The sequence below is a fragment of the Thamnophis elegans genome, chromosome 12 (genome assembly GCF_009769535.1).
Source record: "Thamnophis elegans isolate rThaEle1 chromosome 12, rThaEle1.pri, whole genome shotgun sequence".
NCBI lineage: Eukaryota > Metazoa > Chordata > Lepidosauria > Squamata > Colubridae > Thamnophis > Thamnophis elegans.
Window position 1 is genome coordinate 38,548,646 of NC_045552.1, and position 124,682 is coordinate 38,673,327.

The 124,682-nt window shown below is 44.6% G+C and overlaps 1 protein-coding gene across 2 annotated transcripts; it reads right to left on the minus strand.

The window, feature by feature from the left end:
- Nucleotides 1-2,496: 2,496 nt before the first annotated feature.
- On the minus strand, nucleotides 2,497-74,068 carry LOC116516223 (rho GTPase-activating protein 20-like). 2 transcript variants are annotated; one of them, XM_032228650.1, is made up of 15 exons: nucleotides 73,787-74,068; nucleotides 32,008-32,090; nucleotides 26,133-26,303; nucleotides 24,955-25,104; nucleotides 24,291-24,332; nucleotides 22,671-22,755; nucleotides 20,734-20,811; nucleotides 19,790-19,856; nucleotides 17,380-17,568; nucleotides 14,999-15,174; nucleotides 13,521-13,682; nucleotides 12,378-12,487; nucleotides 9,023-9,212; nucleotides 6,310-6,427; nucleotides 2,497-4,188 (listed from the first exon to the last, which is right to left on the minus strand). In XM_032228650.1, the coding sequence occupies exons 2-15, from the start codon at nucleotides 32,085-32,087 to the stop codon at nucleotides 2,510-2,512; spliced, it is 3,297 nt and encodes a 1,098-aa protein (XP_032084541.1). In that variant the 5' UTR covers nucleotides 32,088-32,090; nucleotides 73,787-74,068; the 3' UTR covers nucleotides 2,497-2,509. The 2 variants fall into 2 exon arrangements, with proteins under 2 accessions (XP_032084541.1, XP_032084540.1); XM_032228649.1 differs by having other exon boundaries at nucleotides 26,133-26,306.
- Nucleotides 74,069-124,682: the final 50,614 nt, after the last annotated feature.

A 124,682-nucleotide genomic window follows, 5' to 3' on the forward strand; every position in this document is an offset into this window, starting at 1 on the left:
CTCTCTGGAGTCTTTTTTGTATTGTGGTTAACTGTACTGGACACCGTATTCCAAGTGTGGTCTTACCAAAGCAGGGCTAAGATTTCACCAAATTTTGATTCTCTCCCTCTGTTGATGGAGCCTAGGACAGGGGTCAGCAACCCGCGGCTCTGGAGCCGCATGTGGCTCTTCCATCCCTCTGCTGCAGCTCCCTGATGCTGGTCGGTTCCACAATAGATAGGGCTTTCAGTTAGGACAGGTAGAGGAAAAAGGATGCCGTGCTAGGAGGAGACTTTATGGTGGGGGAACTGGACTTTTGGTCAGCTCTAGAATTGAACGGTGGGGGGGGGCTTCCGGTTAGGACCTTTGTGGCTCTTTGAGCATTTAAGGTTGCTGACCCCTGGCCTAGGACTACATTGGCTCTTCTGGCAGCTGCAGCACACAGCTGGATGAGTTGCTGAACTACAGCTTCTTAGCCTTGTGGATTAAGGGTTCTGCTTTGAGAAAAATGAGCCAGAACTTTGACAAATAAAACCATATTTCTTTTATTTAAATATTTACATCAATAGCTTAGAAACGCCATGAAAGAAAGATGGCCTCTTTAAGGAGCTGATGTGCAAGGGCTGTGGAGGGTTTATAACTCGTCTTCCAATCACAACAACCACCAACCAGCTTAGAAAGGAGAGAAATGGATAAAATCAGATTTACAGGGATAATTTGTTTTTCTTCCAGTTTCAAAGAGGACAAATAGGATGGATTTTACTCAGCTTTTCCTTTAAAAAACAGAAGTTCTCCATATAACCCAAATTGCTACCTTATTCACAAAAAGACAATCAAGATGGTGACTGTGCCTGAATGATCAAAGCTTCCCCCACTTGTGTTGCACGTGGGACACGTACAAAAGGAGCGAGGTTTTGACTGTGTGATCGCAGCTGCCATCTCCACTTCTTTGGGGCACCTCATCCTGTGGGTCCCCTCCCTGGCTTATAAATGAAAGAGATTCAAGATTAGTCCACAACTATTAGGGGCAAATAAAAATGCTTTTATTTATTTATAAATGAGGGTTTTGCCACAATCCAACTATTTCTGCTACATAATCCTTGTAGTGTGTGTGTGTGCGTGCGTGTTGTGCGAATATCAAGTCCCTTCACTCCCTTGCATTTCTCTCAGCAACAGGACAAAAACAGTTCATATATGCATACATACATAAAAACACCCAACCTTTAATAATTCTCAGAAAATCTTAAACCACAACCTTTCCGCCTTTCTCTGTTTCTGCAAGCTCTACTTCCACCCTCTCCTTCTATTCACTTGGCTGCTTTTCTTTCTCTCGCCCCACACCCTTTTCCTCTAGCCATCCTGGTCTCCTTTCTGTAAACCTGAGAAGGTCCTGGAGGAACCACTCCCCGAATCCCAAATTTTGGAGTTCTAGACCAGTGGTGGGATTACTACCGGTTCTGCAGGCATGGATTTGTGGGCATGGCATGGGAAGGATACTGCAAAATCCCCATTCCCACCCCACTAATCTGCTTTCCAGCTCCATTTTCCTGTTCAGGGCAACAAAAGATCAGCTGGGAAGCAGTGGGGGCAGGGCCAGCCTATTTGCTGGCCCCGTCCCCACTGCCTCCCAGCTGATCTTCTTTGGCTGCCCTGAAGAGGAGAACGGAGCTGGAAAGCAGGTTAGTGGGGTGGGGAGGGAATGGGGATTTTGCAGTAAGCTTTCCCTGCCACGCCCACAAAGCCACGCTCACAAAGCCACACCCACAGAACCGTTAGTAAAAAAATTTGAATCCCACCACTGTGTACAGGAAATAAAACCAGGTTTTCCTGACATGTTCCTTCCTTCTTCCCGCTTGGTGGGGTTTGGGATGATCCACACTTGGCTGCATCTGGAGCCTAACCTTTTCTTCATCTCAAGGACTCAAGGGCTTTGCCAATGCTAGAAGAGCAGGCAAAAGTCACACACAGATCCAGGGACAAAGCTGAAACTTCAAGTGAAGGCAGTGGATAAAAGCCTAAATTGGGAAGAAAAAGAAGTCGGGAATAGCAGCTAAAACTTTTGAATTTCCATGTGATGCATCCAAGAAACAAACTACTGTTAAACAATGAATAACAGCTTTGTGGCATTTTTTTCAATGTGCTTTAAAAAAAAAACCAAAACAAAATGGTGAAAACTCGAAGGGCAAAATTCATTATTAGGTTGGGTGTGACTTTTGAACCAAGCTGAACATACTTTTGTGTATTTTCTCTCCCCTTCCTTCCTGCTCATCTCTCCATGATGTAAAGCTGGAAAACGTACAACCGCTTCAGCTACAAGCAATACACTGGAAATCGTGCTAGACAAACGCTGCCTCAGAGGGACACACTTCCTGTTCTTTGTCCTGGGCAGGAAAAGCTCCTGCTGCTTGAAGGTCCTGCAGGTGGGCCAGCTGAGGCAGCCGTGAGATTCTCCCCACCCCCTATTTTACAGAAGACCTTCACTCACCCACCCTCCCACCCCTCCCTCCTCCCTCCCATCCAGTGCGGGCCCTTAAACAAAGGTCTCCTCTGCCAACATGAAGCTTTTGTGCTCCTCGGATTGGATGCTGGGGCAGGACTGGGCTCTAAGCCACTCGACTCTGCCCCGGATCAGTTCCTTCTCCACCATTTCTGCTCCTGTTGGGGCAAAGTCTTTGGGGTTGTCCTGGCTGAAATATTCCCGGACTGTGTTGCGAATGGAAGCTGGGAGAACGAAGTGGAAAGTGCCACCGCCGGGCTTCTCTTCCGAAGGCATCAGCAGCTGCCCTGGGTCTTCCACCAGAGCAGCCCTTTGTGGAAGATTCTCCTGTGACGAGCGGCCCACAGATCCTTGGTGGTACCTCCTTGAAACGGAATGGAGTACCAAAGGAGCGTTTTGTCCATAAAAGACTGTCTGGGGAATATGAACCCGTAGAGTCGGCAGACTCTTGGAAGTGCCCTCACTGCTACTGTGTTTTCCATCTGAGCTGCTACCTTGGTTGCTAACAGTCACAATTGCTTCCTCTGGTACCCCTGGGGAATCCCTCGGACTTCGCTCTTTGGGGGCCATGTACACTGTTATCTTGGTGCGCTTCAAACTCCCTTGATTGTGAAGAGCAGGTGCTACACATTTGACCTCTAGGTGCTTCACAGATTTCTCTCTCTGTACATACAGGTTCGCTGGAGCAGAGCTCCCAGGAATATGGTGCCTGCGTTCAGGGTCTTCAGAACTGTGTTTCCCAAGAACCAGAGAGGGCATCTCGGTGGTCTCCTGCTGGTTTTTGTCCCAGTTGTCCTCATTTCCTAGATTTCCAGTCATCCCAAGGGGCATGAAAACCTGCCCCTCACCTCTGCCATCGCTCTCCTGTTTATCCTCTATTTGCCTGACACTGTTGTGGCAAAAGTCCACAGTGCCAGGGCCTCGGGGCAAAGGAGGAGTAAAGGGCTTGTGCCATCCTTTCGTGGGCTTCTTAGGCTCTTTGGAGGACAAAGCATGGATCCTGGTGGAAGTACCAAACATGAAGGGCAGGTTTGAGACATCCATGGGGCTGAAGGCAGAGGACTCAGAGCAATAGGAGAAGGCACTGTCTAGGGAGCTTAAGGAGGAGGCTGAGGGAGATGTGGTGGTGGAGGACAGGCTGGAGAAGCTGGACCGGTTGGAGAGGCTTGTTTTCTGAGTGCTGCTGACCTTCTTTGCTGCATGGCTGCAGAGAGGTGACCTCCAGAAGCTTTGCCTTGCTCTGCTCAGCCCGGGGCTCAAACCTTCATCAATGAGCTTCTGACTCTCCAGCTGCAACTGCTTGAGCCGATGGATGTAATCGCCGTGACTATGCATGATGGTGGCATCACAGCTGGATTGGCGGGCCACTGGCTCATGGTCCTGGGCAGGGAACTGAGAGCTGAGGCAAACACTGGGCTCCGAGGAGCATCGGTTCCTTGCAGGGCTGAGCGAACTGATGGAGCTGAGGGAGCAGAAGGAACTTTCTTCTTCGAGGAGGTCATAACTGTCAGTACTTGCATTCTTGCTGGCTTTATTCTGGTAGCAAGCAGTGATCTCACTGAACAAGTCCCAGTCTTCTTGTTCCTCACTGAGAATCAGCCCTCCGGATGGGCTGAAGAGGCCGTCATCTCCATCAAGTCCATAACGTTGTTGGCCTCTTTCTTGGTAAGAGGTTGCATATTCCATCTCATCCGAGGAATCATTGTGCTGAACTGCAGAATGAAGAAAGACTGTTGAAGGACAGAAGGTGGTATCTATGGGAGCATTTGTTGCCTAAGCCTGCTCAAGAGGTTTCTTCCCCAAACCCTCAAAACTTTAACCTTAGGATGTCTACTCTCAGTCTCAACCCATCCCTAAGAGGTCTGTAAGGGGTGGGCATTAGCGCACCCACGTGCCTACCGTCCCTGTCATAACGTTCCCATTTATTCATATCCATTTCATGTTTTCAAAATTATGTTTATATTTATATATGATATCTCATACATGCTTGATGAATAAAGGTAAATGATAAAAAAATAAACCCAAAGTGAAGATACCTCAATAGCATAAAAATTTTCACAGGGTTGCACCTTAATGTTAATTATGCAGTTTGAATGATTAAAGTATCAGGCAATGGCTGACTCAGTAGAATCATCAAGCATTAAAAAAAACCAGCACATCTGGCAAAGAAAGAAGCTGAAATCCTCCCTTTATCTGTCTGATTGTCTGTTCACGCTTAAATGTGATATTTCTTTGCTAGTTTAATCTTGGATCTCTTGGTTTCTTTGTGCTTCGCATCAATACGACTCAGGCACAAATTTATCAGCACAAATGCAACACAAATGTAACAAAGGCAACATTAAAAAAATGGCTTTCTGCCTGGATAGCTCCTAGGGTGATCCGATAGACAGAAAAAGGGAAGCAGTATGCTCCCTCCCATATCTGGGCATACCAGGGATTGTGACACAATACATACCTATTTCCCTGGCTTAGCTGATAAAGGAGGAGAGCCTGTGGCTTAGTGGCTAACACAACTGTTTTAGATCACACAGACTGGGCCTCCTCCGAATCCCATCTGCCAGTCAATGCCGACTGGCGACTACACGGAGGAGAGCCTTTTCTGTTGCAGCTCCGACCCTGTGGAACGATCTCCCCGTTGAGATCCGTACCCTCACCACCATCCAGACCTTCCGCGCAGCCCTCAAGATCTGGCTCTCCCAGCAGGCCTGGGGATAGGTTCCCAATTCACCCGCCCGAGTGTTGATTGCTGAACGAAAGTTGTGTTTTACTATTTTTCTTTGTTCACATTTTGTTTTGTTTTTTGATACTGCACTCCCCTCCCTCGTGATTGTAAGCCGCCCTGAGTCCCCTCAGGGAAAAGGGCGGCCTATAAATCTTAATAAATGATAAAAAATCTTAATAAATGAACTGCCTGATATGTAATATAGCCCAGGTTTGAATCCCAGTAAGGTTATGGTTAGCTGATGAGAGCTAAATAGCTTGAAACAGATCTATACTAGTCTCCCTATATTTATTTATCAGCACAAATGCAACATATATATACCACACCCATATATATGTATGGGTGTGGTAAAAGTCAAGGTGGTAGCCCCACCCTCTTTCCATGTGTACTGACCATGCATTGCACATAAAAAGAGGACAAGGTTTCAATCATACAGTTGTAGCACCTTCCTTGATTTTTTTCCAGATTCCCTCTGCAATTGGTCCTGTGCTTGTTACTTCCAAAATATTTTATTTTTATTCTCTTACATACCATTTTAAGTATACATTCATATACTTGTTATTCTTTTTTACATTTGTCATTCTTATACATTTGCTATTTCATTTAATAGGTTATAATATACCGTTTGGGTTGCTTTATTTACCTTCCCTTCTGCCTGTTGTAACACCATCTTATTTTCCCTTTCTTTTCTCCCTCCTACTCTTCCTCTTCCCCTTCCTACCCTCTCTCCTTCTCTTTCTCTCCCTTCCATCCTCCACTCCTTACCTCTTTCTTCTCCCCCACCTCTTCCTCTCGTCCTCTCGTCCTCTCTCCCTTTCTTTTTCTGTTGTTATAGGTGTCTCTTTCAGATCTCAGTTTATGTTTCCTTGGGATGGTATTTCCTCAAACCCAAATATAATTTAGTATCATTTCTTATACCCTTACCTTTGCTAATCTACCCTATGTTTTTTCCCCTTTATATCTTGCTCTTGAATATATACTTGTATATTTAATATTTTCTTTTCTGTTTTCCCCTTCTTGGCCCTGCTCTTATTAATGCTGTTAAATGTGGCCCATATCTTTGTGTACCTGGAAAAGATAAAATGAATGAATACTCTAGAAACTGCCTTACCTAGCAAGTCATCCACACTTCGGGACTTCTTCTTCTCTGGCCTTTGGAACAGGGAAGAGATGTCCCCTCCAAAAATTTCAGCAGAGTTCTCAATTAGGAATTGCACCAACATGGCCACCTACCAAATGGAACAGTTCCAGATCAGAATGGGAGAAGCAGCCTCTCAGAAGCAGAAGTGGTCGCACTAGGAACACCGAGGAAGACAACGACCCAGTTTGCATAACAGGCTACGCCAGGATGTGTGGTCAGTTTTTGCTTATCTAACAATCCAGATTTATGCAGGTTGAATGTAAATGGGAAGCAGGACATAATAGAATAATGGAAGAGACCTTGGTGGTCTTCTAATCCAACCTCATGGTAACCAAGTGCTAAGGCAGGACCTCCCTCAGACCCTCCCTCACTCTCATTATAATCTCCTTCCTTCCTTCCTTCCTTCCTTCCTTCCTTCCTTCCTTCCTTCCCTCCCTCCCTCCCTCCCTCCCTCCCTCCCTCCCTCTTCATTCTCTTTCCTTCTTCCTTCCCATCTTTCCTTATTTTTCTTTGCCTTTCCTCTTTCCCTTTCTCCTTTCCTTCCCCTTCTTGGATGTTCAATTACAAAAGGGGAAACATTTCTAGTTCAACCTCTAATGCATCAACTCTAATGCCAGACTGACTCCAGCCCTGGCTAAATTGTTGAGGCCCAGAAGCCCAACTCTCTTCATTTCCAGCCATTCCCATGGATGGCCAGGATGATCTGGAGCGGCTGCTCATATTTCAGCCTGCCTGGGTTGCAGGTTGGGCAAGTCAGATTTTCATCATGCAATTTGACTCTCTGGGCTCTTTGAAAGTCAACTTTGAACACGCTGAAGTTGTTTAAATGCAGAGTGGCCTTCAACAACTTTGACCCCCCATTTTTCTGTCCCAAACCTCCATCTACTCAAGGCTTGCCCAGTGGGCTATGGAGGAGGAAAGAAACGTTTCTAGGTTCTATCATATCTGAAGACCTAAAATGGACACCTAACATCAAAAACATTATAGAAAAAAGCACAACAAAGAATGTTCTTTCTGCGCCAACTCAGGAAGCTCAAACTGCCCAAGGAGCTGCTGATTCAGTTCCACAGAGGAATTATTGAGTCTGTCATTTGCACCTCCATAACTGTCTGGTTTGGCTCTGCAACCAAACAAGACAGACACAGACTTCGGAGGAGAATCAGAACTGCAGAAAAAGCAATTACTGCCAACCTGCCTTTCACCTGTATATTGCACGAGTGAAAAAGGGGGCCGTGAAAATATTTGCAGACCCCTCGCATCCTGGACATAAAGTGCTTCAACTCCTACTCTCAAAACAATGCTATAGAGCATTGTACACCAAGACAACTAGATACAAGAACAGTTTTTTCCTGAATGCCATCACTCTGCTAAACAAATAATTACCTCACCACTGTCAAACTGTTCAGTAAGGCTGCATTACTATTATTCTTAGTCTTCTCATTGTTCCTATCATTCATCTCCTCCCATTTATGACTGCAGGACTGTACTTTTGTTGCTTGTATCCTGACAATTTATATGGATATTGATTGCTTCCTGACTGCTTATTTGTACCCTGTGACTATCATTAAGTGCTGTACCTTATGATTCTTTACGGATGATGTATCGTGTCTTTTTATGTCCACTGAGAGCATCTGCACCAAAGACAAATTCCTTGTGTGTCCAATCACACTTGGCCAATAAAGAATTCTATTCTATTCTATTCTATTCTATTCTATTCTGTTCTGTTCTGTTCTGTTCTGTTCCGTTCTGTTCTATTCTATTCCTTAATTCTATTCTATTCCTTAATTTCATTCTATTCTATTTCTTAATTTCATTCTATTCTGTTCCTTAATTTCATTCTATTCTCATTCTCTTCTCATTCTTTTTTTTTTTATCAATGTGTTTTTATTTTTTTCCATTTTCATTTCGTACAGTCACATATATACTGTGCATGACCGGGGCCATATAACATTGAACAATAAACACAGCCATTCCTCTTGTCAACAATACCCCCCAAAATAGAAACCCAATGTACCTCTTCGACCCTCCATACACCCTTTCTTTCACCCCCCTCCAACTTTCCATCTTCCCTCCAACATTCCCCTCTACCCTACTTCCCCTCCCCCTCTACCACTCCTCTCTCCCAGTACACTCCCTCCCTTCCTTCTCACCCTCCCTCCCATCCTCTCTCCCACCCTCTCTACCCCTCTTTCTTCTATCCCTCTACTCCTCCCTTCGGTGTATTTCTACTATCTGTTAATATATTCAGCTTGTCCTATTTTTACAGTGAAATTAAAGAGCAACAGTATACAAGTGCAGTCGCGTTACTTTAAAATCTAACACATACTATATATCCCCCCTCCCCCCCTCCCCCTTAAGACCCCCCCTCCCTTCCCCCCCCCGACTTCCCAGAGCCCGTACACGGTATAGGTTTTTAACAAATACAGTCTAAAATATATTAAGACAAAGGAAATAAAAAAAAGAAGTTAATAACATCTCTGCATTAAACTCAGCTTTTTCCTGTTGCACTAACTTTAAGCAGTTTAGATTATTCCTAATCTTAAACATAGGCTATCTGTAATTTCTTAGTCATTCTCTTCTCATTCTTATTCTTATTCTAATCTATTCTAAGAGAGGAAAACCCCTCTTCCTTTGGGATCAAGTGACTCTTGGGAAAAGCAGATTTGAGGATAGATGAGATCACCTTCTTGGTTGACTTGCTTTCCTCCTCGGGTCCAGTGGGACTGGGGAGCCACAACATGTTGGGGGCGATGCAAAGAGCCAGGTTGAAGGCATTCATCTGATTCTCCATCGCATTCTGCTCAATACGGTGCAAGACTCCAAAGAGGTGCTTGAGCAAAACGAGGTTGGCCTCCGGAAGCTGCTTCACCAAGCTGCCCAAAGAAAAGAGACCAAAAAGAACCATTGGGGAATCCTATGTGCTCAGTGGGTCATCAGCATAGATATTCCTCAAGCACACTGCTTGGGTGCTTGAGGAATGGAATATGGAGCCTCCCCCGTGTGGGAGTCTTCAGCAGAAACTGGATATCAGCCCTGCAAGCCCTCTTGGGCATTGGATCTCCAGGCCTGCCCCATTTAGTCTGTGGGAAACTGGGAGGGGGGGATTGTATGGAGCTGGGCAGATATATAGTCATAATAATATCCCTTTCTCCGAGAGTCAAGGACATTCTGCCATGCACCTGGAGAGGTGTGACTGGGATGCATCTCCAGTTGGGGCAGTGCTTTGATTGGACCATGTGATGGACATGTGGGTGTTGGGTAGCTGTTTGGTCTTTTGGGTAGGGAAAACCTAGAAGCTTTCAGATTTGGGTTTTTTCAGATGTGCCAATAGGACATTTCTAAGTCCTATGGAACTTTGAGGAACTTCAAGCCTTGGAGTCTTCTATCATTGGGGGTGTTACTTGGAACCCTGACATTGGACTGCTGGGGAGAATTCCAGGAACCTGAATGCCAAGAGGAGAACTCGAGAAGCCTGTCTTGTCCCTCCTGCTGGTGGAGAAAAAAAGCCATTGCTTTGTGATCAGGAAGAGAGTTCCTGCACAGTGGCAGAATGTTAAAATATGAATGACTGGGAGAAACATGGGAACAAGGTCAGCCAATGAATAGGCATAGCAACTAAGTCAGCCAATGGGAGCTTACTTTACTTTACTTTTTTTTTTTAACTTTTATTAAACATTTATAGGCCGCCCTTTTCCCTGAGGGGACTCAGGGCGGCTTACAATAATAGGGGAGGGGAGTGCAGGACAAAACACAAAAAGAAAATGTGAGTAAAAATAATTAGCGGTAAAACACAACATTCACTCAACATTCGGGAGGGGCGAGAGTAAAGTCCTATCCCCAGGCCTGACGGGATAGCCAGATCTTGAGGGCTGTGCGGAAGGCCTGGACGGTGGTGAGGGTGTGGATCTCCACGGGGAGATTGTTCCATAGCGTCGGGGCTGCAACTGAGAAGGCTCTCCTCCGCGTAGTCGCCAGTCGGCACTGACTGGCGGATGGAATTCGGAGGAGGCCTACTCTATGCGATCTGATGGGACGAAGGGAGGTAATTGGCAGAAGGCGGTCTCTCAAATAGCCAGATCCACTACCATGGAGCGCTTTATGAATGGTAAGTAGGACCTTGAAGTGCACCCGGAGATCAACAGGTAGCCAGCGCAGCTCACGGAGGATCGGTGTTATGTGGGCGAACCGTGGTGTGCCCACAATCACTCGCGCGGCTGCATTCTGGACTAGCTGAAGTCGCCGGATGCTCTTCAAGGGCAGCCCCATGTAGAGCACATTGCAGTATTCCAGCCTAGAGATCACCAGGGCTCGAGTGACTGTTGTGAGGGCCTCCCGGTTCAGGTAGGGCCGCGACTGGCGCACCAGGCGAACCTGGGCAAATGCTCCCCTGGTCACAGCTGACAAGTGATGGTCAAAACTCAGCTGTGGGTCCAGGAGGACTCCCAAGTTGCGGACCCTGTCTGAGGGGTATAAATTTTGACCCCCCAGCCTGAGTGATGGAACGTTGGCCAAATTGTTGGGAGGAAAACACAACAGCCACTCGGTCTTGTCCGGGTTGAGTACCAGTTTGTTAGCTCTCATCCAGTCTTTAACAGCCTCAAGACCCCGGTTCATCACGTCCACCGCTTCATTGAGTTGGCACGGGGCGGACAGATACAACTGTGTATCGTCCGCGTATTGATGGTATTTTATCCCGTGCCTCCGAATGATCTCGCCCAGCGGTTTCATGTATATGTTAAATAGTAGGGGGGATAAGACCGAACCCTGCGGCACCCCATGAGTTAGGGGCCTCGGGGACGATCTCTGCCCCCCCACCAACACCGACTGCGACCTGTCCGAGAGTAGGAGGAGAACCACTGCAGAACAGTGCCGCCCACCCCCACCTCCCGCAGTCGTCGCAGAAGGATACCATGGTTGATGGTATCGAAAGCCGCTGAGAGGTCAAGGAGAACCAGGATGGACGCGTGGCCTCCATCTCTGGCTCTCCAGAGATCATCGGTCAATGCGACCAAAGCGGTTTCTGTGCTGTAACCGGGCCTGAAGCCGGACTGGAAGGGGTCAAGATAGTTAGCTTCCTCCAAGGTACGCTGAAGCTGGAAGGCCACCACCTTCTCAACAACCTTCCCCATGAAGGGGAGGTTGGAGACTGGGCGGTAGTTATTAAGAATGGCTGGATCCAAGGACGGTTTCTTCAGGAGGGGTCTCACCACCGCCGCCTTGAGCGCGGTGGGGAGGTGCCCCTCCCGAAGAGAGGCGGTAACAACCGCCTGGATCCAGCCTCGTGTCACCTCACTGCTGTTGGCTTAAACAGATCTGAGTCTGTGCAGAGAATTAGAAACAGAAACTTAAGTAAGAAGTCTGGGCGTGTCTTAGCTGTATTAAGCTCTGTGCTGTGAAACTAAACTTAAACAATCTGCTGCTCTCAGAAGTAAGCTAGCAGTCTGCCTGGGCTTGTCTGCTGATATGAAACTCACTGCTTGGGTTTACTTGGAAGAATCACCTGTTGGTATTGTACACTGATTCATCTATTATTGTGTATATAAAGAAGTTAATGAATCCAGCTGAATCAGTTATCTGATTTATTGTGGTATTGTGCTTCTGGATTTGAATTTATGCAACAAACTCTGACACAGAAGAAGGGTTTTTCTTCCTTCAGACACTGTCTGAACTGACTGATGCAAAAAAGCAGGCCTCCATGTGGAAATGTGCCTTGAGCTGTGGAAAAGGGAAAGGCACAGACCACGGCCAGACCTTGTTAGGTTCATGACTTCACAGGGAAGTGGGATCTTTGATTGCTCAACCCCAGCTCTTAGCAGCTCCGGCCAGTATGGAGATGCTGAAGACATTGTGCAGTGGCATCAGCCAGCTCACAGGTTGCCAAAGCTTACGCAGGATATAACCTCCTTGAGCACCTTACCAAGCAGTGAAATACACATGCTCTGAACAGCTCCATACACGTGATGCCCTGAGCTTGTGAAACCCAACCTCACACAGGTGTCCGTCCCAAGCCAAAGGTTGTGAGAGAAAGCACCACCCACCTCTGGATGGCTTCAATCTTGGGAGCTCGGCATTCCTTATCCATGGCTTCCATCCATAGATTGTGCATGTCTGAGGACAGAACACTGTCAGGTATATTTCGTAGAAAGTCCTAAATTTAAATACAGATATGTAGAGTAGCTTGTTAGTCACACAATCACCAAGTTAACTTTGAGTTTTCTTTGAAGGCACTTTTAATGATTGAGCCTCCAGGAATCAGCAGCCTGGCCAAAGGATTCTGAGGTCACAATTTGACCTCATGTGGATGATGGGTTGCCGTCTTCTTCCCAACTCCCATAAAGCAGTTTGGTACAGCAACCAAACAAGACTCCAACAGATAGTTAAGATTGCAGAAAAAACAACTGCAACCAGCTTGCCTTCTGTAGAAGACCTATTTATTGGGTCAGGAGGAGAATAGGAGGAGGGCTGAGAAAATATCCACAGACCCCTCACATCCTGGACATAAACTGTTTCAGTTTCTCCCCTCGAGATGCCGCTGTAGAGCATTGTGTGGCAAGTCAATTGGACACAGCGGCAGTTTTTTTCCTTGTGCCATCACTCTGCTCAAGTTGTACCGTATTTTTTGGAGTATAAGACTCACTTTCCCCCCCACCCTAAAAGTGGGTGAAAATTTCATTGAGTCTTATAGACAGAATACTGGCCTGTTTTTGGTGTCCCACGCCCTCTGGAAATTCTTTCCCTTGGATGGCTACCTTTTCTTTCTTTTTCCCTTCTTTTCTACACTTTTCTCTTCCCTCCCCTATTTTTCCTATTATTTGCAAAGGGTTATTTGTCATCTAGTTACTAGAGGAGAAATTGTGTCCACTGGAGCTTAGAATCTTTTGTAAAGGATTTTTAAGAGGCTCTGAGCTGCTCTACCTAAAGACATCTTGTTCTTCTACCTTCATTTCAGCATTTCTGGGATAATACATATTTCTAGTCTTTCAGAAATATTTCTAAAGTTCTTTGAAATTCTTCTATTTCCTCAAGGCAATGAACATCCACCTTTGCTTTAAAGCATTTACTTTAATCAAAATCCATCTTTTGTTATTTTATATATGGGTTAGGAATTATGGGAACTAGCTTTCCATGAACTCTGAATTCCCACATCACTCTTAACTGACTCCTGTGGCGACCCACTTTACCGTAATGATCGCAGCCGCCACGAAGACAGATTCGCCGTCCACTTGAACATCATCACCCGAGTTGAGCTTCTCTTTCAGCTCCTTGCAATTTTTGGCATTGGCAGAGCGCCTGAAGATGCCCCGGGTGGAAGGACCTTCGTGGTAGAGCAGATACAAAATGTCCTGCAGGTGGTGAAGGCAAAGAACACACTGTCACTGTAATACTTCTCTAAAATTATTGTGCTGTTTCTGGTTGGGAAATTCTGGAGGTTAAAGTCCTCACATCTTAAAGCAGTTGAGGTTGAGAAACACTGCTCGAAGGGTTTATCTAAGAAATCCAGTTAATGAAAACTGGAGAAAGCAAGAGCCAAATGACAATGGTGCCATTTGCTTCTTCCAGAGGGTAGGAAGTAAGACTAGAGGCAACTCTTAGTGTCCCCTCCCTTTGCAGTAGGATCTGGGGTGGAGTCACCCAGCAGAGGTGGTATTCAGCCAGTTCTGACAGGTTCTGGAGGACCAGTAGTGGAAATTTTGAGTAGTTTGGAAAACTGGCAAATAGGCTGGCCGTGCCCCTGCTACCTCCCAGCTGATTTTCTTTTGTTGCCCTGAACAGGAAAATGGAGCCAGAAAGCAGGTTAGTGGGGTAGGGAGGGAATGGGGATTTTGCAGTAACCTTCCCCTGGCATACCCACAAAGACATACCCACAGAACCAGTAGTAAAAAAATTTGAATCCCACCACTGGCATCCGGTCTGTTTTATCCATGTCTTCAGCTGAGCTTTAGTCTCCACTCAGGCAACCTCAAGAGTGAAGCTGCCTCCATGCTAGAACTACAGGGAGAGCACTAGCCTCTCTCCTCACCCCCGCCCCCAGGATTAGAGCTCCCACGCCTTCCTCTCCAAATAGTAGATGCCCTTAAAGGGATGGGAGAACTGGGTTGTGTTGGAGTTTTCATACAAACATACTCCCCTCAAATCAGAGGTGGCAATCAGCAGGTTCTGACTAGTTCCGGAGGACCAGTAGCGGAAATTTTGAGTAGTTTGGAAAACCAGCAAATACCATCTCTGGCTGGCCCCACCCCATCTATTCTCTGCTTCCTGAGTCCCAGATGATTAGGAGGTAATGGGGATTTTGCAGTATTCTTCCCCTGGAGTGGGAAGGGAATGCAGATTTTGCAGGGTCCTTCCCTTGGAGTTGGGAGGGAATGGGGATTTTGCAGTATCCTTCCCCTGGAGTGGGGAGGGAATGGAGATTTTGCAGTATCCTTCCCCTGCTATGCCCACCAAGCCACTCCCACCAAGCCATGCCATGCCTACCAAGCCACACCCACTGAACCGGTAGTAAAAAAATTTGAATCCCACCATTGGTTCCCACACCTTCCCCTCCACAATGGCAGAGGCCATTAAAGAGATGGGAGAATTGGGTTGTGTTGGAGTTTTCATGCAAACATGCCCCCCTCCAACCCAAACTCTGGTAGGTAAGCCGAGAAGCACATCTTACCATGATGGGCTTGGGAAGAGTTCCATCTGGACAGACCGATGTTAAGGACAAGCCAAAGAGTTTTCGGGGGTTGGTTGGGGACTGAGAAGCAGGGCTACCGGTCGGGGTGCTGACACTTCTCCGAAGAGCCCAATCGATCAGCGATTTCTTGCGCTTGGAATGTTTCTGCAAAGGGGCTGAGAGCACAAAGGGACATGGGTGCATGTGGTCAAATGGCCTTTTGCACTTCAGGGCAGCTGCTGGTCAAGAAGACTGGTGGTTAAAAAGGAACAACCGAAGCCATTAAGGCAGCTCATGGAAACCTGGGTGGTGGATGTCTTGTCTGATGAATGTGATGCATTACTGCAGTTTTACCCTATTTATTGTCCCATTTTTCTCTTTGCTAGTTCAAGGCAGTTTACATGGGGATTGCCTCTCCTTTCCTACCCACAATAACTCTAACCCTGCCTGCTGGGTTGAACTGAGAAAGAGCAGCTGTTCAAATCTGTCCAGGAAGCTCTATCTCAGATCATCTTCATCACCCCAAGAGCATCCCACAGTATTTTTATTTAATTGGATTTCATCCCATTCCATCCACATTTTTAATCAAGGTAAAAATATCAAAAAACTCACGATCAAACACCGAGCTGTTTCCTGGGGAGCTAAAACCAGCAGGGCAGCAAGAGGGTTGAACTTGATTGGAAAAGACAAGATACTCTCATACCTTAAGATTCTTGATGGATGTATCTTGTCTTTTTATGTACGATGAGAGCATCTGCACCAAAGACAAATTCCTTGTGTGTCCAATCCCACTTGGCCAATAAAGAATTCGATTCTGCTCTGTTCTGTTCTTTTCTGTTCTAGTCTAGTCTAGTCTAGTCTAGTCTAGTCTAGTCTATTCCCTATTCTATTCTATTCTATTCTATATGCATCAAAGACAAATTCCTTGTGTGTCTAATCACACTTGGCCAATAAATAATTCTATTCTATTCTCTATTCTATTCTAAAAGTGGTCCTGAGCCAAGAAACCTTCAGTTTTCCCTACAGCTGATTCCTTGATGAACATTTTGTTGTACCTGGAGGTGGAGTTGTTCCCGCTCTTCCTACCCTGCTCCACCCTGCAGAAAGAAATGAGGCTTGCTGATTTGGCACCAGAAGAGGGGACTAAATTGGAGGCTTCATCCCTGGAGCAATTGGGCTGCTCTGCCCTTCAAACAGTCTCAAATTCACAAATAACAGTCAGAAACCCAGTTCTTCCCTGGATCTGGCCTGCTGGAGAAGTCCCATGTCTGCCTGAGAAATCTTTCCCAATAGGGCAGGGGTGGTGATATCCTCCTTAGCCTCATTAAACAATAATCCTAGGGAGCATTAAGTCAGCTTGCATGGCCAAAGAGGCTAAAAAGTTGCCAAAAAGGCCATTAATGGCCAGGCAGCAAAGGGTTGGGGCAGCCCAGCTCTCTAGAGTCTATGGGGCTGCTTGGAAGGCTTTCCCAGGTTGTCTTTGCACAGACAGCCATGGCTTCCAGTGGGACGCTGGCAAAGTGAAGAGGGTCTCACACCATGTTGAGAAAATGGCCTTAAAGTGACTGTGGGAGTGTGTTGAACATGGGTGTTTCACTCTGTGGCTCTGAATATTTTCATAAGCTGGGCCACATTATAACAGGAGACAGGTTAACAGATTAACAGAGTCGGAAGGGACCTTATAGGTCATCTATTCCAACCCCCTGCTGAAGCAGGAGACCCTACACCATTTCTGACAAATGGCAGTCCAGTCTCTTCTTGAAAGTCTCAAGTGATGAAGCTCCCACAACTTACAAAGGCAACTTCTGTTCCATTGGTTAATTGTTCTGACTGTCAGATAATTTCTCCTTATTTCCAGGTTGAATTTCTCCTTGGTCAGTTTCCATCCATTGTTCCTCGTCTGGCCTTCAGGTGCTTTGGAAAATAGCTTGACCCCCTCCTCTCTGGGGCAGCCCCTCAAATATTGGAAGACTGCTATCATGTCTCCTTTGGTCCTTCTCTTCACTAGACAAGCCATGCCCGATTTCTGCAACCGTTCTTCATATGTTTTAGTATCCAGTCCCCTAATGACCCTGGTTGCTCTTCTCTGCACTTTTTCTAGAGTCTCAACATCTTTTTTATAGTGTGGTGATCAAAACTGGATGCAGTACTCTAGGTGTGGTCTTACTAAGGATTTAGAGAGTGGTATTAGTACATGATCTTCATTGTATCCCTCTGTTAATGCAGTTTAGGGTTGCATTGACTTTTTTGGCTGCCACTGCACACTGCTGGCTCAATTTTAGGTGGTTGTCCATTAAGACTCCAAAATCCCTCTCACAGTTACTACTATTAAGCCTGGTTTATTAAAACCTCACTCTTCCTCCCAGCAAGTGAGATCTCACCTCTTCGCAACTGCACCGGAACCTGGGGTTTGGGCTTCAGGATGAACTGGCACCTCCGGTCCCTGGGCAGCTGGTCCAGCAGTGATGTTTCATACTCCACAGGAAGCAGCAGGTCATTGCTGGGGCCTCTCATCTGGTCAACGGAGCCTCGGAGGCAACCCAGGATAATGCTGAAGGGATGCTCATGTCCTGTGGCAACAACAGACTGCTGGTGTCAACTGCTGAAAGCAAAGAGGCCTGGCGAGGTTTAAGTTTGGGAAATAAAAAGCAGCACACAGGGATTTTGACTCACTGGGATTCTGGTCCACATGACCAGAAATAGTCTGAGCCTAGACATCACCTTCCCCTCCATGTCTAATGCCCAGGGGAAAGAGATCCAACCTATCAGCCCAGGAAGAAGGCCCGTCACAGTTACTGGTCAAATCAAGTCAGGGAATAACTTTCAGTCCTCAGAGGTCCAATTTTCTCACTGGCTTAACCCCATTCACTTTAAATTGCCATAAACCAAATTACCATATTTTTCAGAATATAAGACGTGCCGAAATATAAGATGCACCTAGCTTTTGGAAAGGAAAACAAGGGGAAAATATCTGCCTCTGCCTCCCAGCAATTTTCCTCCTTGCAACAAACAGCAAACAGTACAGACAATATACACTGTTTGTAGTGTTATATTTCAGACTTTTAACAGATGCTGTTAAAAGTGATGTGCTTTTTGGAAGTATAGTTATTCCCTGCTATTTAAAAGAATAGCATTTTTTAAAACAATAGCACTGGGCCTCTTCAGATCAAGCATTTATTTTAAAAAGCTTCTTCATTTTGTTATGTTGTCTAGAACAATAATAAAGCAGTCTTTAAAAATAAGTCTAATAATTTGAACATTCCATAGGCATTTATAGTTGTTGACTTATCTCCTTGCAGCAAACAGCCTGATTAGCATAAGAAAAAAAATCTGCCTTTACCTCCGAGCAATTTGCCTCCTGGAGAAACAGCAAGTTTCACTTTCAATTTCTCCTGATCATCAGCTGTTTCAAGCTGCAGGGATTGCTATAGTCTATTGCAGCCTCCCCAAGCCCCAGTTTGCTGCAAAGAGGTAAATTGCTGGGAGGCAGAGGCCAAAGAGTAAGTGATGGTGGGTAGGTGGGTGGGCTACATTCAGTGTATAAGACACACCCACATTTTCATCCTCCTTTGGGGGGGGAAGATGCATCTTATACTCTGAAAAATACGGTATTCCATCCAGGCATGAAATCCTCTTACCTTTGCTACCGGTTCAGAACTGGGAGCGCAAGCACTTGCTTTGCTCATGCACGACCAGGGGTGGGTTGCTGCCAGTATTACTGCCAGTTCGGCATGCACAATTTTTTGCATGTGCACGCTCTCTTTGATCACACGTACACCAAACACACGTTCCACGTGCATGTGCATTTGCTCCTAAAACGGTCTGTGCATGTGCCCGTTAGTAAAGGAAAAAAATATTTTTGTAATGAAGATTGTTCTGTGCATGCACAGAGCTGAAAATCAAGATAGTGCCACCACCGATAGAATTGCTTCGGGGGCATGGCAGGCTGAGTTACTACCTACTCGACCAAACCGGTCCGAACCGGTAGGAACCCACCTCTGTGTGTGATGCTTCTGTGCATGCCCAGAACTTTCTGCGCATGTGCAGCACGTCTGTGATGACGTCTAGGTAGGTGGGCGGAGCATCCCGCCACCACCACTAATGCTCGAACTAAGACGAACCAGCAGAATACCACTTGTGATCCCATCCTGAATTGCCCAGAGGACTCCCTGACTGAGTATGAATATTGGCAGAATGACAAGTGACCCAAGCCAGCTGTGTCCAGCTGTTGAGCAAGGAAATGAGATCAGCCTGAAGCTAATGGGGGGGGGAATCTTTCTTTGACAGTAGGACTTTCCTGATAAGGATGTGTGGCTGCAGAGCAAACCGCTCTTTGTGTCACGAATAGATGAAGTCCCATCATTCCCTTGCAAAAAACCCTTCACCATGGATCCACTTCTGAGAAGTTTTCCCACATGCCCTGACTTTAAGAAAGGAGAGATATTCATGTGCACAACTCTTGAAGGAGAAGAGTTCCTTCAAGTGCGAAGACGGGAAATTGTTACTTTCTTGTTTTAAGATGCTGCCAGCCACCCAATAACCGGAATATACATTTTTTCCTGTCAACGGCTTCTGGGCTCCAATGCAGAGGAGAGAACAGAACCAAGCCTGCCAATGCCACCCCTGGCACCCACCCAATTCTCCACTGCAGGGGGTCTCAACTGGGGGTCCATGGACCTGGGGTCAGCAATGTTGTCACAGGGCTCTGCGATGGGATGTGGAAATTGAAATGGAAGAGGGGTAAATATTAAAGACCAGAGGTCCTCCATTCAAAAAAGGAAGAGTTCTTACCAATCAGAGGGTATGCAGGATTGTCCCTTCCTGAGATTACCCAGAGGTGATAGTCGCTTGGTCTGCCCTGGGAACGGAAAGATAGAAGAATAGTAAAGATCAAGTTGTAGAAGGAGGAGAGCAATTGGACGCAAAACAATAGAAAGAAGAATAAGCAGGCCATGCCTGGAAGGAGGGAATCAGGAAACCCAGGGTTATAAATCTCATGGAATCTGCCTGGTGAAGATCATCTCTGTGCACCTTGGTTATGCTCCTAAGTAACAGCCTCTGAGGCACTACCGCGTTCCGACATGCAAACAGGTCACCTCTTTGCACGACTAGAGACTTCCTTACAGTGGCCCTCTCAAGAAACAAACTTCCCAGCTGTCCTCACACAGAACATTTGACCATCCATTGGCTTAGCCGGGCCAGACCAAAGATGGCCACATAGGACAATACTTGTGAATAATTGCTTCTGCACAAGTTACCTTAATAAGTTATGCTATGATTTATGCAGGAGAACCATCTGTTTGTTTGTGAAGTATCTAGCGCTTAGAGGTTTTGGGGACAGCAGCTCTTCCTGATCTGCCTGGTGAAGATCATCTCTGTGCACCTTGGTTATGCTCCTTAATGAAGATACTTCAACACTTTCTCTACTTCAGCTGGCTTGCTTGCTTCATAGGCTAAGTAGAAGCTCAACTGGATCTGTGGTCTCTCTGTCTCTGTCTGTCTCTGTCTCTGTCTGTCTTTCTGTCTGTCTTTCTCTGTCTCTGTCTCTCTCTCTCTGTGGTTTTCTGTCTCTCCCTCTCTCTGTCTCTGTCTCTCTCTCTGTGTCTCTCTGTGTATGTCTCTCTCTCTCTCTCTCTTTCTCTTTCTCTCTCTCTCTCTCAGGAAAAATGGGAGCCGTTCCCCTCCCCACCAAGATCACTGAACCATTTTTGACTGCATGTTACACTTATACTTACAGGAACACCCAACTGTTCTGTGGCCTTTTTGATAATATCGTCAGCAGTTTCCATGTTGGAGATACTTAATGCCGTGTTCTGAATAAAACAAATATACATCTTAATAATACCTATTCCTTTCTGAAAAAGAATATTTTGATGAATTAATATCATCATACGAAACATGTTTACAGCAACATTTTTTAACATATAAGATTACTCATTTGTCACATTATGATATTCCAGCTCCGAATTCCAAAGGAGTTGCAAATTAGCAATATCCATCTTGAGGAATGGCTTGGTTTCCCCTAGCAATAAATAGCACTCTGCAATCTGGAAGCTTCAAAAACCGCTAATATATCAGATCCAATTTTTAAAAAAATCAGATTTTACTTGAATATATTGCTATTCTGAAATGTTGATTGATTGATTAAATATTTTGTGCCACCAAGTCAACTCTAACTCCGGTAACCACCCAGACCAGGGGTCCTCAAACTTTTTAAACAGGGGGCCAATTCAGGGCCCTTCAGACTGTTGGAGGGCCAGACCAGTTGGGCTGGTGTGGCTAAGTACTCATGTGACAGGGTGGGTGTGGCAAATTTAACAGTCTACTGAACAATGCACACAGATTAAACTTTAATTTGTTTTGCTCCTGGGGGTGTTTCATTTGCTTTTGTTTGCATGTTGCTCTTTTGGTTGATTTTTCTTTTTATTAGATTGTTTTTTCTGTTGTTTAGGAGCCTAGTGGTCCACTTCAGAAAACTCAGTTTTGCAGCAATTCTTTTCAGCCCCAAGGAGCTTGAGAAATCTCTTCCTCTCTCTGTCTTTCTCTGTCTCTGTCTCTCTCTGTGTGTGTCTCTGTCTCCCACTCTCCCTCCCTCCCTCTGTCTCTCTGTCTCCCTCTCTCCCTCTCTCTCTTTATCTATCTTCTGGATGCAGGGGAGGTGTAAAATGTGCCATTTTTGCCTGTTTTTTGGCCTTCTGGGGCATCTGTGTGCCCCATTTTTCACCTCTCTTGCCTCCAGAATGTCTCGGCAGGCCAAAATTGTTGGCCTTTCAGTACCAGCCTGTGGGGCTCACAAAGGCAAGTCCTGCACTTGGCCAAAGGTTGGGTGAGACAGCCTCAAGGTCCTGCGTGGGCTGGATTAATGGTGGGCCGCATGCAGCCCATGGGCTGCAGTTTGAGGACCCATGACCTAGACAGACCAGAATGTGTCTCCTCAGATCTTCCATGGCCACTTGAATGGACTCTGTCCACCTTCAAGTTGAGTGTCTTCTTTGCTCTTTTCTTCCACCTTTCCCAGCATCAAAGTTTCTCTAGAGAGCTGGATCTTTGCAGCTGTGCAGGATAATTTGAGCCTGGGCACTTGTCCCTGAAGTGAGAATTCTGGTTTGATTTGTCAGATAAGCCATGTGCCCATTTCTTGGCTATCCACAATATTCCCAAGAGTCTTCTCCAATATCAACATTGAAAAATGTCAGTCCTCTTCTTATCCTCTTCTTCAAAGTTCAACTTTTGTTTCCATGGAGCATTAGAAGGGAACATCACTGCTCGCAGAAATCTGACCCTGTAGCTATGGCCACATCCAAGTTCTTCTTGCAGTTGCAGAATGATTTTGAAGATGCCATTAACAAAAACTTGGTACTAGCATTTTTCTTCTGCCCAAGTTCTTAAACAAAGAAGTCCAATGAATTTACTGTGATCCTAAAGTGTTATTCTTGGCATGGAAGCAGGGATTGAATTTAAATTCCCTAAATGTCAAATATGTTTCACAATTTTAATGGTGGAAAGACAATTGAATTTTGGCTAAAATAAATTCTTCACCTATTGATGTTATTTTGGAGGCTTGGTTCCAGTTGCAGTTTTTCTTTCAGCTTTTAACAACAACAACAGCAGCAGCAGCAGAAAATACAAATACAACAAGAACAAAAAGAACAACAATTTCTTTATTACTCACAGAAGACCTCTTCTCCCTGTCCATCACCAAAATCTGCATGGGCAAACTTTTGGCATACTCCGTCTGCTTCATTTCATAGATGTGCCTGTAATTCAAATATTGATGGTGAGTTCAGAAATGTTGTGCTGCACAGTATAATTGTATTAAGCTGAATAGAAAAAAGCCATTTAAAGTCCTCTGCCTGGGAATTTTGGAACTCCCATACAGATTTCATTGGAATTCCATTAGGTGAAGATGAGGACTGGCCTGTGGTGGGCTGTTGCTTGGGTGAACCGGTAGTTGTGATCACTGGCTGGGTCCGCCCATCCACCCATGCGCTATCCTTTCCACTTATAACTTACTTTCTGGCTCGTTCCCCCCTGCTCACGCTGCCCAGCTGAGTTCTGCGCCATGCCTGCAGTACTCACCGGAGCTGGCTGAGTCGATTAGCTACATGTTTGAAGCTCCGATTCAGCCCCAACGAGGCACATGTGAGCAAAGATAGTGTGTGTGCGCATGCGCGCTCAGAACCAGTGAAAAGGTTGTTTAAGGTTAGTGTAGCCCATCTCTGGGATTGGCCCAAGATGATCTCCTAGCTCAGGAATGCCCCAGGGGTGGGTTGCTGCCAGCATTATTGCCAGTTTGGTGCCTCACTCCCTTTGTCAAACATGCGCTATGCGCATGTGGGCATTTGCAAATAAAAAGGTCTGTGCATTTGCAAAACCTTAAAAAATGGGGAAAAATTTTTTCACTGAAAATTGTTCTGCCCATACGCAGAACCAAAAAACAAGATGGCGGCCCCAAAGGAAAACTGGTTCAGGGGCGTGGCAGGCATGGGTCACTGCTGGTTCCAGCCACCAAGGCCAAGTTACTACCAGTTCAGCCGAACTAGACCAAACTGGTAGGAACACACCTCTGGAATGCCCAGAATGGACTAAAATGGTGAAAGCCACTATTGGATGGGGTGGAAAGAAGCAAGTATGTCATAAAATGAAGCTCGCCACCCCCATTTTCACAGTCTAGGTAGCTTTTCATCTCTAAGTTGCTGAAATAGGGAGCACACATAAAGTCAGGGAATCTCCTGCCTCTGAACCAGTGGTGGTATTTTGCCAGTTCTTACCGGTTCGGCCGAACCAGTAGCGGCGGCACCGCTCCAAATGAATGTGCAACCTTCTGCGCATGTGCAGAAGGCAGTGCACATGCCTAGAAAGTCATGCAAGCATGAGTGTGCTCACATTTCCGAACCATTAGCGAAGGTAAGTGAATCCCACCACTGCTCTGAACTCCTTGGCTCAATCAGGACCAGAGGTGGGTTCCTACTGGTTTGGACCAGTTTGGCCAAACCGGTAATAACTTGGAACTGGCAGCGACCCATGCCTGCCACGCCCCCAAACAGGTTGTCCTCCAGCAGCGCCATATTGATATTGGGTTCTACTCATGCGCAGAACAATTTTCGCTGCAGAAATGTAATCCCCCCCTTCCTAACATTTTGCGCATGCACAGCCCTTCTTAGATGCAAATGCATATGTGCATGTGTCAAAAAACTTTGTGCGCCGAACCAGCAGTAATGCCAGCAGCAACCCACCCCTGATCAGGATTCAGTAAAACAGAGCAGAAAAGGAGGAAGAAGGCACTTCATACCAAAGCAGAATGGACAGCCATCTTTCCTTCACTTCCGAAGAGCTGGAAATAAGGAAAAAAACATTGAGGCAGGATGGTATCACACAGCTTTTGTCAACTTTAGTATATTAACCGGCAAAACCCTGAAACTTAGGTGTGACACAGTTCTCGGTTCTACTTCTGCCAAGAGAGGAAACACTTGGGGCGCCCTTCCTGTCCTTGAAGACGTCTGCCTGTGGGCGCAAGAGGATCCCCCAGCAGACCTCACACGCAGGAAAAGGCTGCTCCTTTTCATTCACCAGCCACTGGCCGTAAAGTTCAGGCTGATGTACAGACAGGATGAGCAAAAGGAAGAACGTTGCATGGGAGAATCAACTGATTGTAAAAAGGGATCACAAAGAGCAATGTGTCGTAATTGTTTTAAAGAGAGTGAGAGTGTGGTGTGGTCTGTGCACATGGGTGTGGACATATAGATGTATGTTTTTCGGACTAAGATTGTGATTTATGCTTTCTTGGGAAGCCTAGGTCAGAAGAGGAATGCCCCCTTTTCTCCCCATCTCCTCAGTTTCAACTTTGCCCTTGTCATAAGAAGGAGGACACCACTTGTTGATGAGGGCAGAGCAGACTGATGAGTTCATCTCTTGCCACGGTGGTCCCTTCAAAGAGATGGGTATATGGACGTTACCTGAAAGTGACGACATAATTTACAGTTGGCCAGCCAATCACAAAAGATGTGTCTGGGCTCATTTTCTTCTCTGACACTTCACTAAGGCAGGATCCGGTCCATACTTCACTCAGATGGATTTTTTTCTTCAGTTTCAAGCTTGAAGAGGACCTGCATGACAAGCAAGAGACATTTCTCTTAAGCATATTCACAGAACTCAAGAGATTGCAGCTAGTGTCCCTGATCTGTCTCCTCCTGCACACAATCAAGAGCTCTTCAACAGGGTCACGGACACACTTGCTTACCTAAAGTGACATGCTCATTAAACAGCTCACTCACTCAAGTCCTGTACAATGATTTCCTTTCTGAAATAAACCCTAATTGGCTTGATTTGCCTTAACTCATGGTTAAAAATCAGAAAGCAGGGTTCACACCAAGGCTTAACCTAGAGGGCGTTGCTGTTATGCTCCGCCGGCAGCCTGCTGAGCTGGCAGCAGAGTCGGACAGTGAGGAGGTTGGGGGAGAACCTGAGCCAATCTTGGAGTCTGGAGAAGGCTCAGACAAGGGCTCTGCATCGGAGGCAGAGAGGGGGCCAGGGCCGTCTGGAAGTTATGTGTTGCCTCTGGAGTCTCACATCAGCAAGGCAGAAGAACAGGGGGAGTCTGTTCCCATTGTGCGCATGCAGAGAGCTTTCAGAAGGCAAGAGTAATTAAGACAAAAAAGGGCAACTCAGGAGTAAGGCTTGGAGATGATTGGCCCCTCCCATAAGACATAAAAGAGGAGCAAACGGACATGAGCCTTTGCAGGAAGCAATTTTGTTCATTCTGGTCTGTTCAAACTCTGAGAAGCTCCCTTTGACTCTGCGCTCCATTTGGCCTTGCAAAACTAAACGGCAATTAGGTCTCTGGCAGCCTTTCAAGGGAGATAAAGGTGGGTGCTTATCAGCATTACCCTGAAAGACTGTGGCAGACCTCTGTTGGACTCTTCACAGACTGTTTGTGAATCATTACGGGATGTGAATGACCATAATTCACAGCCGTTTAAATAAAAGAGGGGTTTGGGGACTAAGCGTGTGATTTATGCTTTACCAGGAAGCCTAGGTCAGAACAATTGCTTTGGTATTCATATATTGTAGGAACCCAATGTTTGCTAATAGCAAAGAGAATTAGCTGGTGGATCCAAGGGGCTCTCACACTTACTTGGATTTTGCAACAATTAGCATGTTGCTGAAGAGGAACAAATGCCTCTCTTGGGTTTGCAACCCCAGAGAAAGCTGGACTCGCTCGTCCAAGATGAAGATGGAATTTGGGTTGCTGAAAGCTCCACCTGGTAATCCATTATCTCCGTGTGAGGATGACAAAATAATTTCCCTGCTGGAAAAGAGAGCAGGACATGAATTGGGATGATATTAATTACTTTTGCAACATGCTTACTGCAGTCACCATGCCAGGGTTCCAAATAGCATCCAAAAGTAAATCAGAGTCTGAGGCAAAGTATTGCTCAAAGTTCCAATTTATTAAGAGAGCCATGTTGGCACAGCGGGGAAACCCGTATCTGAAAGCTTCCCGGTTTTCTTCACCCAGTTGAAAATTCAAGTTCTTGCCCCCACACCCACAAGTCCATCACATCTATTCTCTGCCTCCCAAGTCCCAGCTGATCAGGAGGAAATGGGGATTTTACAGTAACCTTTCTTCTGCACCCACCAAGCTATGCCCACAAAGCCATGCCCACAAAGCCACGCGACAGAACTGGTAGTAAAAAGTTTTGAATCCCACCACTGGCCTCCACCACTTGCTTCTTGGATCTTTTGAAGGACTTCCAAACAATGCCAAGGATTTGGGTCTCCTGCTTGAGAAATTAGGGGCAAACCTGAAAGCAAAACACCTCCACCTCCCCCCACAATTGGCAATTCAAGAATTTCTTGAAGTTGCCTGAAACCTGTGCAGGCTGTTTCCCCAAACCAAGTGTAGATGCCAAGTGTAGAATGAAAAGTGCTCCTAAAAGATTGTTTGGTTCTAAATGAACATCAGCTGAGCCTTTAACTTGGCTTAAAGCAATATTTATTTCAGTAAAACACTGTCAGGAAAGATTATTTATGAGGGCATTTTTGGAAACAGCTACGATAAGTGCATGTTCTTTATTTATCCATCATCTTTTTGTGGCTAGAAGGGAAATCTCTGGATGATGTGATGGCCATTCTGTGTTGAAAGAGAAAATGAATTGGGTGGCTAGAGTTGAAATGCAAAACACAGCAGTGCCTGAGTCGTCTTGGTGCAAAGCGCAAAGAAACCAAGAGATCCAAGATTAAACTAGCAAAGAAATATCCCATTTAAGTGTGAAAAGTAGGGTGACCAGACGTCCCGCATTTGGCGGGACAGGCATGCCTTTTCATAAATTTTCCCACATCCCGCACCGTTCTTAAAAAAACTCGCTTTTTTTGGCGCTCGCAGCTCCCTTGCTCCCCCGCCCATCAGCTGCTAGCTCGCTGGGCTGGCTCATTGTTCCGTTCTATCCTACAAATTTAAGCTAGCCCAGCCTGCCGCTCACTGATTGGATTGGCCTGGACTCCAGCCAATCAGTGAGCTGGCTGGGATGGAAAATTTTCAGCACGCCGCGTGCTGAAAATTTTCCATCCCAACCAGCTCACTGATTGGCTGGACTCCGCTTAGCTGAGCACGCCTGCGCGAGTCTCCATTTCATTTCATCTTTTGGGGTTGCAGCTGCGCTTACTCACTGGTGAGTAATCATGTTATGGATTGGTACCGGTGGGAATCGGGAGGCACTGGGGGAGGAGACAGCCCTCCTCTCCTCCTTCTCCCCCTTTGCGGAGTTCATTTCACCTCCTCGCATCACAGCCAGCCCCTGTGCTGCGCCGCCACGGGCGGCAGAAGCTCCAGAACCGAGTGGAAGTTCTCTGCGCGAGTGAAACAGCCGCTGCCGCTCGCGCAGAGAACTTCCATTCGGTCACGGACTCACGGAGCTTCTGCCAGCGTGGCGGCGCCTATGCTGTGTGGTTCCCAGCGACTACGCCGCGAGTCCGCGAGGCGTGGTCGCGTCCCGCCGCCCTCCCCTGCGGCTCTCCTGCGGCGGCGGCCGTTTCAGTCGTGCAGAGAACTTCCACTTGGTTCTGGGGCTTCTGCCACCCAGCAGAAGCCCCGGAACCGAGTGAAAGTTCTCTGTGCGAGGTGAAACGGAAGCCCGCCGCCTCGCTCTCCTGCCACGGCGTCCGGAGTGAGGTGGGAATGGAGCCTTTGCAGTATCCTTCCCCTGGAGTGGGGAGGGAATGGGGATTTTATAGTATCCTTCCCCTGGAGTGGGGAGGGAATGGGGATTTTGCAGTATCCTTCCCCTGGAGTGGGGAGGGAATGGGGATTTTGCAGTATCATTCCCTTGCCATGCCCACCAATCCACACCCAGAGAACCAGTAGTAATTTTTTTTGAGCCTAGGTGGTGCAGTGGTTAAATGCAGTTCTGCAGTTCGGCTGTTCAAATCTCACTGGCTCAGGGTTGACTCAGCCTTCCATCCTTCCGAGGTGGGTAAAATGAGGGCCCGGATTGTTGTTGGGGGCAATATGCTGACTCTGTAAACTGCTTAGAGAGGGCTGAAAGCCCTATGAAGCGGTATATAAGTCTAACTGCTATTGCTATTGCTATTTTAATCCAGCCACTGTATCTAACCCACAGATTTCTATCTTACCAAGAAATACATTGTAGTCTATTTTGTCACATGCCTTACTGAGATCTAAGTGTATAACATCCACAACATCTCCTTGATCCACTAGTTGAGTCACTTTGTGAAAGGAGGCAATACGTTTTGTATGGCATGATCTCTTTTTAACAAACCGATGCTGGCTTCTATTAATTGCCTTGTTTGTTTCTGATGCTCACAAACCTGCTTGGAGCTCCATGTTTTAAAGTCCTTCCATGGAAATACTAGGACCTGAACTGGAAATGCACCCTCCCAGCGTAGTAGCCCAGCAGGCTCTCAAACAACACAGAACCCACCTGCCTCATAGGTGAAATAGTATGTGTGTGTCTAGACAGCTGAGATCAACGTTGCTCTAACGTCCCTACAGAATTCCCCCCCCCCCTTCCCTCTCCTTGGCAACCCTGGGAAAATTCCAGCCAATACCACAGCTGGCAATTGGCAAACCCGGTGATTTTATAAAGTGGGGAGGGAATTTATTTAACTTAGCCAAATGATGGCATATTGTTGAAGCCGCTGGCTCCTCTCCAAGCAAGTCCAGCCAGGGAGCCGTGGACGTCACTGTCCATTATTTGTTTATGGTGCTGTCCCAACCAAGGACTCCTGCCAAATTTCTAACCGACAGAATTGCGTGGTTATATTTTCATTCAGCAAAATTGTAACTTTGTTCCATATTCCGTATATCCTTACTGACTCCAGAAAAAACATTCACTTAAGCTGCCTGGAAAAAGGTTTTCCTAACAGTTGTTTTAAGGATTCATCTAAGGCCTAAAGGAATGCAAGTTTTAAGGACAATTTCCCATGCTAGCAACATCTCTATTTTAGGATAAAAGCTAGCCAATAGAAAGAGAGGACAACTGTTGGGCGACAAATGCTATCCTTGGTTTTTACATTGATCTTCGTTCTACTGTTATTGGTGAGGGGAGAAGTTAAACAATAACGGTTCCTTTCTGCATTTCTTCTCTCATCTTAAAAAGAAAAATTTAAAGGAGGATATTGAGGACGCAGTGGCTCAGTGGCTAAGATGCTGAGCTTGTCAATCAGAAAGGTTGGCAGTTTGGTGGTTCGAATCCCTAACGCCATGTAACAGAGAAAGCTCCCATTACTTGTCCCAGCTTCTGCCAACCTAGCAGTTCAAAAGCATGTAAAAATGCAAGTAGAAAAATAGGAACCACCTTTGGTGGGAAGGTAACAACGTTCCGTGCACCTTTGGCATTTAGTCATATGGCCACATGACCACGGAGACGTCTTCGGACAGCGCTGGCTCTTTGGCTTTGAAAGAGAGATGAGCATCACCCCCTAGAGTTGGGAAGAACTAGCACATATGTGCAAGGGGAACATTAACTTTTTAAAGGAGGATATTATCATACATGAAATGTTGGGCGGATCTTGTTTCCACCACTTTTGAATGCAGATGTCAAAATGGCTAAAGGCATGTTAAAAAAATAGCCGGAACTTGACTTTCCACCACATCTTATCTACCATGGAAACATGTAAGGAATTTCAGAGGAAGAAGCACGCCCCAAACAGTGGGGGTGCGCCTCTTCCTCCAGAGCTGTTCTAGTGACCTTTGTAGGATTGTACAGTAATAAATTTGGTGCGGAGTGTAATTTCTGGGGATGCTCCAGATGTCAACAGAAACAGCGAGGAGAGGAAGTGGCCCTGACTCATGGTCCTAGGAGTCACTTGAATAGGATCAATGCACCTTCTGAGCCAGAGAGGAAATGCCTGTGACTCTTTTAGATCTGTGGCTCCGCAAGAGGAAGGGCAGCTCATTTCTACTTCCTCTCTCTGGGTGCTTTCTATGGATGGCACCTTCCCACGGGCTCTACTCTGTCGAAATGGGCCCTCTATTCAACACGACTTGAGAGATGACCTGGATTTTACTAGGCGTCTGAGAGGTTGGTGGAGGAAAGGTCCCTGTGGCCCATTCAATGGACTTCTCGCTGCTTGCTGGCTTCGGTCCACCAGTGCAAAGGAACAAGGAAACTCAAGGCAGTTCAATCTGCTGGCTAAATCAATTGAATTAATTCTTCTCAGGCCCCACAACCAAGTTATTTGTTTGTTTGTTTTTTCATTTCTTAATGAGAACTGCAGAATACTGCATGGAAAGAGTACTGCATCCAATTTTGGTCACCACACTATGAAAAGATGTTGAGACTCTAGAAAGAGTGCAGGGAAGAACAACAAAGATGATTAGAAGACTGGAGACTAAAACATTTGAAGAATGGTTACAGGAACTGGGCAAGTCTAGTCTAGTGAAGAGAAGGACCAGAGGAGACATGATAGCAGTGTTCCAATATTTGAGGGGCTGCCAAAGAGAGGAGGGGGTCAAGCTATTTTCCAAAGCACCTGAAGGTCAGACAAGGAATCATGGATAGAAACTGACCAAGGAGAGATTCAACCTAGAAATAAGGAGGAACTTTCTGACAGTGAGAACAATCAACCCATGGAACAGAAATTGCCTTCAGACGTTGTGAGAGCTTTATCACTTGAGACTTGCAAGAAGAGATGGAACTGCCATTTGTCAGAAATGGTATAGGCTCTCCTGCTTGAGTAGTGGGTTGGACTAGATGACCTATAAGGTCTCTTCCAACTCTGTCAATCTGTTGAATCAGTTAATAGGAAAACCTGACCTGCACTTTGTTCAGTAGATCTCTTTTAAAATAGTAAGTGTAATATTTATTGTCATTGTACTTAAATACAACGAAATTGGTTAAAATTGGGTAAAATATACCCTTTTCTAAAATTCTACCACTCTTCTTGGAGATGGAAAGTTTAGTCCTCTCTTGCTGGTAACAAGCTGTTTTCTAAACTGATCTCATTTGGCCAAATACCTGCCTTTGTTTTAATGACATGCCCTGAATCTCTTTAATGTAAAATGTAAGATCCCTGAGAATGAAGGTTCCAAGCATACAGAGCCATCCATGATATATTATATTGGCCATCTTCAATGTTATTGATTGAAGGTGGGGGTCGGGTTAGTCTGCAGCAGTCCAAAACCAGGAGTCAATTGCATCTCTGACTGGCCCTGCCTCCATCTATTCTCTGACTCCCGAGTCCCAGCTGATTGGGAGGGAAATGGGGATATTTCAGTATCCTTCCCCTGGAGTGGGGAGGAAATGGAAATTTTACAGTATCCTTCCCTTGCCACGTCCACCAAGCCATGACACATCCATGAACCAATGCGCAAAAAACTGGTAGTAAACAAAATTGAATCTCACCACTGGTAAGAACCCCAGCCCTACCTATGACAAACCTCTAGCCACTGTTTCCCTTGTCACCCCCCAGCAACTCTTCCCCCCCTCCCAAGGTTGTGGTACAATAAAGCCATGTTCTAGGAAAACGTTTGCATCCACATCTCTCACCTGGAACGGTATTTAGATTTGCCAAGGGCTTTGCTGAGGGCAGCTGATGTTGAGCGTCTCCTTTGAATGACGGGTTTCATTTTCTGTAGGGGAAAAGGACAGAGTGGGTGAGTTAAGCACTCGTGATCCAGGATGAGCTACATCAGTGTTTCCAAACGATGGCAACTTTAAGATAGGTGGACTTAAACTCCCAGAATTCCCCAGCCAGCATGTGGAGCTGCACTAAAAGGAAAAGAATAGGATAGAGAGTAATTCCAAGAACAAGGGGATGGCCCAATTCAGAAACTTAATGTTTGGAATGTTGCGCTGTTAGAGAGAAGAGCCAACTTCAAGATCTCCTTGAGGTTCTAGCTGTCTATGTGGAGCAGGGGTGGGATCAGGAATGAAATCCAGCAGGTTCTGACAGGTTCTGGAGAACCAGTAGCGAAAATTTTGAGTAGTTTGGAGAACCAAGTCTCCAAACTGAGTCTCTCCTTGGTCAGTTTCCATCCATTATTCCTTCTCTGGCCTTCAGGTGCCTTGGAAAATATCTTGACCCCCTCCTCTCTGCGGCAGCCTCTCAAATTTTGGAACACTGCTGTCATGTCTCCCCTGGTCCTTTTCTTCACTAGACTAGCCATGCCCAGTTCCTATAACCGTTCATCATATGTTTTAGTCTCCAGTCCCCTCATCATCCTGGCTGCTCTTCTCTGCACTTTTTCTAGAGTCTCAACATCTTTTTATAGCGTGGTGACTAAAACTGGATGCAGTACTCTAGGTGTGGTCTTACTAGGGCTTTACAGAGTGGTATTTGTTCCTCACTTCATCTTGATTGTATCCCTCTGTTAATGCAGTTTAGGATTGCATTGGCTTTTTTGGCTGCCGGTGCACACTGCTGGCTCATATTTAGCTGGTTGTCCACTAAGACTCCAAGATTCTTCTCACAGTTACTACTATTAAGCCTTGTTTCACCATGTAGATGTGGTACCATTAAGGACTACACGTTGAGTGCAGCTGGCCAGAGACAGGGGATGAAGGCTCACTTTGGGAAAACAGGGCAGGGAGTTGCCATGATGAGCCAGGCCAGAATCCAGTAGGGCTCCAAGATGGGCTAACTTGAATTTAGGCTGTGGCATTCAGAACCTGTGATCATTTGGTCTGGTGTTAGCAAGAGCTTGGGTATGAGGAAGGTCCAATGGAATGAAGAGAATCTTTGGCTCCCAGACAAGGGATTCCATGTAACCCGCTGGGTGAGCAGCTGCACGTAGGATGCTGCGTGGCTCAGGGCTTCCCACCATTAACTAAAGGGTCTTCATTCAGTTTGGTGTAAAAATATCCTTTCTCATCCGCAATTCCCATGTCGCTTCTGCACCCATCTCAGTGGGTGCAGAAAGGAAAGCAGAAAGGAAAAGAGCAAATAGCTGGGCCAAAGGTTTGCAGGCCTGGATAGGGGTGTGTGTGTGGAGGGAGGGGAAGGCCTGGATGGCAACTAACTGCACTTCTTTTTCTTTCCTACTTGACATTTCCACTTGCAGAGTCATCTGTGATGCTTCCCCCTAATTTACAAGTTGTCATCTTGCTTTCCTTAATTGCTTTCTGGGAATCTGATTCCTCAACTACCACATTCGGTGATTTGATTAATAGATCACACTGAAAAAACTGCATGTTTACATTCCCAGACAGAAGGATACACATTTTGTTAAGTTACATCTTTTATTTCTGCATTGAGGACACTTTAAAAAACAACCCTTTCGTTTTCTCTATTTTCAAATTGTTCTATGGTAATAAAACACATTCAACAAGCTGAGAAAAACTCAGAGGTGAGTTGTTCCCGGTTCGGCCCGGATCGGGTGAACTAGTAGTAGTGGCAGCGGGAGATTCCGCCCGCCCACCCGGAAGCTTCTGCGCATGTGCAGAAGCATTGTGTGCATGCGCGAGCACCCATTTTCGGGTAGTAAAAAAATTGGCAACCCACCACTGAAAAAACTCCCAAATTTTCTACCCAGTGGTGCAACTTAGCAGTTCATTTTATCTGCCTTGACATGTGAGCTGACTAAGCCAGGGGCAATTCCATTCTTTGTCCCAAATATTCCTGTTTCAGCACAGAAAATTCTTGATGGCTTCCATGGCCCTTCTCATGTCAAGGCTGCAGGCATTTCTGTGTAGGGAAGTTGCAAAGAATAGAATTCTTTATTGGCCAAGTGTGATTGGACACACAAGGAATTTGTCTTTGGTGCAGATTCTCTCAATGGACATAAAAAGACAAGATACATTCATCAAGAATCCTAAGACACAACACTTAATGATAGTCACAGGGTACAAAAAGCAATCAGGAAACAATCAATATCCATATAAATCATCAGGATACAAGCAACAAAATTACAGTCCTGCAGTCATAAGTGGGAGGATCAGCATGCGCAGAAGCCAAAAACAAGATGGTGGTGCCTACATCTCATGGGTACAAGCTACTACTAGTTTGCCCAAACTGGTCCAAACTGGTAGAAACCCACCACTGAGGGCAATGCACTGAGCAGGGCACGGTGAGTGCATCAGCTGATCAGCATAGGACTCCAATGGCATAGATATAAATGATGCTCAAAAACGCCTTGTGTGCTTCAGTGTAAGAAGGATTTTATAGGAAAGAAATGGCAGATAAAGAGAAATGGTTAACTTATTGTGAGTTATTAGAATAGGAACATGGAGAATGAAAGAAAATCAAGAGACAAACTAGCTGCAAAGGAATTTAGAACGCAGAAATGAGTTTTTGATGGTTTTCATATGCACAGTTAAGAGAATGATTTAAGATAGATAATAGGATACTTGGAATTAAGCAACAGATGACAGAATTTCATGTTCAACTATATCCAAATGATGAACATGTAATTGGTAAAATGTGTAACCTTTTGAAACAAAACTAATGTCTGTCTGGAGGATAAAATGAACTAAGAACTTTGGACACAATTCAAATGGAACAGAAGGAAAATATGTCATTAATAGCACTGAAATTTACATTGTGTTAAGAATTTTATAAAATGATGTATTATTGGTATATTAATTCAGAAAAATTGTCTAAAATATATAAAGGCGTTTCAGGTTTAATAGGGCCGCAAGAAGCATCATTTTATCACGTCTGGTAGGTTTGTGAAAAAGCCAAAATTTTTGATGCAAAGAATTTTAAAGATCAACATCCAACTGAAACCAGAACTTTTCTTACTGGGATTATTGGACAGAAAAGAGCCTGGATGATTATTTTCATAAATAGCTATTACTGCAAAACCATTATATGCCACAAAATAGAACAGCACTGAACTAGTCACAATGGAGGAAAGGTTGGTGGAAAAGATAGAACTATTTTAACAGTAAAGGTAAAGGTTCCGCTCGCATGTGCTAGACATTCCTGACTCTAGGGGGCACTGCTTATCTCCATTTTAAAGCTGAAGAGCCAGCACTGTCTGAAGATGTCTCCATGGTCATGTGACCAACATGACTAAATGCGGAAGGAGCACAGAACGCTGTTACCTTTCCACCAAAGGTAGTTCCTATTTTTTCACTTGCATTTTTACGTGCTTTCGAACGGCTAGGTTTGCAGAAGCTGGGACAAGTAACAGGAGCTCACTCCATTACACGGTGCTAGGGATTCGAACTGCCGACCTGCTGACCTTTCTGATCGACAAGCTCAGTGTATTACCCACTGAGCCACCACATCCCTATTTTAACAGTAAATTGTGTAAAATCAAGGTTGCCTCAGCCTTCCATCCTTCCGAGAGGGGTAAAATGAGGACCCAAATTGTTGGGGGCAATATGCTGACTCTGTAAACTGCTTAGGGAGGGCTGTGAAGCACTGTAAAGCAATATATAAGTCTAAATGCTATTGCTATTGCTCCAAGACTATTATATACAGAAAAAAATGGAAAGATTGTAAAATGCCAACAATAGAGGAAGGGCTGGTGAAGATGACAACAGTAGCAGAGATAGCAACTTTATCTGGTTTGATTAGCAAAAGCTCAACAATTGTTTCTAACTTCCTATAACTTTCCTTTCTGGACTTTTTGCTGAAAAAAAAGGAAAATGAATTTGTGATATATGAATTTGAAGATTAGAAAGATAACATATGGAAAAAGGGAGAGAGAAAGCTGTTCCCCAGCCCCTATGGTCATAGGGGGCCAAACCCATTATGAAGTTCAGCGTATCCTTGATTCAAGGTGGCACAGGAGACAACTTCGATACTTAATCAAGTGGAAGGGCTACCTCTTATCAGAGGCATCTTGGGTGAAAAGTAGAAATATCCAGGCTGATCATCTTATAGCAAAATTCCATGTAGAAAATCCAAGCAAGCCTTGCTTGCTTATAAATTTGTGTTCAAATTGCTTTGTTTTACACAGGTCGCTTTCAGGAAGTGAGGGGAGCCGGATGTCAATGTCTAAAGCGTTTCCATGACTACTATCAACTTGAGGAGGGGGGGGGGAAATGCCATGCATCCTTTTGGCCAGAGTAAAAATCTCATATTTCTGTACTGGGATGTGAATGTGCATGTCCAGAACCCTGCCATAACGTCCTGTTGGAGAATGTGATTAATAACCTCAACCAGAGGGGAGGGGACACAGAGGTAAAGTTCAGATGCCATTAAGTGGGATTTAGTTTTGGCTCCACAGAAGTCATTGCCAAGATGTTAGTCCTAATAAATGAATGGGGGTTTTTTGAACCTTGTCTGGAGGCTCGTAAATTAATTAGACCAACTTTTGGAAACTTCACAGAAAGCAAAATATAAATATATCTATCATCACTATTAAGTCACTTCTTTTTAAACTTTCTTTTTCTTTTCTATTTCTGTTTTATTTTCTTTTTTCACTATTTACTATTTTTCTTTATTCTTTATTTATCATATTTGTATAGTTCCCCCATCTCATCAAAGTGGCTGTGGATGGAGCAAGTTTTTAATTTTTTTCTCATGCTTGTTATATTGTTAAAAATGTCTTCAATAAAGAATTTTTTTAAAATGGGATTCAGTTTCCCCTATGGACAAATTGAAATGCACAACTACAACTGACCTATAATCGGAATTATTAGACTTACTAATCAAATAGGGGACTATGCCTACTTAAAACTAACCAAGGAGAGAAGCAACCTGGAACTAAAGAGGAATTTTCTGACAATGAGAACAATTAATCAGAGGAACGACTTCCCTCCAGGAGCTGTGGGGCCTCGAACACAGAAGGTTTTAAAGAAGGGATTGGATAGCCATGTGTCTGGAATGGTAGAGAGTCTCCTACTTGAGCAGAGGGTTGACTAGAATCTGAATCCCAAGCTCTGTCCCAACTCTGTTATTCTGTTAAAAGTGGTCTCAGCTTAAAATCCTGTTGTTCTCTATTGTTGCAAGAAATGTTCTTCTGGGTTCAGTTCCAAGTGGGGAAAAAGACACTGAAAACATGGAGGTTGCTTGGAAAGACTGGCTCAGACCTTAATGGTCCATTGACAAAGGTGGTGGTTGATGAGTTTCTGCCTCCCTTTTAGGAGGAAATATTCTGCCCTTTTAATATTTCCTTAAATATTTCATTTTCACACAGAGATGGGTGCTAACTTCCTACACTATGTTGCAAACATCATTTTTAAAAGCAGGCTATATGTCAATGTTTGCAGCTGTGCTGTTTTAAAAATCTGTAAGCAGTGAGGGCCAGAGAAACAAAAGAAACGGTGGTTTGAAACTATCATGAAAAGTGCATCACACAGTGAAGAGTAATGAAGAAGAAAATCATCCCATAGAACTTCGCAAGAGAAAAAACGCTGGTCAGCGCTGAGGGTGGATGGCTAACTAGGATTCCCTCAGAGCAGAAGAGCCAGGATGGTGCGCCCATGGAAGCAGCTATTGTGAAAAAGTTTTTCAGGAATGAAGAAATAGGACCGGTCGATATTTTGAATGTGATTTTGATTGGACAGGAGAGGTGCTTAAAATGTTAGATCTGGTATAGCTTTCACTATCTTGAGTTGAGTTGACCTTGAGTTGACATCTTACAGACTTTGATTCAATAATCCCAAACTTTTCCGTTCATCTGATAGCTTTAGCAGCTGTTGGCCTGCACTGCAGAAAGTCTTTGCAGTGACTTTGCCCGAGTACGATCACTTACAAGGCCAAGTAGATGCTTCTTAATTTCATGCTAGGCATGGCCTGGAGCCTGTGTTGGAGACACTCCTTCTGCTCCCCAACGAGGGTTTGTTTTCCTGTGCAGACCTTCTTGCCACTGGGGCTAAGTCTCTTCCCTTAGCAGCTCCTCTGACCTCTTACTATTTAGGAAAACACAGCATGACTTGAGCAAGAAATAGCTCACAGTTGGGAACAGAGGGGATTGAAGCACCGTTCAAGGAGGATCTGATATATTTATTTGTAGAAGGGAGGATATGTTTTATTTCCTAACTTTTAGAATTGAGCCTGGCCTCTAGATGGATCAGGCATGGATGGTGAGGTCAGAAACTTACCTGCTGTGCCCCTTACCCGAACAACTCCCCAGGTAAGCATGTGCATATGTGTCTGAGGTCCCATCTAGCGGCAGCCAAAAAAGCCAATGCAATCATAAACTGCATTAACAGAGGGATACAATCAAGATCAAGTAAGGTACTAATACCACTCTGTAAAGCCTTAGTAAGACCACCTAGAGTACTGCATCTAGTTTTGGGCACCATATTATAAAAAAGACTCTAGAAAAAGTGCAGAGGAGAGCAACCAGAATGATTAGGGGATGGGAGACTAAAACATACGAAGAACGGTTGTAGGAACTGGGCATGGCTAGTCTAGTGAAGAGAAGGACCAGGGAAGACATGACAGCAGTCTTCCAATATTTGAGGGGCTGCCACAGAGAGGAGGGGGTCAAGCTGTTTTCCAAAGCACCTGAAGGCCAGACAAGGAATAATGGATGGAAAGTGACCAAGGAGAGATTGAACCTAGAAACAAGGAGGAACTTTCTGACAGTGAAAACATTCAACCAATGGAACAGTTTGTCTTCAGGAGCTTCATCACTTGAGACTTTCAAGAAGAGATTGGACTGCCATTTGCCAGAAATGGGGTAGGGTCTCCTGCTTGAGCAAGGGGTTGGACTAGATGACCTATGAGGTCCCTTCCAACTCTGTAAAATGTGTGAAATCTGTACAGAAGTTAATGTGCATGAGCGCCAGTATATGCAGGCTTTCTATCTCTGACCTGCATCCTAATTTTTCTAAATTCAAAAAGTCATGCTGGGATCAGTGGGACAAGTCATCACAAACTGAAGCTCCACTGCAGTGATTCCAGTCAACATGGCTTGGTTTGGATCCAAACCATTGGCCCTCTAAAACAGGAAGGCTGTCAGGTCTGCCATTGCATCACCTCTGCCCTGCTTTGCTTCAATGGCATCTTGCCATAAAAGTGGGGAGGAGGAGCAAGGGGATGTAGGGAGGATGGGGCTGACAGGATGAGAAGAACCAGAGGTGCCAGCCTGGAACACAGCTTGAGAGATCCAAGGACACAAGCCTGGGAATGGAATGAGGAACATCCGTCCAAAGAGGCACCAAAATGTAGAACTAAATTGAATCTTACTGGATGTCACGAAAATGATCAAGGGGGGGGGGGGGGGGCTTGGGAGAAAGGAAATTTACCAGGACTAAACAGGAAATCTTCAGATCTGGCTTTGTTGCGTTGTAAGCACTTGCAATCCCAGATGCAATGTATGGCTGTGAAAGTTGGGCCATAAGAAAGGCTGAGTGCCAAAGAATGGAGGCCTTTGAACTCTGGTGCTGAGGCCTTTGGCTAATGGATGTGGAACAAGACAGGAAAAGATTTAAAACTCCAGCATTGACTTATCATCCTTGATCCCACTGCCTCAATCAAAATTGTCTAACATTCCTATCAATTATGGGTTGAATAGATTTATATCCTTGGTCTCCTCTAGGACCGTGATGGTGAACCTATGGCATGCATGCCACAGGTGGCACACGGTATGCTCTCTGTGGGCACATGAGCCATCACCCTAGTTCAGCTCCACCACACATGAGCATACGCCTCCTGCTGGCCAGCTGGTCATCGGGTCTCTCTGCCATGCATGTGCGGGTGGTGGGGTGCCTGTGGGGACCATGCATGCATGTGGGGTGCATGCACAGGGCCATGCACACATTGCATTTGGGGGGGTTGTGTGCGCACACATGCGCACTTTGGGCACTTGGTCTGGAAAAGTTTAGCTATCACTGCTCTAGGATCTCAAGGCAGCCTGGAGAACTTTCCCTCTCTACTTCTCCCTACCAGAACAATCCTGTGAGACAAATTGGGCTGAGTGGGTGATTGGCCTGAAATCCCCAGGGCATTTCTGGAGGTGAACCCCAGTCTCCCAGGGACCTTTCAAGAACCAAATTACTACACCTTAATGCCGAATATATTGAGGCATCCGGTGGCTCAGTGGCTAAGATGCTGAGTGTTTCGCTACTTGCTTTCGGCTGCCATTGAAACAAAGAGGGGGAGACCTGGTATTTGGGAAGGGAAGTTTTAAGTACAGGAGAGATTGTGAAAAGGGAGTTTTGTTCTCACCATCTACTGGCATGCTGGAGATGGTGCTTGGGGTGGTCAAGGCCAACCGTCCTGCTTACCAATCTGATGATGCTCCTTGAAGATGGAACTCACTTGACACCCAAGAGATTTGCAGATTGGACTAGAGATGGGGTTACCAGGGGGAGGGTGTTGGGTCACATATTGATATCTATGATTTCGCGTGCTTTTGCCTCAGATTTTGCTTTGCTTAGCTGCTATCTTTTCATAACCAGTAAAAGTACTCTTAATTCTGCGAAATGGAGTTAAGTGGTTTCTTTCTTGGTTGCTGAGGGAGGCTGGCTTGATACTGGGCTTGTCGATTGGAAAGCTCAGCAGTTCTAATCTCTAGTGCCGCGTAATGGAGTGAGCTCCCGTTACTTGTCCCAGCTTCTGCCAACCTAGCAGTTCGAAAGCATGTAAAAATGCAAGTAGAAAAATAGGGACCACCTTGGTGGGAAGGTAACAGCGCTTTCCATGCGCCTTCGACGTTTAGCCATGCCGGCCACATGACCATGGAGACGTCTTCAGACTGCGCTGGCTCTTCAGCTTTGAAACGAAGATGAGCACTGCCCCCTAGAGTTGGGAATGACTAGGACATATGTGCGAGGGGAACCTAATGCCTAATATTAAGCATTGGAAAATTCCTGACTGGGTGAAGATGACGATTATTTTCTAGGAAGCTGAAGACTTTCAGTGGCCAACAGATAGACTTCCTCTGTGATAATCTGTTTGTTACCTGGTCCTTCAGGTATATATTCAGATATATTGTTTGCCACTGAATCTATCACCTTTGCTGCTGGTCTTTCTCTTCTCCATCCTTACCACCTTTCCCCTAAAAGTCCAGGAGCAGTAGAGTTTTTTCCAGAGGTCTGGGTCCAAAGTGGGATAATTTGAGCCTGGTCCCCTGTGACTCAACTCTGAAAACTCTGAATTGGCCATTAAAAACGGAAAACAGGTGATCCTAGGTTAACATCCCTCCTTCCCCTTTCCTCACCTTCAGGAAAAGAAATATTGCAAGGAGCCTCTCCACCTGGCTCCTGCCATCACCAGCAACGCTCCAAGAAAGGTAAAGTCTGACGTGATTGATTTTGAAAGCAACCCACTTTGGACCAGATTCTTCCAAATGTTTCCCAATGAACTTAGTCAAATGTGAATTTCTCACCCAATCTACACAATGTTTGAAAGCTGTAGAGCCCACATGCTCATTGGGGAAGGAATTCCTGCTTGTTTTCCAGTCCTGAGAATTTTTCTTTAGAAGGGAAGAGACCTGATTAGAGCAAGCACCAAAGGCCTATAAGCTGAAAGAGGCCGATCAAACATTCCTGCAACATGCCAGGACTTCAGTTATCGGCGTGCTTTATTTTCAGCACCACTTTAGTGGTAGGACTGAGCTGTAAATGACATCTCATGGGTACAATTAGATAGGAAAGTCCTAGACAGGCTCATGTTCCATCTTTGCCTATTTGGGACTTGTTGTTTGAGCTTCTCCTTGGTAGGGGAGGATCTCCCGCGGTAAACAAATTAGCACCTGAATTCTAGGGCAGAACATTGCTTAGAAATATTTGCTGTCCACCTGGACAATGTTTGCCAGTGAACAATGTCCTGGGGTTTGGGCCAGTGACAGGACCCTTCAGGCCTGATAAAGTGCCTCCATTAGTTGGATTCCCTCATTTCATAATCGCCACGGTCGAATCAGGAGTGCAACCACTACTCTGCAGGATGTTCTTTCTGTTCGTAATCCCAGATCTTCACAAGGGCGTGGGACGGGTGTAGGGGGGTTGCAGGACCTCTTGCTGTGTCCTGTTGCCTTGGTGACAGATCCACGTTTACTCAAACACACTCAGAAAGTGCTTGAAAACTTGCAACACTGCACTGTGTTTGCGCGTTAGTCATCCCAAAGCTGCCAGTTTCAGTGCTCTGTTTCTTGGCATGGCGAAACCTGAGAGTCCGAGAGCTGCATTTCAAACCCATGTATGGCCTGACACTATCAGCTCCGCTCAGCAAAGGGGCCAGGATTCCTGTTTGGCCACCAAGCGTGGTGGAGGCTCGGGTGTTATTATCCAGACCATTAAACTGAACACAGAGTGCAAAACACCCCAACTCACCTGCCCCTCTCTGCACCCGGGACGGTTTCTGTCTTGGCACGATGGAGTAAAACAGACGTCAAGTGCAAATCTGTTTTTTGTTACTTTCCCCATGAGCTTGCCCAGAATTAGGATACAGTGATTCTAACTGAGATTAGGATCATGCTTTGTATGTACCGAAGCCTCCTGCAGTCATGGGGCTCAAGTGGCGCTCATTAATACTCTGGGAGAAAGGCTGAGGGGGATGGGGGGAATAAGCGGTCCAAAATTTCATCACTGTGGCAAGGACCCCATCTGTACCTTCAAGGGAGGGACTCTGGGCTTGTGGGGACAAATCAAGGAGAATCCCCAAAGCTGGAGGATGCCTAGACTGGTCTAGCAAGATGGCAACTGGGGTCAATCATGCCACCGGCTCTGCCCAGGGAATGCTAGCAGAGAGGTGGCCATTCAGAAGGAGCAGGCCTGTGAGAAACAGTGTGGCATCCCGTGGCATGCTTGGGATGCAGAAGCTGATGTGACAGTAAGTGTGCTAGACTTTAGGATGCCACAAGAGTATGTTCTTTTTGCTGCCAGAAATGAAGACGTCTATGTTTGAGATCCTATGGTTTCTCTGCATCTTGTCTGCAGGCAGTGATCACATGCAATCATGCAAAAAATAGCCAAAAGGTGATTCCCTGTGGGAGACCCCCCCCCAGAGTTAATTTCAGATGATGAGACAGATCAGGATTTGGGATACCGATTTCAGTTTATCGGATCATTGCTGTTCCTGGGCCAAGAAAAGGGAGAAGACAAATGATGCAGTTGCCACAAGGATTCATCCTGGCTCAGGGCTCTTGAAAATATGGAAGAGCGTCCAGCCAAGACTTGGTTCTTACATGCAGATCAAGACTTTTTCCTCCCCGCCCCAAAGGGTCATCCACATCTTTGATTTGCAGGATCCCCAGTTGGGAGATCTTCTTTGTGCTTGAAGGATTGATTTGACACCCGGCCCACTCCATCACAAATTGTGCTCTGGATGTTTTTCTTCTAGAGAAATTATTTATTTGCTTTTGAAATTTCCATCAAAGCAGAGAAGAGCATTGGTGAAATTTTTGGAGGTGCAATGGAGTATTCTTGGACTTATTTAGTGATGAAGTAAGGTAGGGGTGTGTGTGTGAGAGAGAGAGAGAGAGAGAGCGTGAGAGAGAGCGTGAGAGAGAGAGAGAGCGTGAGAGAGAGAGAGAGCGTGAGAGAGAGAGAGAGAGAGAGAGAGAGAGAGAGAATGTGTCTCTAGCTTTCTACATTTCTACTGAATTCCAAGAGAATATATTGTGATGAAATTCCTCCTGCAGTCCTTTATCAGATTGGGAAGTGAGAGAAACCAGAGATATTTCAACATGATCTGAGAATGTGTGATCCAGTGCAGCTCCACCTCCTCCATCCCTGCATATAAGGAATCTCAAAATCACCAGCCAAAAACACTGGAAGAGATTCTCCTTTAAATTTGCTTCATTCATCAGTGATGCTTTATATATTGATGGAGCTCAGTTGGCCTCTCTTCCCCACCACAGGTAAGGGTCAAAGCTATTTAAAAGTCCCCATACAGCCACCAATAGTTGCTTTTGGGCTTTGCTTTAGTTTTCTGGGGCAACAGAGCATCAGTGAATCCTGTTGTGGTCCGCCAGCAGCCTGCAGAGCTGGCAGCAGAGTTGGACAGTCAGGAGGTTGGGGAGGAACATGGGCCAGTCCTGGAGTCTGGGGAAGGCTCGGATGAGGGCTCTGCATTGGAGGTAGAGAGGGGGCCAAGGCCATCTGGTAGTTACGTGCTGCCTCCAGAGCCTCTGGAGTCTGACATCAGTGAGGCAGAAGAACAGTGTGAGCCTGTTCCCAGTATGCACATGCATAGAGCTGCCTTAAGGCAAGAACAGTTAAGACAAAAAGGGTGACTCAGAAATAAGGTTGGAGATGATTGACCCCTCCCATAAGACATAAAAGAGGAGCAAACAGATGCAATTAGTTCATCTAGTCAGTTCAAGCTCTGAGAAGTCCTGTTTGACTCTGTGCTACCTTTGGCCTTGCAAAACTAATTGGCAATTAGGTCTCTGGCAGTGTTTCAAGGGAAATAAAGGTGGGTTCTTATCAACATTACCCTGAAAGACTGTTGTGACTCGAGCAGACATCTGTTAGACTCTTCACAGACTGTTTGTGAATCGTTACGGGCTGTGAATGACCATAATTCACAACTGTTTAAATAAAAGAGAATTTTTGGAATGAAGACTGTGATGTGTGCTTTCTTAGGTAGCCTAGGTCAGAACAAATCCCAAGAGAATGATTGGAAGTGCAGAGGAACATGGCATCTAGCCATACCCCAGGGCAGTGATGGCTAACATTTTTCCCATCACGTGCCAAAAGCGGGGAGAGCACAGAGGGATCGTATGCGGGCGTGCCCACACACATAATTCTATGCACATGACCTCTGCCCTCCCCCCTGTTTTTGGTGTGTGATGGACCTGTTTTTCGCCCTCCCCAGGCTCCAGAGGCTTTCTAGGAGTCTGGGGAGGCCAAAAACAGCCTCCCACCACAAGGCCCTCCAGGGTGAAAAAGGGCTGAAAATGAAGGCCGGAGTCAGCTGTCCAGTGCATGCATGGATGCTGGAGCTGACAGGGCAACGCCCTGTGTGCCCTAACAAATGGCTCCATAGGTTCACCATCATCCATTAGATCTCCATCAAAAAATAACTTCTCAAAAGAAATCCTGACTGCAAACACAGGGAGCTAAAATAACCTAAAGCCAACTGTAAAACAATGAATGAAACTTTTTAAAAAAGCTTAGAGGAGATAACATTAATCAACCCATTTCCTGTTGGTGTTTCAACCTCTGGTTTTTGCACAGCTTTTAAGGAGGGGGCACCTTCTCACGATGCTTGTGCATTAAAAGTCAGTGAAATAAATTGGAATTGATTTAAAAAGTCTTACACAAAAAACAACACTTGTCACTTTTGGAAATTATCTTGGGGAGGCCATACTGGGCAGCAATATGTAAACATTTTTTCTTAATTGTCTATGGATTATTTAAAAAGAAACATTTGGGGATTATCTGTTTTATTTATTTTGGAAACAGAAAAACACTTAAAAACCATTGGAAAATTAATTATGTTTTCCCTTACTGTCTATCTCCAGGCTGATTTTATGCAAGAGGATATGCTGATATTAGAAATCCCACCAGGATCCCCTCAGATTCCTTTCTCTGGTCCAAGTGACCCTTTGGAAAACAGCATCTTTATATTTTCCATGGAGCATTCAGGCCTTGGCTTTCTCCTTGGACTATTAGACGTGTTAAATGAACTTAACAGAAGCAGACAGAAGGGAGAACTGAGGTTGTGGTAGAAATCCCATTTCAAATGAAAAAAATGAGTCAAAATGTTTATCAGAGCTACTCTCTACACCTGTGATGGTAAACTTATGGCACTTATGCCAGAGGTGGCACACACAGCTTCTCTGTGGGCATGGGTGCCATCGCCAGCTGCTCTTCTGGTTTCCAGTGTGCACATGCATGCCAGCCAGCTGGTCACTGGAGTGCCTGAAAATAATACAAAAAATGGCCAAAAAGGCCATTTTGGGGGCTGTTTTCAGGCTGTTTATCAGGCTGTTTTCAGGCCATTTTCAGGCCAAAACCAGCCTGAAAATGGCCCCCAAATGGCCAAAAGACAGGCATGCGTGTGGATTTCCGGGGCTTCAGTACACGCGTGCACACATATGCAGGTGGATGCATGCATGTTCCAGTTTGGGTACTCGGTCCCAAAAAGGTTCCCCATCACTGCTCTACACCTTCCTAGAATTATTTCCGTAGACTCAGGGTCTGGTTTTCGGATCGTCAAAAACGATCGTGCACAATTAATGCAGCCTCCGAATCCAATTGGGCAATTTTCATCCCTGCAATTGTTTTTGCTTTGGCCCTCCACACGGGGACTTGTCACCTTTATTAAAGTGGAGGGTGAGGTGAGCAAGGGTGGGAGAGGGCGCTGCTCATAGGATAGAGATGACCACTGTTTCTCCCACACTTTCTTGGTGCAGTGTCCCTTTGTTGCCACACTGCTGGCATGGTCAAGAAGAGAAACACCTAATGACCAGTGGTGAGATTCAAAAACTTTTACTACTGGTTCTATGGGAATGGCTTGGTGGGCGTGGCTTGGTGGGCATGGCAGAGGAAGGATATGGTAAAATCTCCATTCCATCCCCACTCCAGGGGAAGGATACTGCAAAATCCCCATTTCCTCCTGATCAGCTGGGACTCGGGAGGCAGAGAATAGATGGGGCGGGGCCAGCCAGAGGTGGTATTTGCTGGTTTTCTGAACAACCCAAGATTTCTGCTACCGGTTCTCCAGAATTGGTCAGAACCTGCTGAATACCTCCTCTGCTAACGACCAACGAAGCAGGCACAGGCTGGCAAACATTTGTGATTTGAATTCAGTGGATATTTTTATTTTTGTTTCTCTGATGATACAACAATTCCAAATATTTCTGAAAATATACAGGATCTGAAAGTACTAAACATCTGAAGGACATTCTGTGTTGGAAAAAGCTTTCTTGTTTCCTTCTGGGTTATTTTAAATGTTCTCAAAAAGGTGGACCAGGAACTTGTCTGCCAACAACGGAGCCATTTGGTACTTGATTTAATACATTTTTGTTTTCCTATTTCCAAGGTTTGTCTATATTAGTCAACGACAATGAAAACTAAGAGACAAAAAATAATCTTAATTATAGCATAAGGTTTTGTGGATTGTAGCTTATCAAACACAGTGCCCTGTTTTCAAGAAAATAAGACCTCCCCGGATAATAAGCCCAATCAGGCTTTTGAGTGCATGCGCTAAAATAAGCCCTCCCTCAAAATATTGCAACACAGCAGCAGCCATGAAGTGACCATGCTCGCTGCCTACTGCACCTCAAAAATAATAAGAGCTCCCCGAAAATAAGGCCAAGCGCTTATTTTGGGGCTCAAAAGAAAATAAGGCTCTGTCTTATTTTTGGGGAAACATGCTAAGTGTGGAGCTAGAATTTCCCCCTCTGACTTTCTGCCCTCCTCCCAAGAAGATATATGGACACTCATCTTGCCTCTAAAAGACCAAGTTGTGGGCCATGAAAGCTGCGGCCATCAGTATCCGAGGTTCCAAAATGCGACAAGATCTCTCACAGGGAGCACCCAACTTATTCCTTTGCTAGGAAACCAACATTATCCTTAGAATTTCTGAAAGGAGAAAAACTGGCCCTCAGATACGGACCTTAAGAGGTGGGTTTCATGATAGCTGAAGAAAAAGGAAGCCAGGGTCCAGGGATTTTCTCCCAAGGAGGCCAACAAAGAGAGGAAAGTCTCAGTCAACCAGAAGGAGTACTCGGCAGCTTCTCACCAGTTCTGGAGAACCAGTAGCAGAAATTTTGAGTAGTTCAGAGAACTGGCAAATACCACTTCTGACTGGCTCTGCCCCCATCTATTCTCTGCCTCCTGAGTCCCAGGAGGAAATGGGGATCTTGAAGTAATCTTCCTCTGGAGTGGGGAGGGAATGAGGATTTTTCAGTATCCTTCCCTTGGAGTGGGGAGGGAATGAGGATTTTGCAGTATCTTTCCTCTGGAGTGGGGAGGGAATGAGGATTTTGCAGTATCCTTCCCTTGGAGTGGGGAGGGAATGAGGATTTTGCAGTATCTTTCCTCTGGAGTGGGGAGGGAATGAGGATTTTGTAGTATCCTTCCCTTGGAGTGGGGAGGGAATGAGGATTTTGCAGTATCTTTCCTCTGGAGTGGGGAGGGAATGAGGATTTTGCAGTATCCTTCCCTTGGAGTGGGGAGGGAATGAGGATTTTGCAGTATCTTTCCTCTGGAGTGGGGAGGGAATGGGGATTTTGCAGTATCCTTTCCATGGAGTGGGGACAGAATGGAGATTTTGCAGTATCCTTCCCTTGGAGTGGGGAGGGAATGAGGATTTTGCAGTATCCTTCCCCTGGAGTGGGGAGGGAATGGGGATTTTGCAGTATCCTTTCCCTGCCACACCCACCAAGCCACATCATGCCCACCATGCCATGCCCACAGAACTGATAGTAAAAGAAAATTGAATCCCACCACTGCAGTCAACCACAGGTTACTCAGCGTCTCACAGCAAGTGCCGAGACCTTCCTTCTCTCATGCAAGAGGGGAGCTGAGAGCACTGTTTGCTCAGAGGGGTGGGGAGGACAGCTCTGAATTGGTGCAGCAGCCAAACTTTCCCCTGGGTGGGAGATGCTTCCTTGCAACAGAGAAGCCAGGGTCACTAACAATGTTAACCTCTGGCTCCAAATGGCAACCCTTGAGCTTCTGGCGCAAAACAAGGTGGAGTCCATAGCCCTGGTGCTGCCTTTCTAGCCAGAATAAGATACCATTCCAGATCATGTATGACCATGGCATTCTCATTTAATAGAATGATGCAAAAAAGAGACAGCGACAGATTTCCAAACCACCCAAAAAGTACAAAACAAAAATGTCTGACAAACTTTTTCCAGAACCAGCAGAAATGTAATCAAATACTTTGTCTGCAAAAACTGGGTGGTATACCATGCAAATATGAATTATTGTTGTTTTAGGTTAGTTTTTTGTGACTGGAGTTCTATTTCACCTTTGTTCCAGAAAGGACTTCAAAGTCAGCTAATTTCAGACTAAAAACCATAAAATTAAATAATAAGAGTGGCCTTTAAAAAAAAAAGTTTCTTATTTTTTCTTAATATACAGATAATCCAAAGTATACCATTACATCTTAACAAGCACTATCTTAGATTGTTCAATATTTAATCAGTTCCTCTTACCATCAACCCACAATTATCATTAGCTCTTCTGCTTTCCATACACCATATTGTAGCCTATTTCACCTCCAACCTATCTCCTTCCCTCTCTCCTCCTCCCTGCCTCCTTTCTTCTTTCTGCCAACCCTCTCTTCTCTACTTCCCCTTCCTCTCTCCCTCTCCTCTCTCCCCTCCTTCTCTCTCTCCTACTCTTTTCCTCCCTTGTACTTCCCTCTCTCCATCTTCCCCTCTCTCTTTCTCCCTTCCCCTCATTAATTTACATGGTGTATTTCAGCGCCTGAGTGAGCTCCATTTAATGTTGATGGTATTGATAGTTACATGCCCCCCCAAACCCATATCTTTCATATTGATAATATACATACATTCCCCTTTTAACAGTATACATATATAAGAATTCAATTTATACCCCCCCCCCAAAAAAGTGGCCTTCTGATCCAGGGGCCCTTTTTCAGCCCTAACCTCATTCTGAGTCAGGATGGGTTTCATTGCTTTTCATTTCTCCACCCAGATGGGGGACCTGCTGTGCCCAAGGGAATTGTGACCACAGAGCACGGAAGGACAGCAAGTACCCTCCCTCAGCAGCCCCCCCCCCAGCACTCCCCATTATTTCCCTTTCTCCTTTGCACCATCCGTCTCACTGAAAGCTGGTCGTGAGATTTCAAGGAACACATTATAGGGAGTCCTGGATCAACAGTCATTTGTTTAGTGACTGTTTGAAGTTAAAAAGGTAAAGGTTCCCCTCGCACATATGTCCTAGTCATTCCTGACTCTAGGGGGCGGTGCTCATCTCCATTTCAAAGCTGAAGAGCCAGCACTGTCCGAAGATGTCTCCATGGTCATGTAGTCGGCATGACTTAACGCTGAAGGCGCACAGAACACTGTTACCTTCCCACTAAAGGTGGTTTCTATTTTTTCCTACTTGCATTTTTCACATGCTTTCGAACTGCTAGGTTGGCAGAAGCTGGGACAAGTAATGGGAGCTCACTCTGTTATGCGGCACCCCTTCTTCCTTCTATATCACAAAGCAGCAATTAAGCTGAGGAATATACACCAATTCAGAGTTGTGCAGCTTGTTTTTCCATTCTAATAGGTTGGCACGTTCATCTAACATTTATAAGAAAATATTGACTACAAGAAAGCATTTTCATATACTTCATTCATTCATTCATTCATTCATTCATTCATTCATTCATTCATTCATTGCTTTTCATTAATATGAGCTGGTTGATGAATCAAGGCAGCACTCATGACTCAGACAATAGGAATACTGTATATATTTCCAAGATCCACAGTGTAGGTTATCACTCTGCTTCTTTTCCTTCATCAGAAACCATTCAATAATATAAACTACTGGCAATATTCATTTTAGTAAAACAATCACTAAGCTAAGTCATCCCGCAATTTCTGTGGCGCTAAAGTAGGGGGGAAAAGCTAGATTCTAATAAAATGCACAGCAGGTAATTCATTTCTTCTGGAAACACTATTTAAAGACATTTTGATTGTTTTGTGCACAGCATTACTAACCAGTAGCTAACTGAGCTGCTGTTTAGTTGACTAACCTGCAGGGGTGGGCTTCTGGGGGTTCACAGGGGTTTGGGAGAATCTCTAGCCAAGATTCCGTGCAGTTTGGAGAATCCCCAAATCCCACTCCTTGCTGGCCCCACTCACCCCTCTCCTCCACTCCTCTCTCCTCCCAAGTGTCTCCAAGTGGCCCATTTTGGATGCAGGTAAGTGCAGGGTGCATGGGGAGGCTTGGGGAGGGCAAAAAACAGGTCTACCAGAAGTTTGGGAAGGCCAGAAACAAGCCTGTTTCTGGATTCTGGAGCTCATGGGAAGGCCGTTTTTCCCCTCCCAGAGATTCAAGCAAAGCCTCTGGAGCCTGGGGAGGGCAAAAATGACCCCCCCTGCCATGGTGCAGGAGGCTGACTAGGCCATGCCCCCTATGACCATGCCCACCAAGCAACCAGGCAGAGAACCCCTTACTAATATTTTTGAAGCCCATCCCTGCTAACCTGTGGTTTAGTGTAATAACATGGACCTGTAAATGAATGACATAGTTGTATATGCAAAGTAACCCAGATGAATGAAATCAGTTAATTTGTAGTTGGGCATGTTGCATAAATCCCTATGCCAGTAAAACTCTCCTGACCCTAAACTCCTTTGAACGCTCATTACAAGAGTGCTTATTTATTATGTGACTTTACCTGACTTCTTGCTGGAGATTACAGCCTGGATAGAAACTATGTTGTATAAAATATAATGTCTTCTCTGAGAGTGAAGCAACCTTCTGTTTCAAAGAGGGAAATGGGGTTGTGTCTGAGGATTAGTTTTGGAGACACTCCAATGCCCAAGTGGCACCAGAGGTGGCTTCCTACCGGTTCGGACCAGTTCGACCGAATCATTAGTAAAAATCGGGGCTGGCTCTCCGAACTGGTAGGACTGGCAGGCTGGCAATGCCCCCGAACTGGTCCCCCGGCCACTGCTCACTCACCCACCCAATGAGTCCGTCGGCAAGCTGACCGGAGGTGGGAAGTGGCTGGCTGGCAAAGAAGCCTCTCAGCTGCCTCTTTGAGTGCCAGAGGATCGCAGGCTTCTTTTCCACCCAGCCACTGGCCGCAGGACGCCAAAAAGTCCTTCAGCTGGTGAGAAGAAAGCTAGGTAATATTTTACTGCTAACCAGAGTATACAAAACATTTGCTAGATCAATCCTCAAATACAACTCGTCTGGAACCTGCACTGCATATTGGACATTAATATGATCGAGCGAGTCCAGAGGTATTTCACGAGAAGAATCCTCCACTCCTCTGTTCACAACAGAATCCCTTATGCCACCAGACTTGAAATTTTGGGCTTAGACAACTTAGAACTATGCCACATTCAGTCTGACCCAAGCATGGTACATAAAATTATCCGCTACAATGCCCTACTTGTCAATGACTACTTCAGCTTCAACTGCAACAATACACAAGCACACAATAGATACAAACTCAAGGTGAACTGCTCCAGACTCGATTGCAGAAAATATGACTTCAATAACAAGAGTGGTCAATGCCTGGAATGCTCTACCTGACTCTGTGGTTTCTTCCCCAAACTCCCAAAACCTTAACCTTAGACTGTCTACTATTGACCTCACCCCATTCCTGAGAGGTCTGTAAGGGGCATACATAAGTGCCTACCGTCCCTGTCCTACTGTGCCCATTTATTTGTATCCATTTCATGTATTCATAATCATGTTTATACTTATATCTGTTATCTTATACATGCTTGACAAACAAACAAACAAAGCCCTGGAGAGGCAACAGAAAAACACTTGCAATCTCTGACAATATCAGACCAACAGGAGCAAAAGGAGCTCTGGCAAAGATGATCCATTTGGCATAGTCAGAACAGGCTCTTATGACTTTCCAGCAATTCACATTATCACTTATCAGAGCAGTAGAGATTAGCACCTTGCAATGTTGTTATCCCAGGACCCCAGCATTGTCCATTACTTGGATGGCAGGAGTCTCTAAGGTCCAAGGCAAAGAAAGCTCCTTTCCAATCTTTCCTAGGGATTGTGTCCTCGCTCTCAGCATGCTGACAACTGAGCTGTAAACTTTACTCCAAGATTGTCCTCCAAGATGAAGGAAATCTGAAAATCAGTGAATTTTGCAGACATTTCTGCATTTAATAAAGGTCTGGCAAGTATTTCACTTCAAAAGGTTGAGAGGCAAGTTCCTAGTGGAATTTTCTAAAGAATGCAACATGTGTTTGGTCTACATTCATGGGAGTTGCTTCTGAACATTATGCCCAGGGCCTGGGCTGTTCTGCTGTTAGAGAAGGATCAACATTTTAATTTGACAGCCTATAAAAGTTACCAGGTAGAACAGCCAGGTGTGCACAGATGTGTACATATGTCCATGCAAGGGGATCGGGTGGGGGGGAGAGAAGAGACTGAGCAGGAATGTCCACAGAAGGTTCAGAAAAGTCATGACAGCGGCTGCAGCTGTGAACCTCCATTCCATCACACAGTCACCAATGCCATCTCAACTCTGTTGGCCCTCCTGGGATGGCTCTGAGAGGATAGAAATTTAGGAAGGAGGGTGAGCTGTATTTGTATGTGTGTGTAAAAACTTCATCTTCAGGCCAAGGTCAATTGTGAAGTGATTTTGCCAGAATCCAATTCAAGGAAATGGTTTAAAACAAACAAAGCCAAGCATTTCCTTAGGCTGAAGTTTGAAGAATGAGCATTTTCCATGTACCGTATTTTCCCCAAAATAAGAGTCTTATTTCCTTTTGACCCCTGAAATAAGCTCTTGGCCTTATTTTGGGGGAAGTGCAGGAGGCCCCTTAACCCCGGCCTGCAGATCAGCTGATCCAGAGACAGCCGGAAATTCTTTTGCTGTTTCTGGCACACTCTTGCCATCCCTTGTGTCGCTGGGAGTGCCGCTTTTTTTTGCAGAGACCACTAAGAAAAAGGGTGCGGGAGCTAAGGTTTGCGGGAGCAGCCTCCGCAAGTCTGTTCCATATGGATGGCAGGTGCATGTGGGGCACGTGGGGCATACTCCTCCCTCCCTTTCAGAAATGACGGTGACCAGCTGCGCATGCAGTTAAATATTTTAGGGGAGGGCTTATTTTCAGGGAGGCTTATTTTAGCGCATGCACTCAAAAGCTCAATTGGGCTTATTATCTGGGGAGGTCTTATTTTCAGGGAAACAGGGAGCAGCCAGTCTGATGTTTTGAAGAGTTTAGCGCATCCGACGGTGCCTTTAAAGCAACATCGTTTGATTCCTCTGAGCACAAATCTTCAGGCACCCTGGCTGCTGAGTGTTGCCAGCCACACCACTTCTGTCAATGCGTCTTTCTCCCTTTCATCTATTGCTGAGATCTAGTGGTTGGATTGGATACTAGAAGCTTTATGAAAAAATAACCCAAAGACAGTTCGCTACTCTAGAAAGCTTCTAGGTCAGAATGTTGGTTTCCTGAATGGATGCTCTTTGCCTATGTTGGAGCTCCAATATATCCAAAAAGGATTATAATTTCAATTTTAAATGTGGTTGACAGTAGACAGTCTAAGGTTAAAGTTATGGGGCTTTGAGGATGTAACAACAGTCAGGTAGAGCATTCCAGGCATTGACCACTCTGTTGCTGAAGTCGTATTTTCTGCAATCGAGTTTGGAGCGGTTTACATTGAGTTTGTATCAATTGTGTGCATGCATATTATTGTGGTTGAAGCCGAAGAAGTTGTTGACAGGTAGAACATTGTAGCAGATAATTTTATGTACTACGCTTAGATCAGACCGAAGGCAATGTAGTTCTGAGTTGTCTAAACCCAAAATTTCAAGTCTGGTGGCATAAAGGATTCTGTTGTGAACAGAGGAGTGGAGGACTCTTCTCGTGAAAGACCTCTGGACTCACTCTATTGTAGTAATGTCCGCTATGCAGTGTGGGTTCCAGAAAAATGAGCTGTGTTCGATAATTGTTCTAGCAAAGGTTTTGTATGCTCTGGTTAGCAATACAATATTACTAGAGAAGAAGCTATGCAAGATTCTGTTAACAACTCTTAATGCCTTTTTGGCAATGCTGTTACAATGGGCTCTGGCACTTAGATCATAGAAATGAGTACTCCAAGGTCCTTGATGGAGTGAGGTTGGCCTCAAATTCTATAAACACATGACTGCTGGGGAAGGGGAAGGTTCTACTAGGGAAGCAGCTTTAATGATGATCTCATTAAAAAGTTCTGAGAAGTTTCTGAAGAATCTCAAGGATTTTAGGAGCAGCATTTTAGCACATCTGCTGCTTGAGATGCGGACTGAATGCAAGGCTCCATTGAGAGGGTTGATTAGGATCAAGAAGCTCCAGCTCCGGAGAAGGAAGAGCCACATCACGATGTTACAACTTGCGGTCTCAACACTCTGAGACCGCCGTTGACACTTTTGCCACTGGGGAGTCCATTGAGATCTGAACTGTCCCGTAGAGATGGTGATCAGGAAGACAAAGCCTTGCTGGTCTCAGAGATATTGCAAAATCCCTGATAGGAAGTGCTTCAAGCCCGCGGTAAACAGGCAGCCCCTAGGCTGATGAAATTGGGATGCTCCAGAAGGAAGGAAGTGGAAAGAGAAAGTGAATCCATCTGGTGAGGTATTTTTTTTCTATTTTGCTAAAGATTGCTCAAAGAAATGTTTCTTTAAAGCCAAATTAGATCCTTAAACAAAAGAACTGAGCGGCAAAAATAATCCTAATGGGATTGCTTTGGAAAGTTTTTTTTTCCTTTGTCATTGTAACTATTTTTTGTGGATTGAAATGCTTGTAACATTCTTCATCTCTCCTCTTAAAGTGAACGAATTGATTTTTTTTCTTCTGCTTCTTGTTGCTTTATTTTTTGACTTCTGGATTAAAACCTTCCTTTTTATTTTAACAATTCTTCCTACTACTTGTTATTAAACCACACTAAAGGAAAGCTAAAGAACTTTGTTTCCTACAGAAAGTGAAAATTAACTGCCACTCAGAGTTTTTTGAAACAATGTATCTCTTTTATTATTCAACTTCACCAACTTTGCAGCTGAAGGATTTGCAACTTGTTTACAGAAACTGATAAAGAACCAAGAGCACGAACTGTTTTCACAGGAGCCTCTGAGAATTATTTTGGCAGGGAAAGAAAGAAAGAAAGAAAGAAAGAAAGGAAGGAAGGAAGGAAGGAAGGAAGGAAGGAAGGAAGGAAGGAAGGGGGGAACAGAACCCTACCCCTTTGAAGAGCATAAAAGAACTTGTATTTAAGTCAATTTAAAATAAAAGTAAGAGAGGCCTGGAACACTAGAATGGCAATCATTATTAGGTTTTTTTCCCCTTCTCTCTTCTGTTTTGGAAACATGGGTCAATATTTAGATGAGGAAATCTTAAAATTCCAAAATATCTTGGCTGGAATTCAAAATCTATTGGAAGGATAAGGGAGAATTGAGAAGAAGTTGGAAAGACTAGTCTTCCTCACAGCAAAAGATGATGGGGTTGAAGCCCCCAAATTAAAGGGGAGAATGAAGATATAGGAGATAAAGATAAGATAATAGATGAATTTATTAAGGGAGTAAATGTGGGTGACAATGGAAAGAAGGGAATATGGAAAAGGGAATTCGACGAATTGGAGCTCTACCCCAGATTCCAGGACACAGAAGAGAAAAAAAATACTAATGGTGATAGACACAAGAAGAGAAATTTTTTCAGAAGCAAGATTGACAAACAAAGACAAGTTAACTTTCAGGGACATGCAGTCAGGGTTAGGCAGAGCCTCACCACTGTCATCATGAAAAGAAAAAAAATGTAAAAGGAAAAAGGCTGAGCTAGTTGCTGCCAGAGTCACAGTGGATGACTCTGCTTAGTGCTTAACTGTTTTAAAAAAGCCTCTAAAAACTGCCCTCTACAGGAGGAGGCAGGAGAACCATGTGCCTTATCTAGTCTGACTTTATGATCACTCGAGCAGAGTTAAGCAAGGGTTAAAAGCTGAAAAATTCCTGATGTAGATGAGGCACCTCGTTCTCTTGCCTCCTCCTGTAGAGGGCTTTTTTTAGAGGTTTTTTTTAAACAGTTAAGCAGAGTCATCCATTGGGGACTCTGGCAGCAGCTAGCCCAGCCTGACCTCAGGAGCTCTTGCCTTTTTCCTTTTACATTTTTACATTTTCATGATGGCAGGCAAGAGCAGAGTTGAAATCCTCTGCAAAACAGCTGGAAAAGAAAAGGTACGTTTACATGTGGGTTGGAGGGAGGGGGAGGAATTCAAACGTAATCCTCCTGGTGCAACTTTGTGTGTGTATGTGTGTGTGTGTGTGTGTTTGTTTGAGATGAGTGAAGAGAGGGAAAGGGGTAGGAGAGGCAGGGAGGGCAGCTCGCCAGCGGAGGCAGGCAAAAGTCACTTTCTTTCCGCCGCCTCTGTGTCCATGGCAGCCCGCCAGCAGAGGCGGGTCTTTCACCAGCCTGTGCTGGCGGGCTGCTGCTTTCTTTTGCCCGCCTCCGCTGGTGGGCTGCCACGGACACAGAGGTAGGCGAAAGAAAGTGGCAACCCGCCATCACAGGCCAGTGAAAGTCACTTTCTTTTGCCCGCCTCTGTGTCCGCGGCAGCCCACCAGCAGAGGCAGGTCTTTCACCTGCCTCTGCTGGTGGGCTGCCGCTTTCTTTCGCCAGCCTGTGCCCATGGCAGCCTACCAGCACAGGTGGAGAAAGTCACTTCATTTTGCGTACCTGTGTCCGCTGCAGCCTGCCAGCAGAGACCCTTCAAGCAACAAAGTCCGGAGAGAAGCCTATAAAAACCTTATAATGGAGATAAAAAGAAGACTGACTCCATAATTGGCAAGAGACATAAGGCTATTTTGTTACTGGAAAGATACAGGTTGACAATGAAAGTTGGTAATAAAAAAATAGTTTTTTTATTATTGGTGATTAATAAGTAGGAATTTTGTAACTCCTAGATTGTTTTAGATTGTTATTAAATGTTTACTGGCTAACAATTAATTAACCATAAATAATAATAATGAAATGATAATGGATACAGCATAATGATATATATGTATTGACAATTTAGTAAAAGAAATTTGGATATAAATTGTAAATTGTGATTTGGGAAAAAGACCTATAAATTTTATTAACAAATTTTCATTTAGATCTTGTTATAAATGTGTAAAGGGTTTTTTTGGGGTGGGGTGGGGGCCCTGATGAGAGGAGATGGGGCATAAATAGTAAATGATTTTTAGCCAATTAAAATAACAACAAGGAAATGTTAATGGACATTGTTTAACAATATATACATGCTATGGTATTGGCTAAAGTAACTTGGATATAAATTTTAGTCAGTGAGTTGGAAAAAAAGGGGGGGAAGGCTTAGAAACTTTATTAATTGACTTTTACTTAAAAGATGCTATAAAGGTGTAATGTTATTGAAGGATTTTTTTGAAATAGCTAATGAATACCATTATGAATGATTTGAGGTAAAAGCATGTTCAAATAATTGTAGTCAAATGAGAATTGTGGTACATTGATAGTAAGATATACAAAGATCTTTGACTTAAAGTGTATAATCTAATATGAACTATAAGTAATGACTGTGGAAGAAATGTACGGAGGTTATCTGTAACCGATCGACACACTTTCTAAAAGATGTAATGAAGGATGATTCTTTTTTTGTGTTTTTGTTCAATTAAAATTTAAAAAAAATAAAAAAAAAGAAAAGAAGCGCCAGCTCCAAGTCAACTTTCAGCCACGGATGTTCACAGGGTGATTTGGGGCTTAGTTGTGGTTGCCTAGAGCAGTTTCTCTAACTGGGATCAAGTAGGAATAGTAAGGGCAATGCCTACCAGCTAGGGAAGGCAGAAGAGAGGTCCAAGTGCCAAAAGGACATTCTTCTCAGTATCTGAATTTAGCAAAAAGGAAGCATTTCGCACAAACAGTTTCTAAGAATTTGTACAGTAAAATACCTCTGTGCAGTTGTACTTTCCTTTAGTGCAAAGTACATACCAAAGACCTTTAACACTGTCACCATAATTTCATGCTTTAGAGCTATTTCTGCTGATACCTGATAACTAGGAGATCAAATGAGCAAAGCATTGTTTTCAAACTCAAAAAATATTTTGAGCAAGCATGGTTTTGCCTTTTAAATTAATTTCAGCTGTAGCATTTTCGTGACTAGAAGAATGAAGTGCAGCTTGTGCTTTCTAGTAATTCAGCATGATTCTACCCTGGACGGGATAATATACTGCAGTCATAAAGAGAGATCATCCTAATCCATCATGCATTTCTTGGCCCACACCTGCCTGTCTGGTCCCGGAAGCAATCAAGGGTGTGGGTGGGGCGGCTTCAATGGGTCTCATAGATCTTTCTATAGAATAGTATAGGATAACAGAGTTGGAAGCGACCTTAGAGGTCTTTTAGTTCAACCCCCTGCTTAGGCAGGTAACCCTACACCACTTCAAACAAGTGGTTATCCAACCTCTTCTTTAAAACTTTCAGTGTTGGAGCTTTCACAGCTTCTGGAGGCAAGTTCTTTCACTGATTAATTGTTCTAATTGTCAGGAAGTTTATCCTTAGTTCCAGGTTGCTTCTCTCCTTGATTAGTTTCCACTCATTGCTTCTTGTCCTAGCAGTTCAAAAGCATGTAAAAATGCAGGTAGAAAAATAGGGACCATCTTTGGTGGGAAGGTAACAGCGTTCCATGCACCTTCGGTGTTTAGTCATGCCGGCCACAAGACCATGGAGATGTCTTCGGACAGCGCTGGCTCTTCAGCTTTGAAATGGAGATGAGCACCGCCCCCTAGAGTCGGGAAGGACTAGCACATATGTGTGAGGGGAACCTTTTATCTTTATCTTTGCTATACATTACAAATTCAACCAGCCAGATTTTAAAAATCAGTTTGGGTTGAAATGCAGTTGCACTTGGAATAGTGCATGCCGGCTACATAGCCATGGAGACATCTTCGGACAGCGCTGGTTCTTTGGCTTTGAAACGGAGATGAGCACTGCCCCCTAGATTTGGGAATGACTAGCATATATGTGCGAGGGGAACCTTTACCTTTAATGGTATGGAGAGAAGACCAGAGCATCCTAAGCAAACCTTATTTTCTCATTCTTCAAATTGTAGGAATAAATTATGCTATTGGTGTTTGTACTTAATGTGCTCTGGCTGGAGCAATCAAATATAGCACTTACTACTGTTTTGTGTTAAGGGTTGTTCGTATCCATGCACCTTTGGCGTTTAGTCATGCCAGCCACAAGACCATGGAGATATCTTCGGACAGCGCTGGCTCTTCAGCTTTGAAATGGAGATGAGCACCGCCCCCTAGATTTGGGAAGGACTAGCATATATGTGTGAGGGGAACCTTTACCATTAACTTTTAACTGATCAAGACTATTAAGGAGTTTGCTTTGGTATAGGTTTAGGCGTAGGTTTCGTTTACAAGGTCCACAAGGTACCCTAAAGGATCAGACCCTTGTCCAGTCCTGATCTCCTGTAGAAGACATCCCAAGGGCCCCTGCTCCCTCTCCCTCTCCCCATCATGTGGCAGCCCCACTGCACATGCTAAAATTCCATTTCTTAAAAGTCAGAAATGGATAGGAGCTTAAGGGAGCCCAACAATATCCAGCATGTTTTCTCCTGCTCCCTTCACTTCGGCAAAATTGACCCAGGCCCTGCGGGAGACCTCGCTCATTTCTTAATGGTGCTTCCTTGTCTCCCCCCTCCCCACCCCCACCATCTCCAGTCATCTCCTGGAGCTCCTGCATCTCCTCCCAAGAATGGCGTGGTCAGAGTTTCAGTTTTGGCAAGGCTTTCCTGCTGATTGAATCACTTCATCTGCCGTTTGGCAGGAGAAAGGCACTTTTGGCCAGGCATAGTCTTCATCTGGTTTCCATTAAAGCAGAACATTAATTCCTTTATGCTTTATAAGCAACGTACATCTATCCACTGCCAATGTGCTACGTAGCCTTCAAAGAAGCCGTGGTGGAGTTGGGGGAAAGAGGCTATTTGACCCCTTGCAGCCTTGTTGCCACAAAAGACCACTTTAGTCGCATTATCTGCCTGCCAAAACGGAGACCCCTCCCACCCATGTTCCTACCCTTTCAGCCAAGAAGAAACAGGAGAAAACATGATAAGAGGGCATAAATTGTTTCTCCTGCCCTCTTTCAATTTTAATGTTGCTTCTTCATGGCTACTAAAGGTAAAGGTTGCCCTCGCACATATGTGCTAGTTGTTCCCGACTCCAGGAGGCGGTGCTTATCTCCATTTCAAAGCCGAAGAGCCAGCACTTTCTGAAGACATTCTCCACGGTCGTGTGGCCGGCATGACTAAATGCCGAAGATGCACAGCACGCTGTTACCTTCCCACCAAAGGTGGTCCCTATTTTTCTACTTGCATTTTTCATGTGCTTTCAAACTGCTAGGTTGGCAGAAGCTGGGACAAGTAATGGGAGCTCACTCCATTATGCGGTGCTAGGGATTCGAACTGCCGAACCTCCGACCTTTCTGATCGACAAGCTCAGTGTCTTAGCCATTGAGCCACCACATCCCTCTATATCTTTAGCATCTCATCATAGATGTAGGGAGCTCTTGATTCAGTGTGAGTTTCAGTGGGATTTCACAAACATGTGCTGCAACCTGCTTTAAGAGCCTAACACTAAGTATGTCTCTGGGCATAAACCTACTTTCAGCTCTATACACAAAGCAGACCAAGGTGAAAGCAGAATAGAAGAGAACAGCGGAGATGGAAGGGACCTTGGAGGTCTTCCAGTCCAACCCTCTACTCAAGCAGGAGGCCCTCTGTCATTAAAGAGTCAAAGCCCTTCTTAAAAACCTCAGTGAAGTTTTCAGGAGACAAGCCATTCCCTGATGAAAGATTCTTAAAAAAAAACTTCAGAAAATATTTTAAAGAGAGCTGGCTTTTGCCTTCAGCAGTCAAGGACCTTGGAGTACTCATCTCAAATGATCTAAGTGCCAGAGCTCACTGTAACACCATTGCCAAAAAGGCATTAAGAGTTGTTAACCTAAGCTTCTTCTCCAGTAATATTGCATTGCAAACTAGGGAAACAAAACATTTGCTAGACCAATCCTCAAATACAGCTCGTCTGTCTGGGATCTGCACTGTATATAAGATATTAATACAATTGAGCGAGTCCAGAGGTATTTCACGAGAAGAGTCCTCCACTCCTCTGCTTGCAACAGAATACCTTATGCCACTAGACTTGAAATTTTGGGCTTGAAAAACCTAGAATGCCGCTGCCTACGGTCTCACCTAAGCATAGTACCCAAAATTATCTACTACAATGTTCTACCTGTCAACGACTTCTTCGGCTTCAACCACAATAATATGCATGCACACAATTGATACAAACTCAATGTAAACCGCTCCAAACTCGATTGCAGAAAATACAACTTCAGCAACAGTGGTCAATGCCTGGAATGCTCCACCTGACTCCGTTGTTAAAGTCTCACACCCCCACAGCTTCAACCTTAAACTGCCTATGTTGACATCACCCCATTCCTAAGAGGTCTGTAAGGGATGTGCATAAGCGCACCAGCATGCCTACCATCCCTGTCCTACTGTCTCCATTTATTCATACACATTTACTGTGCTCATACTTATGTTTATACTTATACCTGTTATCTTTTACATTTACAAACTAAATAAAGTAAAATAAATAAATCAGCATAAAATAAAGGCTCCTTCCTATTTGTGTCCCGGGGGATTTGCTCTCTGGCTCAAGAGAAACTAAAGATAAAGGTAAACAGTAACAGAGTTGGAAGGGACCTTAGAGGCCATCTAGTCCAACCCCCTGCTCATGCAGGAGAACTGTATGGCTGAACTGCTGGCTTTTCTGATTGACAAGCTCAGTGTCTTAGCCCCTGAGCCACACAATGGCCTGGAGGGATGAGCCTCCACCAACAGTTCCAGACCAGGAAAGGGAGCCCCTTCCCAACAGAGGGCTAATATATAGGAAATCGCTACTTAGGCAGATTCATGGGTGCTTTTATTTTATTTCCTTTCTAGCTATTTTTAGAGTTGCTATCTTGGTGCTTATGTAAAAACCAGAATGTCCTTGATGGAGTTCCTCTTATGCTCAAAAGGGGACTGAATGTTTCCAAGAAATCAAAGGCCTTCAGAGACACAGTCAATATACAACATTTCTTCAAGGCCACTTGTGATGTCCTGCCAGAAGCAGATCATGGAAAACTGCCATTGGCTTCTGGGGTCCCCGAGGCATGACTGACAGGTGAGCTTTGTCTTTGTGGGCCACCCAAAAAAAATAGAACATAGAATCACAGGTGTGAAAGGGACCTTGGAGGTCTTCTAGACCAACCTCATGCTCAGGCAGGAAAGCCTATACCACTTCAGATATATGGTTGTCCAATCTCTTCTTAAAAAACCTCCAGGGATGGAGCACCCACAACTTCTGGAGGCAAGTCGTTCTACTGATTAATTGTGGAGATAAATTTCTCCTTAGTTCTAGGTTGCTTCTCTCCTTGATTAGCTTCTATCTGTTGCTTCTTGTCCTGCCTTCTGGTGCTTTGGAGAACAGGTTGACCCCCTCTTCTTTGTGCCAGCCCCTGAGATACTGGAAGACTGCTATCATGTCCCCTTAAACCTTCTTGTCACTAAATGCCTCTATTTCCCTCAATTGTTCATCGTATGGTTTAGCCCGAGATGCTGAGATCTTAATCAATGGTAGTTTAACTACCATTACAGCTGCATAGGTTGGATGAGACCTTTTCAGCCGGGAGCCTCTTCCCAGTTGCAGCACCTTTGAAGGACGGCATCGAGACAGAATTGGAAACAACATGTCATCCTCGGTTCTGTCCTGAGACGGTTGTCGACTTTTCCGGCTGGGCTCCGTTCCTGGTCTGTTTATTTTTCTTGGTTATTGAGTGTGATTTCCATTCTCCCATTCTGCTATTATCGCTCACTCATAAGGATGAGAAACCTCATAATTTCGAATGTATCCAAAGTCCCCTATAATTATTGTTAAAAATAGTCTCCTCCAGTCTGAACGCCCATAATCTGTCAGAAAACCTGGCCTGGCCCGTCTAGTTGGGGATTATGGGAGTTGAAGTTCATCATATCTAAGAGGTCAGAATACCCCCCCCTCTCTTAATTTACAGAAATCAAGGTTTCTTTCTCTGTTACTTTCTCCTCCGTGGTTTCTTGCTATATATATATTGCTTTCTTCTTTTTCTAAACATTTTCTGGCAACTCTGAAAGCAAAAACCCTGGCCCTCGCTCGACATTTTGGTGAGGAACAGAACAAATAAGTTCTATCATGGGGAAAAAAACATCCTGTTTTCTTGGTCTCTTGATGCTGGATGCAAACGTAACCCCACCCTGTCTGTTTTTGGAAGATCAGATTATTTTGAGCTCAAAAAGTTTTCCCAGACATTTGTCAGCACTATAGAGTTATTTATTTCCCACAAAGGTTTGCAAAGGACTAGTGCCTTCACTGGGCTAGCTGGTCTTCTTTGTGTAAGGAGGTCAGACTACAACCCCTGCTCTTCAAGAGAGAGGGCAAAAACAAGGAAGGACACTGGGTGTGAATGCATTTTCTTCCCATTACGAACTCCCAAGTGGGCAATCCGGAGCACCAGGCAGACACCGCTGTGGTGGCACGAGACTTGGCTGCGCTGAAGATGGAAGAGAGAGAGAGGACGCATTTTTCCAACACACCAAACTACATGCTAGCCAAGCACAACTGTTCATCTATGGCCAAAAAAAAGAGAGATCAAAGTGGAATGGAAAGCAACGGTCGCCTTCACAAAAACTGGCTATCAGGCCTGCAGCCATATTTGCTTGTGGATCTCAGACCAGCCACACTTTCTATTATTCTACTATGCATTCTCTATTGTGGGAAAATGGGAGGGGGGATTGTATGGAGTTAGATGATATGTAGCCATAACAAAATTCTTTCAAGAAAGCCAAGGTCATCCTTTGTCTCTACACCTCTGCACCTGATCTGGATGGGTGGAACTGCCAGCATGGCAGTGGAAGATTGGACCATGGGATGGACTTGTGGGTGTGGGGGCAAGATCTTGAACTTTCAACTGGGTGGGAAAATCAGGAAACCTTCAGATTCAGGTTTTCCCAGATGTGCGAACATGGCTCTCTTAATAAATTGGAATTTTGAGCAATATTTTGCCTTGGACTCTGATTTACTTTTGGATGCTATTTGGAACCCTGACACTGGCAGAATGATGGCTAGTTCCTACAAGACAAAGAATCTGAGATAACCAGCCTGGGGGCATCCATAGGTGTCTAACTTAGATACTAGATTAGGTAAAAATGGGGCTGTAGACCCAGAGCATCCACAGAGGGTGTAAAAATAACAATCAAGATAGCACCTGCAATCATTCCAACAAAGGGCCAGATTGGTTTTTAATGTGTATTGCAAGATCAGAGCTTTGATGATCTGGTTGCAGGCACCATCTTGACTTTTTTGACTCTCCCTATAGATGCTCTTCTACAGTCCCATCTTTACCAGGTCTACCTGTGAGTTAGCCACCCCTTCTTCATTGCCCAATCCAGCTACCTACATCAGCATGGGCGCTTTCTTGCTCAGTTTTCCCTCTCTGTGACCTCCGGTTGTCTCCACTTCCATTCAATTCCATGGGGAGACTTCAGCCAGCAGCTCCTCCTGGGGACATCTCCACTTGGGAAGGTGTGGGGGGAGGGCATCCATGAAGGGATTGAAAGAACAAAACCTCACCAGCAAAAGCAGTTTTCTGTGCCTCCAATAATGCAAGCACAGCACCTTCAGCAAGAGAGAATGAAAATTTAAAAAAAACAGCACCCTGAAAGTATATATAAAAAAGAAGCTACTTTCTTAGGAGACAAAAACTTTGGAGAAAGTGCGAGGCTGTTTTCAGCCTCAAGAGAACAGTGAGTCTCTTGTGCTTGTAGATTTCTAAAGAGATGGGGGATTGGGGAGCAGGTTTTCTCCTCCTGATTCAGAACAGGGCTTTGATCCTTTATCCCACTTTGAAGCAGCCAATTCTGGTTATAACACTTTGGGCATCTCCTTGTGATCTGCACAGCTGCCCAGAGATGCTTCAGCTTGAGCTAATGTTGCCCTTGAGTAGGAGAACTGGAGAGAGATGCTGCTGTCAGAACTCCCTGGTCACACATGCCCGTGGGAACACTAGAGAGAAAAGCAGCTTAAGGGGCTTCCTTTCCTACTCCAAATTCTTAGGAATCTGCATCGATTGCCATGATGTGTCTCTGTGGTGAATGCATGGGGGTCGCATCATGGGTAGTGCCCTTTGGCCGATGTCAGTGATGGGTTCCTACCGGCATTGGTACCAGTTCATTTCACGCATGCGTGCACAGTTCACTGTAAATTGTTCTGCACATGCATGAAGAACATGAAAAACTACTAAAAACATGCTGGCAATGGAGACCATGGAACCAGTTTGGGAGTGTGGCCAGCCTGGGTCTCTGCCGGTTCTGCGACCAAGGCCAAATTACCACTACTGGTTCACCTGAATCGGTGCAAACCATTAGAAACCCACCTCTGTCCAGCATGCCCCAGGTGTAAAAACTCCAAGGTTTCCCTCCAGTAAGCCAGAAATGATCTTCTCAGCTCTGTTTGCCCTTTCCAATAAAGCCACCCCCCACAGTTTTTACATACATCAAGAATCTCACATAGCTCGCAAAGCCATCGGCAGTGGATGGCATGGCTTCCCCACAGAAGGCCTCAAATAGAGTACGCCTGAGTTTGCCAGCATACAATTTACAGGAAGAAGCCTTACTTAAAACACGTTGCCTTCCTTCTCTTAAAGCAGCAGGCAGACCCTGTTTTTTGAGCAGGCTGGAAACTGCCGGCCATTACCCTGCCTTTGTTCCTGCTGCTGGCCCTTCTGATGAAAACCTATTTACAAGGACTGCAAATGCTATTTGTGGAGCGGCAAAAGGAGGACGAAGAAGGACGAAGCCATGGCTCTATAGAATCACTGAGGTTCTGAGAAGTTGGGAAGTGATAAACGCTCCAGATTCAACAAACAGTGAATCTTCACATCAAACAGCTTATAAATCTGAAAATGAAAAGAGTGTCTCAGGTTTCTCATAAAACAGCCTTTTAATTTATTGCTGTGGTGGAGAAGAATCCCAGTTGTGAAATCTAAGAAGCCACTTAGCATTTTGTGTACCTTGACCCTTAGACAAGCTATTTAGATTTTCTTTTTGGATTAATTTCAGTCAAATTAATTGTGTTGGGCTGTGATAAAATGTCTCCACACATTAGAAAGCCATCCTCTTTGATGCTAAAGGAACTTTGTTTTTGCCTTTTTTCCAACGGGGAAGAATATTGCAGTGAAATTCGCATGGAAAGCGACAGCAGGGCATTTCAGGCAGGAGTGCCCAGTTCTCCTTCTGCCCAGCTGGGTGCTGCCCCCTTGGCTTCCCAAGCTTCAACCTGATTACCAAAATCTCCTGCACCCCTCCCACACAGGCCTTTTTTGAAAGGCTGAGAAAAGATGGGGAAAGACTCTCAACCAGATAATTCTGCATGATTCAAAAAAGAAGTTGAGATTCTAGAAAGAGTGCAGAGAAGAGCAACAAAGATGATTAAGGGGCTGGCGGCTAAAATGGTTGCAAGAACTGGGAGTGTCTAACAAAGAGAACGGCTAAGAGTGACATGATAGTGGTATTCCCAACATCTAAAGGGCTGTCACAAAGAAGAGGGGATCAACCTATTCTCCAAAGCATCTGAAGGCAGGTCAAGAAGTAACGGATGGAAACTTATCAAAGAGAATAGAATGGAATGGAATAGAAAATAGGATGGGATGGGGTAGCATTGCATAGGAGAATGGGATGGGATGGGATAGAATCAAATCAAATAGAATAGAATATGGAAGTACAGTAGAATGGAATGGAATAGAAAATAGGATGGGGTGGGGTAGCATTGCATAGGAGAATGGGATGGGATGGGATAGGATATAATAGAATAAAATAGAAAAGGATAGGAATGGAGAACAGAATAGCAATAGCAATAGCAGTTACACTTATATACCGCTTCATAGGGCTTTCAGCCCTCTCTAAGCAGTTTACAGAGTCAGCATATTGCCCCCAACAACAATCCGGGTCCTCATTTTACCCACCTCGGAAGGATGGAAGGCTGAGTCAACCCTGAGCTGGTGAGATTTGAACAGCCGAACTGCAGAACTGCAGTCAGCTTAAGTAGCCTGCAGTGCTGCATTTAACCACTGCGCCACCTCGGCTCTAATAGAATAGAATAGGAATGGAGAACAGAATAGAATAGACTAGAATAGAATAGAATAGAATAGGAATGGAGAATAGAAGAGAAGAGAAGATAATTATTTATTGGCCAAGTGTAATTGGACACACAAGGGATTTGTCTTTGGTGCATATTAGAATATAATAGAATATAATAGAATAGAATAGAATATAGAGTATAGAGTATAGAGTATAGAGTATAGAGTATAGAGTATAGAGTATAGAGTATAGAGTATAGAGTATAGAGTATAGAGTATAGAGTATAGAGTATAGAGTATAGAGTATAGAGTATAGAATATAGAATATAGAATATAGAATATAGAATATAGAATGGAATTCTTTATTGGCCAAGTGTGATTGGACACACAAGGAATTTGTCTTTGGTGCAGATGCTCTCAGTGGACATAAAAAGACAAGATACATTCGTCCGGAATGATAAGGTACAACACTTAATGATAGTCATAGGGTACAAATAAGCAATCAGGAAACAATATCCATATAAATCATAAGGATACAACCAACAAAGTTACAGTCCTGCAGTCATAAGTGGGAGGAGACGTGTGATCCAATTTAGAACTAAGGAGGATATGGAGGACCAGCAAGAGAACACATGCACGATGCACAACATCCAACAACTAAGCATGGCTCAAACACACCACCGAGAGGAATCTGAAATGCCCAAGCAACCTGGCAACAAGGGGACAACAGATGTTTTCTTTGTAGGGAAAGAAAACTGTTAAGAAAGTGGGGAGCAGATGTTGTCCCCAGTGTCCAGGCTCACACAAGATGCTCAAATACTCTAAAGCAGTGTTTCTCAACCTTGGCGACTTTAAATCCTGTGGACTTCAACTCCCAGAATCCCCCAGCCAGCTGGCTGGGGGAATTCTGGGAGTTGAAGTCCACAGGACTTAAAGTCGCCAAGGTTGAGAAACACTGCTCTAAAGCTCACACCCTTCATTTGCCCCAGACACTCATTCATCCCTCTTCAATTTCATCTTGGCTTCTTTGGCTCAGCTTGTGGTGGGAATCCATCTTGTTTGGTTATGTTACAATTTTATGTATTGTGTGAACTTAGAAATGGGACAAATTCAGTAACCAAGCTAAGTGTGATATATAGATGTAGCCTATGATTAAAGTGCCCATTTCTGACCAGATTTTAAAGTTGTCATTCCATGTAAATAGATTCTGGACTTTAACTTTTTTATAAAGTTAAAGAACACCTTTTATGTATGATAGATAGATAAATAGATAGATGATAGATGATAGATGATAGATGATAGATGATAAGATGATAGATGATAGATAATAGCTAGCTAGCTAGATAATAGATAGATAGATAGATAGATAGATAGATAGATAGATAGATAGATAATAGATAGATAGATAGATAGATAGATAGATAGATAGATGATAGATCGATCGATCGATAGATGATAGATAGATAGATGGATGGATGGATGGATGGATGGATGGATGGATGGATGGATAGATAGATAGATAGATAGATAGATGATAGATCGATCGATCGATAGATGATAGATAGATAGATAGATAGATAGATGGATGGATGGATGGATGGATGGATGGATGGATGGATGGATGGATGGATAGATAGATAGATAGATAGATAGATAGATAGATAGATAGATAGATAGATATTCCAGTCATATCCCCAGGATGGGAGGGGGATGGATGTATTACAGCCGACCATATTTAGCATGACAATTCTTTTTTTGGAAAGTGCTCTCAAAAATATGTTGTTAAAATTCCAAATGTGCCCCCAGCTCCAGGAAGACATAGTGACCCTTGAGTTGGACACATTTTGCTGTAGGAGCCCATGCAATATTCCTCCGCTTCCAGGACTTACAAAGCCCTCACTTGTCTATGCCCAGGGATGCTACTCAAAGGTGGTATTGAGCCAGTTCTGACAGGTTCTGGAGAACCCCCGCTGCCTCCCAGCTGATCTTCTTCTGTTGCCCTGAATAGGAGAAAGGAGCTGGAAAGCAGGTTAGTGGAGTGGGGAGGGAATAGAGATTTTGCAGTATCATTCTCCTGCCACACCCACCAAGCCATGCCCACCAAGTCATGCCACACCCACAAAACCATGCTCACAGAACTGGTAGTAAAACATTTTGAATCCCACCACTGATGCTACTGGTGCCTGCAGAGACACACCTACTCCAAAAGTACTCTTATGAAGGTTTCAGTTGTCGTTTATCCAGCAAAGTGTGCACGCAGTGGGGTTGCCCTCTTTATGCCTGGTCTGTGTCTCTTGGTGGGGGGCACATTGGAAAAATATTTCTTTGGCAACTTTTGAAAGGGGGCCTCCTCAAAGCCTTGAGAAAGGGATTCTGGCCTCCACCAGCTGTGCTGAAGAGAAAGAGATCTGCAGGATGGGGCAGTGAGGCAGAGGTGGGTATTCAGCAGGTTCTGACCAGTTCTGGAAAACTGGTAGTGTAAATTTTGAGTAGTTCCGAGAACCGGTAAATCCCACCTCTGACTGGCCCTGCCCCCATCTATTCTCTGCCTCCTGAGTCCCAGCTGATTGGGAGGAAATGGAGATTTTGCAGTATCCTTCCCCTGGAGTGGGGGTTTCCACTACCAGTTCTCCAGAACTGGTCAGAAACTGCTGAATATCACTTCTGCTGTGGTGTGAATTACTATCAAATAGGGAAAACCTGAATTGATGCAACTTTTCCTGAGCAGATTTATCATGAGCCTTTTGACAGATTACTTGCTTATTTCTGATAAGTCAAACCTTCTTCCCAAAGTCCCATACCGGATCTGCTGAATTGCATAAAGTAACCTATATAACAGCCTGGACATCCAGGATAGCAGATCCAGGGGATTGGAAAGGATTACTTTGGACTTGAGCAGGTTTGGGAAGGGATTCATCTTTCAGAAAAGAAATATCAAAAACAAATCAAGGAAACACTGGGTCCACTAACGAGAGAAGACGGCAAGGAAATAACACCCAGCAGAGAGAAAGCAGAGCTGCTTAACTCATTCTCTGCCTCAGTCTTCACGCAAAAGGAAACTATAGCCCAACCTACCAAAAACATAACTATAAAAGACAGAGTAGAAATAAAAGTTAAAATAAGAAAAAAAAATAGTAAGAGAACACTTGTCTGATCTTGATGAATACAAATCACCAGGACCTGATGGATTACATCTCAGAGTTCTAAAGGAGCTGGCAGATGTCATCTCAGAACCACTGTACCACATCTGTCAAAAATCCTGCAGCATCTGGGAACTACCAGAGGACTGGAAAAGATCTGATGTGGTTCCCATCTTTAAAAAAAAGGGGGGGGGAGGAAACAGACCTAGGAAAGTACGACCAATCAGTGTAACATCAACACCCAGGAAGATACTGTAAAAGATAATAATAATGATAAAATAAAAACAGATCTGCCAACATGTAGAAATGAGAAAAGTAATAAATAGCAATCAGCATGGTTTTTTTAAAAAAAACAGACCATACCAAACCAATCTTATTTCATTCTTCAACATAGTGACTAAATTAGTAGACCAGCAAAATACTGTGCACATAATATATTCAGACTTCAGCAAGGCATTCAACAAAGTAGACCACAACCTACTTCTTGGTAAGCTAGAAAAAAGTGAGATAGATAGCATCATCACCAGATGGATTCGTAACTGGCTGACAAACATACTCAACAAGTAGTCCTTAACGGGTCTACCTCTAAATGGAGGGAAATAAGCAGTGGGGTACTACAAGGTTCCGTCTTAGGCCCAGTATTCTTCAATATCTTCATAAATAACTTAGATGAAGAAATAGAAGGGGAACTTACCAAATTTGCAGATGATACTAAGCTGGCAGGAATAGCTAATACTCTATAAGATTGGCTCAAGATCCAGATGGATCTGAACAGACTTGAATCCTGGGCACTATCTAACAAAATGAAATTCAATGTAGAGAAAAGTAAAGTTTTATACTTAGGCAAGAAAAACCAAAAGTACAAATATAGACTGGCAGTGACTGTGAGAGGGATCTTGGAGTCTTAGTGGACAACCAATTAAATATGAGCTAGCAGTGTGCGTCAGCAGCCAACAAAGCCAATTCTATCTAAGTTGCATTAACAGAGGGGTACAATCAAGATCAAGTGAGGTACTAATACCACTCTCTAAAGCCCTAGTAAGACCACACCTAGAATGCTGCATCCATTTTTGGTCACCACACTATAAAAAAGATGTTGAGACTCTAGAAAAAGTGCAGAGAAGAGCAACCAGGATGATTAGGAGACTGGAGACTAAAACATACGAAGAACGGTTGTAGGAACTGGGCATGGCTAGTCTAGTGAAGAGAAGGACCAGAGGAGGCAGGATAGCAGTCTTCCAATATTTGAGGGGCTGCTACAGAAAGGAGGGGATCAAGCTATTTTCCAAAAGCAAAGACAAAGAATGATGGATGGAAACTGAACAAGGAGAGATTCAACCTGGAAATAAGGAGACATTTCCTGACAGTGCGAACAATCAACCAGTGGAACAGAAATTGCCTTCAGAAGTTGTGGGATCTTCATCACTGGAAGCCTTCAAAAGGAGACTGGATTGCCATCTGTCAGAAATTGTGTAGGGTCTCTTGCTTGGGCAGGAAGGGGGAGTGGACTAGATGACTTACAAGGTCCCTTGCAATTCTATTAATCTAACCTTACTCATAATATTTACCTCCCCCCACCCCGAGCATCTGCCTGTACCTACACATGAGCTGCAGGAGTGTCAGGCGGAGCAGAACGGCTTCAGATCTGTGTCATGCTGCACATCTCAGGGTTTTCTCAAACCAGGGGCTGTGCTGGCCCGCAGTTCCTAGAAATGCCCACCCAGCATGGTCAGGTAGCCCCCATTAGACATGTGTGATGGCTTCTCCATTCTTGAACAGATTCCAGGTCCTTCCCTGGCATTGCTCTTTGGCCTGATAGCTTCCTACATATCTTTTTATTCACCCCAGTTGGCAGTTTATTGACAATATGTCAGACGCGTGCTGTCTGGGGAATTCTGGGAGTTGAAGTCCACCCATCTTAAAGCGGCGCAGGTCAAAACATGCTGCTTTTATTCATTTCTCCAATCAGTGCTGCCTCATGCAACTGGGGAAGAGCGCACTAATGCTCGCATGCAGCAAATACGTGTGCAGTAGGAAAACCAGATGGTTATTTGCTAGAGCCTGCAAAGGCCTCCCAGTCCCATCTCTGTGCATGACAGAGAACTACTGCATATGCACATATCTTGTGTGTGCAGATGGAGCCTCTCTGGAGACTAGCCTGTTGTGCATTCACTGTCCAGCTAGCACAGAAAGTGAAATCAGGAGGAGGGGGTGGAAAAAACAAGGGCACCAAAGAGCTTGGAGGAAGCAACTACGAACTCCAAAATGTGGAAGTCCCATCAACCCGAGAAAATGAACTTTTAGCGGATCCTCCGCAGGAGTTGTCCAAGAACAAGCGCACCAGGGATAAACAGAAGAGAAGAAAAACTAGCTGGAAAAAATGAAACGTGGAGGAAGGAATGCAGAGCGGCCCTCCAGGCGGGACAGAGTTTGCAGCTCCAGACAGAGGGGAGAACTAGCTTCTGCCTCTCGGAAGGAGAACAAAGTTGCCAGCTTCCCAACCCACCTTGGCCAGGTCCTTACCTTGCTCCACACCTACGGGAGAAGACAGGATCTCACACCTTCCTTGCGGTGCCCTTGTGGCAGGCTAGCTCTCTGCAGAGAAGTCATCCTGAGGGCTGACCGTTGGGACTTTTGCTGCCAGCATGTTACCCTCAGCCTCCTGGCCCTCTACCCAGAGGGAAAGAGGAGCCCCATCTCATATTCCAGCTGTCCGATGACCCTGTAAAATCCCCGACAGGAATGCGGGCAGAGTGTCAGCTGGACGTCAGGCCCCAAGCTGAAGAACGGAGTGACTGGAGGAACTTCCCCCCCCACCCTATTAGCCAGGAAAGGAAGGAGCTGTGGGTGTACCAGCTGAGCAGCTCCTCCCCACGTTGCCTAAATAAGGAGTTTTACTCTTCACAAGCTGTCCCAGACTTCATTCTGGAAGCCCCACCGATTGCTCAGGATGGAGATAGTTTCCCCCAACAAAATGAGTCTGCAAAGTCTGGGCATGGGAAGGCTGCAGCAAGAATGTTGCATGGAGGAGGCACCAGGGCAGGGAAGGAAGGAGGAGGAGAGGGGAAAGGGAAGAGGGGAGCCAGGAAATTGCTTGGAGCTGTGCCAAAGCCCTTTCAAAAACCTCAAGAGGGGCTGGAAAAGGACAGGACTCTTTCCAATAGCAGTGTTCCAATATCTCAGCGGCTGCCACAAAGAAGAGGGAGTCCACCTATTCTCCAAAACACCTAAGGGCAGGGCATGAAGCAATGGGTGGAAACTAATCAAGGAGAGAAGCAACTTAGAACTGAGGAGAAATTTCCTGACAGTTAGAACAAGTGGGATGACTTGCCTTCGGAAGTTGTGAATGTTCCAATACTGGAAGTTTTTAAGAAGATGTTGGATAACCATTTGTCTCAAGTGGTGTAGGGCAGTGGTCTCCAACCTTGGCAACTTTAAGACCTGTGGACTTCAACTCCCAAAGTTCCTCAGCCAGCAAAGCTGGCTGAGGAACTCTGGAAGTTGAAGTCCACAAGTCTTAAAGTTGCCAAGGTTGGAGACCACTGGTGTAGGGTTTCCTGCTTGAACAGGGGGTTGGACTGGAAGACCTCCAAGATTCCTTCCAGATCTATTCTGATGGATGGATGGATGGATGTGGCCAAAGAGATATTCGTAATATTTTTTTCTTTCTTATCTCTATTGCTCTGTATTTTCCTGGTTGTCCCAAGTTCTCCATCAAAATAGGTCTCCTGGAATGAGTTGCTTTCTGGGGTCTTCTCCTAAGGATGAAGGAGCGTGAGCAACTAGAGAGATAACAATGGGCTGGGAAAATGAATTGTGTATCAAAAAGCTACACAATCCATTGTGGATGTTTGTGCCACTCCTTAAGCACTGAAGTGCAGGAATATCACACTGAGGGGAGGGCAAGAAGCAATGGGTGAAAACTAATCAAGGAGAGAAGCAACTTAGAAATAAGGAGAAATTTCCTGACAATGAAACCAATTAATCATTGAAAATAGGTTTTTAATAGCACAAGTTTTTAAGAAGAAATTGGATAAGCATTTTTCTGAAATGGTGCAGGGTTTCCTGTCTAGGCAGCAGATTGGACTAGAAGACCTCCTAGGTCCCTTCCAACTCTGTTATTCTATTTCTATGTGTGAAAGGTGCCCCATGGGCCATGGGTCTGCTCAGACCTTCAGCATCAGGCCCAGATCTTACAACTGCAAGAGATGCTGGAATGACTGGGAAGTCCCCAGAAATAGGAAATGAACCAAACTGGAGTTGAAAATAGGTTTTTAATAGCACAAATTTGGTTACTAAGAAAGAGGCTTGAACCATGATTCTTTTGTTCCTGTCCATTTGCTGTAGCTTTGTAAAACAAAAATCCTTACTTGATTATGGCACTTTGAATAAGATGCAGAGATTGATGTAAGATGCACAGCCCAATTTTATCAGCGGTGTATTTGTAACGATGTGCTGGAAGGGTTATTAGGCAGTCATTGACCAGGAAGCTTTTGGCAGCTGAAGATGGACTGAATGAGGGTCTCTCCAACTCTAGTCCAACATCCTAACCATGATGTCACTTGGCATCTCAATGTCCACACCCTGTAGGACCCAAAAGTGCTTTTTCAAGAGGCAACTTGAAGAATGGTTACAGGAACTGGGCATGGCTAATCTAGTGAAGAGAAGGACCAGGGGAGACATGAGAGCAGTCTTCCAATATTTGAGGGGCTGCCCCAGAGAGGAGGGGGTCAAGCTGTTTTCCAAAGCACCTGGAGGCCAGACAAGGAATAATGGGTGGAAACTGACCAAGGAGAGATTCAACCTAGAAATAAGGAGGAGTTTTCTGACAACCATCAACCCATGGAACAGAAGTTGCCTTGGAGGTCGTGGGAGCTTCATCCCTGGAGGCTTTCAAGAAGAGACTGGACTGCCATTTGTCAGAAATGGTGTAGGATCTCTTGCTTGAGTGGGGGGTTAGACTAGATAACCTATAAGGTCCCAATTCTGTTAATCTGTTAAATCTGTTATAGATATTTTTATGTTCATTGTTATTTTTAATATTATTTGTAAAATATCAATGTAATTTCATTCTTTTTATTAATAAAAAAACTCTCTTGTTTTCCTTTGTCATTCAAGAAGCTTCTTCAGCTCTGACTGGATGATGGGGAATGGATTTATACTCCTTGCAGACAGCTGGTCATTTGCATCCTTTTAGAGGGTCATTGAGGCCACTTGCAGGTTTATCTGTGTCCTCAGAGTCACCTAAGTAGTGCAAATGGGGGTGGAGCCTTCTTGGAACTACTGAAAGGATTGTGCTGTAGACTGGAGTGAGATGATGTTGTATCCTTCCCCCTCTGTTGAGAGAGGTCTGCTCAATTTTGACATAGATGGTTTCTTGGACTATTCTTTCAAACCAGTGGTCCTCTGTCCAAAATGTCTCTTCAAAAGAGTGCCCCCCCCAGGGGTGGGATGCTGGGGGTTGGCAGGGTTTCGGGGAAACCTCTAGCTAAGATTCTGTGCAGTTCAGAGAACCCACAATCCCACTCATGACTGGACCCATCCACCCCCCCTCCCAGGAGTCACCACGTGGCCCGTTTTGGATGCAGGTAAGTGCATGGCACCCGTGGTGGCTCAGGGAGGGTGAAAAACAGGCCCACCGGAAGTTCGGGAGGGTCTCCGGAGCCTGGGGAGACTGTTTTCGCCCTCCCAGAGGCTCAAGGAAAGCCTCCGGAGCCAGGGGAGGGCAAAAACACCCTCCATGGTGCAGGAGGCCATGTGCACCGTGGCCACACCCACCCAGAAACCGAGTAGAGAACCCCTTGCTAAAATTTTTGAAGCCCACCCCTGCCTGTATCCCACCTGCTTCACACTGTCTGGGGTTGGCTGTGCTTGTAGGCATGGAAGGAATGTTCTCTAGTCCATCTATCAGTTCTTGGCTTTCTCTCCCACTTACTTCCCTTTCCTTTTCCCTTTGCTGCCACACTTGGCTTCTCAACTATGTGTCTCAGTCCATTAAGAGCCACGGAAATGCCAGAAGGTCCTTCAAGCAGACCAGCACTAGAACCGCCAGCAAGGGCACTGGGTAGGGGAGGTATCGGCAGAGAAAGGGGGCCCATGGGTGGGATCAAAATAGTGAAGATGGTCCCTGTGTCCACATGATCCCAGTCTTCTTCAATTGGGCAGTTGTGACCACTACTGTCAAGCTTGGAAGCCATCGGGGGATAGGGCCTCAAGCTTGCCACACATTCAAATATAGTTACTATGGGAAACTGGGAGGGGGGTGGGATGGAGCTTGGGAGATGTGTAGCCATAATAACATTCTTTCTCATAAAGTCAAGGTCGCCTTATCCCTGCAGCTGGATGGATGTGGATGGGAGGAAGCTTCATCCATGACAGTAACTGATTGGATCATGTGATGAACTTGGGGCAGGGTCTTGAATTTTCAACTGGGTGGGAAAACCTGGAAGCTTTCAGATTTGGGTTTTCCTAGATGTGCCAACATGAGTCTTCTAATAAATTGGTGTTTTGAGTAACTTCTTGCTTCGAGCTATTATTTCATAGAGGATGCTATTTGGAACCCTGACAACTATCTTGAATTCTTTTTAAAAAAAATGTCCCTAGGGAAGAAAATGGCACGGACATCCAGTCAGTCTGGTTGCCAATTTTTGCCTGGTATGTTGTCCTGGAAAACAGCAAATGTCTACATATTCTGGTGCAAAGAAGTATGTTTTCATTTGCGGTTTTGCCTAAAATCCTGACCTTGGAACGTAATTATATTTGTAATAGAAGACAAGGCTACTCATTATGTTTACGAGCATATAAATTTTGCGGAGACATTTCCCAAATAGAGCTTTTCATCAATTGGCAAACTGCATTGCGAAATTCAGAGACCCACAAATTTCAGATAATTTCAAATTTCATCTTTTGGTTTTAAAAAATGTCAGCTAAACTTCTTCGTCCAGGATTGAGCCCAGATTTCAAACAATACTGTGGAGTAAGTGAATATATCAGAAACACACTGAGCTGCAGGATGTCAGATTCCGAGAACAGGGAAACAGCATCCCCATTTATAGACACAACCTGTAGCTCAGACGCTAGTAGCGGAGTTTAGTTTCCTTTCTCAGAGGAAAATTTGCATGAAATGGAACAAACCGAAAATAGCAGGACTGACAATATAACTGCTGGGTCATATTGACTCTCTCCAGAGAACGCTATCGGATTTGATATAATAACATAAATCAGGCTTTGGAGAAGAATGTATGTGTTAATAGGTAGCAAAACTGAGCCAGCCCAGCAGACCTGACAGGTTCACTTGGAGACTGAAGTGGTTTGTGACCAGGGAGCATTTCCTTCTTCTTCTTCTTGTGATTGTTTCCAGAAGCTTTGGCCCAGAAGAAAAAAAATGAATCAAAGTTTTTAGGAGGGATGAAAGAAACTCTCCTCAAATGGGATACACTGTGGTTACTGTCCAGTGGTGGGATTCAATTTTTTTTACTACTGGTTCTGTGGGTGCAGCTTGGTGGGTGTGGCTTGGCTTGGTGGGCATAGCAGGGGAAGGATACTGTAAAATTTCCATTCCATCCCCACTCCAGGGGAAGGTTACTGCAAAATCCCCATCCCCTCCTGATCAGCTGGGACTCGGGAGGCAGATAATAGATGGGCCGGTGCCAGGCAGAGGTGGTATTTACCTGTTCTTACTCAACTACTCAAAATTTCTGCTATTGGTTCTCCAGAACTGGTCAGAACCTGGTGAATCCCACCTCTGGTCCTGCCATGTGAGATGTTTCATGTCAGAATGTTTCAATGAAATCACCTCAGTGTATTTACTTTTCAACACCAATGACTGTCCAATGATTGGCAGCATTAGCAACCCCACCTAAGCATCTCTAAAATCCTGAACCCCCCTATGACATATGATTCTTACTTTACTCAAAAAGTGAACTCTACTCACATGGAGGAAGCCTAAAAGGCCATTAACTGGGTTTAAACAAGGTTCAAATTGCTCCCAAATCAAATACCAATAGCAGTTAGACTTATATACCGCTTCATAGGGCTTTCAGCCCTCTCTAAGTGGTTTACAGAGTCAGCATATTGCCCCCATAGTCTGGGTCCTCATTTTACCCACCTCGGAAGGATGGAAGGCTGAGTCAACCCTGAGCCGGTGAGATTTGAACTGCCGAAATGCAGCTAACAGTCAGCTGAAGTGGCTGCAGTACTGCACTCTAACCACTGCATCACCCTGTGGGGCATGGGCCCCATATTGGGAGCCAATGGTCTAGAGCCAAAGCTAAGCAGGGCATGGTCTAATAGGGAAGATTGAAAAATGAGATGGGGGGAGAGTTAGAGGGGATCTTGGAGATCTTCTAGTACAACCCTCTGTTCAAGCAGCAGCTCCTATACCATTTTGGACAAATGTCTTTCTGATCCAGTTAAGAACCTCCAGTGATGGAGTATCTACAATTTCTGGAGGCAAGTCGTTCCACTAGTTAATTGCTCTCATTCTCAGGAACTTCTCCTTAATTCTAAGTTGGATTTCTCCTTGATTAGTTTCCATCCGTTGCTTCTTGTCGTGCCTTCTGGTGCTTTGGAAAACAGGTTGACCCCCTCTTCTTTATCACAGAGCCTCAAAGTCTTGGCAGAGCCAGTCAGAGGTAGGATTTACCAGTTCTCCGAACTACTCAAACTTTTCGCTACCGGTTTTCCAGAACTGATCAGAACCTACTGACTACCATCTCTGCTTTGTCTCCTCTCCAGATAGATTCAGCTTTAAGTGGCAAAAACAGAAACTTTTATTTATTAGTTCAAAATTCATAAGAGGAGTCTGTGAAAAGGTGAATGTCTCCTTCCCAGACCTGACTCCTTTTGCCTCTTTTATCTCCTCCTCCTCCTCTCTCAGGGTCTCAGGTGCCCATGGATTTGCCCTACCCTCCTCCCACCAAGCTGCCTCCTCTGACATCCTTCCCATCACCTCGTGCATTGCACACACATCCTCTCCCCTCCCCACCGCTTTCTCTGAGTCTCTACCACATATGCACAGCACCAGGCATTTCCGGTCATTGTCCACTGATTCAACACTCAACATTTCTTGCTTTTTGGTCTTTATTTATTTATTTATTTATTTTATTTAGTTTTTCACTCATGTGCAAGATAACAGGAATAAGAATAAAGATGAATAAGAACATAGGAAATGGGTAAAAATAAATGGAGACACTAGGACAGGGTCGTTAGGCACGCTGGTGCGCTTATGCACGCCCCTACTGACGTCTTAGGAAAAGGGTGAGGTCAACAGTAGACAGTCTAAGGTTAACGTTTTGGGGGTTTGGGGAAGAAACCACAGAGTCAGGTAGTGCATTCCAGGATTGACCACTCTGTTGCTGAAGTCATATTTTTTGCAGTTGAGTTTTGAGCGGTTTTCCTTGAGTTTGTATTGATTGTTTGCTCATTTATTATTGCAATTGGAGCTGAGGTAGTCATTGGTTGGTAGGACATTGTAGCAGATAATTTTATGTACTACACTTAGGTCAGACCATAGGCAGCATAATTCTAGGCTGTCCAAGCCAAAATTTTGCTACAACCACATCTGAAAGAAGTTCAGCCTTTGTTCAGTTGCAAGTGGGAGATCTGGAAGTTAGGCTGAGTCCTTCATCCTTTGCACTGCTTCCTCTGTGCCATTCTCCTGATAATCTTCTTGGCTAGCCCACCCTCCCCATTCTGTCTGTCTGGAACCCCAATCACCTGCTCACATATAGAACAGTTAATTAGTCTAACTTTCTTTAAGTAAACAGTTACATAAATGAATATGTATTAGGGCAAAAGATTCATCAAGTGAAGGTCCCACGCTAGAAAGTGGGAGATGGTAATTCTAGTCCGGCTTTAAGCAAGAAAGACAGCTGGGTGACTTTGGGCCAATTGCTCTCAGTCCAGCCCATCTCACAGAGTTGTTGTTTGAGGAGTATTACCGTTTTCCCAAAAATAAGATCTCCCCGGATAATAAGCCCAATCGAGCTTTTGAGTGCATGGGTTAAAATAAGCCCTCCCCCCCAAAATAAGCCCTCCCTAAAACTATTGCAACAGAGCAGCAGCCATGAGGTGACCACGCTCGCCGCCTCCTGAACCTCAAAAATAATAAGACCTCCCTGAAAATAAGGCCACGCACTTATTTTGGGGGTCAAAAGAAAATGAGACCCTGTCTTATTTTCAGGGAAACACCATAGGTATGTTCACCATTTTGAGTTACTTATAAAAACAATAAAAGCAGGATGTAAATAAATGCATAAAATCTGAAAAGAAACCATGAATGCCACTGAATGGGAAATGTCTCTTCTTTTTCTTCTTGAAGTTACTTATTCAGATGTGAAAACCTGGATGGTTTAGTTCCTCAAAATTATTCCACATAGAGAGAGGCTGGCTTGAAAATTATGAATTAAAGTAACTAAACTATTGTGGCATAAACTCTCACAGGCTACATTCTGGGTCCCAGTCAGTGGTGGTATTCAATTTTTTTTACTACCGGTTCTGTGGGCGTGGCTTTGTGGGCGTGGCAGGGGAAGGATACTGCAAAATCCCCATTCCCTCCCCACCCCACTAACCTGCTTTCCAGCTCCGTTCTCCTGTTCAGGGCAACAAAAGAAGGTCAGATGGGAGGCAGTGGTGGTGAGGCCAGCCTATTTGCCGGTTCTCCGAACTACACAAAATTTCCATTACCCATTCTCCAGAACCTGTCAGAACTGGCTGAATTCCACCTCTGGTCCCAGTGATTATGGATTGGGACTGTTTGTAGCAAAGTCCAGCATAAATCAATCTCCCAAAGTAAAAGTGATAATTATACTGGGATATTTCATAAGGTTTTTAAAAAAGTCTGGTTGAACACATGACTTAAACATGCAAAAGGGTAAAAATTAATGTGGGCCAGACATTTCTCCATGGGACTGGAAAACTGGAGATGGAAGAAAGAGAAATAAGTAAAAGAAATGAACGTGGAAGTAGAAAGAGAAAAAAGTGATGTATAAAAGAGTTAGATTAATCTCCCAACAGAATTAAAGTGAATGTATGTAATGATAAAGTAGAATTTTATGGGGAAATAATGAAAAGAATGATTATATATATTGTCGTTGTATACTCTGTATTGAGAGGAAAAAATATTCATAAAGAATTAATCAAAGAGTTCTAGGAATATTTAAGACTTAGAAGTAGCAGAGAAATTGCAGAGTGGTTTTGATAGAAATAAAAAAGAATATTTTGGAACTGAATGAAGAGAGCTAAACAAAGCAGTAAGGTACATGGAAATAAAAACAAAAGTGATGACATTATTTGAGATGAAATTGAAGTGAAGGATGGCTGGACAGATTTCATAGTACATAATACATCAAAGAGTGGAGCTGGGAAGAATAGCATTCGTGTCCAAGCGAGCCTGCCTGAAAAGGAAGTCATAAATTGGGGTGGGAGTGTTGAAACTATGGAACTGCTACGAGTGCCTGCGATGAACACGAAACATGCTAAGGTAGAGATATGCTTGATGGAAAATTCTATGACTTGTTTAAGGGATGCAAGATTGACATCTATGCCTCACTGTCTCTGTGGCCCTTTTTGTTCCCCTCTGCAAAGGGAAAAAAACCAGGAGCAAAGGCACAAGTTGGCAGGAGAGGATCTTTTTGGTTATGGAGAAAGGTATGAAAATGAGACAAAAACATCCTGATTGCATGTATCAGCTGCCCCTTGGGGCTTGCTTGTGCTTTTTGCTATGCAGTGACAGACGGCCATGAAGCGTGGGGAGGGGGAATGCTTCTGTTCTGACCTAGGCTTCCTGAGACAGTAAAAAGCACATGCTTAGTCCCCAAAACCCTCTTTTTATTTCAAAGGCTGTGAATTATGTTCATTCTCAACCCATAATGATTCACAAATAGTTGTAAAGAGTCCTACAGTAGGTTGCCAAAGTCCTTCAGGATAAGGCTGATAAGCACCCACCATTGTCTTTCTTGAAACGCTGGGAATGGGGATTTTACAGAATCCTTCACAGTGGTGGGATTAAAAAATTTTTAATACCGATTCTGTGGCTTGGTGGGCGTCGCTTGGTGGGCACGGCAGGGGAAGGTTACTGCAAAATCCCCATTCCCTCCCAATCAGCTGGGACTTGGGGGGTAGAGAATAGATGGGGGCAGGGCCAGTCAGAGATGGTATTTACCGATTCTCCGAACTACTCAAAATTTCTGCTACTGGTTCTCCAGAACTGGTCAGAACCTGCTGAATACTACCTCTGGGCCAAGCTGCCCTTCTTTAGCAGAAGGAGCAGCTTGTTTAAGGTCTGCGAATTGAGAAGATATCTCTTTCTCCCATTTTGGTCCCAGTTGCTATTTGGTAAGTCCTTCCACCAAGCTTTAGAGCAGAGCTACTTTTCAGACTCCATAATTTTCCTCCTGAATCCCAACCTCACAGAGTAAAAATGCGGAAAGCGGTACCAAAGCCCAGGGCAGGAAATGCAGCTTCCTTGCCCTTGGAAAAAATTTAATTCCAGGAAAAGTGGAAGCTCCTTGTATACTCTAAAGTAGGTCAAAGTGTGTGCAAAACGTACAATGCAGCAGCAGGTCTCAATCCTTTCTGTGTCACTCAGCCCTTCCCATTTATGAGGGGTGGAAGCAGAGCCCAGGCCTACAGGCTGAGTGGAGAGAGGATTCAGGAAATGTCTTTCCGCTAAAAGTATGCAGTATGAGGACCCCCCACCCCTCCACCGCTCCCCCCATCCAGAAATCGGAAAGGCTTCTTGAAATTTTGGAAACTGAGTAACCCCTTGCTTAAAAGGGATGTGGTGGCTCAGTGGCTAAGACACTGAGCTTGTTGATCAGGAAGGTTGGCAGGTTAGCCGTTTGAATTCCTAATGCCGCATAACAGAGTGAGCTCCCGTTACTTGTCCCAGCTTCTGCCAAACTGCTAGCAGTTTGAAAGCATGTTAAAAAATGCAAGTAGAAAAATAGGAACCACCTTTGGTGGGAAGGTAACAGCATTCTGTGCACTGTTGGCATTTAGTCATGCTGGCCACATGACCACGGAGATGTCTTCGGACAGCGCTGACCCTTCGGCTTTGAAACGGAGATGAGCACTGCCCCCTTGAGTCGGGAACGACTAGCACATATGTTCGAAGGGAACCTTTACCTTTAACCCTTTGCTTAGCCAAGACTACCTCTTCAACAACAATAAAAAGATTGGAGCCACTTTCTCTTGGAGCCTTCAACTTTCACCACCTGAAGAAGAGTGAGGGAATCCAAGTGGGGGTGGACCCCCATCTAGCCCACACCTGCAGGAGTCTTTGTATCCCAGAGCACAGGAAGCCTACAGTAGAGAGGAGCAAATGTCTCTTTTGTAAACTCATCAAGTTTGATTATTCTCCATGCTTTATGCAAATCTGTCACGTTCACTTTACTGAATGTCTTTTTAAGAGCCCACATTACATGGATTTTTGCAAGCTGTTCTCCTCACAAGAGCATTTCGGTTGCCAGGTGGGGTTGAGTCCCAAGGCCTTGGGTGTAAAGGTGCTCCTTTCACTGTTTCTAAGTGATGGGGCCTCATGATGTCACTGCATCTTCTCTCTGGTATGCTGCATAAGAGCCCAGCATCACTTCTGGCTGCTCTTCAGTCTCCCACTTTGGGGAAACAAATCTTGCCATACAAAGAGTGGGTGATGAAGTGGGAGGAAGCCTTGACAACATGCCTAAAAGTTCCCCCATTGTCCTTCATCTCATCACCTGTCAGCCAGGATGCTTTGGACATGGAAATATTGGTCTTCTGGTAAACCAGCATTGCTGGTCAAATATCTGTCTGTCTGCTGCCATCTATGGCTTTTTCTACATCTCGCTCTGCTGAGTCAGATTTCCTGGATTATGCAGCGGTGGCTCAGTGGCTAAGACACTGAGCTTGTCGATCAGAAAGGTTGGCAGTTTAGCAGTTTGGATCCCTAGCACTGCATAACGGAGTGAGCTCCCGTTACTTGTCCCAGCTTCTGCCAACCTAGCAGTTCGAAAGCACATTAAAATGCAAGTAGAAAAATAAGAGACCACCTGTAGTGGGAAAGTAAAGGCCTTCCATGTGCCTTTGATGTTTAGTCATGCTGGGCCCATTACCACAGAGACATCTTCAGATAGCGCTGGCCCTTCGGCTTTGAAACGGAGATGAGCACCGGCCCCTAGAGTCGGGAACGACTAGCACATACTGTATGTACAAGGGGAACCTTTACCTTTAAACGCCCAACTCACAAGAGAGTGTTCATAGCTGTTTCTCACACTGACTGGTGATCTTTACAGGGAAGAGAAATGAATCTCTGGAATCCACAGGCGTTTGGGATTGCAAGGGACAGGTTAATTCTGTATATATATTTTTTTAATGAATATTTTCAAAGGAATTTGTTGAAACATAGTATGTAATAAAATAAAAATCATAATCCAGAGCTATTGGAACAACTGGCAACAAGCAAGGCCAAATACTAATGATGTTTGCAAGCTTTCCATTTAATTTATGGAGAGACAAATTCTACAGACAGTTTCTCCCAATTCCTTGAAAAGAAGAAGAAATGCCTGAAGAATGTCGCTGTAGGGCTTTCCCTCTCAGCAGAGATGATGGGAGCAGGCCAGGAAAAGGCTAAAGGGAGGAGTTTCTAGTAAAGTCCACTCCTTGCATTTAAAGAGACCAAGCCAAGGAGGCTCCAACCACTGGAGGAATTGTTGTTTCATTATCTGCAGCCGCAGTGTAAGGAGTAAGGAAAATGACCTTGGCAGAGGTATGCAGGTTCTACTGCCTAAGTAAAGGAGGCTGAAGCATTTGTTCTGCCCAGAATCTACAGGCAGTATTTGGAAGTGGATCAGGCAGATACCATCTTAATTACCATATTTTTCAGAGTATAAGATGCACCTTCCTCCCCTAAAAGAGTGTGGAAATGTTGGTGCGTCTTATACACTGAACACCGCCATTTTTGGCCTCCTGAAGCCCCGCCCTGCATTTCATTTTTGCAAAAAATGGGAGAAAAATGGGCCATTTTTCACAAAAATGGAGGCGTTTTGCCAGCCCCCAGAAGCACTCTGCAGGCTTCAGCAGATCTGGGAGAAGGCAAAAATATCTCTGTTTTTCCGCTAAAATGGGGGCGTTTTTGCCTTCCCCCAGCCCTGCTGAAGCCTGCAGAGTGCTCCTGGGGGCCAGGGAGGATAAAACTTTTTTTTTCTTACTTACCTCTTTGAAATCTTGGTGCGTCTTATACACCGGTGCATCTTATAGTCCGAAAAATATGGTAAGTATAAGAAGAAGTAGGAGATACACAATTACACCTACAAGATTCTGTTACTATAACCACTGTTCTGTCCGCACTACACGTTACTCTGTGTGCAGCTTGACATGCAGCTAAACTCACCTGTCCTCCAATAAAACAGACCAAGTGTGGCTTTATTGAAGAATAGGATATGATGAAACTTGGGAAAATAGGAATACATACTACTACTTCTTCTTCTTGTGCCTTATCCATTATCAGATGTTGGCAATCCTATTTTTGTCAACAGCCACATGAAAAAGTGCTGCTGAGTTTTGTCCAAACCAGTCCCTTAGATTTTGAAGCCATGATGTTCTTCTTCTGCCTGGACCTCATTTGCCTTCAATCTTCCCCTGGAGGATTAAGTGAAAGATGCCGTATTTTTGTGGGTGTCGCATCACATGTCCAAAATAGTCTAACTTTCACTTTTTAATGGCTTTGATGATTTCCCTTGGCTTTCCCAAGCAGCTTATCACTTCTTCATTTGTGATTTTGTCAACCCAGCGTATACATAGCTGTCTGTAAATCCACATTTCAAATGCTTCTATTTTCTTCAAGTGGTTTTCTGTCAGAGACCAACTCTCCACTCCGTAGAGCAGGATAGGAAAGATATAACATCTGACAAGCCTGATTTTCAGTTTTAGGCTTATGTCATGATTGAAGAAGACCTTTTTCATTTTGAAGAATGTTGTTTGAGCTTTCTCTATCCTTGTCTTTACTTCAGTGATCATGCCCCAGTTTTCATGTCAATTAAAACCAAAGTATGTGATCCTTTCAATTTTTTCTAGTGGCATTCCTTCCGAATTTATCAGTGGTAATTTAATGGGTTGTTTGCTGATGACCATGGCCTTGGTTTTTGAGGTGTTAAGCTTCAAGACATATTTTTCAGATATTTCTAGGAACAGAAATAGGAATACATACAACGAGAACCAAATACAGGATAGGCAGTATTGAGTTGCTGCCAAATATAACAATTAATAAATACAAGTAATCTAAATCTCACCAGCAATGCTGTGGGGGGGGGGGGGGGGAATGTGGGTTTGTCCTCAGATGAATATGTGCCACAGATTATACTGGATTCTTCCTGATGCTTCTGCCTCCTCCAAATGCCAAAGGAAATTGGAGTTTGTCTTCCCAGAGTGCATTGGTTTTGAGAGGTAAAGAGATTGGGTCAGCTTCAAAAGAATATAGATTGGTAGTTGTCCCTCCAGCGACTAAATGGGGCTAGAAAGCAACAACAGTATATATAAAAATTATATGATGGGGCATAACAACCAATCTCTATAAAAGTAGTCTTTGCATTCATGTGGAGTTGATTCCTGGTATGGTCTACATTGTAGGGTTGGTGCTCAATTACCTCTTCACATTATAATGTCAGGGATGATAAAAGGGAGGAATATAAAGTTGGCTCATTTGATCAAGATTAAAATAACCCACAATGGGTTTTTGTTGATCAGGACGAAAACGTTCACTTTTTTCTCTTTCTTTTTCTTTAATTTGTATTAGTTTTTATTTTTTTAATTGTATTTTTTAATAAAATTACTATTTTTTTACAACCCAAGATCCCTTTATTCAGGGTAGTTTCAGGGTGAGTAGGTGCATTTACTGGCTGGATGCCCTTCCCAACACCAACACAGAGTTTACAGCCGATGTTTTTCCTGTGCGCCCTGGGAGAGAAACATAGGATCGAGCCCTCAACCTTCCAAGTCGGAGGCGAGCATCTTCTCTGCCAGGTCACTGAACCACACAATAAAATTAATATTTAAAAATTGACAAAATAAAGGCAGGGACATCACTCCTTAGTGATGACGATTTCTCCCCAAATATCATACCTATGGTTGGAAATTCTCAGAGCAAATTCTTTCTTCAAGTACCAAAATCCAGGAGGATTTCTCTGCTTCACTTCAGCAATAATGTGGCCACTGGAATGCCAAAGTCCTTGCACTCATGTCAATTTACCAGGTTGAGTTTTGCATAAATACTAAATTTATTTAGTATTTAGTATTTAGTATTTAGTATAAGTTTATTTATAGGCCGCCCTTTTCCCTGAGGGGACTCAGGGCGGCTTACAACTTATGTGGGAGGGGATACATACAATGATGTATAGAACATACATAATTAAAAATAGAGCAACATTCATCATTTGGGTGGGGACGGATTATAATCTATAACCCCAGGCCTGACGGGATAGCCAGATCTTGAGGGCTGTGCGGAAGGTCTGAAGGGTGATGAGGGTACGAATCTCCACGGGGAGATCGTTCCAAAGGGTCGGAGCTACTACTGAAAAGGCTCTCAGTAGAGCCATGAAGGAAATGGAGTTTCTCCTTCCAAAGAAAAAAGAAAGCCATGGGTTAAATAGATCATTTCCCCTCTATATTTCCTCCAGGATCTGATAAAGACAGAAAAACTAGGATGGAGACATTCCGGCTTGGCTCAAGATTGTATGAAAAGAATCTTGGAATTGTCATCAGTTGATGTGACTTCAGCAGGATTCTCAACGTCAGCAGCCTTAAGATATATGGACGTCAACGTCCAGAATTTCCCAGCCAGATGTGGCTACAGCAAAGAGAAAATAGGGATTTAACAAAACAGACATCCCAAAGGTGCTTTTTCAGGAACCAACCGGACTTTCTTGTTTTATTCTTTTGAAGACTTTTCCCTTCTCATCCAAGAAGCTTCTTCAGCTCTGTGTTCTGACCCAGGCTTCCTGAGAAAGCATAAATCATAATCCTAGTCCCAAAATTCCTCTTTTATTGATACAGCTGTGAATTATGGTCATCCCCAGTCTGCAAGGCTTCACAAACAGTCTGTGAAGGTTCCAACAGATGTTTGCTCGAGTTGCCACAGTCTTTCAGGGGAATGTTGATAAACACCCACCTTATCTCCCTGGGAATGCTGCCAGAGACCTAATTGCAAAATTAATTTTGCAAGGCCAATTTAGTACAGAGTCACAGAACTTTTCAAAGCTTGAACCAACCAGATGAACTAATTACTTCCTGAAAAAGTTCACATCCCATTCGCTCCTCTTTTATGTCTTATGGGAGGGGCCAGTCATCTCCAAGCCTTACTCCCAAGTCAACCCCGTTTTTCCAATTGTTTTTGCCTCTGGCAGCTCTGAGCATGCGCACACTGGGAACAGGCTCCTGTTGTTCTTCAGCCTCACAGATGTCAGACTCCGGAGGCTCTGGAGGCAGCCCATAACTACCAGATGGCCTTGGCCCCCTCTCTGCCTCCAACACAGAGCCCTTGTCCGAGCCTTCCCCAGATTCCAGGACAGGCCCATGTTCCTCCCCAACCTCCTCACTGTCCAACTCTGCTGCCAGCTCTGCAGGCTGCCAGCAGACCACAGCACTTTGACTGGATAGTTGACAGCTGAAGAAGCGAAATGTCTTCAAAAGAAAAAACAAGGAAGTCTAGTTGCCTCCCAAAAAAGCACCTTTGGGACAACCATGACCTGGAGGACTGAGAATCTCTACAGACAAAACAGACTTTTCACAGATTCTACTTAAAGAACTGGGTTCAGTTCTACATGGCACCCATGGAGAAAGATTCAGATCAACTGGAGGAGATCCAGAGAAGGGCACCAATGGGGATAGGCAATTGGAAGCTAATCTGGATATGCTTAGCCTTAAATGACATAAATGATTTTCATTAGTTGCTGATGTCACATAGAATTTGCATAAGTAAAGGTAAAGGTTCCCCCGCATATGCATGCTAGTTGTTCTTGACTCTAGGGGGTGGTACTCATCACTGTTTCAAAGCTGAAGAACAGCACTGTCCGAAGACGTCTCCGTGGTCATGTGGTTAAATGCTGAAGGCGCATGGAACACTGTTACCTTCCCACCAAAGGTGGTTCCTATTTTTCTACTTCCTTTTTTTACATTTGGACTGCTAGGTTGGCAGAAGCTGGGACAAGTAACAGGAGCTCAGTCCGTTATGTGGAACTAGGGATTCGAACCACCAAACTGCCGACCTTTCTGATTGACAAGCTCAGTGTCTTAGCCACTGAGCCATCGCGTCCCTCTATTTGCATAACCACGTCCAAATGGCTGATGTCCCTTGTTCCCATATGGAAGCCATGATAGTAGGAGGGGAGGGTCATGCTGGAGAGGAATGCACACCCATTTAGGAAGAGAGTCAAGCATTCGGGATATATTCCTGCCTTTGCTTGAACACATCTAGTGGAAAGAGCCCCCCTCCCATTTCTTTAAGTGTAAGAGGAGGGCTGGGCATGGCTGAGTCTCGAGCTTTAGAGACCACTTTCAAATATTTATCTTTTTAGTAAAAGCAAAAGAAAAATACTCAATTCAAATAGCCTTAACAGGTAATACTAATATATAGAACTCATGTTAGAATTTTTGCACAGATGGAAAATGTTATTTTTATAATGTACTGCCAATAATTACTTAGCAGCTCTGGAATTCCAAAACCCTCCCAGTAAGTTAACTGCTTCCCATCCATCCATCCATCCATCCATCTATCCAACCATCCATGAAAGAATTAAAGCCTTCATTCCACTCTGGGCAGGGATCCATCTCCCAAATTGGAGCTGCATGGCTCCGCTAAGAATGAAGGCCGGTTGCTACAGATTCCCACTGCAGCCCCGCCTGCAGCCAGACACCACGGCGTTCGAGATGAGGATGTTGATGAGCATGTTGAGAGCCAGCAGCAGGGCCAGGGCCGCGTGGATGACGGTTCCCCTTGCACATGTGCTAGTTGTTCCCGACTCTAGGGTGCGCTGCTCATCTCCGTTTCAAAGCCGAAGAGCCAGTGCTGTCTGAAGACGTCTCTGTGGTCATGTGGCCGGCATGACTCAATGCTGAAGGTGCATGGAACACTGTTCCCTTCCCACCGACGTGGGTTCCTATTTTTCTACTTGCATTTTTATGTGCTTTCGAACTGTTAGGTTGGCAGAAGCTGGGACAGGTAACAGGCACTCACTCTGTTACGCCGCAATAGGGATTTGAACTGCCAATCTTTCTGATCAACAATCTCAGCATCTTAGCCCTTTGATATGATGCAAATAGGGGTGTCATTGACTTCCCCACCCCAGAAAGGTCTTAAAGGAGATGCTCTGGCCCACATATTTTGCACTGACTTGGGGAGGGAGTAGGGCAAGAGAAAGGCTGGAATAGAAAGGAGAATTATTAGGACCACAGCAGAAAACAGTTTGAATTAAATCACAGCTCTGTGTACAGAATGATAATTTTACCTATAGATAATCACTGAATGACAGGGAGATGGTGGCTCAGTGGCTAAGACACTGAGCGTGTCAATCAGAAAGGTTGGCGGTTCAAATCCCTAGTGCCAGTGGTGGGTTCTGGATCCCATCCCAACCGTTATGGTTGAAACAAGCTCAGCATCTCTCACATGGATGTGTGTGGTGCGTGCATGCATTGTAGCTGCAAACAACGCTTCCTCAAGCCTCCGCAATGCTCCAGCTGCTCGGCAGAGCATCGCACAGGCACTTTATGCGCCATGCATGTGTGTGGAGGCGTCGGAAGCTTTAAAATACGGTAAGGAGCTCGGGCAGAAGGGTGGGCCCTCTGGAGCACCGTACCGTACCAGAATGGTGTACCGCCTGCAAACCATCACTGCCTAGCGCCATGTAACGGACTGAGCTAAGTGAGCCCAGCAGCCTCTTTTCAGACAAGGCTGGAAGAAGAGCTGAGTAAGGGAGCTTCTGAACTTCATCAGGCTGTAGGAATAGAAATATGTTGGTTTTTTTTTTTTTCAGACATATGAAGCAGAAGCCATTTTCCACTAGTGACTCAAAGGCCAAAGTGGAAAAAAAGCCTCATGGGAAATGTTTCCTCTGGATGTCCTCCTTCGCTATCCACCCCCACCCCCACCCCAATTTAATAAAACGAAAGAGAAAATAATGAAAGAAAAAAAAGAATGAGAAACAAGAAAGCAAAATAGCAGCAAGAACTTAACACACAAATACAGACTCTTCTTATACACACATGTTTAACATTTTTACACAACAGTTCCAATAAAGGAGGACCATGCTTCATGGCCATTATCCATCCACCAACTATATCAACAAGTGACTTGTTCACAAGAAACACCTGGCCTTTGATCCAGTGGAATAGGCCCATAACAGTGGCGGTATTCAGCAGGTTCTGACCAGTTCTGGAGAACCAGTAGTGGAAATTTTGAGTAGTTTGGGGAACCAGCAAATACCACCTCTGACTGCCCCCACATCTATTCTCTACCGCCCAAGTCCCAGCTGATTGGGAGGGAATGGGGATTTTGCAGTAACCTTCCCCTGGAGTAGGGAGGGAATGGATTTTACAGTATCCTTCACCTGCCACACCCACCAACCCATGCCATGCTATGCCCACCAAGCCACACCCACCAAGCCAAACCACACCCACTAAGCCACACCCACAGAACTGGTAGTAAAAAAAAATTGAATCCCATAAGTCTATCTTCCCACCGTGGAAGAACAACCATGAAAATAACCTCAATAAGATCTCTTTTGGAACTCGATAGAACCCTGGGAAATCAGGAGGCTGCTGGAGATGAGGTTGGATGGGAAAAGGCAGGATATGCACCAATGCCCATGGCCACCTCCAAGCAAAACCTGTGCCTGAAAACCTCACTCCACTGGCTGTTTCTCTTCTCCAGGAGAGACACTGTATGAACCCCACCTGAGATAGGAGCTGAAGTCTCAGAGCAATCAACTCAGTCAAGGAAGACCACTACAGTAGATATTCTAGAAAAGGGAATATATCCTTAGTTTACAAGCTCCTGTAATTGAAATTCATTAAGCAGATATTAAAAAAAGCTTTGATTATAAGGGATTTATCAAAGTGTTTATGAACTTGTAACTGTCTGAAATAAATTCCATCCTAAAAGCTTTTAGAGACAGTGTCTAATAAAAAAATAAGTTCAACTAAACAAATGAGCAGATCACTGGAATATTAAACAGGCTCCCTCTTCTTTCAGAACTTAGGGCTTAAATGATTTCTCTGTGTTTATTCCAAGATTGAATGTGTGGAATGTGAGGGAGCGGGATACCATATCTGGAATCATTTCATTTTTATGCACTAGTCTCAGTGGTGGGATTCAAATAATTTAACAACAGGTTCTCTGCCATAATGACCAGCTGGGTAGGTGTGGCTCAGTGATCATGTGACTGGGTGGGTGTGGCCAACTCAACATCACTCATGTCGATGGGCGCTTCGCCTTAAGTGTTATAATGTAATAACCGGAGAGGCAGTTTCTGTAAGCAGGGCAATAAAGATTAGGGTAGAAATAACACTAGAATGTTTCCTTTCTGCCTTCCTTACAGGATTAACCCTGTAAAGTGGTAAAAAACAAAAGGAGATTTCTTCTAACAACTGGTTGAGTCCCACCACTGACTAATATTACCAGTCATGTAACAGAGCCAAGCAGGACTCTACTTGCTGCTGATTTCTTAAACAGTTGATCACTTTGGGAAGTGCAAAAGTCTTCCCTACTTTTTTTAGTCAATCACTGATACAGAATATTATAACAAAGAGGAACAAGATGTCCACTAAAAAGGGTGTTGATGGCAGGAGATTAAACAAAGTGGAAGAATTTCACCTGTATAATAGTGGCTCCCACCTAGGCTTATTTCCCCTCCCCCAGCCCACCCTGAGACTTTTGCCATCAAATAATGGGAAAGGATACTGCAAAATCTACATTCCCTCCCCACTCCAGGAGAAGGATACTGCAAAATCCCCATTCCCTCCCCATTCCTGTGGGAAGGATACTGCAAAATCCCCATTCCCTCCCCACTCCAGGAGAAGGATACTGCAAAATCCACATTCCCTCCCCACTCCTGGGGGAAGAATACTGCAAAATCCCATTCCCTCCCCACTCCAGGAGAAGGATACTGCAAAATCCACATTCCCTCCCAATCATCTGGTATTAGAAGGCAGAGAATAGATGGGGGTGGGGCCAGTCAGAAGTGGTATTTACCAATTCTCCAAACTACTCAAAAGTTCTACTACTGGTTCTCTAGAACTGCTCAGAACCTGCTGGATACCACCTCTGCCCTACTTTTCTTCTTTTGATGGCAGATGCTGTGATGTAGCAGCCTCTATTGCTACTGAACATGCTAGAGCTTATTTCTCAACCATGGCAGTTTAAGATGTATAGACGCAACTTCCAGATTTTCCCGACCAGCATCTTAAAGTTGTCAAAGTTGAGAAATATTGTGCTAGACAGGATGAATCCACATGCCCGCCTCAACCCTGTGCCATTATGGACATCTCCTCCTATGGGGTCACCTATCTGGCCCTGTTTGCTGCTGAGACAGGTTCAAGCAAGCCAGAACAAGGTGGTTCTGCCTGAAAGGCAGGCGTTTCGACAGAAAACAGAAGAAACTCCTCCAGGCCAGCATTTGGTGTCATGTGAAGATAGAGTCAGAAGGAGGTTGATGGCCAGCTGTAGGACATCATCTTTTATAAAAGAACTAGTTGATAAGCCGGGTATTTATTTATAGGGGGGGAATTACCAGACCAAATGTAATTTCTAATGTTGGTGATTTTCCCCCTTACCAGAGGGAGCGCCCTTGTGGAGTACTGTGAAGCCATTGCCATGGCAACTCCACTGCGCTGTACAATACAAGCCATTTTACGGCAATACAGTAGAAGCCATTTTAAGACACAACAGGTTATAACTTAACAGAACACACACACGCACACCGCGGTGACGGATGTTAGGGATGTCTTACCCCTACAATATTTGTTTCCAGAGAGTAAGTAATCTGTGTACCAAGTTTGGTTGAAATTGCTTGAGGCGTTCCAGAGTTATGCTGGAACACACACACACACACACACACACAAACACACACACACACACACACACACTCACAGAGCTGTGTTTATATATATACCTTCAGTGATGGAGCACCTACAACTTCGGAAGGCAAGCCATTACACTGAAGAATTGTTCTCACTGTCAGGAAATTTTTCCTTAGTTCTAGGTTGGATCTCTCTTTGATTAGTTTCCATCCGTTGCTTCTTGTCTTGCCTTCTGGTGCTTTGGAGAATAAGTTGACTCTATGCAGCTATGGGTTTTGTGTTGTGTACTACAGTTTCCTCTCTGGTCCGCTTGGCTAAAGGGGCGTGCCCTTGTTTCTGATTGTTTACCTGTTTTACAGCTGGGGTATATAAAGATCTGTGAAACAGGGCTCAGCTGTTGCCAATTAGCTAAATCGGTGCCGCGTTTGGCAACCTGTTAGAAATAAACTGTTAGCTGACTTGAAGTCCTGGAACTGAACCCACTAGAACTGAATTCCCTCAGGGAATCCCTCGACGAGACGTCGAGCAAGTCACTTCTACTACGAAGACCAATTTGGGGTTAAGCCAAAGGGGAGAAAAAGTTACCTCAGAATGGCTTCAGTGAATACATTAGCCAGTTTTAACCCGGCCATGCAGACTTGGGACTCTTATATTTCCTGATTTGAGTGTTTTTTAGAAGCCAACGGCTTTACTAACCTAACTGAACAGAGAAAGAAATCATGTTTTTTAAATCTGTGTAGCACGGAGATGTTTAACCTTGTGGAATCGCTAGTGGCTCCACACTCCATCCGTGATGTGACATGGGATGTTTTGGTGACAAAGTTAAAAAATCATTATGCCCCATCACTTTCTCGCACTTCACGCCGGTTTGCCTTTTACAGAAGGTTTCAGCGTGAGGGAGAGACAATTAATGAATATGTGGCTGCCTTATGAGCTGTGGCCCTCCATTGTCGTTTTAAAGATTTGGATGAGTCCATTACAGATCAGCTTATAGGGGGGGGGGGGGGTAGAGACCTCCGTGTTCAGCGCCATCTACTGGCAAAACCTGAGTTAGATTTACAAACAGCTTTAGATGAAGCCAGGGCAGTAGAGCTGTCAACAAAATCCACAGAAGAGATCCAGAGGTTCTGTAGACCACAAGCCGGAGAAAAAGCCACTGAGGTGCATCATGAAGACATTCTCCCTGATGAAGGGGCTATTGGAAACGATGAAGTACATCGCCTGAAGGCGGAACAGGCCAGAGGTCGACAGGGTAAGGTTTTGCCCCAAACTACCTGCCCAGGGTGTGGAGGTAGGCACCATAGAATGGAGTGCTGGTTTAAAAATACCATTTGTATCCGTTGTGGAAAAAGGGGTCATTTAGCAAGGGTCTGCAGGGCGGCTGCTCCTTGCGCAAATGCGCAGGAAGGTAGTTTCCCTAGCACCAGTCAGGGCTTCAGAAAAAAACCCAAATTTACCAGGGGCCAGAGTTTAAGGAAAAGGGATTCCTGTTTTGCTGTAAATGAGGATGGGGAAGAAGCTGAAGTGGACCAGATTGTCCATGGTCCGAGAGGGAAAATTTTCCTTATAGTCCACTTGGAGGGCAGACCCTGTCAGATGGAGGTTGACACAGGATCAATAATTTCTTGGGCAATGGTTAAGAGGATTATTCCGGCTTTAGCCAAGACAAGTTTGGAGCCTTGTCTGTTAAGATTCAGGGATTTCCAAGGAAATCCCATTCCAGTGCTGGGTAAATATCTCTGTAAGGTAGCATTTAAGCCGCTCAACAAAATGTTACCTCTGATTGTGGTGAAAGGTCCCCGGCCAAGTTTATTAGGATTGGAATGGTTTGAGGCTTTGGGACTTGGCATAACAGGCATTGATCAAATCCAGAGTACTACGTACTTGGATTTGTTAATTAAGGAATTCCCCATAGTTTTCGGGGAGGGTTTGGGGAAGTACACTGGTACTCCCATTTCATTTGCTTTAGACCCACAGGTTCCGCCCCGGAGGCTGAAGCCACGGTGGGTACCTTTTGCATTAAAACCTAAAGTGGATGCAGAAATTGATAAATTACTGGCCCAACGGGTGCTAGAACCCATAGACCACGCTCGTTGTGAAACTCCGATAGTGACACCAGTGAAGAGTGATGGATCTGTGAGGATCTGTGCTGATTTTAAGTGCACATTAAACAGAGCATTGCAGCAGAGCTCATACCCGGTGCCCGTAGTGCAGCATCTGCTGCACTCTCTGGGACAGGGGACCATATTTGCGAAGCTAGACCTAGCACAGGCATATCAGCAGTTGCCTGTGGACGAGGCAACTGCTGAAGCACAGACTATAGTCATGCATAGGGGTGTGTTCAAGTGTAACCGGCTCTAATTTGGAGTCAGTGTGGCACCTGGGCTCTTTCAAAATTTAATGGAAAGGCTGTTACACGGCATACCGGGCGTCGTTCCTTATTTTGATGACGTCCTGGTGTCTGCCCGCTCCCTAACCTCTCTCCTGGCCCGCCTGCGGTCTGTACATCGTTTCCGTGATGTTGGCTTAAAACTTAAGACATCCAAGTGCCGGGTCGTGGTTCCCCAAGTCGAATTTTTAGGATTTTTAATAGATAAGATGGGGATTCATCCTACCCCTGAGAAAGTTCAGGCTATCAGTCACACCCCAACGCCTACCTCAAAAGCCGAACTGCAAGCTTTCCTGGGGCCATTGAATTTTTATAACATTTTCCTGCCACATAAGGCTTCTATTGTAGAACCCCTGCACAGACTCTTAGACCATTCGGCAAAGTGGGTTTGGGGATGTTGTGAGGCAGCTGCTTTTGAGACTATTAAGAAATTCCTCATGTCCGACAGTGTTCTATTGCAGTATGATGAAAACCTCCCTGTAATGTTGGCCTGTGATGCTTCCCCGTATGGGGTTGGGGGTCCTGAGCCATCGGCTGCCATCTGGACTGGAGGCTCCAGTAGCATTTTTTCCCCGAACGCTGTCTTCGCCCGAACGGAACTGTAGCCAATTAGACAGGGAGGCGTTGGCTATAGTGGCTGGAGTGAAGCGGTTTCACTCCTATCTCTATCGCCGTCATTTTCACATTGTGATGGATCACAAGCCCTTACTGGGCATTATTGCAGGCTACAAGCAGACACCCCAGATTCTGTCCCCCAGGTTCACCAGATGGACTGTATTTTTGGCTGCCTATGACTATATGTTGCATTACAGACCTGGCGAGCACATTAGCCACGCGGACGCTTTAAGCAGATGCCCGTTGCCTATTGCGGTCAAGGACCCGGAGCCTGCCTCTACAGTGTTGCTGATCAATGACATGCAGTTACCTATTACCGCAGCTGATGTGGCCAGACATACCAGCTGGGACAAGGTGCTCTCCAAGGTGCTCAGATGGACTGAACAGGGTTGGCTTTACCACCCACTGGGCACTGAATGGTGACCTTTCTCCACCAGGCAACACAAACTTTCTTTGCAGCAAGGTTGCCTTCTGTGGGGCAGCAGAGTGGTGATTCCGGCCTCCCTCCAGGAAGCGGTGCTGACAACGCTACACGATGGTCACCAGGACATTGTCCAGATGAAGGCACTTGGCTGGAGCTATGCTTGGTGGCCGGGCATGGATCAGGACATTGCTCGGTGGGTGGGTGGCTCTCCCCAGTGCCAGGAAACCCAACCGGCTTGTCCCAAAGCACCCATTCAGAATTGGGAGCAGAATTCATAGGGACTTGACTGGTCCCGTTAAGGGCCAAATGTTTATTGTCATTGTTGATGCTTTATCTAAATGGGTTGAATTATGTTTATTGTCTTCAACAACTGCCCCTGCCATCATTAAGGTACTACGCCGGGTATTCGCGACCCATGGGTTACCAGACTTAGTGGTCTCTGACAATGGGCCCCAGTTTACTGCTGTGGCGCTTGCCTCGTTCTTTGCCCGGTTGGGGGTCTGCCATGCCTTTGTTGCCTGTTCAACCCAGCGGCTAATGGCCTGGCTGAATGTGCGGTCTGTTCAGCGAAAGAGGCTCTCACCAGGTTCAGCCCCTTAAACTGGCAGGAGGACATAGATAGGTATCTACTGTGGCAGCATGTCACCCCTTGTACTACTATGAACAAGAGCCCAGCTGAACTTTTAATGGGATGGTGCATTAGGACAACGCTAGATAGACTGCACTCTGAATATACCCCATATTGGCCTTTAGACTCACACAGTCAACTCAAGGGATTCACCATTGACCCGCCAGTATATGCAAGAAACTACTCGGGCCATCCGCTATGGCTCCCCGGCATAGTCTGGAAAATAACTGGTCCGTGCTCATATCTGGTAGAGGTAGAGGACAGCAGGGTTTGGAAGTGAACTATAAACCAGCTGAGAAATAGACAAGGGGGTGCCAATTTGGTGAAGCAGTCACAGGGCCTACCCGACAGGCAGGAAGCCGAGAGTCAGGAACAGGCCATAAGGTCCCGGGCTATCTCCCTTGAGGAGCTAGAGAAATTAATAAAAAGTCCACCAAAAGACTTACCAGGGGTTCCCTGTGAGGCTCCAGAGGCACCGGACTCTGAGAGGGCTAAGTCTCCAGCCAGGGCCAGCACTATTCCAGTCCCACCAGTGGAAGGTGCCCTGAGAAGGTCTGGGCAGGTCCAGCGGCAGCCGAGCCACCTAAAAGACTATGCATGCGCATTCTAAGTGTGAAGGAGTGTTGTGTACTACAGTTTCCTCTCTGATCCGTTTGGCTAGAAGGGCGTGTCCTTGCTTCTGATTGGTTACCTGTTTGACAGCTGGGGTATATAAAGAGCTGTGAAACAGGGCTCAGCTGTTGCCAGTTAGCTAAAACGCGCGAAATGTGAAGTGCCGCGTTTGGCAACCTGTTAGAAATAAACTGTTAGCTGACTTGAAGTCCTGGCTCGCCTCTGTTTGTCTGACCGCATTCTCCCAGCTAGAACATTTTGCATTCCCATGACCACTTCTTCTTTGGTGTTGAGCAGCACAGAACGTCCATCCTTGAAAATCTGGCTTTTCTTCAGGCCCTGGTCAGGTTGTCCTATGAGTTCTCTTTTGAACTGGCTCAAAATTATTATTAAATGCCAATCTCCCCCTTGCTTCCCATGCTCTAGCATGGCCACTTTTATATCCTTTTAAATTTTTATTCTGTTATCTTAACCTTTGTCAACCACCCAGAGAACGTATGAGGGAGCAGCCAGAGAAAATGGATTTATAAGTAAATAACATTTATAAACCTCCTTGGCAACCGAAGAACATTTGTCCAGAAGGTTTCTGGAAAGGGAAAAACCCTGGGGATGTGGAGGGGCTTCAGCCCCACTCTACTCCACTTCCCGCACACTGCACCTCCCCTTTCTTTAGTGCTTCCTCCACCACAACCTCGGCAACTGGGTACAGGCATCACACACACGCACGCACACACACACACACACACACACACTTCCTCCTTTGCTTGATGTGCACTGTGTGTGCACGCACAGTGCAATTAAAATTGTTCTGTGCATGTGCAGAACTGAAAAACAAGATGGCGCCACTGTCCGGGGAACCGGTTCAGGGGTGTGGCAGGCCTAGGTCACTGCCGGTTCCAGCGACTCAGGCTGCCAAACCACTATTGGTTTGGCCAAACTGGTTCTAACCAGCACCACTGCACACTTCTGAGGCCACCATTTTGCTGGCTTTGTTTTGGAAACTCAGCTTATTGAAGGAAAGCTTTCAAAATTTGGGAACGGACTTCCGGTTTGCCCATAGGACCATTTTTCGTGCTCTGGGAGTTCAAGAAAGCTTCCTGAAGCCTCCAGAGGGCCAAAAAAACAGCACTACAGGCAAACCGGAAGTCGCAATTCCCGAACTTCTGGTTTGCCCGTAGGGCCATTCTTTGCACTCCGAATCCTTCAGGGAAGTCTCCTGAAGCCTCTGGAGGGCCTCCAGTGGGTGGGGAGACTGTTTTCACCCTCCCCAGGCTCCTAGAAAGCCTCTGGAGCCTGGGGAGGGGAAAAAAGTGTGCCAAAAGCAGGGGGAGGTTGCTGGTTGCACGTGCATGCACGCATGGGGTGGCACACATAGCATTATGGGTGTGGCATGCCTGCGCATGATCCCTCTGTGCTCCCCCCACTTTTGGCATGCGATCCAAAAATGGTTAGCCATCATTGATATAGATAGATAGATGATAGATAGATAGATAGATAGATAGATAGATAGATAGATAGATAGATAGATAGATAGAAAGAAAGAAAGAAAGAAAGAAAGAATTTCTAAGTAGTTTTTATAAATCATACTATCCTGCATGTTTTCCCGAAAATAAGACAGGATCTTGTTTTCTTTTGACCCCCCAAATAAGTGCTTGGCCTTATTTTTGAGGAGGTCTTATTATTTTTGAGATGCAGGAGGCAGCGAGCATGGTCATCTGATGGCTGCTGCTGTGTTGCAATATTTTCAGGGAGGTCTTATTTTCAGGGAAACAGCGTAGCCTGCAAATTGGACTATTCACAAATGTAGTCTAGAACCTTGCAAAATTCCTACTGAAGATATCCCTGAAACATGGTTCTACTTTGTATTTTTTCTACCTCAGCCTTTGGTGAATGCATTTATCAGAAATCAGGATGCCAGTTGCTGGCAAAACAAAAATGCTGTGTAGAAAGTCATCTTTGGTATCCAAGGAAAATCAAAATAGAGGAGGGAGGTGAATCTATCCATTAGGCTGCATGTGTTTAGTGCTACTTACAGGCTTGGATCATCACCAAAGGGAGATATGAACACTGTCAAAAGGAAGAAGTCCCTTCCTCAGATCCAAGAATAAATACATGGCCTCTTTCCCTGAAAATAAGTCCTCCCCCGATAATAAGCCCAATCAGGCTTTTGAGCACATGCGCTAAAATAAGCAGCCCTCCCCCCCAAAAAATGCAACACAGCAGCAACCATGAGGTGACCACTCTCGCCGCCCTCTGCACCTCAAAAAGTAATAAGACCTCCCCGAAAATAAGGCCGAGTGCTTATTTTGGGGGTCAAAAGAAAATAAGACCCTGTCTTATTTTTTGGGAAACATGGTATAATTCACTTCAGATGTGCAGAGAAAGAGGACTAATGTTGCTTCTTCCCACTATGGTTCTCTTTGAAAGGGCAGATTCCATTTTGGGCAATTTCATTCTTTATAAAATTTGAAAGTTGGGGGGGAAGAGAGAGTCATTGGAAGATCACCTGAACAGGATAAATAAGTAGGCTTAAGTAGTTTATTCCAACATAAAATAATATTTGTAGCTCAGGGTTGAATGGTAGAGTCCTTTGTGCTCTCTTAGCTTGGCTATTTGCTTGCAGATATTTCATTACCCAACTAAGTAACATTATCAGTGACCTGCTAATGTAACTTATTTGGGTAATGAAATGTCTGCAATAGTGGTGGAATTTAAAAAAAATACTACTGGTTCTGTGGGCATGGCATGGTGTGGTTTGGTGGGCATGGCTTGCTGGACATGGCAGGGGAAGGTTACTGCAAAATCTCCATTCCCTCCCGATCAGCTGGGACTTGGGAGGCAGAGAATAGATGGGGGCGGGGCCAGCCAGAGGTGGTATTTGTTGGTTCTCCAAACTACTAAAAATTTCTGCTACTGGTTCTGCAGAACTGGTCAGAACCTGCTGAATACCACCTCTCGTCTGCAAGCAAACAGTCAAGATGGCAGAGCCAGGCCAAGCAGGCTGAGAAGAGCCAGTTCCAGCCCGTTGGCATGCCGGGGTGGAGGTGGGGGTGGGATAGTGGGCAAGCTCCCAACAGCCTTTTCCCTAAAGCTGGGAGGACCCGAGATGAACTTGCACTCCAAGGATGGGTGGATCTGAGAAGAGGGGGACAGTATTGGAGAAGGACAATATTTCAATGGCGGCACCATGACTGTGGAATTCCCTTCCCACGGGGATCTGCTGAACTCTCCTTCTGTTAGCTTTCACATGCTAATTAAAAAGCTTCCCCCCCCCCAACTGTATTTTAGTCTATGATGTTATCATAGTGGCTGCTCCATGCTTTTATCCTTGCAGTTTTTCTTCAAATGCTTCATGCTGATGGAGAGCTTGTTTATTGCAATGTTCATGGATGGTGCAATGCCTGTGGCAACAGGGGTAGGGGGCTCTGCATTTTATACCCCCAATGCACAGAGATTCAGCAATGGCTCCCATTACACTATGGAGTTCCTCTTACAAAATGTAACCGTTTGACATCCATGGGAGAAGCAGGGATGGGATTCAGCCACTTCGCACCGATTTGGGAGAACCAGTTGTTAACTTTCTAAGCAGTTTGGAAAACCGGTTGTTGGAAGAAATCTATTTTTTTTCCACTTTAGGGAATAGGCACCTTGCAAAGGGACCTTGAAGGTCTTTTAGTCCAACCCCCTGCTTTGGCAGGAAACCCTACACTACTTCAGACAAAAGGTTAACCAACATCTTAAAAACCTCTAGTGTTGGAGCATTCACAACTTCTGGAGGCAAGTCATTCCACTGATTAATTGTTCTAACTGTCAGGAAATTTGGTTCTAGATTGCTTCTCTCCTTAATTAATTTTCATCCATTGCTTCTTCTTCTATCATCAGGTACTTTGGAGAATAGCTTGACTCCCTCTTCTTTGTGGCAGCCCCTGAGATATTGGAAGACTGCTATCATGTCACCCAGGGGTGGGTTCCTGCTGGTTCTAACTGGTTCGGTACCGGTTAGAAGAGGTTTGTCACAGAGCGCCTACCCCACCCCCCTCGCTAGCTTGCCCCGCCCATTCCATCACTGCTTGAAGGCAGTATCTTGTGCAGCATGGCCGGCCACCTAGGACCTCCCCGAACTTGCCTGGGAGACGTGGCTGCCAGCAAAGCATGGGTGCGTTCCAGGACATCCCTGCTCCCCCCACCGGTTCCCTGCCTCCCTTCCTGGCAAAGTTTTTCAAGGTGTGATTTTCTTCCCATCCCTTGTGCCCAGCTCCCGCTGAGCTGCAGTAAAGAGGAGAAGAGCCTTTGGGGAGTGAAGAGGAGGAGGAGGAGGGAGGAGGAGGAGGAGGAGGCACGCATGCAGGGCCATGCCAGCTGGGCAACCAGTAACCAGCGGAGACAGGAAGGTTCTCAGGAGTGCCAAGTCTCCAGCTCATGTGCCAGTGTCTCTAGCTGAGCCTGGCTCTCCAACAGTTGCCGCATTGCCCTTGAGCAAATCTGGATGACTAGTGGGCAGCACCTGTCTTTGAGGAAGAACTTCGTGGAATTCGATACTTGGCTAAATATGGTGACTAAGGGTTTGAATCAGGTTCTGACAGCTTGTGGAGAACCGGTAGCAGAAATTTTGATTAGTTCAGAGGAAGAGCAAATATCGTCTCTGGCCCCAGAGTGAGGAGGGAATGGGGATTTTGCAGTATTTTCCCTTGGAATGGGGAGGGAATGGAGATTTTGCAATATCCTTTCCCCAGGAGTAGGGAGGGAATGGGGATTTTGCAGTAACCTTCCCCTGGAGTGGGAAGGGAATGGAGATTTTATAGTATCCTTCCCCTGGAGTGGAGAGGAAATGGGGATTTTGCAGTCTCTTTCCCTTGGAGTGGGGAGGGAATGGGGATTTTGCAGTAACCTTCCCTTGGAGTGGGGAAGGAATGGAGATTTTGCAATATCCTTCCCCTGCCACGTCCACTAAGCCACATCCATCAAGCCATGCCCACAGAACCAGTAGTAAAAAAAAAAAAGAATTTCGTCACTGGTTTGAATTCTACAAGGGCCTGGGCTACATTCCAAAGGACTCCTGGAAAGAGATGAGTTACGTCTTACAAAGAGCAGGAAGGAAGTGTTTGTCAGGTCCTTCAACAATCTCGCCAAGAGATTCTTTTATTAGAATAAAAGAGGAAGAATGAGAAATATCCAGCACTGCATATTAATCAAAGACCAAGAGGGAGAAGCAGGAAAGGAATCAGCCAATGTGAGGGACTCATGGTGTCAGAAGAAATGGCATTGGCAGAGATGGCTAAATTGACCGTTTTGATCAAAGAAAAATGTACTCTTGCTGTTACATGGAAACCACTTCTGGTCTTTGTGCTTGAGGTGAAGAAAAATGAAGCTTTGATTTTGAGTTTTACTGAATAAGGTATATTTGTTTTCATAGAAATGGTTAGTTTATATTAGGATGGAAAAGTAAAAAGTTTTAGTTCAATGTTGATGCTTCATTTTCCTGTTGGAAAGTCAGACATCAATGCTCCCCCCTTTTTTTCTCCCTCTGCTCCTCACTTCTTTTTCCCCCTTCTCCTCCCCACTGTGTCCTCCTGTTTGCTTTTGTGTTTTTGTATTTTATTCTATAATCTAATAAAATGTTTATAATTTAGAAGGAGGAGAAGGAGAAAGAGAAGAAGAAGAAAGGAAAGAAAGAAAGAAAGAAAGAAAGGAAAAAAGAAAGAAAGAAAGAAAGAAAGAAAGAGCAACATGAAGGCAGTCAGCAATGCCATCAAAGCCAGGGCCAGGGGACGGATGAGAGAGAGCTAAAGGGTTTCCTAACTTAGGAAGGACAGCGTCCCCTAAAACCTAGTTGGGTGTTGCTCATGATTAGAGCAGCAGTGAAAATCTACAACTTATTCAGAAAAACTGACTGGCAATCCGGTTGAGGATGGTACACTTTAAATTTGCACAAATACTTGTCCACAAATTCCCCTGTCAGAAGGTGAAATAAAATAAAATCAGGGTTTGCTATCCTGGAGCCCACCAACAGGAAGGAATTGGCTGAAGAAGTGAGGCTGAGCTGAGGGGAAATGATCCTGTCATCCTTGAATCTGAGGGAGCCACAGAAGCAGGGTCTGAAAAGAGCCGGCTTGCAGCACAAACACAGCAGAATTGGGATGAAAGGCAGGTTGGATCCAAGGACCTGATGGAGTAAAATCCTGAGGGAGAACAAGGTCCAGGAGAGATGGGAAATTCTACAGTATTGAAGACTCTACCACACCCACCACCACTCTCCCAAGAGAAAAAATCGGAGAGTTCTCTAAAATGCTGAAAATAAAAGAAAAAAGGATATATTCAGGAAATGGAAGGAGAAAAGGCTGTCTTTGGGCAAACAGGAGAAGGGAGCACCTTTTGAGCTACCTTGATTTGCACAAAATAAATACAAATCTAATAATGCAGCATGTAAATAGTACCTAATTTATTATATGTATAGTATATGTATAGTAGGGATGCAGTGGTTCAGTGGCTAAGATGCTGAGCTTGTCAATCAGAAAGGTCGGCAGTTCAGCAGTTTGAATCCCTAGCGCAGCGTAACAGAGTGAGCTCCCGTTACTTGTCCCAGCTTCTGCCAACCTAGCAGTTCGTAAGCATGTAAAAATGCAAGTAGAAAAATAGGAAGCGAACAGCGTTCTGTTCATCTTCGGCATTGAGTCATGCCAGCGACATGACCACGGAGACATCTTCGGACAGTGCTGGCTCTTCGGCTTTGAAACAGAGATGAGCACTGCCCCCTAGAGTTGGGAGCGACTAGCACATATGTGCAAGGGGAACCTTTATCTTTTATAGTACCCAAAGAATTGCAGCTGTTAGAAATCCAGAAAAAAAATGAGGAAGAAATATCATGGGGGTTTCAGTGGCCTAGAATCCTCGTGCAGAAATTTGAATAATGCTCCCTCTTCTCCCCTAGTAGGCAGTTGTGCTTTGTGAATTGGAAGCTATCTTTGGCAAAAGTTGGCAGATTTGCCAGAGAAGAACAGAATTGCTTGGGAAAAACAATCACACCCTATCCGTGCATCCTTCCCCTGTTACCTGCTCCAAATGTAAGATGAAAATGCTATCTGCTTTGCATAGGCAGTCTTGTGACTCCTCCCTCCCCAGCCTTCTTCCTTTTATCAGCATTGTTAAAGTTTCAGTGACAGCTTCCCAGGTGAATGTTGGTGAATCGAGTCTTTCACTTGTGCTTTGGAGCACTCTTGGAAATAACACCGAGAAGCTCTTCTATTTTAAATGCAGGAGCATTTTTCCCTGGGAACCGTGTGGTGGCAGAGAATGTTCCCAGGCTGTGCGGCCTTTGCTACCAATTATGGAAAAGTCGAGGAGCCGTAGCTACCCTTCTGCTGGAAGGCGCAAACTCTTCCAGGAGTGGAGGCAGAGCCGGCTTGCTGCAAACACAGAGCTGGCCGATCTGCTCTGACTGCCAGCCCAGGATGCCCCGTGGGCTGTGGGTGGTTTGGATTTCCCCTGGGAGATCTGGACCTTGGTGGCAAAACAGCCAGGGTTAGGCAGGGCTTTCCTCTTTTTTGCCCGAAAGAAAAGGGCTCGGATTATGCCAAGAAGACGCCATCGGTCTTCTCTAACCCTAAAGCAGCTGCTCCCTCTGCTGCCCAACTGGATGGTTCAGCTTTATTTCTCAAACCTCTGCATGCCACCCGGCTTGTGAAAACTCCCACGGGTGCCTTCACCTTTGGGGAGCTTATTTTATCCCGATCAGAGTCTTTTTTTAAAAAAATATTTTAATTGAAAAGACAGCACCATGTTCAGGATAACAATTACAATTAAAGCAACCCCCTCCAAAAAAAGTTACTAATAAATCTTAACACACAAACTAATGACTATAACAATACTATAATAACAGTAACAATAACAGTAATTACGGTACAGTAGTGTGATCAAAAAGTGTAAAGAAAGAAAAAGCTTTAACTAACTTACTATTTACGTTAGCCTCTTTACAATTTTTCCTTTACTATATTCCTATTTTAATACATCTTTATTTTTCATACTAACAATTCTTGACATTTGTAAACTTTATTCCCTCTTATTTCTCCCTCTTATTTCTATCCATTCGTAAAATTTATTCCATGTCTGATAATATTTTGAGGCTTCCTTATCTTTAATTTTTAAGGTTAATCTATCCATTTAGGCACAATCCCTAATTTTCCTTATTTTATCCCAATCAGAGTCTTAGCTGGTGGTGGCACCTGGCCAGCCAGCCTTGAACTCAGAAGCTACGTAGGTGGGATTAGACCTGGTTAACTTGCGAACTAGATGCTACCAAGGAATTCAGGGTTGTAGAGGGAGAATAGAAAAGGTCAAGACCCCCATGCAGGTCTTAAGGCATGCAGGGATAACTGCCATCCTTCTGCAGAGGAATTATTGAGTCTGTCATCTGCACCTCCATAACTGTCTGGTTTGGCTCTGCGACCCTTCAAGACAGACACAGACTTCAGAGGAGAATCAGAACTGCAGAAAAAACAATGACTGCCAACCTGCCTTCCATTGAGGACCTGTACAAGGCACGAGTCAAAAAGGGGGCTGTGAAAATATCTACAGCCCCCTCAGATCCTGGACATAAATTGTTTCAACTCCTATCCTCAAAACGACACTATAGAGTACTGCACACCAAGACAACTAGACACAAGAACATTTTTTTCCTTTGCACCATCAGTCTGCTAAACAAATAATTCCCCCAACACTGCCAAACTATTGACTAAGGCTGCATTACGATTACTATTAGTCTTCTCATCGTTCCTATCACCCATCTCCTCCCATTTATGATTGTAACTTTGTTGCTTGTATTCTTACGATTTATATTGATGTTGATTGTTTCCTGATTGCTTATTTGTACCCTATGACTCTCATATAAGTGTTGTACCTTATGATTCTGGACAAATGTATCTTGTCTTTTTATGTCCACTGACAGCATCTGCACCAAAGACAAATTCCTTGGGTGTCCAATCACACTTGGCCAATAAAGAATCCAATCCTATCCTATCCTATCCTATCCTACCCTATCTTATCCTATCCTACCCTACCCTACCCTACCCTACCCTACTTTACTCTACTCTACTCTATTGAGTTTGTAGAACAGGTAATGTACAGCTTGTTTGTATGCAGCTCGAGCCTCAAGGGGCAGAAAGTACACATATAGACTGGGTGAAACTAGGCTTAATAGCAGTGACTGAGAGAGGGATCTTAGAGTCTTAGTAGACAACCAGCTAAATATGAGTCAGCAGTGTGCAGCGGCAGAAAAAAAAGCTAATGCAATCCTAAATTGCATTAACAGAGGCATACAGTCAAAATCGAGGGAGGTACTAATACCACTCTATAAAGCCCTAGTAAGACCACACCTAGAGTACTGCATCCAGTTTTGGTCACCACACTATAAAAAAGATGTTGAGACAATGAAGAACAGTTACAGGACCTGGGCATGGCTAGCATAGCGAAGAGAAGGAGAGGGGAGACATGGCGAAAGTCTTCCAATACTTGAGGGGCTTCCACAGAGAGGAAGGGGGTCAAGCTATTCTGCAAACACCTGAAAGCGAGACAACGAATAATGGATGGAAACTGTTCAAGGAGAGATTCAACCTGGAAATAAGGAGGAACTTTCTGACAGTGAGAACAATCAATCAATGGAACAGAAGTTGCCTTTGGAAGTTGTGGGAGCTTCATCACTTGATTGAATCCTGTGGGACAAAGGGCATCTATAGTCGGCAAGCCTTTATTTAGCCTTTGGAAAAACTGGCCACAACCTCATCCTTCAACATCTCTAGAAGAAGAACACACAGAAGAGCTTAATGAAGTTTAGTTAGTTCCAACTGCCATTCAAAATGGCTGCGCACATGGATGTGGGGCTATCTGTAGTCGGCAAGCCTTGTTACAAATTGGATTGAAGTGTAAAAAGACTATGACAGACAATTTTATACTCTATATTTTATATTTATACATACATGTATACATACATACAGAAAGGAGGAGGAGGAGAAAATGGAGGGACAGGGAGAGAAAGAGAGAATGTTGTGCAGGCATTCTTTTTAAGCTGAGTAGGTTTCGACATAAGCCTTCAATTCCAAGTATATTTCTTACCAATGCAAGACCTCTTACTAACAAAATGGATGAATTAAGGCTACTTATTGCAAAGACTAAATACATCAAGAACTGCTGTATATTTTCTAATCACAGAAACTTGGCTTCATTCACTCATTCTGGATGTAGCTGTTGAGCTGGAAGGCTACTAGCTCACCGGCAGGACAGGAATAGTGAATATTAGAATAGCACCAATTAAAATGAATATACTGCCAAGGCTATTCTTTCTATTCCAGACAATTCCATTAAAATTGGAAAAGAAATATTTTGAGGAACTGAATAAAATAATGCATAAGTATATCTGGCAAGGGTAAAAAGCAGGAATTGGTCTGAAAATGATGCAAGATATAAGAAATAGAGGAGGCTTTGGACTACCAAACTGGGAATTATACTATCAGGTGGCAGTACTAACATGGATTGTACTGAGGAATATAAGATTATTGACTTTGGAAGGACATGCTTCGCAATTGGGCTGGCATGCATTCCTATGATATGGGAAAAATAAGATACATGGATATTTTCAGAGATTATATAAGGAATGCATTATTATTGGTGTAGGAGAACATTAAAGAACAACATTATTTGAGGATATCAGGAATAGTGAATCTGGCAAGAGCAAAGGGGGAGATTTAAGCCTTTATATGAGCAAAAGCTTGTACACTGAAGATGGCATTTAATTTCATTGTATCATGTGCAATGACAATAAAGTAAACTAAAGAGAATAAGTAGGATTTCATAGCTGGCTGAGCAATAGCAATAGCAATAGCAGTAGACTTATATACCGCTTCATAGGGCTTTCAGCCCTCTCTAAGCGGTTTACAGAGAGTCAGCATATTGCCCCCAACAATCTGGGTCCTCATTATACCCACCTCGGAAGGATGGAAGGCTGAGTCAACCCTGAGCCGGTGAGATTTGAACCACTGAACTGCTGATCCAGCAGTAGCCTGCAGTGCTGCATTTAACCACTGCGCCACCTTGGCTCTAGGTCTGAGGAATTCTAGGAGTTGAAATCAACACCTCTTAAAGCTCCCCAGGTTGAGAAACACTGCCTTTAGAGATCCAGAGACCCCCCCCCACCCCCCAAGTATGGGTTGCTGGTAGCCTCCCTGGGGGCCTGCCCTCCCCCCCTTCTTCTTCCAGCTGTGGCTCCCTTTCCACAGCAGCTGCTGGCAATAGCAGAAGAAACGCCCTGGCCACAGCGGATGAGGGCTGATGCAAACCCTCAACTGCCAGTTTTGAGCAAGCAGATTCCCCTACTGGAGGCTGACGCCCAGCGGTCAGTCACTTCCTCCTGGTGATGACTCTGCACTTGGAGGCCGCAGTGTTGAAAGAGGGCCGAGTTGGTGCAAGGCGGGTGGCTGATAAGCAGCACATCTGCCATCTGTTCAGCAAGTAGAAGGCCAGGATTCAGAGTCTGCCTGCAAGAGATAATCGAGGGAACCTTACAGGGAGGGAGCAATAAACCTGTCAGCCTCTATTTTGCTTGCTAAGCTTGCTTGTTATCGGCTGCCATAGGAATGGGGGGTGCATAGTATTGGGGAAGGGAATTATATTGTACTGGAGGAGTCTTGTTCTCACCATCTTCTGCGCATACTGGTGACTGATGTTTGGACTTGGTCAAGGCCAACCGTTCCGCATACCAACCTGATGAGGCTGTTTGAAGATGCATTCCACATGACACCTTAGGGAGTTGCAGATTGGACAATGGGTTGGGGAATTGGGAGGAGGGTGCTGGGTAAACGTTTGATATGTATATGCCCCCACCTTTCTGGCTCAGATCATGCTTTGCTTTAGCTGTTTTCACTTCATATCTAGTAAAAGTACTTTATCTCTATTAAAATGGAGTTGAGGTTTTCTTTCTTGGATATTGAAGGAGGCATGCTCGACATTAAGCAAGGATCACAACTAGCTGAAAAACAGAGGCTGAAATCACCTCTGTTGTGATCCCAGGAAGCCTCAAGGTGCCGCCCTGGAATGGCTTCCCATTTACTTTTCAGAAAACCCTTCTGCTCCAGGAAATGGGGTGAGGTCCCCCCATTCCTTTTAAATGCAGATAGTCTTTGACTTTCAAACATTCACTTAGGAATCGTTCAAAGTTAAACTGAAAAATGTGACTTACAACCCTCATAGCATCCCCGGGGTCATGGAAGCTAACTCATATTTATGACGGACGCAGTGTCCTCTGGGTCACATGATCCCCCTTTGCAACCTTTTGGTCACCACACTATAAAAAAGATGTTGAGACTCTAGAAAAAGTGCAGAGGAGAAAAACCAGGATGATGAGGGGACTGGCTGTACTCGATGTGTAGTCCTTAATGGAACCACATCTGCATGGTGAAACTAGGTGAAACCAGGTTTAATAGCAGTGACTGTGAGAGGAATCTTGGAGTCTTAGTGGGCAACCAGCTAAATATGAGCCAGCAATTGCAGCAGCAGCCAAAAAAGCCAATGCAAGCCTAAGTTGCATTAACAGAGCGATAGAATCAAGATCAAAGGAGGTACTAATACCACTCTATAAAGCCCTAGTAAGGCCACACCTAGAGTACTGTATCCAGGTTTGGTCAACACAATATAAAAATGATGTTGAGACTCTAGAACAAGTGCAGAGAAGAGCAACCAGGATGATGAGGGGACTGGAGACTAAAACATGAAGAATGGTTACAGGAACTGGGAACGGCTAGTTTAGTGAAGATAAGGACCATGATAGCAGGGTTCTAATATTCGAGGAGCTGCCACAGAGAGGAGGGGGTCAAGTTATTTTCCAAAGCACCTGAAGGCCAGACAAAGAATAATGGATAAAATAAGGAGGAACTTTCTGACAGTGAGAACAATCAACCTATGGAACAGAAGTTGCCGTTGGAAGTTGTGGGAGCTTCATCACTGGAGACTTTCAAGAAGAGATTGGACTGCCATTTGTCAGAAATGGTGTAGGGTCTCCTGCTTGAGGGGGGTTTGGACTAGATGACCTATAAGGTCCCTTCCAACTCTGTTAATCTGTTAAATCTGTTAAACCTTCTGATAAGCAAAGTCAAAGGGGAAAGCTAATTCACTTAACGTCCATGTTACTAACTTAGTCATTCCAACTGCCTTCCCTTAACAATTGTGGCAGGAAGGGTCATGCAATGGGGCAAAACTCACTTAGCAACGGGAATGTTGGGCTCAGTTGCGGTTGTATCTCAAGGATCATCTGTAATGCTATGGTTTAATGCAAGTCGCTCATGCAGGCTGCAGGAGGGACCCTGCATCTTTCAGAATTGCAGAATTGGGAGCTGCATCTTTCAGAATTGCTGGTGCCGGCAGGGGTGGAAGTCTGCCAAGCTGCCCAGACAGGGACCCTTTGACAAGGCTGCCTTGAAATTAGCAGCACACAGGTTTCAGGATTCAGTGGAACAGCAAATCTGCAGCAAATCCTCCCAATTTAAAATTGAGGTGTTCAGAGCGGGACTAGTAACATCCTTGGTTGTTAGCAGAAACGGTTGGGTGCAGAAAAGATGCTTGCAAACATTGATATGTCTCTTGCTTTAAAGAAGGAAGACTTCACAGCAAGGAGAGAACTAGACTTTCACTTAACCATGAAGGGATTTAGGCAGGATCCTGGGAGAAGAAACATCTTGAAATTAAGGGAAGCATAGAAATTTGGTGGTGTAACAATTTGCTGGCTTTCTCTGCTAGCAGCAAGACTTCTATGGGGTCTGCAAAGATATAGCACCGTGATGGGGAACCATTGCTACGTGTGCCAGAGGTGGCACACAGAGCCCTCTCTGCTGGCATGCACACCGCCCCAGGTCAGATCTCAGTGGCGCTTCTTTCGTGAGCTTCTATTTCCCTGCAAACAACGAAACAGGAGCTCACAAAAGAAAAATATCTTACCTCTTGCCGCACTGCCAGTGTTGGGATGCCCCACCTTTTGCTGGCTAGCTGGTTTTCGGGTCTCTGCTGCACATGTGTGCATGTCCACACATGTTTGTGCATGTTCATGCGTGCACACATTCATGCATGCGCATATATGCACATATGCGCACCTTTCCATTTGGGCATGTGCGCACACAGTCTGGGCCCTCGGTGTCTAAAAGGTTCGCCATCACTGATGTAGCATTTTCTGCTTGCTCAGAAAATCCTCCCTTACTGGGGTCCATTGGCCTCTGCCAGAACTTGTCCTCCTCAGTGACAAACCAATATAACATTTTTTTTTAATCAGCTCTTCTTCAGTTTGATAAAAAGATAATTTGCTTTCCATTGTTGAAATTGTTGCAGACAGAAGTGGTGTATTAAGTTTTTCCCAACCGTGGCAACTTGAAGAGGTCTGGGCTTCAACTCCCAGAATCCCCCAGCCAGCATTCAACTCCAAGCAATTCTGGGAGTTGAAGTCCAGATGTCTTCAAGTTGCCAAGGTTGGAAAAGTCTGAGTTAGATGGGGAGAGAACATTCAGCAGAATTGGAATGGCAATTCTGCTGAATGATCTCTCCCTGTCCTACATCTTCCCTTGAGCTGTACAGTATATCTGGATCCCAACCTTTGCTTAAGGCCCTGGACACCCACCTCTCCTCTGTAAACACCCCCCTCAAGTACTGGAAGACTGCTATCATGTCACCCCTAGTTCTTCTCTTCGTTAGATCAATCATCAGGAGTGAAATCCAGGAGGTTCTGACAGGTTCTGGAGAACCGGTAACGGAAATTTTGAGTAGTTTGGAGAACCTCTGGCTGTCTTCGCCCAGTTTATATGGTGGTGGCAGAGAGTAAGGAAATCTAAAAACGGCTCTCTTGGCACCGCCTAACATGTTTTCTGGGCAATATTTACAATAATGCAAGGCAACACACAGCTTTCTCTGGCCATGTAAACTGCAATCCTTCAAAAAAGAGAACAGAAACAGACTTCCCCAGTATGGAGGGAGGCACATTTCTATAAAATTGCATCAGTCTAAGACAATATGTTACAAATATTATCAAAAACAGCCTTGATCTTCTCCACCGCTATTTCACCTTCAAGTCTTAATCTTATCTCCCTTATTTTCAGGGGGCTTAATTTTTTTCTTTCAGATTTCTCTTGGTCGGATTTTTGAGCATAGTTTAGCTTGATTGGCAGAACTGCATCCACTTCTGGTCACCACAATACAAAAAAGACATTGAGGCCAGTGGTGGGATTCAAATAATTGAACATCCGGTTCTCTGCACTTATGATTTCTTTCAACAACCAGTTCCGCCAACTGTTCAGAAAGTTAACAACCGGTTCTACTGAAGTGGTGCAAACTGTCTGAATCCCATCACTGGTTGAGACTCTGGAAAGAATGCAGAGAAGAGCAACCAAGATGATTAGGGGTCTGGAGGCTAAAGTATACAAGCAATGATTGTGGGAACTGGGTATGACTGACAGTGGTAAAATTCATTTTTTTTTTACTACCAGTTCTGTGGGCGTGCCTTGGTGGGCATGGCTTGGTGGGTGTGACAGGGGAAGGTTACTGCAAAATCCCCATTCCCTCCCAATCAGATGGGACTTGGGAGGCAGAGAATAGATGGGGGTGGGGCCAGCCAGACTCTAGAAAAAGTGCAGAGGAGAGCAACCAGGATGACGAGGGGACTGGAGGCTCAAACATATGAAGAACGGTTACAGGAACTGGGCATGGCTAGTCTAGTGAAGAGAAGGACCAGGGGAGACATGAGAGCAGTATTCCAATATTTGAGGGGCTGCCAGAGAGAGGAGGGGGTCAAGCTATTTTCCAAAGCACCTGAAGGCCAGACAAAGAATAATAGATGAAATAAGGAGGAACTTTCTGACAGTGGGAACAATCAACCAAATGGAGCAGACATTGCCTTCAGAAGTCCTGGGAGCTTCATCACTTGAGACTTTCAAGAAGAGATTGGACTGCCATTTGTCAGAAATGGTATAGGGCAATGATGGCGAACCTTTTTTGGCTCACGTTCCATAAGTGGGGGGAGTGCCAGGGGGGTCATGCGCAAGCATGCCACACCCATAATGCAATGCACAACCCCCCCCCCAGTGTGCATGCATGCATGATAGGCACTCCCCCCCCATTTTGCATGCTTTTTTCACCCTCCAGAGGCATTATAGGAGTCTGGGGAGGGCGAAAAAAGCTTCCCCACCCACCAGGAGGCCCTCCAAAGCCTTCAGAGAGTTTCAGGAGGCTTTCCCTGAAGGCTACGGAGGACTAAAACTGACCCTATAAGCAAACCGGAAGTCCATTCCTGAACTTCCAGTTTGCCCATAGTTTTGTGCTCCGGAGGCTTCAGGGAAGCTCATGAAGCCTCCGGAGGGCCTCGGGGGGGGGGGGGGGGAGGCTGTTTTCGCCTCCCCATGCTCCTATAAAGCCTCTGGAGCCTGGGAAGGGAGAAAAATAGCTTTAAAAAAGACTGAACTCAGCTGGCCAGAGCACACATGTGCGCTGGCCAGCTGAAAGGGCAATGCCTTGCATGCCATAGGTTCATCATCCCGGGTGTAGGGTCTACTGCTTGAGCGGGGGGTTGGACTAGATGACCTATAAAGTCCCTTCCAATTCTGTTAATTTGTTAAAACCATGTTCTTAGATCTTTTACAGTGGGGGTCTTTGATGTTGGGGGGGGGTGTCCCAGAGACAAATTGGACATCTATAATTCTATTTCTTCTAAATTACCAAACAAGGTTTTACTGATGTCATCAATGTTTTTCTATTCCAGGGTTTTGGAGTGGGAGGGCTCAAAACACATGTACTCATCCAAGCCTTTATATAGTTCTTTGTCAATTTTTTTTTAAAAAAATCTGCATAAACCTTAAACAAGGAAATCCCAGGGAGATTTTAAAAAGTCTAAATACCAGCTGCAATGGTTTTAATTGTATTCCTGATATGGCATTCTGAGTCAGTAAGAGAAACTTTTTTAAAAATGGAAATAATATGAAAATAAAAAACATAAATGAACAAATGCCTATGGAGAGTCTTAGTCACCAAGGTCCTGGTTGCCCCAAAGCTGCTTTTTGAAAAGGCTACTGGACTTTCTCTGGGTTTTTATTTTTTTGGAATACGTTTTACTTTTCATCCCAGAAGCTTCTCCAATTTTCAGTTCAGTTCTCACAACTGAGGAAGCTTCTTGAAGTGAAACATCTTCAAGGAAAAACAAAGAAAGCCCAGTTGCCTCTTGAAAAAAAGCTTTGGGACAAATGAACAAAAAAGCTGAATGAGTTTTCCGAGCTGAAACCCTCAATAAATCTTATGCCCTCAATAAATCAAATGACAAACTGAAATTAAAGTCGTCTCCTGGTGATTATGGGCTATCTCACTGGAGATGGGAGATTAAGATGTCATTTACTGATAAAACTCCAACGTAAGAATTTCCTCAAGACAAATTTAAAGTATCCTGGAAACCTAAAGAATCTGTATCTTCCAAAATGAAATATATATATATATCTGGCATTGGAACTTCACTAAAAATTTGCCAGTGCTGTTCAATGGTGGGATTCAAATATTTTTACTACCGGTTCTGTGGGCGTCGTTTGGTAGGTGTTGGCATGGCTTGATAGGCATGGCTTGGTGGGCGTGGCAGGAGAAAGATAATGCTAAATCTCTATCCCCTCCCCCCACGATCAGCTGGGACTCGGGAGGCAGAGAATAGATGGGGACGGAGCCAGTCAGAGGTGGTATTTACCGGTTCACCGGTTCTCCGAACTACTCAAAATTTCCTCTACTCGTTCTCCAGAACTGGTCAGAACCTGCTGAATACCACCTCTGCTTCAGGCAAATTCCCAGGCATTGGTTTTAGTATTTACAAGCACCCTGGTATATTTATTTTTAAATTTTATTCTTTGATTTATATCAGTCAGGAAATCAAAGTAGGGGCCTTTAGCAGGAAACTGATACGTCATAAGGAGGACAACGGCAAAGACAAAAAATTAAGTGGTGATTACAAGACACTTTCTCAGATTACAGCTCTGGCCTAGACTCAGATTTCTTTTATCTGAGCATGGTTTTGGTTGTGGGTCTTCCTCCTGTAACTCAAGGTTATTTATTCTGCCCATGATGGGGATTAAAGATAACACCCTGGCTTTCCTCCCTGCAGTGTTTTCCTTGCTGGGATGTCATTCCCTGCAGCTAACAAGACTTCTGCTACTTGCAAGTTAGGGAGGGGGAGTTGGCAACATTCATGTATAAGGAAATTTTTGAGTGGATCATCTGGGAAGAGATTGAGGAGGAAGCAACCAGAAAGAGAGAAGGGAGCAGAAGCAGGTCTAATTTTGAAGGAGGGTCAAAAACGGATGCCTTATTTGTCATAAGGAAGTTGTGGCAGTGAGCATTTTGCTAGAGAAGTGTTGCTTTGTTTTAAATATTGTATTACTAACCAGAGCATACAAAACCTTTGCTAGACCAATTCTCGAATACAGCTCATCTGTCATCATAAGGAAGAAAAAACCATCTGTATGGGAAATGTTAACATGTTCTCTTCAATAAGCTTCAATAATGGTTCATTAGTACACAGCATTGACTCCCTAGATCTACCGGGCGTATTAAAATGTCATTGTCTCAAAACCACAGAATTAACAAGAGGAGAAAAAATGCAACATAGACTGTATATAAAATAGTACAGAATAGGAAATATAAGATAAATATATGTATATAGAAGAATATAAGAAAGATATGTAAAAATGGACATATTTATATATAGATGTAGATATAAAAAGGTATATATGGACGGATAAAAGGAACATAATGGATATTTTAAGATGTAGAAGTGTTGCAAAAATGATATAAATGTATATTAAAAAATGAAAAATGTATTTAAAAAATGCCTGTGTCTATGTAAGAATCTTCTCCAAATCTCACTCTTGAACAAAGTAACAAAACTGCAGAAAAAGAGGGTGGAAAAAACCCCCAACCTCATGCTGCTAAGGTTTGTCTTCAAAAATATCTGAAAAATATTGTACTTTGTGCAAAAGACCGCAGAGAAGAACTACTTGATAGAACAGTTTTAAGCAACATAGTAAGTTGGGAACAAGTTTGGGCAATACAGGAAGAAGCAATTTCATGAATATATTATGCTTCAAATATTACTCCCCGTTATTGCCCCATGTCCACTCAAGGTGCCCAGACTGAGTCCCTAAAATTAGCTTGCTGTGTCCTTGCTTGGGTAACGTGGAAGCTGGATCTAGATGCCTTCTCTATGTGGAATACGGCTAGGGAAATATTTTACAAATGATGGAGGATCTTTCTTGACAAGCCAAGAGCTCAAGGTTGTAATTCTATGTTCTCAAAGACTTCAATACCAGATGGAGAAATTTGGCATCGCTTTGGGAAGGAGATACTCATCCCTCTTTGTATTGGGGCAAAGAAGGCATCCTGAGACAAGGGTGAATATGGAGAATAGTCCTTTTGGGTATCAAAAATTTTATTAGGATAAATTATTGGAGACTACCAGAGACCAACAAATGCTCTGTCTTACACATTGGCAAAAAAAAAAATCAGAACACCAAATATTAGTTGGATGGACATGATCTTGTAGACAACCCTCACTCTGTCAAGGACCTTGGAGTACTCATCTGTAATGATCTAAGTGCCAGAGCAGCTCATTGCAACAGCATTGCCAAAAAGGCATTAAGAGTTGTTAACCTAATCTTGCGAAGCTTCTTCTCTGGTAATATTGAACTGCTAACCAGAGCATACAAAACATTTGCTAGACCAATTCTCGAATACAGCACATCTGTCTGGAACCTGCATGTGAGACATTAATACAATTGAACGAGTCCACAGATATTTCATGAGAAGAGTCCTCCACTCCTCTGCTCGCAACAGAATCCCTTATGACACCAGGCTTGAAATTTTTGGCTTGGACAACTTAGAACTACGCCGCCTTCGGTCTGACCTAAGCATAGCACATAAAATTATCTGCTACAATGTTCTACCCTATACAAACTTAAGGTAAACGGCTCCAAACTTGATTGCAGAAAATACGACTTCAGCAACAGAGTGGTCAATCCCTGGAATGCTCTACCTGACTCTGTGGTTTTTCCCCCAAACCCCAAAACTTTAATTTAAAACTGTCTATTGTTGACCTCACCCCATTTGTAAGAGGACAGTAAGGGGTGGGCATAAGTGCACCAATGTGCCTACCGTCCCTGTCCTAATGTTCCTTTTTATTTGTATCCATTTCATATATTCAAAATCATGTTTATACTTATATATGTTATCTAATACATACTTGACGAAATAAAAAAAAATAAAATAAGTATACTCGGCAGAGATAATTACAGCCATAACTGGAAGGGCTGAGCCAGTCAGGGGAGAGAGAGGAAACAGAGGGGGTCCTTACCTCTGGATTGTGGCCCTTCACAAAGCAACATGATTGTGGGGAGCTCCCCTTTGGAGCCAATTTGGTCCAATCTCTGAATGAAAATCTCTTTCAGAATGAATTCTGCAAGTCAAACTGATACGTAAAAACAAAGTGATCTACATTAATTCAGATTGGATTAACATTAGACCAACTTGATTTTCCAAATCCATTTTAAGGCTTGTGCCAGAGGAGAGTGCCTCTCCAGTTTGGCAGCTTTCTTGGCCTTCCCTCATGTTGGAACGTGGGGGACAAGATGGCAGCAGCTGTGGCCCTTGGAGTGTGGGGCTGACAATACGATGCCAGGACTCCTGATCCATACAGTAATCTTATTTGGACCCTCAGGGTTGTGTAGTGTATCTGTGAGAAAGCCATTCAGAGAGCAGGGTTAGGTAGTCTTCAGGATGGAGACCAGAGGTGGTATTCAGCAGATTCTGACCAGTTGTGGAGAACCAGTAGTGGAAATTTTGAGTAGTTTGGAGAACTGGTAAATACCACCTCTGGCTGGCCTCGCCCCCATCTATTCTCTGCCTCCCGAGTCCCAGCTGATTGGGAGGGAATGGGGATTTTGCAGTATCCTTCCCCTGGAGTGGGGAGCGAATGGGGATTTTACAATATCTTTCCCCTGCCACGTCCCCCAAGCCACGCCCACCAAGGAACACCACACCTTCCAAGCCAAGCCCACAGAACCAGTAGTAAAATTTTTGAATCCCACCCCTGATGGAGACCCATCAGCAGGCTGCTTTTCCACATTTGTACATAAAAAGGCGATACTTGCAGGTATCTCCTTGGTCTTAGGAGGGACATCCCAAGCAAGCGGTCAATTGGGGATAGCCCCTTTCCTCATGGACCATATTTTTGAATGTCAAAGTAAATACAATTCTTCCCTTTGCATGACTCCAGGAGGGTCACAGGCAGTTTTCTGCATTTCACATTTTATCTGTGTTCCCTTTTTCATGTTGCCTCATTTGCAATTTATACCTCTCTTAGATGTTTATATGATTTATGTGCCACTGTTATTATTTCAATGTGGTATGTTATTTCAATGGATTTTTATTCTGTTCTTTACTAATTGCATAAACCTCCTTGGAGAATATTTTATTGCAAAGAAAAATTCTAATCCATCAAATAAATAAAATAATGATTCATTTTCTATTCCAATTTGACTACTTCAGTGAGGCATACTTTATGAATAGTCTCTTCCTCTATCCACCCTATTTTTAAGTACGTGTATCATTTTTCCCCATTCCTCTTTTATTTGAAACAACAAAAGAAGTGATTAGCAACTGAATTTGATGAATCCCTCTGCCCCTGGGCAAAAGAGGGCATTTAAAAAAAAAAAAAAAAAAAACCTTCTCATTTACACACTGAGGGTCCTGGATAATGTCTGATAAATAATTGCAAATGGCTAAAACTGACTAATTCCACACTGGCTTTTATTGTATGGAATGGAACAGAAAGGAGCATAGCCAATGGGTCATTCTCTTCAGAGATCAGATTTCCTTTCCTCCTTTGCTTCTGAGAGTGACATCAATATGTAAAATGAATTTACATACCCTCAATTCAAGATTAAGAGGAAGGGCTGGCATTCAAATTGGAAGCAGAACAGTGGTGGGATTATTATTTTTTTACTATGCTTGATGGACATCGCATGGCTTGGTGGGCATGGCAGGGGAAGGATACTGCAAAATCCCCATTCCCTCCCGATCAGCTGGGGCTCGACAGGCAGAGAATAGATGGGGTGGGGCCAGCCAGAGGTGGTATTTGCCAGTTCTCTGAACTACTCAAAATTTCAGCTACCGGTTCTCCAGAACTGGTCAGAACCTGCTCAATACCACCTCTAAAGTAGAACATTATTCATTAACACATATTTTAAAAATATCATTCCGTTCAAGAGAGAAAATGACATTACTTTGTTTCTTTAAACTAAAGTTTTTCAAATATGCCAACTTGAAGGTGCATGCACTTCAACTCCCAGAATTCTCCAGCTGCCGTGCTGGTTGGGGAATTCTGTGGCTTGAGCTCCACCCATCTTAAAGTTGCCAAATTTGAAAAACACTGTGTTTAAATGAAGTAATAAAGTTAAACTGATGTTTGAACTTCTTAGTTTTCCTTCATGTCAACATTCAGGATAGATATGGTGTTGCATTACCTACCAAACTTCACAGAGTGGTCATGATAGATTTAAGCAGCTCCTATCAAATATGCACACAATGTTTTTCAGCTGTGAGTGATAGTGTGTAAAGCATATTTTGCCCTTTATAGATGTTAGCCCACTTATTAGATTCACCGAGAGTAGCTTTGCTCCAATTCACAGGGATAAAGCAAGTATATAGCAGAACAATGGAGTTGAGAGGGACCTTGCGGGTCTTTGAACCTCCTGTTCAAGTAGACCTTATACAATTTCAGACAAATGATTGTCCACTCTCTTCTTATCTCTTAGAAATTACTGTACATAAATTAGAGAAGTATGCAGTGGGGTACCACAAGTTCCCGTCTTAGGCCCAGTACTCTTAAATATCTTCATAAATGACTTAGATGAGGGAATAGAAGGGGAACTTACCAAATTTGCAGATGATACTAATAGCCAACACCCCAGAAGATAGGCTCAAGATCCAGATGGATCTGGACAGACTTGAACACTGGGCCCTATCTAACAAAATAAAATTCAATGTAGAGAAAAATGAAGTCTTGCACTTAGGCAAGACAGACCAAAAGGGCACATATAAATTGGGTGAAACCAGGCTTAATAGCAGTGACTGTGAGAGGGATCTTAAAGTCTTAGCGGAGAACCAATTACATATGAGCCAGCAGTGTGCAGCATCAGCCAACAAAGCCAATGCAATCCTACATTGCATTAACAGAGGGATACAATCAAGATCAATCAAGGGAGGTACTAATACCACTCTCTAAAGCCCTAATAAGATCACACCTAGAGTACTGCATCCAGGTTTGGTCACCACACTATAAAAAAGATGTTGATACTCTAGAAAAAAGTGCAGAGTAGAGCAACCAGGATGATGGGGAATGGAGACTAAAACATTTGAAGAATGGTTGCAAGAACTGGGCGTGGCTAGTCTAGTGAAGAGAAGGACCAGGGGAGACAAGATAGCAGGGTTCCAATATTTGAGGGGCTGCCACAGAGAGGAGGAGATCAAGCTATTTTCCAAAGCACCTAAAGGCCAGACAAACAATAATGGATGGAAAACTGACCAGATTCAATCTACAAACAAGGAGGAACTTTATGACAATGAGAACAATGAACCAGTGTAACAGCTTGCCTTCAGAGGTTGTGGGAACTTCATCCCTGGAGGCTTTCAAGAAGAGATTGAATTACCATTTGTCAGAAATGGTGTAGGATCTCCTGCTTGAGCAGGGTGTTGGACTAGATAACCTACAATGTCCCTTCCAACTCTGTTAATCTGTTAAAATCCGTTAAATTGATTTGAGCAGAGTGAAATATTATTTCAAAGTGACTTATAAATGTTGCTGCAGAATTGGCCACATTCTGGTATGGCCTTTCAACCAAGTTTTTCCCATGAGCATTTGACTGTTCTCACTGACTGGATTCACACTTGTCCTGAGTGTTGTGCCATTGTGTGATTTACTTGATAGAGATTCAAAGAGGATGAAGTTTCAATTGCACAGTTTCAATTGCACATTTCCAGTTACCATCTGGATTGCATTGACCAACCACTCCTCTTGTGTCTATCCCGGACACAGTCCAGACACTCACTCCATGATGGGAGCAGGCAGGTGGTCTGATCCGATCAAAATGTTATGAACACTACAGGATCTGATCAAAACTAAGGCAGAAATACATAGTGTGTGTATCAAGCAGGAAAATTCTGGATGAGGTCATGATTGGGAAGAGCTCAAGGTACAGCAGTTGACTCAAGAGATGAGCTCAAGAAATGTCTGCAGTGTCCTGGGGCTGTTGGCCCGGGCAGGAGGAGAGGGGAGGCTTTATAAATGTATATAAAATACATATGCTTTCATAACATAAATAGAAAGGCATATTCACTTGGGCTGAAACGCTAAAGGGTCATTTTTAATCTCCATTGCCCAAACCTGGGTTTAAATTAAGGTTTGGGAAATGTTAATGTTTGGGGTGCCAGGAAATTAACTGGGTTTTGAAGAAGAGTGGGAAGAGTCCTCATGATTTTGGGGGGTGCTGAAGCTGTTGTCTTACCTTCTCTTTCCTCTTTAATTCTATTTTAATTCCATTCTATTCCCAGAATAATGTCTGGATTGGACATAGAAGAAGAACCAAATTAGGTGCAGGAGCAGGCGATG

Bases quoted from the DNA above. Each gene is read 5' to 3' on its own strand.
- LOC116516223 (XM_032228649.1), bottom strand. From the start codon at position 32,087: ATGAAACCCGTCATTCAAAGGAGACGCTCAACATCAGCTGCCCTCAGC. The intron at 12,488-13,520 runs GTAAAGTGGGTC...ATTTAAATTTAG, and splicing joins TGGCGGCTGCGATCATTACG to GACTTTCTACGAAATATACC. The intron at 6,428-9,022 runs GTGATCTCATCT...TCCATTTGGTAG, and splicing joins AAAGCAAGTCAACCAAGAAG to GTGGCCATGTTGGTGCAATT.